This window comes from Halichoerus grypus, chromosome 1, assembly GCF_964656455.1.
Source record: "Halichoerus grypus chromosome 1, mHalGry1.hap1.1, whole genome shotgun sequence".
In the NCBI taxonomy this organism is placed as follows: domain Eukaryota; kingdom Metazoa; phylum Chordata; class Mammalia; order Carnivora; family Phocidae; genus Halichoerus; species Halichoerus grypus.
Genome location: NC_135712.1, coordinates 162,309,281 through 162,452,147, shown reverse-complemented (window position 1 = coordinate 162,452,147; position 142,867 = coordinate 162,309,281). Strand labels below are relative to the sequence as shown.

General features: G+C 45.6%; 4 protein-coding genes and 1 pseudogene across 8 annotated transcripts; 3 read left to right on the top strand and 2 right to left on the bottom strand.

The window, feature by feature from the left end:
• Positions 1 to 48,388: 48,388 nt before the first annotated feature.
• On the top strand, positions 48,389 to 50,878 carry LOC144380186 (small ribosomal subunit protein eS27-like pseudogene; annotated as a pseudogene).
• A 2,019-nt stretch (positions 50,879 to 52,897) lies between these two features.
• Positions 52,898 to 67,016, bottom strand: LSM3 (LSM3 homolog, U6 small nuclear RNA and mRNA degradation associated). 2 transcript variants are annotated; one of them, XM_078074687.1, is made up of 4 exons: positions 66,895 to 67,016; positions 65,374 to 65,484; positions 62,611 to 62,706; positions 52,898 to 53,009 (listed from the first exon to the last, which is right to left on the bottom strand). In XM_078074687.1, exons 1-4 carry the CDS (start codon positions 66,913 to 66,915, stop codon positions 52,929 to 52,931), a joined length of 309 nt encoding a protein of 102 aa, XP_077930813.1. In that variant the 5' UTR covers positions 66,916 to 67,016; the 3' UTR covers positions 52,898 to 52,928. The 2 variants fall into 2 exon arrangements, with proteins under 2 accessions (XP_077930813.1, XP_035929555.1); XM_036073662.2 differs by lacking the exon at positions 52,898 to 53,009 and adding an exon at positions 54,007 to 54,407.
• Positions 67,017 to 67,107: 91 nt separating this feature from the next.
• On the top strand, positions 67,108 to 103,048 carry XPC (XPC complex subunit, DNA damage recognition and repair factor). 3 transcript variants are annotated; one of them, XM_036073655.2, is made up of 16 exons: positions 67,109 to 67,309; positions 72,763 to 72,946; positions 75,307 to 75,425; positions 85,266 to 85,389; positions 86,379 to 86,463; positions 87,987 to 88,144; positions 88,633 to 88,753; positions 91,618 to 91,707; positions 92,589 to 93,488; positions 94,773 to 94,933; positions 98,293 to 98,374; positions 99,231 to 99,365; positions 99,446 to 99,615; positions 100,253 to 100,346; positions 100,897 to 100,986; positions 102,067 to 103,048. In XM_036073655.2, exons 1-16 carry the CDS (start codon positions 67,207 to 67,209, stop codon positions 102,280 to 102,282), a joined length of 2,832 nt encoding a protein of 943 aa, XP_035929548.1. In that variant the 5' UTR covers positions 67,109 to 67,206; the 3' UTR covers positions 102,283 to 103,048. The 3 variants fall into 3 exon arrangements, with proteins under 3 accessions (XP_077930797.1, XP_035929548.1, XP_035929549.1); XM_036073656.2 differs by having other exon boundaries at positions 67,126 to 67,228; XM_078074671.1 differs by lacking the exon at positions 100,253 to 100,346 and having other exon boundaries at positions 67,108 to 67,309; positions 102,067 to 102,205.
• Positions 102,924 to 121,940, bottom strand: TMEM43 (transmembrane protein 43). The gene is made up of 12 exons (XM_036073659.2): positions 121,746 to 121,940; positions 117,378 to 117,527; positions 116,349 to 116,483; positions 115,598 to 115,692; positions 114,767 to 114,816; positions 114,425 to 114,494; positions 113,536 to 113,606; positions 112,546 to 112,667; positions 112,188 to 112,262; positions 111,588 to 111,689; positions 108,512 to 108,629; positions 102,924 to 106,175 (listed from the first exon to the last, which is right to left on the bottom strand). Exons 1-12 carry the CDS (start codon positions 121,755 to 121,757, stop codon positions 105,973 to 105,975), a joined length of 1,203 nt encoding a protein of 400 aa, XP_035929552.2. The 5' UTR covers positions 121,758 to 121,940; the 3' UTR covers positions 102,924 to 105,972.
• CHCHD4 (coiled-coil-helix-coiled-coil-helix domain containing 4) lies at positions 121,338 to 136,437 on the top strand. Of its 2 annotated transcripts, none has more exons than XM_036073660.2 (3): positions 121,338 to 121,583; positions 129,280 to 129,378; positions 135,311 to 136,437. In XM_036073660.2, exons 1-3 carry the CDS (start codon positions 121,505 to 121,507, stop codon positions 135,613 to 135,615), a joined length of 483 nt encoding a protein of 160 aa, XP_035929553.1. In that variant the 5' UTR covers positions 121,338 to 121,504; the 3' UTR covers positions 135,616 to 136,437. The 2 variants fall into 2 exon arrangements, with proteins under 2 accessions (XP_035929553.1, XP_035929554.1); XM_036073661.2 differs by lacking the exon at positions 121,338 to 121,583 and adding an exon at positions 122,110 to 122,329.
• Positions 136,438 to 142,867: the final 6,430 nt, after the last annotated feature.

The following is a 142,867-nucleotide window of genomic DNA, read 5'->3' as shown; positions in this document are numbered from 1 at the left end:
CTGGTGGGATGGATTATTTATTGTCTGGATTAAATGCGTCCTCTGGCTATAAAACTGGAGCCGGGAGTCCTGATTGACACTTCCAGGGCAAGACCAATTTGTCCCTAAGGAAGAGCTCTAAGGATTGTGGCCTCTTTCTCCCTTCTTTCTCTCTTGTCATTTCAGGACAGAGAGATTCTAAGTGAGCATGGATATTCTGCCCCAAAGGGTTTTCACTCAAGGGCATCCATTCATTTTACATCCATTTTGTTCATGTCTGGTATACACCAGGCACTGGGCCAGGCTCTGGGCATAACAACGAGGAAGACAGACCCAGCAGAGCTCATAGTCTGGTGGAGGAGATAGATACCCATCAAATCATCACTCCTATATTACATATGCAAATATAAACCATGGCAGCTGCCACAGAAGAAAAGCATGGGGTTTTTGGCGGGTATTTCAGGGTAAACTGGTTTAGATTAAGAATTCAGAGACATGTGAGTTACAGAAATTTGAAGGATGAGCCCAAGTGACACAGGAAAGAAGGGAAGACAACAGAACAGCATGTGCAAAGGCACTGAGGGGAGACAAGTCAGGGCATGTCTAAGGGACTAAGAGAAACCAGTGGGTGCAGCAGAGTGAGAATGAGGAAAAAAGATTCAAGAAGATGGAGGGCCAGTTGCACCAGGCCCTGCAGAGTTATTCTAAGGGTAATGGGTGCTATGAGTCAGAGTTATTCTAAGGGTGCTATGAAAGATGAAAGGAGGAGGCTGACATTGGCCTTCTCCCTCCCTCAAGCCGTCTTTCTCCCTGACCCTTCCTGTTCACTGCAGGATCTTTCCAAAATAGCCCTTATTCCATATTACCAGCTTAGAACCTGTCGGTGGATCTTCATAGTGGACGTGAAGTCAAACCTCCTTAGCAGGGGCTTGAGGTCTTCATGACTGATCAAGACTTTGAAGAATAAATGAGTGGGAGTTGATTGGAAGTCATTGTTTGTGGCCTTTTTTTCTTGTGAATAATGTCATGCCATGAGCTCCTTTAGGGAAAAAGCCATGAAACCACCTTTTCTTCTATTCCCAACAGTGGCCTGAGCATGGATACTGTCATCATCATCACTATCATCATCATCATCATCATCATCATCTCCATTAATTAAACTGTGATTACTGTGCTAAGCATTTTACATGTTGTATTGCTTAGCTGATGTGGTATAACAAAACTTAAAATTAGTGACTTATAACCACAATCATTTATTTAGCTTACTATTCTGTGGGTTGGTAATATAGGCTGGGCTCAGTTAGGCAGTTCTTCTGGTATTAACTGGATCTCTAACGTGTCTATGGTTAACTGCAGGCCAGCAGGCTGACTCTGCTTTTGGGGACTGACTGTCAGCTGGGTGGATAGGGATGGCCAATCCTATATCTCTCATCATTCTTCAGGCTAGCTTAGACCTTCTTCATATGGTGGTGCTGAAGTCACAGAGTAAGAAGTTATATTCATTGGCCAGACCAGTATTTCCCTATTCATCCCATATTCTAGGGAAAGGAGAAAGAGACTCTACTATTTGACAGGAGGCATGAATATAGGGGAGGGTCAGGATTAGAAATTTCATTAGGACAGGGACCATTGTACTCTATTTGATATACCCCACAATTAGCACAATGTATGGCACACAGTGCATATACTCTCACCAAATGTTTGCTGAATGAGTGAACAGAGGTCCAAGGGGAACAATTGTTAGCCTAAGGTCACAGAAAGTAGGACTAAACCCCCAAAGTCTCCAACCTCCTTCCCATGGCAGCATCATTATCTGGACCTCCTGCTGTTTTACTTCCCCAAACTGGCTGAAAAAAGAACCAACAGAAGATTTGAGATGTGCTTCTCTGACTTCTGGAAGGTGCTCCAAACCAGACACAGATATCTGAGAATATCTGGCATCTGCATAGCACATGGATAGAGAACTGGGTCTAAACAGAGGCCCAAGTGTGTCACCCATCTGATGTATGATCCTGGGCAAACCACTTAGGTAAGACCCAACTTTCTTCATCTGAAATGCAGGGCTATAACTCCCTGCCTACATCCCAGGGCTATGTCAAAGATCAGAGGCACTAAGATGTAACCTGTCTCAGAAGATTGTACCCAAACCAACTTACGGTTCTCTCCAGGTTTTCTCCACTCCATTGGATGTGCCACCACCCCAGCCTCATTTGCTTGCTTAGTGGAGCTCTGGCCCCACTGCCAGTTCATCTCCTAACTGCTGTGGGCTCAGCCTCCCACAGAGTCCTGTCTGGGCTTCAGCATGGCCTCCCCTCACCCTCCACTGCAAGATGCACATGGCCCTGATGTCCTGGTCCAACCTGACTGGATGCCCAGAGTCTCTTGTTTCTTAGACTCAGATGAAGCACTGTGCCCTGGGGTGTCCACACTATGCTCTGGGGTGTCAGATCTGGTTTCCCCAGCAGCTGTCCAAAGGGGCTACACAACACATTCGGGGGAGTTAAGGCTCCATGGGGCGAATTTGGACCAAGAAAGAGAAGGTTTTCCAAGAGATGGAAAACCATCGGTGGATAAATTCCTCTCCCTTCCTTAACTATATACTCTTCCAAGATGCTCCAGTTCCATATGGCTTCTCTAGAGACATTGCATGGCTGAGTGATCTACTGTGTTTTCTTGTGTACCTGTGACTAGCTCAGCAGTGCACCACCTTGAGTTCGCTTTTTTCTCCTTCCCTGTTTCCCTTCCAGTTTTGCCTCAATCTGTACTCACCATCCCTAACATGCAGTGAAACATCAGTACCTAAGTTACACCTCCACCTCTTTTGTCTAGGCAACCCAAGCCTAAAATAAAGAAAAGAAATTGAGGAAGTTGTCAAATCGCAACCACTCAAAGACTCATAGGACTGGCTGTACCCAGTGTTGGTGAGGATACAGAGCAACTGCAACTCTTGTACACTGCTGGTGGGAATGTAAAATGGAACCACTTGGGAACAGTTTGGCAGTTGCTTAAAAAGTTAAATATATACCCATCATGTGGCCCAATATTTCCACTCCTAAGTAACATATGCCACACAAAGACTTGTATATGAATGTTTAGAGCACCTGTATTTATAATAGCCCCCAACTGGAAACAACTCAAATGTCACTCAACTGGTCAATGTATAGACAGATGGTGGTATATTCATACAATGGATTTTATTCAGCAATAAAAATGAACTATTGATACACACAACATGGGTGTGTTTCAAAATAAGTAGACTGAACGACAGAAGCCAAACAGAGAAAGAGTCCATACTGTTTGATTCCATTTATATAATTCTAGAACATGCAAACTAATCTATAATAGGAGAAAGCAGGTCAGTGTTGCCTGGGGACAAGAGTGGAGGAGGGGTGGATTGCAAAGGGGCACAAGGAAATTTTGGGGGATGTCACCCACCTGATATGCGATCTAGGACAAATCACTTGGGTAAGATCTAAGGCCGTGTTGACTGTAGTGATAGTTTCATGAGAACATCTTAATAAAGATGCAAAAAGAAAAAAAAAAAAAGAAATCACCAGGCCCATCAGTGAGCTCAACCACATCTTTAGAGAAATGATAACTTCAATGCTATTTAAAGCATTTCAGTGCAGAGAGAAAAAAAGGAAAGCTTCCAAGTTCCTTTTATGAAACCAGCATAACTTTGATACCAAAAACCTTGCAAAAATAGCACATTAATGAAGAGTTTCCTGCTCTGTGCACACTTGTGGAGTTATTATTAACTCTGTAAATCAGCTATACTGCATCTGACCTAGTTTCCAGATTTTTGTCTTTGGTTTTCAGAAGTTTAATTACAATGTGTCTTTGTGCAGATTTCTTTGGGTTTATCCTGTTTGAGGAAATTAGCTACCAGGTAAAATGGGAAGAGGAGGCACACGGGACTCTAAGACAGATGCCAATGAGAACGCTTCTAATCAGAGGGATCCGGGGCCAGGCAAGAGAGCTCACGCACCCCAGTGTGGTCTCCTTGATGCCTCTCCTAGAGCACCTCTCCTCACCTTGACCCACCCCTGCTGTGCATGCCCATGGCTCCCACCTTAGATTGTACTCTTCTTCATCATCTCCTGCCTTTTCTCTAAAAACCCCTGGCAGTCTCTGAGCCTCCTCTCCTTGCAATCCATCCTCCATAATGTGCAGAAATCTAATTAGGTCACAAAGCTATGATCCTGTCACTGCCCTGCTCACTTCCTTTCACAGACTCTGTTCCCTCCTGGCCCACAGGACAAGGTACAAACTTCAGTGCACAGCCTCATTCTCCACAAAGCTGTCACCCAGTGTTATATATAATGTTCAGACCGATGGTCTGACTTGTGCCTCCATCACCTAACTCAGCGTAACACCTGGCACCAGGCAGATAACATCAAAGACTTGTAGGGAAGAAACGCTCTAAAATCTCACCCTATGTGTCACTTTATTTGGCTGGTCCTAATCTATATCCTTCATAATACAATTATAATCATAAGTATAACACTTTCTTGAAGTCTGTGAGTCATCCTAGAAAACCATCAAACCTGAGGGGGTCATGTGAACCTCCCAAATTTGCAACTTGTTGGTCAAAATAGTGAGTGACTTGGGGTCCCCCAAAGTGTGGCTGGCATCTGAAATGAGGACAGTCTTGTTGGAGCCCGTGCCCTTAATTTGTGGAGTCTGTGAGAACTCTAGGTGGTTAGTACCAGAACTGCATTGTGATATTGCAATAGGCATTAAAATTTTTTAGTGAAAAAAATGCATAAAGAGAAACCACGTCCTTAAAATAGAATGCCAACTAATACATGTAGAATAGATTATTGAAATGAGAAAAGAATCTTTTTGCAACCACCACAGTAACAAGTGATTCAGGTAATGGATGCTAAAAGTTATGGGTGAATATCTGATGAGGTAGAGGATATTTACACAATCTCAAAGTATCACTCCACAAATTATCTACTAATACAAAGGAGGAAATAGTAACTTTACAGGGGAGAAACCTGGAACACACCGTGTTAACCAAGAGATAAAAGATAACACTACCAAAACAGAACAAACTAATATCAAGTCCCTCTTTTTTTTAAAAAAAGATTTTTATTTATTTGACAGAGAGAGACACAGCTAGAGAGGGAACACAAGCAGAGGGAGAGGGAGAGGGAGAAGCAGGCTTCCTGCCGAGCAGGGAGCCTGATGCGGGGCTCAATCCCAGGACTCTGGGATCATGACCTGAGCCGAAGGCAGACACCACCCAGGTGCCCCTCAAGTGCCTCTTGATAAGATGAACAGAGAAGGACACAACATCACATCAGTGGTATTCCTGTTAAAAGGCATTACCTGAGTCTGATCAGGAGGAAAGATCAGAAAAACCCAGATGGAGGTACCTGGCCTGTACTCCTTAAAAACTTTAAAGCCAAGAAAGACAAATAAAGGCTGAGGAATGGTTCCAGATTAAAGGAAACTAAAGAGGGGCGCCTGGGTGGCTCAGTTGGTTAAGCCACTGCCTTTGGCTCAGGTCATGATCCTGGAGTCCCGGGATCGAGTCCCGCATCGGGCTCCCTGCTCAGGGGGGAGCCTGCTTCTCCCTCTGACCCTCCCCCCTCTCATGCTCTCTCTCTCTATCTCATTCTCTCTCTCAAATAAATAAATAAAAAAAAAAAAAAAAAGGAAACTAAAGAGACATGAAAACTAAATACAGTATATGATGTCAGAATGAATACTGGACCAGAAAAAAAAAGCTAAACAAATACTATTGGGACAATTGGCAGTATTTGAACAATAGTTTATTGATTAGATAACACGATTGTAATAATGCTAATTGTCCTGTGGTTATGCAAATAAATGCCCTTGTTCTTAGAAAATAAATACTGAAATATTTAGGAGTAAAGAGTAAAGAGACTGGAAGAAAGAAAGAAAAGGATGAAGAAGTGGGGCAACATGGAAACACTTGGTGAATCTGGACAAAGGGGATATGGGAATTCCTTGTACTATTCTTGCAACTTTTTGTTAGTTTGAAATTACTTATGGTGACTAACATAACATAATAAAAAAATAAAAATAAAAGATAAAAAAAGAAATTACTTTAAAGTATAAAACTGAATAAAACTACATTTAATGTTATTCTATTTGATTTTAAAAACAGATATACATATATTTATGCATGTGTGTATACATATTCAAAATAAAAGATGGCAACAACATGCACCAAAAAGTTAATAGTCCTTCTCTCTGGTGGTGGGATTTAGGTTAACTTCTTCTTTTTCCTCAACATTAGTTTCTCATTTTTCCTATAATGGCTGTGAACTCTTCATAATTACAACAACAACAAAAGAAATAATAAAAGTTGGACACATGATGAAGAAAATCATTATTTAAACACCAAAAACACACCTGAAGAAAGTACAAATGACTCATTCCACCCCCCCACCCCCCATTTATCCATGTTGTGTTCCTGTCTGTAAACCATGGTTGTCTCTGTCCATGTTCAGGAGGCCCGTTGGGGCAGACAGCACCCATGCAGTCTTCCAGGGGGCCTCACAGTGCTGCTACAACAGCCCCACACAGGGACGCCTGGGTGGCTCAGTATGTTAAGCATCTGCCTTTGGCTCAGTTCATGATCCCAGGGTCCTGGGATCAACTCCCACTTCGGGCTCCCTGCTCAGCGGGGAGCCTGCTTCTCCCTCTGCCTGCCACTCCCCCTGCTTGTGCACACTCTCTCTCTGACAAATAAATAAAATCCTAAAACAACAACAACAACAACAAAAACAGCCCCATGCAACGTGGGCACAGACAACCCAAGCTCAGACAGGAATCAAAATGTCCTAGAAAGAGACTCAGACAGAAGAAGCTGGCGACTTGGGAACACCAATGGGGAAAAACAAAAAAAGCCCCAACAAAAGCCTGCTCTCTCTAGCACAATGACCAGGAAGAGGGCAGTTTAGCAAGACAGAAAATTTTTAGACAATAACTGCTCTACCCTAGTTAAACATCATAGAAACCATACCAGAAAAGGGTAAAAGGGAGCTACATTTTTGACATGTGTGAGGCTATAACAAGGCATCCCAACATCCCTGCTGGGGTGGTGTCAGAGAAGGCCAAGCAGGGATCTGGTATTTTCATCTCTGCTGGCCATTAATACCTCCCTGCTGCCACTGCAGTAGGGAGCCTGGAATTCTACCTCCATCTGGGACTAATAAGGTATTCCTCCCACTCCCCACTGGGGTGGTGTCAGAGGAGGTCTAGTGGAGAGTCAAGGCTTTCATCATCTCCTAGAGGTAATGAAGCTACCTCCACAAAGTGTCAATAGAGACCACATGGGGAGCCAGGCCTCTCATCTCAACCCAGCAGTAACGAGGAACCTCCCCCCTTGGATTTTGGTGGAGGCTGAGTGGGAAACCTGGACTACTAGCTTTTACTGTCAGTAATGAGGATGTGCCCCCCTCTACCTTCTCCTGTGGAAATGGTGTCAAAGAAACCCAGCTAAACAGAAGGTTTAAATAATACGAAAATATCCAGGTTTCAATAGGATTACTCATTACACCAAGAACCAGGATGATTTCAAATTGAATGAATAAAAAACCAATTGGTTGCCAACAACACCAAGATGATGGAGATGTTAAAATTATCTGACAAAGATCTTAAAACAGCCATCACTAAAAATGCTTCAACAAGCAATTATGAAGAAACTCAAAATAACTGAAATAAATAGAAAACCTCGACAAAGCAATAGAGGATATAAAGGAGGACTAAATAGAAATTTTAGAAATGTAAGTCCTAAATACAATAAAATAACCTAAATAAAAAGCTCAGAAGATGGACTCAGCAGAGAGTGGAGGGGACAGGGGAAAGAATCAGTGAATTGGAAGACAGACAGAACAATAGAAATTAGCCAATTTGAACAACAGAAAATAAGCAGGAAAAGAAAAGAGGACAGAACATTAGGGATCTGTGGGACTATAACAAAAGATCTAACATTTGTGTCATCAAAATTCCAGAAGGGGAGGAGCAAAGGCATGGGGCTGAAAAAGCACTAGAAGAAATGAGGGTGCACAATGGTGCAGTTAAAAATTTGTTAAGAGGGTAGATCTCATGTTAAGTGTTCTTACCACAAAACAAACAAGTAAACAAACAGATCAACAAAAAAGGGACACAAGGAAATTTTTAGAAGTGTTCAATATGTTTATTACCTTGATTGTGGTGATGGTAATGCAAGTGTGTATATATATGCCCAAACTCACCAAATTATATGCATTAATTATGTGCAGTTTTTTTTTCTATATCCGGTTATGCCTAAATAAAGTGGGAAGGAAACAAAAGAAATAACAGTTGAAAATTTCACAAGTTTGGCAACAAAAATAAGCTTATAGATTTAAGAAGCTTAGTGAATCTCAAATAAGATAAATCCAAAGAAATCCACAATAAGACACATCACAATTAAATTATGAAAACTAAAAACAAAGAAAAACATCTTAAAAACAGAGAAAAACTTATACTTTACCTCTAAAGAAAAAGGAATTTGAATGACAGCAGATTTCTCATCAGAAACAATGGAATCCAGACAAGCAGTGTAGTATTTTTTAAGAAAAGAAAGAAAAGAACTGTCAACCCAGAATCCTATAGCCAGTAAAAATATTCTTTAGGAATGAAGAAGATATCAAGTCATTCTCAGATGAAGGGAAACCAAGAGAATTTGTCACCAGCATATTTACCTTAAAAGAATGGCTTTTAGGAAGGAAGTTCTCTAAACAGAAAGGTAATAATAATAATAGTAAAGAACTTTGAAACATCAGAAAAAAAGAAAGAAAGAACACAGTGAGCAAAAATATGGGTAAGTAAAATAGATGTTCCTTCTTCTCTTGAGTTTCCCAAATTTTTTCTGGTAGGTGAAGCAGAAATTATAGAAATGAGGAAATGAGGGTGCACAATGGTACAGTTAAAACCATAGCATGTAGTTGCTATGGTTCTACATGTATACAGAGGAAACATTTTAGAAAGTTATATTATAAATATTATAACTAGGTGAGGGTAAAAGGACGTGAAGGACACTAAGGTTTCTATACTTCAACTGTTAAAATGATGACATCAATAGACTGATAAGTTATGTATGTACAATTCATTACTTAGAACAGACAGTAAAAAGTCTATACAGACTTATAGTGTTTCTGTATTCAGAAACACTATTGATAAATCAAAATGGAGTTCTAAAAAATGCTCAAGTAACCCACCAGCAGGTAAGAAAAAGCAAACAAATAAGTTGAAAACAGAAATAAACAAACAAAATAAAATGGCACACCAAAGCCCTATGAATCATCATTTACACTAAATTTAAATGACTTAACTATATCAATTTAATAGAGATTGACAGGATGGATTAAAAAATAGAAACCAACTCTATGCTGTCTACAAGAAACTCACTTCAAGTATAATGATATACATAAAAGTCATATATGAAAAACCCACAGTGAATATCATCCTCAACAGGGAAAAACTAAGCTTTTCCCCTAAGGTCAGGAACACAACAGGGATGACCAATCTCACCACTGTTGTTCAACATAGTACTGGAAGTCCTAGCCTCAGCAGTAAGACAACAAAAAGAAATAAAATGCATCCAAATCGGCAAAGAAGTCAAACTTTCACTCTTCTCAGATGACATGACACTCTCTGGAGAAAATCCCAAAGACTCCACCCTGATACAGGAATTCAGCAAAGTCACAGGATATAAAGTCAATGCACAGAAGTCAGTCGCATATCTATACATTGACAATGAGGCAGAAGAAAAAGAAATCAAGAAATCAATGCCATTTACAATTGCACCAAAACCGTAAGATACCTAAGATTAAACTAAACCAAAGAGGTAAAGGATCTGTACTCTGAAAACTATAGAACACTTATGAAAGAAATTGAAGAGGACACAAAGAAATGGAAAAACATTCCATGCTCATGGATTGGAAGAACAAATATTGTTAAAATGTCTATGCTACCTAGAGCAATCTATACAGTCAATGCAATCCCTATCAAAATACCATCAACATTTTTCACAGAGCTGGAACTAACAATCCTAAAATTTGTGTGGAACCAGAAAAGACCCTGAATAGCCAAAGGAATGTTGAAAAAGAAAACCAAAGCTGGAGGCATCACAATTCTGGATTTCAAGCTCTATTACAAAGCTGTAATCATCAAGACAGTATGGTACTGACACAAAAACAGACACATAGATAATGGAACAGAACAGAGAACCCAGAAATGGACCCTCAACTCTATGGTCAACTAATCGTCAACAAAGCAGAAAAGAATATCCAATGGAAAAAAGACAGTGTCTTCAACAAATGGTGTTGAGAAAATTGGACCGCCACATGCAGAAGAATGAAACTAGACCACTTTCTTACACCATACACAAAAAATAAACTCAAAATGGATGAAAGACTTACATGTGAGACAGGAATCCATCAAAATTCTATAGGCGAACACAGGCAGCAACCTCTCTGACCTCGGCCACAGCAACTTCTTGCTAGACACATCTTCAAAGGCAAGGGGAACAAAAGCAAAAATGAACTATTGGGACTTCGTCAAGATTAAAAGATTTTTACACAGCAAAGGAAACAGTCGACAAAACTAAAAGGCAATCTATGGAATGGGAGAAGATATTTGCAAATGTCTTATGAGTAAAGGGCTAGTATGCAAAATCTATAAAGAACTTATCAAATTCAACACCCAAAAAACAAAAAATTCAGTGAAGAAGTGAGTAGAAGACATGAACAGATATTTCTCCAAAGAGACATACAAATGGCCAATAGACACATGAAAAAATGCTCCATATCACTCGGCATCAGGGAAATATAAATCAAAACCACAATGAGATACCACCTCACACCAGTCAGAATGGCTAAAATTAACAAGTCAGGAAACAACAGATGTTGGCAAGGATGCAGAGAAAGGGGAACCCTCTTACACTGTTGGTGGGAATACAAACTGGTACAGCCACTCTGGAAAACAGTATGGAGGTTTCTCAAGAAGTTAAAAATAGAACTACCCTACGACCCAGCAATTGCACTACTCGGTATTTATCCAAAGGATACAAACATAGTGATTTGAAGGGACATATGCACCCCAGTGTTTATAGCAGCAATGTCTACAATAACCAGACTATGGAAAGAGCCTAGATGTCCATCAACAGACGAATGGATAGAGAAGATGTGATATATATATACAATGGAATATTACTCAGCCATCCAAAAGAATGAAATCTTGCCATTTGCAATGACATGGATGGAACTAGAGGGTATTATGCCAAGTGAAATAAGTCAGTCAAAGACAAATATCATGATTTCACTCATATGTGGAATTTAAGAAACAAAACAGAGGATCATAGGAGAAGAGAGGAAAAAATAAAACAAGATGAAATCAGAGAGGGAGACAAACCATAAGAGACTCTTAATCATAGGAAACAAACTGAGGGTTACTGGAGGGGAGGTTGTGGTGGGGGATGGGGTAACTGGGTGATGGGCATTAAGGAGGGCTCATTAAGAATGAGCACTGGGGGGCGCCTGGGTGGCTCAGTTGGTTAAGCGACTGCCTTCAGCTCAGGTCATGATCCTGGAGTCCCGGGATCGAGTCCCGCATCGGGCTCCCTGCTCGGCGGGGAGTCTGCTTCTCCCTCTGACCCTCCCCCCTCTCATGCTCTCTCTCTATCTCATTCTCTCTCAAATGAATAAATAAAATCTTTAAAAAAAAAAAATAAAAAAAATAAAATAAAAAAAGGTTAAGAATGAGCACTGGGTGTTATATGCAACTGATGAATTCTCTAAATTCTACCTCTGAAACAAATAATACACTATATGTTAATTAAATTTAATTTAAATAAAAAATTAAAAAAAGGAAAGGAGAAATGGACAGAAACTAGGATGCATCTATAACTTAATTTGGATTATTTGGTAGTTAAATTTTATTATTAATCAAGAACATGTCAACAATAGAGTTTGAGAAAAAAATTAACAACATGCTTCTTATACTACTCTCCAAGTAGAGATGTGGAATCTCTATGTTGTACACCCGAAACTAATGTAATATTGTGTGTCAACTATACTCAAATAAAAAAAAATTTAAAAACCAAATATAATGATATCGACAGGTTGAAAGCAAAAGGATGGAAAAAGATACAACATGAAAACATTTCTTAAACCAAAGAGGGAGTATCTATATTAATGTCGTAGACTCCATGGGAAAGTAAATTACCAGAGACCGAATGGGACATTATATAATGATAAAAAGAATCAATCCACCCAGAAGGCAGAGCAATCCTAAATGTGTATGCACCAAACCAGAGCTGCAAAACATATAAAGCAAAAAATGATAGAAATGAAAAGAGAAATAGACAAATCCATAATTATAGTTGGAGACTTCAACACTCCTCTTTCAACAATGGCTAGAACAACTAAACAGAAAATCAGCAAGGATGTAATAAAATGCAACACCACCAACCAACACTCTGCCACCACCAGCATAACACACATTATTTTCACGTGCCCACAGAAATATATCAAGATAGACTATATCCTGGGCTGTAAAAAAAAATCTCAACAAATTTAAAAGAACTGATATCATACAGGATATGTTCCCTGACCACAATGGAATCAACCACAAATCCGTAAGAGAAAAATAACACGAAAAGCTCCAAACGCTTGGAAACTAAAAAACACATTTCCAAGCAATCCATGGGTTAAAGAGGAAGTCTCAAGGGAAATACATGGAACTGAATGAAAAAACACAACATATCAAAATTTATGGGAAAGAGCTAACATAGTGTCGAGAGGAAATTTATAGAATTAAATGCATAAGTTATAAAAGAGGAAAAGTCTCAAATCAAAAGTTTCCATATCAAGAACTTAGGGAAAAGAAGAAGAACCATGAGAGACAATGGACTCTGAAAAACAAACTGAGGGTTCTAGAGGGGAGGCGGTTGGGAGGATGGGTTAGCCTGGTGATGGGTATTGAGCAGGGCACATTCTGCATGGAGCACTGGGTGTTATGCACAAACAATGAATCATGGAACACTACATCTAAAACTAATGATGTAATGTATGGGGATTAACATAACAATAAAAAAATTAAAAAAAAAAAAAAAGAACTTAGGGAAAAGAGAGCAAAATAAACCCAAAGCAGAACAGAAAGAATAAATTAATAAGTAGCAGACACCAAAGAGATTAAAAATAGAGAAAATCTATATCACACTTCTTGATTTCAAACTATATTACAAAATTATAGTGTCAACACAGTATGGTATAAGCATAAAAACAGACACATATGTCAATGGAACACAATAGAGAGCCCAGAAATAAACCCATGTATATATGGTTGATTAATTTATGATATAAGAGCCAAAAGAGCCAATATACAATGGGGAAAGGATACTCTCTTCAATAAATGGTTAGGAAAACTGGACAGCCATATGTAGAAGAATGCAACTGGACCCCTTCTTTACAACATACACAAAAATCAACTCAAAATGAATAAAAGACTTGAATGTAAGACCTGAAACTATAAAACTCATAGGAAAAAAAAAAACATAGGGGGTAAGCTCCTTGACATCAGTTTTGGCAACGATTTTTTTGTATTTGACACCGTAAGTAAGAATAAACTAGTGGAGCTATCTCAAACTAAAAAGCTTCTGCACAGCACAGGAAATCATTAAAAATTGAAAAGGCAACCTACCAAATGGAAAAATATCTGAAAAGGGGTTAATATCCAAAATATATAAAGAACTCATACAACTCAATAGCAAAAAAATCAATCTGATTTCAAAATGGGCAGAGGACCTGAATAGACATTTTTCCAAAGAAGACATATTTCCAAAGAAGACATACTCTTTTTTTTAAATTTTTTATTGTTATGTTAATAACCATACATCATTAGTTTTTGATATAGTGTTCCATGATTCATTGTTTGTGCATAACATCTAGTGCTCCATGCAGAACGTGCCCTCTTTAATACCCACCACCAGGCTAACCCATCCTCCCACCCCCCTCCCCTCTAGAACCCTCAGTTTGTTTTTCAGAATCCATCGTCTCTCATGGTTTGAAGAAGACATACTCTTAACTATAGGAAGCAAACTGAGGGTTGTTGGAGGGGAGGTGCGTGGGGGATGCGGCAGTTGGGTGATGGGCATATAGGAAGGCACCTAATGTAATGAGCACTGGGTGTTAAATGCAACTGATGAATCACTAAACTCTACCTCTGAAACTAATAATACACTATATGTTAATTAATTGATTTTAAATAAAATAAAAAAAGAAGACATACAAATGACCAACAGGTACATAAAAAGGTGCTTGACATCACCAATGATCAGGGAAATGCAAACTAAAGACACAATGAGATATTGCCTCACACCAGTTAGAATGGCTAATATCAAAATGACAAGAGATAACAAGTGTTGGTGAGGATGTGGGGAAATAGGAAACCTCATGCACTGTGGGTGGTTGGCACAGCCACTGTGGAAAACAGTATGGAGTTTCCTCAAAAAATTAAAAATAGAATACCATATGATCCAGCAATTCCCCTTCTGAGTGTATATTTGAAGGAAATGAAACCACTCACAGAGATATATACACTCTCATGTTCATTACAGTATTACTTGCAAGAGCCAAGATATGGAAACAACCTAAGGGTCTGTCAATGGATGAATGGATAAAGAACATGTGATTTACAAATACACATACACATATATGTGTATATATGTATTAAATATGATATACACCCACATACAATGGAACATTGTTTAGCTATTAAAAAAAAGAAATCCTGTCATTTGCAACAACATAGATGGACCTTGAGGGCACTATACTATGTGAAGTAAGTCAGAGAAAAAAATATATCATATGATTTTACTTCTATGTGGAATCTGAAATCTTAAAAAAAAACCAAACTCATAGAAACAGAGAACACATTGGTAGTTGCCCCTGTAGGGGGTAGGGAAATGGGTGAAGGGGTCAAAGGTACAAACTTCCAGTTCTAAGATCAAGAAGTTCTGGGATGTAATGTACAGCATGGTGACTATAGTTAACAACACTGTATTGTTTAAAGTTGCTAAGAGAGTAGATCTTAAAGTTCTCATCACAAGAAAAAAAATTGTAACTATGTGAGATGATAAAAGACTTACACTTCAGCATATATCCATACACCAAGTCATTATGTTGTACACCTTAAACTAATATAATGTTATATGTCAATTATATCTCAATTAAATGGGGGAGAAAGGTATTTAAAAATAGAGAAAATCAATCAAACAGAGATCTGGTTCTTTGAACAAGATAAATAAAATTGCCAAACCTCAAGCAAAACTGACAGAAAAAAAAAAGACACAAATTATCAGTATTAGGAATGAAATAGAGGATATTACTACATTCCCTGCACTCATCAAAAGAATAATAAAGGAATAGTACAAACAATCTACCTACATAAATTAGACAATGGACCAATTTCTTGAAAAACACAAACGATCACAGCTCACTCAATGTGAAATAATTTCAACAGCACGGTAACTATTAAGGAAATCAAATATATAATTTTAAAAGCTCTGAAAAAAGAAATCTCCAGGCTCAGATAGTTTTACTGGAGAATCTACCAAACATTCAAAGAAGAATCAACACCAATTCTACACAATCTCTTCCTGAAAATAGAAGAGGTGTGTATCAGTCAGAATTCAATCAGTGAAACAGAATCCAACAAATATATGGATTTATTGCAAGAAATTGGCCTACACTATTATGGCCAATTGTGTTTTCTCCCCCTTGATAGCCTGTAACTTAAATACCATGATGTAAAGTTAACTATTATTAATACATCTTATGTCAGATGGTAAGCGGACATGGACCAAGGGACATGGACCCATAACCAAAACAAAAATATTTGCCTAATAGATCTACACAAATATATTCATAACAAAATAAGGAAGAAATACTCATAACTATAATAGTCCTTGTTTCTGCAACTGCAACTGATCAGGTGATTGTAGCTGGTGTTTATAATGACCTACTTCTACTACCCATTCCATATTCCACATTCCATTTGCCCTCAGCTGGTCATGGTTCTTTATCAGGTGGGGTGACCCAAACCTTCACTCCTGAATGGTTGAGGCCACTAGTAGCTCCGCCTGAATTGGGTTGTTGTCGTTTTCCGTTTCCTTTAATCACAGGATATAGTAGTACTAAGAGACGTCCTAATGGATCTCTTGTATTCCAGACATACTTTTCCTCGTATTATGCAATGGCCATATTTTGCATATCTGTATTGCCACATCAAACCATGGTCTACCAGCATCCTCTTTACCACTGGAAATAGAGTCGTTGGTGTTTTTAAATATAATCACATTAGAGAACCAATTTTAGAAAACCCAGAACCAATTCAAAAAACTCTTCCTTGTGTTTGTATTCCCCCAGAGCCCCTTCTGGTTCCGAAATCTGTATCTGTTAGGGTTCAACCAGAGAAACAGAACCATATGTCTACATCTGCCTGTCTGCCTGTATGTGTATTTATCACAAGAAATTGGCTTACACATCTGTGGAGGCTTTCTAGGCAAGTCTGGAATCCGTAGGGCAGGCTGTCAGGATTTGGGCACCAACTGAAGCTGCAGTGCACAGGCGGAATTTCTTCTTCAAAGAAACCTCAGTTCTGCTTTTAAGGCCTTTCAACTGATTGAAGCAGGATGTCATAGATTATCTAGGATAATCTCCTTTACTTAAAGTTATCTGATTATGAATGTTAATCAGATCTACACAATACCTTCACAGCAACACCTAGTGTTTGATCAAATAACTGGGGACTACAGCCTAGCCAAGCTGGCACATAAAACTGATCATCACAAAGAGGGAACTCTTCCCAATTCATCTTTTAAAGCTAGCATGACCCTGATACCAAACCAGGCAAAGACAGTACAAAAACGTCCTGGGAAGAGCAGTAGCCCCATGGGGTTGGACTCCATCCACTAAGCGGCCTCAAGAGCAGGGTCATATTTTTCACCTGAACATTTGGCTGCCCAGTTTCTAATTCATGGGGGAAAATTCTGCATATTATGTCAGTTTCAAATTACTTGTGCCTAGTTTGGGAACTCCATGCTATGAATAAGAGGGCTCCCTTGTGTGTGTGTTCATTCATTCATTGTAGTTAACGTTTATTATGCTAAACTTGTCATGCACTGGATGAAGGAATTGAATGTCATGAGGTTGTTTTATCTTCCCCATAATTTGACACAGTGGATACCTTGACTCTATTTACAAGTGAGGAAACTGAGGCTCAGCAAAGTTTTATCAACAGGCTTGAGGATACTCAGCTGTTGGGTTTAGATTCAACCCCAAAGCCTATCCTCTTCACCTCTACGGTAGGGTTTGGTTCTGGGACTGCTGACGGTCACCTGAACTTGGGCATGTAGGAGTTCTGCCAGGTCTAAGTTCCTTGAATCTCTGGGAAAGGTGCCCAGAGCTTTAAGTTGGCCAAGAAACACTGTTAATTATCTGTCTGTCTGAAGGTTCTCAGTCTTGCCCTAGGCCTTTGCTCACGATGTTTCCTCCTACTTTCCAAGGGCTGGTAACAGTGCAGGCTCAGAATCAGTCAGAATCCCAGTGTGTGGCTTGAGTCAGGTGGCTTCACTTCACTAAACCAACTACTTATCTGTCAAATGGCCTTAATAGTCTTTACCTCATTGGATGTGGTGGGGATTAAATGCCACGGTGCAAGATGCCTCAATATGAAATGTGCCTACAAGTTACCTGTCCATCTTGTTAAAATGCAGATTTGGATTCATCAGGTCTCAAGAGGAGCTGGAGATTCTACCTATCTGATATGCTCCCAGGTGATGGTCATTGCTGCTGGTCCATGGATCACACTTTGAGTAGCAAGGAGATTGTTCATGTAATGCACTTAGTGCTATGTCTTAGTACATAATAAATGCCCCATGATGGTAGGTATAATAAAGATAATAATAAAAATTCATCTCTGGAAACCCAGCCCAGGTATCTTCCCTGTCCTCAAAGGTTTCTCTGATAAAAGGAAATGTCATTAGAAGGGACAAATTTGTTTTTCTTGGCACTGACTTCTATGAGAAATTTATCACCTAGATCCTCATAGAAGAGACTCTGATTAGAATAAAGGATCATGTTTACTAGAAACAATCCTGCTGCAGGAGCCAGCAATGTGTAAGCAAAGAAAAATTGTCAGACCCAGGTCGCAGGCCCAGCTCTGTCTGTGTGACCCCGGGGAGGGAGCTCCGCCTCCCTGACCTTCGGTTTTCCTACTGGCTAGCACAGAGTGCACATTTCATGATGGTGGCTGCACTGCCTTCTACTCTCTGGCCTGTAGCACAGGCATGACAGTACCTTCTCCGTAAGATTGTTGTGAGGGCTACAGATAGTGTATGTCAATAGTTAACACATACTCTGGGTCAAGAACTTTAGGTTGAACCACATGAAATTGCTGACAGCAATATGTTTTGACCTGTAAAAATGGCTTGAGCTAATATGTGTGATCCTTACAACAAACCTTTCAGGCAGATATAATTTTTATCAACTCCCCTGTCCTATGGATAAGAAAAGTGAGATCCCCCCCAGGGTCCCAGGGCTTGTGAGTGGCAGAGCCAGGATTCAATGCAGGCAGCCTGGCTGCAGTCTCAGGCTTGCTCTGCCACGCTGCCCCACCTTTCTTCTAATGGTGCCACAAAGAAGACCCTGAATGTGTGTTTCCTCCCACTCAGTTGTGTCTAATGCAGACCCCTATAAAAGCCAAGGGTCCATAGCTAATTGTCCTTTTCTGGCAGCATTTCTGCAAGGAGCTGAGCCAATTCATTCTGGGAATGTTGCTTTCTGGTGATCTGGCTGGAGCTTGAGAAGCTGAAGAGGGAAACAGGCTTGGCTGGGCCTTTACAAACAGCCCTTGTCTGAGTGGCTTCTATTCCAGGAGCTCAATATGGAAACCCAGCATCCATCGTGCATTCAGATCTGGCCTAATCACTGTCAACCTGGCCAAATTACTGGCCACCCACCCACATCTTACTCATCCCTGCATCCTGGTCCTGAGATTAGCCTGGGCCCCCACATCTCGTCTCACATAAGTCCCTCCTTGGGGGTGCTGGGCATCATTTACTGTGGCGAGCACCAATTTAATCATGCCCACAGCCAGCAAGGAAGGTGCAATGAATACCCAGCTTATGGATGAAGCTCAGAGAGAGGATGGTATTTACTCAAAGTCACACAGTGAGTGACCAGCCAAGCCCATTGAACTACCATGACCTCCCATCCAAAGATCCCAAAGAGCCAGTACCTTCATATCATCAAGAGGAGCTGTGCTGGGGGACCTCAGAAAATGGGGACGAGGACTGCTCTTGGTCCATGTGGTTGGGTGAGTTTACTCAATAAGAGTCCTTCATGCATGGCTGCAGGGACTGGCTCAGAGATGGGCATGTGACTCAGCCAGGCCAGAGTTAATCCTGGGACTTTTGCTGGAACTATTGGGGAAAATTGTCCTCTTCCTGTTGAGGCTACTAAGCACATAGAAGGTTAGCCTAGAGCTGCTGGAGGCACCCTGGTCACTCCATGGGGAAGGACCTACTTGATATGGAGCCAAACTAGGGGAAAGTGGTGCCAAGACAAGGAGAGAGACTAATTTCTGACAATATCCTTTGAGGCTCTGGTTCCAGCCATGCCTCCATATGTTTTTACTTACACACTGCCCTTCACTCACAGCTCATCACCTTCCAAAGTAGCCCCTTTTGTTCCTAAGCTGAAACCTACCTCGCTGGAACTTACACTGTTTGGTCTAATTCCACCAATCTGAGGGGCAACAAAAGGCTCTCATGGTTTCAAATCCTAATTCCAGCATTTATTCTTCAAATCTCAATTTAAAGTTGGAATGATGATACCCACGTGAGAGGGATGTTGTATGAATGAAAGGGCTATTACAAGTGCTTTGTTTTTGTTATCTTGTCATATTGCCGCTGTTTTAATTTGTTACCAGATGTGAAGCCCCAGACAGCAGGGACCTCATTTTTTTTTTTTTTTAAGATTTTATTTATCTATTTGAGATAGAGTGAGAGAGAGAGAGAGAGAGAGCACAAGCAGGGGGAGCAGCAGGCAGAGGGAGAGGGAGAAGCAGGCTCCCCACTGAGCAGGGAGCCCGATGTGGGGCTTGATCCCAGGACACGGGGACCATGACCTGAGCCAAAGGCAGATGCTTAACCGACTGAGCCACTCAGGTGCCCCTGGGGGACCTTGTTTTATTCAACTCAGATTCCCCAGCACTTGGCGGTGGTTAGCGAAGTGCAGGTGCTCAGTAAATGCTTGTCGAAATAAATTTGAAGTACATTCTGCCCTCCCACCTATAGTGAGCTACTCAGGGACAGCTGTTCTGTCACCCAGAATCTTCTCTTGTCCCTGCCCTCATTTTCACCATTTCTTTATGCAACACGGATGGTTTTCCTCCTGAAAAATGCACTAACTCAATTATTCTGTGAATATTTATCAGTTACAACCAAAGGAATGAAAATAAGCTCCCATGGTACAAAGAACCCAGATGTTCGGGGTTAGTTTTTTAACACAACGCACAACTATTTCACTTATTTGATGTTTTTCTCAAGAAGCAAAACAAAACCAATCTGCCCTAAAATTTGGAAATGAGATCCCTTTCTCACAGTGTCTCTTGCTCTCTGTTGGGAGTGGTGTGGGCATGCTTGGCAGTCACCACGGGCTGCTGAAATGGGACAAGCAGGTAATGGGAAACAGCTGCTTGGCCTGCACTAAGCCCCAAATTGGTGACGAGGTGCCACAGACAAAAGACAGGCAGTTATGGTTTGGGTGGAGGCCCCACGAGCAGCGATTAACTCCTCTTGCCAAGTTCACCAGGCGAAGCAGAGTGTGCTCGGCTGGCCACAGTACGCCAGGCAGCATTGCCCGCACAGACATCATCTCTGTCTTTAGAGCCGTGTGCACTTGGAGAGATGAGCCCACCGGCCAAGCCATATCCTCCCTCTCCCTGGTGTTGGGGAGAACATCAGCCAACAACGACTGATGCTAAGAAAAGGCCTCACCTGGGATGCTGGCTGGCTCAGTCAGTTAAGCGGCTGACTTCAGCTCAATGATATCTCAGGGTCCTGGAATTGAACCCTGCATCGGGCTTTGCGATCAGTGGGGAGTCTGCTTGAGATTCTCTCTCTCTCCTCCCTCTGCCCCTCCCCCCGCACTCTCTCTTTCTCTCTCAAATAAATAAATAAATATCTTTTAAAAACTGAAGTCCTCACCTTATCTGTGTCCTGCAGTACCTTGTAGCCTTACTCCATGGCCCTACCTCCTAGGGCAGCCAGAATAACCTTCTGAAAACATCAGTTAGGTCAGGGGTCAGCATGCTACTCTGTTAAGGGCCAGAGAGTAAGCATTTTAGGCTTTGTGGGCCAGGCCGTCTCTGTGCCAACTTCAGCTCTGCCTTTGTAGCATAAAAGCAGCTAGGAACGATATGGAAATGAATGGGTGAGGCTGGGTTCCAATAAAACTTTATTTACAAAAAAACAGGCAGCAGACTGGATTTGGCCTGTGGGCTATAGCTTGTTGCTCACTGGTGCCTCTGTTCGAAAGCCTGTAATGGCTTCTCATCCCCACAGAATAAAGCCCAAACTCTTGTTTTTCTTTTTTTCTTAGGTATGCTACATGCCCAGTGTGGAGCCCAACATGGGGCTTGAACTTACAACCCTGAAATCAAGACCTGATCTGAGATCAAAAGTCGGACACTTAACCTACTGAGCCGCCCCTGCGCCCCCTAAAGCCCAAGCTCCTAACTGCAGGTGTCAAAGAGCTACCTGGGCTGGCCCCTGCCCACCCCTCCATGCTTGTTTAGGACCCAGTCCTCACTCACCAGCCCCCAGTTACATGTGGGCCTTTGCACTGACTGTTTCCTCTGCCTCGAACAGCCCACCCCCATCCCCACTCCACACTGTCACATGACTCACTCATTCCCATTATTTAGGCCTCAGCAAGAATGTCACTTCCTCAGAAGGGCTATCCCTTCAACCCCCTAACATGACCATCGCCTCCCGCCTTAGTCACTCTTTATTGTAGCATGAGTTTTATTTTCTGCAGAGCATCTATCCCAGTTTGAACTGATCTCTTTCCTTTGATTGCTAAATTTTGTTTGTTTTCCTCCTGCCCCTTGCACTCCAGGAGGGTCGGGAGCCTTATCCGCAGTGCCTTCTGCCCATACGGCTGGAGTGCAGCACAGACTTGGAGAATGAATGAATCGCCTCACCAGTTTCCCTCACCTGCTTGTTCCCTCCAGTCCCTTAGCCACTCTGCTGACAGAAGCATCTTTTAAAGATGAGCATCAGATCATGGCCTGTCACTGCTTTAAACTCACTAATAACTTCCCATTGCTCAAGATTCAAACTCCTCGCCATTGCCCTGTAGGCCCTGCAAAAAATGGACTCCTGCCTGCCTCTGCTGGCCCACCTCTCCCCTGTGAAAAGCAGGCTGCCCAGAGGGTCCACTGATGTGACCCCAAAGGACACCACTTGGCGCTAAAGGTATTTTTGCATTGATATCAGAAAATGGGTTATGTTCCAGGAATTTACTTTGAACAAAAGAATGAGGCCATGAACACCTGACTCATGAGAGGCTGGGAAGTCATCCAGTTTCCTCAAATCATCTCACCCAGGTCAGGCTCTCTCCTGTGACATGCTCTGGGGAGAAAGAGAGAACACGATCTTTTCAGACTGATGCCAAAGCCCAAGGGGCCTCGAGCTATTGGGCGGGGTGAGGGAAGACTATGGAACATGGAGCTTTTAGTGCTCTTTCTGGCCTGACTGAAAACTACATTTGAATCAAAGTGAACAACATTAGGGGCGGAGCCAACAAGAGAATATGCAAGCTGAGTGGGTAGGATCAGAGTTGTGGGCTCCTTACACAACCATACAGTTTACACGCTTTCTCCACTGCCGCAGTTCAACTAGCTGAAATTCTACAGGAAAGATGAGATCACGTGGACGGCCCACAGGGGCCTGAGAGGGATTATTGCTTGGGCTATATTGAGATGAAAGACCGGAGAGCTGCCACTTTATGGCTTCTTCTCAAATGGGCCTAGAGAGTAACACTGAAGTGGCTAAAAGTAGTTCTGATTCTCCAGCTGATGTTGTATAAAGCATGTAATTGAAGTTAGAAGAATATTCTTTTTTTTCACGGGAGTTAACAGAGGTATTTTCATTTTTGTGTGTGTGTGTAGTGGGGGTGGTAGGGGGAATGACCCTTAAGCATCTCCATTTTTCCGAATGGGCCTTCCCGAGAAGGTGCTCACGGGTGCTTCTACAGTGCAGTGTTAAAGGCAAGACACAATAAGCACTCACTGCTGGGCATTTTGAAAGCCAGGCTAACACACCAGGCATCCTATCTGGTCAGGCTTATAAAAGTGACTAGTTAGTATCTCTGTCCTCCAATCTTATTTGATCTTGACTTGTCACTGTATCTCATCTCCCTTATTGTGAATTCATCTCTCCCTGCTCTGAATTCCTTCCTCTTTCTGATCATATCTGGATTTGGCCCCTTCCTGACACGTGGGTCCTGGCTCTCCTTCTAAGGGTTAGCCTAGCTTGCTCCCCTACCTCCTCTTTGTTTCTCTGCCTCCCATGGCCCTAACTGATGCCTGGTAGATAAGCCTTGGCCCCAAACCTCTGAGCAGGGAGGAGAGGTGCTGTGCTAGGTTATGATGACATCATGGAGAACAAGACAGACACTCTCTCCCCTTGGTGCATCTGCAACCTCTTCCATAGCCCATCCATGGCCAGGAAGCTCTCAACTTCCTAGGACTGTCCTTTTCATTTTCTGACAGCCTTATCAGAAAGCTCGAGCTGTCAACAAGCTTGAGAACCGCCCTGAAGTCATCTGTTTCCTGCAGAGTGCTGACGGTGTGGTGTGAACTCCAAGGCAGCTGTCAACATACATTCTGCCTATCACTTACTAAGACCAGCGCTGGAGCATGCGACATAAATTAATCACTTCCACTTCTCGACAGCACAGGCCCCTTGTGCTTTTTCTGCCTCTGGTCATTCATGCTCAGCAGATAACCGATAGCCATAGCACTCTGTGGAACATGGGCATGATTCCGGGGAGCCAGATATAGCCCATTATCATTGCGGTTACAGTGTGTGGGCTCATTGAGAAGTTACGGGACACTTTATCAATGAGGGAGGTTGTCCCAAAACTCTGGCGTTGGGTTTCATGTGAGGGAATGGAGGTGAAGATGAAGGTTGCAGAGATAGCAGGGCCTCCTTATCTGACATATTTTCCCAGTGAGGTCAAATATCAGTGCCATGGCCATCTTCCCAGGCGGAAATAAACCATAGAACACCAGAACTGGAAGACCTTGGAGGCTTTGCAGAGGGAGAAAATGAGACCCAGCAAGAGGACAGGACTTGCCCAAGGTCCTACAGGGAGACGGCGTCAGAGACCCAGGTCTATAAGAGAAACAAGGGCCCCTTTGCCCTCTACAAACAAGACCAGGCTTTAAGGTGGAGCAAATCTTTGAGGATGTGAATGTTTTGCTTTTCTGCCTTTAAAACATACAAAGGGGTGAGCAGGAAGTCAGAGATGATTTATTTCTGTAGAATCCCAGTCGAAACATGACTTTTTGTCAATATCAAATGTTTGTATTTTGAAAAATAACTTCACTCATTTTAAGTTTCAGGCTTTTTGTGTACACATGAAAAAGAAAATGACAATGATAGCTAATAGTTCCATTAGAAGAGGAACATTGTTGGGCACCTGACTGGCTCAATTGGTAGAACGTGTGACTCTCAATCTCAGGGTTGTGAGTTTGAGCCCCACAGTGGGTGTAGAGGTTACTTAAAAAAAATAAAGCCTTAAAAAAAAAAAACAAAAAAACGTTGTGGACTATTAAATGATCATGGTTTTTAAAAAAATATTTATTTATTTATTTTGAGAGAGAGAGTGAGAGCGTGAGCAGGGGTGTGGGGTGGGTGTAGGGGCAGAGGGAGAGGGAGAGAATCTCCAGCAGACTCCATGCTCAGTGCGGAGCTGGTGCGGTGCTCAACCTCACAACCCTGAGATCACGACCTGAGCAGAAACCAAGATTGGGACGCTCAACCTACTGAGCCACCCAGGTGCCCCAAATGATCATTGTTTTCTATCAATGGCATTACATGATTCAAATAGAAAAGTGCTTGGTTCCAATGACACTGGTTTTTAAAAATTCAATTCACTGAAGTTTGTGCAGCCAAATGTACTATGTGTGACATTGTGAAGGCTACTGTAAATTCATTTTTAAGTTCAACTCTAAAGAAAATGTCATTTCTTTTTCAGGTGATAATACACACAAAAATTTAATTGGAGCACAGCATCATGATAAAACAATGTTTTTATTAAATAAAAATAAGTAAAATAAAAAGCCCAAGGAAGAGGTGCCTGGGTGGCTCAGTCAATTAAGCATCTGCCTTTGGCTCAGGTCATGATCCTGGAGTTCTGGGATCGAGCCCTGAGTCGGGCTCCCTGCTCAGCCAGGAGCCTGCTTCTCCATCTCCCTCTGCCCCTCTCCCAGTTCATGTATGCTCTCTCTCTCTCTCAAATAAATAAATAAAAATCTTTAAAAAAAAAAAGCCTAAGGAAAAGTGTACTTAGAATTAATTGTGACACACACATACTTCATAGTTGTCTCTAAAACAAGCTATAATATTAAATATACAAAGGTTTGTATAACCCCATAGAGTAACAAAACTATAAAATATTTTTTTTCTTTTTCTTTTTTCTTTTTTTTAATAAACCCTGTGTCACAGGCTGACTTTTTTTTTTTTAAGATTTTATTTATTTCTTTGACAGAGAGAGAGCACAAGCAGAGGGAGAAGCAGGCTCCCCACTGCGCAGGGACCCCGATGTGGCGCTCGATCCCAGGACCCTGGGACCATGACCTGAGCCAAAGGCAGACGCTTAACCGACTGAGCCACCCAGGTGCCCCATCGGCTGACTTTCAATAGATCACAGTAACGGAGCTGCTCTGCTACGTATGGAATATAAAATATTTTCATGACAAACAAATGATTAAAAAAAAAAGAATCCCAGTTCACAACTCTAATTACTAGATAAATTCCTTAATATATTCCCAAGGTCCACACGAGAACAATGATAAATCCACTTACTCATTGATTTACTCTATAAATGTTTATTGAGTGCAGCCTCATTCATTCCTTTAGCAGACCCTGCTCTAGAGGGCTATGGAGGTGAACCAGACATCTAGCTTCCATTTTCATGGAACTCACATTCTAGTCCAGGGAGGAGAGGATGGGTAATAAACAAACCAGAATGTGGAATGTAGAGAATATAGAACTTAATGAATATAGAGAAAATAGAATATTGAATATAAAGAATATTAGATGGTGAGAAGTGTTTTGAAAAAAAACAAAGCAGATTAAAGGCATAGGAAGTTCTGAGGATGTGGGCTTGTCAAGGAAGGTATAGTAGAAATTGTTCTCTTTCAAAGGGCATATTTTTTTTCTTTTCAAAGAAATCTGGCATTTGGGCAGAAATCTGAAGAAATAAAAGAACAAGTCTTGAAGTATCTGTGGGGAGTCCTGCAGGAAGGACTGTAGGTCTCCCTGTAGGACCTTGGGCAAGTCCTGTCCTCTTGCTGGGTCTCATTTTCTCCCTCTGCAAAGCCTCCAAGGTCTTCCAGTTCTGTTGTTCTATGATTTACTGCCGCCTGGGAAGATGGCCATGGCACTGATATTTGACCTCACTGGGAAAATATGTCAGTGAGAAATTTGGCATATTTCTTTTCAAAGAAATCTGGCATTTGGGCAGAAATCTGAAGAAATAAAAGAACAAGCCTTGAAGTATCTGTGGGGGAGTCCTGCAGGCAGGAAAGAAATAGCGCAAAAACTCTGAGGCAGGAGTGAGAGTAGTATATTTAAAGACCATCAGGGAAACCAGTGGGGCTGGAGTCAAGGGAGAGGAGTGAAGAGGGATAGGAGGCAAGGAGAGCGAGATGGGGGCAGATCATGCAGGGCCATGTGCACTATTGGTAAGACTTTGGATTTATTCTGAGTAGATGGGAGTAGCTGGAGTTTTGTGAGCCAAGAACTGACTGGACTCACCTTTTTAAAGGTCACTCAGGCTGCAGGGCTGAGAAAGGACTATAGGAAGGCAAGAGCAGGAGAAACTCTTATAGTGCTGATGCACTGGATGTAGGGAGGACCCCAAGATTTTTGGCGTGAGCTAGTGGACAGGTGGGGCTTCCATTTGCTGAAGTGGAGAAAATACAGGAGAAGCAGGCTGGGGTGAAGAGAGAATTGGGAGTTTGGTTTGGACATGTTAAAGTTGACAAAATCTACAATTATCTAAGTGGAGATGGCCAGCAGGCAGCTGAACATGGAGTGTGGAGCCTAGGAAGGAGGCCCAAGATAGTGATAGTGATTTGGGAGTTGTCAACTGACAAGAAGCATTTAAGACTTACACGAGGCAGAATGAGATCACCAAGGGAATGAGTGTGGTCATCTGGAAGGAGAAGGAGGGCTTCAGGAAGCAGGGAGTCAACAGCATTGTCCACTGCTGCTGATCAATCAAGAAAGAATGAGGAGTGACCACTGACCATGGGATTTAGCAACTTGGGCAGTTTCAGTGAAGTAATGGGTATAAAAGCCTGATTTTGAGACCGGGAGGAGAGCAATTTGAGATAGGAGGTGAAAACAAGTTTTTTTTGCAGACTTTTTCTGTCAAGAGGAGCAGAGAAATGAGGCACTAGCTAGAGGGGGTTATAGGGTCAATACAGAAGATACCTCTCAAATTTCCTGGAAATGCTGACCCAACCCCACCTCAATGTCCCTAAAGGCCAGGCCTCAGAGCTCTGTGTGCTCCTCGCAAGGCCCCCTCCCTCCTTCTGAATACTCAGAGCCTCATCACTGCCACCCATCTGCTTTGGAGACTTTCATGGCCTATCTCAACAGTTCTGTGCATTTTGTTTAAAAGAAAGATATTAATCAGGGGTGCCTGGGTGGCTCAGTCAGTTAGGTGTCCAACTCTGGATTTCTGCTCAGGTTGTGAGATTAAGCCCCATATCAGGCCCCGTGCTAGGTGTGGAGCCTGCTTAAGATTCTCTCTCTCTCCTTCTCCCTCTGCCCCTACCTCCTGCTTTCTCTCTCTAAAAAAAAGAAAAAAAATATTAATCAGATAAATACACCAATAAATATACTGAGACAATATAAGCAGAAAATGGAAAAGCAAAATGCCCTTTGAAAGAGAACAATGGAGAGAAATGGTTTATATTAGAGGTTTGAAGGAGGCATTTTTTTGAAAAGTGGCTTTAAAGCTAAAATCTGAAGGATGAGTAATGATTCACCAAATGGTAAATGATGGAAAGATCATTGCAGGTGGAAGAACATGTGCAAAGGCTCTGTGGCTTTCTCAGTCAGGAGAAAGAGACTAAGCTTTCTTGTGGGAAGGAGGACAGACATGGTGTGTCTTAACCTGGGTTCTCCAAGAAGCAGATCTTGAGCCAAGGATTTGAGTGCAAGTAGTTTATTTCATGTCAGGAAGCACTTGTAGGGGAGTAGGAACTGAGATAGAGAGGGAAGGAGCCAATAAAGTAGGTAATATCACACAAGTCACCATTGTAGGCAACTAGAGCTTAATTTCACTGGGAACTCTGGGAGCCAGCACAGAGTACAGTGATAACCTGATATCTTTAGTGATATCCTATCCAGGGAGGGGAGCAGCTGAGGGCTGCTGTTGGGGTAGGGTATTTATTAATACTCTGGTACTTTTAGACTGCCATGCTTATGGTTAGAGCAGGCTCCAACAGCCAGAGAAAGCCCCCAGGTAGAGATGCAGGTATTAGCAGATGGAAGTCAGGGCAGCTTGGGCTAAAATGGTAAGACCTGAAGAGGTATGGGTGGGGCACTGATGTCCTACATTAAGTTCCACTCCTTGTTGATACCAATTCTTCTAGCTGGTTGCCAGTTATACTTTCTACAAAGAACACAAAAGGGTCTGTGGGACAAGCTACAGGCCCCACTGCTTCAATTGTCTCTAAGGTCATAATTGGTATTCATCATCTCCTTGTATCACTACTCATTCCAGACAACCCTCACCCTTGAACAGCACTCCTGCATATTGAGGTTGCTAGTCTGGTGAAGTAACTGGACCCACATCCCTGGGAGGTCTGAGCCCCTGGTCACTATGCACTGGTCAAACTACAATTGCTATAATTGCCCACACTGGTAGTCTCTGGGCAGACAAACACCAAGAGGAGCCCTAATGAATCCCCTGAGTTCTGGGCATATCATTTCCTGATCCTATTATCTATGAGCAGCTGTATCTCTTCGTGATAATCAGGATCTGATATCCCTCCCAGTGTAGGAACTCCTTTCTTTGCCTCCTGCTCTGTTGGCCTGAGGAGCCTAAAATGACATGGGGCAGCCATAGCTTTAGGTGTCCTTGGGAGAAGTACCTCCTCCCCATTCACCACCCAGCCATGGCCAGAAACAAGACTACTAGTCTAGCAGAGCCAAAAGTTACAGGGATTCCTGAAGTGAGTCATTGGACATGATGGTGACAAGGACCCTTCAACTTTTACTCCTTGGTTCCCATGTACTTTACCTGATGGGGCCCCAGCACCATATAATGACTGCTATTCCGAAGTACACATTGAATCTTTTTTTTTTTTTTTAAGATTTATTTATTTATTTGAGAGAGAGAGAGAGTGTGTGTGTGCATGAGTGGGGGGAGGGGCAGCAGGAGAGAGAAAGGGGAAGCAGACCTCCCCCTAAGCAGGGAGCCCAATGTAGGGCTCGATCCCATGAACCTGAGATCATCACCTGAGCCGAAACCAAGAGTCAGATGCTTAACTGACTGAGCCACCCAGGCACTCCTCGAAGTACACATTGACTCTTAAAAGACAGCACCCCAGAGTGAAAATGGCGGAGTAGGAAACTATAAAATCTCATTCCTACATAAAAGGAGGAAATAAAATGGCAAAAGTTGTGAGAATCAACTTTATTGGAACTTGAGAAATTAATGAAAAATTTACAGCAACCAGGAGAATGCTTAATTGAGGGGAAAAAAAAAAAAACCCCACCAGAATCTTGATAGTAGAGCTTTGGGGTAATTTGAAGACAACAGCCTACATTTCTGGTATAGGTGCAGAGTACATAAGGGAGCAGAATGGATCTAATTCTCAAAGAATCCTGGTTGTTTTGTCTGTCTTGTTGCTACCTGAGAGACCAATCCAAAGGACTTGTCTTTATTTCAACTACTATTAAACTCTCAGGACTGAGGTGACTACCCAGGGGGAATTTGTCAAAAATATTTAAAGGCAAATGTATAACCTGCTGCCACTTGAGGCAAGGGATAATAGTTGGGACAAACTATAGACAAATCTAAAAGGTCTGAAGGAAAATCTGAAGATTGAGACACTTTGGGGAATAGGGTTTTGAAAAGCTCCCACATATAGCTGGGAATCTAGAAGGCCATCTGCATGCCCAGGTCTGGGTACATGTTCAGGAAATATGTGAGAAAGCCCTAAGCTCTCACCTATGGCTGACCTTGAGGCTCTCCATAACAGAAAGTGAAGACCAAGGCACAATAGTGAAATGCCTGGCTGAGTGTTGAAGGTAGGCCCAACACACACATAGTCTATTTACATACACTAGGAGATTTTGTATTATTCCAGGCAAAAAATAGAAATCTGTATACTTTGTCATGTAGTCACTGAAATCTCTGTCAAATCACTAGTTTAGCACAAGCTTACAGAATAGAGATTTAAGTGGCTGTATACAAAAAGAATATAGACTTTACAAAATTAATTCAGAAAGGAGAACAAGCACACAAATAACAACTGCAACAAGCAGCAATGATAAACCCTAGAGAAGGAGGAGAATATGATTTCCAGAGTTGCCACATCATATTCAAAATGTCCAGTTTTCAACAACAACAACAAATATGGGTCATGCAAAGAAACAAGAAAGTATGGCCCATACACAGGAAAAAAGAAATTAACAGAAATGTGCTCTGAGGAAGCCAAGACATTGTACTTACTGAAAAAAAAACCCTATAAATCAACTATTTAAAATATGTTCAAAGAGTGAAAGGAAACCATGAGAATGATGGGTCAAAAATTGAGAACATAAAAAAATCCCAACAAATAGAGAATATCAATACAAAGATAGAAATTATAAGAGGAACTAAAGAGAAATTCTAAAGCTGAAAAGTACAATAACTAAAATGAAAAATTCATGAAAGAGAATAAACAGAATATTTGAGCAGGCAGACGAAAGAATCAGCAAACTTGAAAATAGGTTGAGATTTCCCAGTCTGAGGAGCAGAAACAAAAAATAATAAACAAAAATGGACAGAGCCTAAGAGACCTGTGGTACAGCATTAAGTATACCAACATATGTACAATGGGAGTCCCAGAAGGAGAGCAGAGAGAAAAGAGTGGAAAGAATACCTGAATAATAGCCAAAAACTTTGCAAATTTGATGAAAAACATGAATATACAAATCCAAGAATCTCAATAAACCTCAAGATCCTCACTGAAACACATAATCAAACCACTGAAAGCCAAAGTAGAATCCTAAAAGTAGCAAGAGAAAGATGACTTATCACATACAAGGCCTCCTTAGTAATATTAACTGCTAATTTCTCCTCAGAAATCATGTAGGCCAGAAGGTAGTGACATGACATACTCAAAGAACTGAAGGAATAAAATGGTTGACCAAGAATTCTATATCCAGAAACCTAACTTTCAAAAGTGAAAGAGAAATTAAGACTTTCTCAGATAAACAAAAACAGAGTTTACTGCTAATAGACCTACTCAACAAGAAATGCTAAAGGAGACCCATCAGGCTGAAATGAGAAAACACTAAATAGCAACTTACATCAACATGAAAAAATAAAGAACACTAGTAAAGATAATTACATGGGTAAATATAAAAGTCAGTATTAAGGTATTTGTGGTTTGTAACTCCTTTTTTTTTCCTATATAATTTAAAGAAATACATAAAACAACAATTATAAATATATCGATGGGCACACAATGTATGAAGATGTAATTTGAGACAATAACAACAGAAGTGGGGGGGGACAGAACTATGTAGGAGCAATGTTTGGTATGCTATTGAAATTAGTATTAACTTGAAATAGATTGTTATGAAATAGGATGTTAATTGTCATTCCCAGGCAACCACTAAGACAATAACTAAAAAATACATCTAGTAAGATAAATGAGAGAGAAATCAAAATGGTATACTAAAAAATATCTAACACAAAAGGCAGTAATGTAATGGAGGAATTGAGGAATAAAAAATATTGACATATAAAAAAATAGCAAAATGGCAGAAGTAAGGCCATCCTTATCAGGAGTTATAATAAATGTAAGTGGTTTAAACTCTACAATTAAAAGACAGACTTCGGCAGAATGGATTTTTAAAACTGGTCTAACTATATGCCATCTACAAAAGACCCACTTTAGACCCAAAAACATAAATAGGTTGAAAGTGAAAGGATGGAAAAAGATATTCTATGTAAACAGTAACAAAAAGAGAGTTGGAGTGGCTATACTGATCAGACAAAATAGACTTTAAGACAAAAATTGTAACTAGAGACAAAGAAGGACATTATATAATTATGAAAGAGTCACTATATTAAGAAGATATAACAATTATAAGCATATATGCACCTAAAAACAGAACTCCAAAATACAGGAAATAGAAATTGACAGGATTAAAGGGAGAAGTAGACTGTTCAATAATTGGAGATTTTAACACTTCACTTTCCATAATGAATAGAATGACTAGAGAAAAGATAAAAAAGAAATAGAAGGCTTGAACAACACTATGAACCATCTAGAAAAAGAAGAGAATCTAAACCAAAACAAGCAGAAGGAAGAAAATAATGAAGAGATTAATGAAATCTAGAATAGAAAAATAGAATCAGTGAAATCAAAAGTTGGTTCCTTGAAAAATTTTTTTTAAAAAATTGACAAAGCTTTAGCAAGACTAAGGAAGGGGAGAGAGAGAGAGAGAGAGAGAGAGAGAGAGACTCAAATTACTAAAATCGAATGGAGACAACAAAGAGCATGGTGGTTAAGAGTCTGGACTGTGGAGCCAGACTGTCAAAGGCAGAAATGAAAGTAGGGACATTACAATTTTAAAGAAATGAAAAAGGATGATAAGAGAAAACAATGAACATCTGCATGCCAACAAGTAGATCATCTAAGTGAAATGGACAAACTCCTAGAAACACACAAACTACCAAAACTAACTCAAGAAGAAACAGAAACTCTCCACAGACCCATAACAAACAAAAAGATTAAATCTGTAATTAAAAATTTCCAACAAAGAAAAGCTCAGGACCAGATAGCTTCATTGGTGAATTCTACCAAATGTTTCAAGAATTAACACTAATTTTTCTCACTCAACTCTTCCAAACAACCAAAGAGGAAACACTTCTTAACTCATTCTATGAAGCCAGCATTACTCTGATAGCAAAGCCAGACACAGACATCAAAGAAAAGAAAACTAAAGACCTATATCCCTATGAATATAGATGCAAAAAATCCTCAACAAAATACAAATAAACAGATTTTAGCAGCATATACAGAGGATTATATACCATAACCAAGTGAGTTTATCCCAAGAATGGGAAAGTAGTTCCACATATAAAAATTAGTCAATATAATATACCATATTAATAGAATGAAACAAACAAAAAAACCTGTGATCATCTCAGTTGATGCAGAGAAAGAATTTTATAAAACCCAGCACACATTCATGATAAAAAATGCTCAGCAAACTAGGAAGAGAAGGGAAATTCCTCAACATAATAAAGGAAAAGTTAAGGACATCTATCAAAAACCCACAGTTAGCATCATACTTCATGGGGAAAGACTGAATGCTTTCTCGCTAAAATCACAAACAACACAAGGATGTCTACTCAGTACTTCTATCCAATATTGTACTGGAAGTTCTACCCAGAGCAATTAGTCAAGAAAAAAAAGGCAGCCAAACATGGCAATACTCCCCAAAGTGATCAATAGATTCAGTGAAAACTCTGTCCAAATTCCAACCACCTGATTTGTAGAAATTGATGAGATGATCCTAAAATTCATATGTAATTACGAGGGACCCTGAATAGCCAAAACAATCTTGAGAAAGGTACAAAGTTGGAGAATTCACACTTCTCAATTTTAAAACTTACTAAAATGCTACAGTAATCAAAGCAGTATTCTACTTACCAGCATAAGGATAGACCTAACAATCAATGCAAAATAGAATTGAGAATCTAGAAATAAATCCATATATCCATGGTCAACTGATTTTCTGTTTGACTTATTTCGCTCAGCATAATAAGAATTCCTCATATCAGTGAGGTCATATGATACATGTCTTTCTCTGTTTGACTTATTTCGCTCAGCATAATAAGAATTCCTCATATCAGTGAGGTCATATGATACATGTCTTTCTCTTCAACTGATTTTCAACATGGGTTCCAAGACCCTATTCCAAGAAAGAATAGTCTTTTCATCAAGACTATTGGTGATGGAACAATTAGATAACCACATGCAAAGAATGAAGTTAGATCCTTACCTCACACAATATTAAAAAATTAACTCAAAATGGATCCAAGCCCTAAACATAAGAGCTAAAACTATAAAACTCTTAGAAGGAAACACAGGGGTTAATCTTCATGACTTTGGGTTTGGCAATAAATTCTTAGACATGGCACCAAAGCATGAGCAACAAAAGAAAAAAAGATAAATTGAACTTCATCAAAATGAAAACTTGTGTGTATCAAAAAGTATAATCAAGAAAGTTGAAAAGGTTACCTACAGAATGGGACAAAAATATTTGCAAACCACATATCTGAAAAGACATTAATATCTAGAATATATAAAGAAGTCTTATAACTCAACAACAAAAACAAAACAACTCAATTAAAAAAATGGGCAAAAGACTTGAATAGACATTTCTCCAAAGAAGATACAGCAATGGCCAATAAGCACATGAAAAGATGCCCATTGTCATTAGTCATTAGAGAAATACTAGTCCAAACCACAATAAGATACCACTTCACACCCACTAGGACGGCTATAATTTAAAAAAATGAAAAATAACACATATTGGCAAAGAAATCAGGAAATTGGAGCTCTTAATATACATTGCTGGTGGGAATGTAAAATAGTGCAGCTCCTGGGAAAGAGTCTGGCTGTTCCTCTGAAAGTTAAACATAAAATTACCATGTGATCTGGCAATTCTACTCTTAGGTATATACCCAAAATAATTGAAAACGGATGTTCAAACAAAAACTTCTACAAAGATTTCTTGGCAGCACTACTCACAATAGCCAAAAGGCAGAAACAACCCAATATTCATCAGTGGGTAAATAGATAAACAAAATGTATATCCAGACAATGGAATACTATTGGGCCATAAAAAGTAATGAAATACTGACCCCATTTCAACATGGATGGACACTGAAAACATTATGCTAAGTGAAAGAAGCCAGACACAAACCGCCCCCCCCCACCATATCTTGTATTATTTCATTTATATACAATGTCCACAATAGGTGAACCCACAGAGACAGACAGCAAATTAGTTGTTAGGGGCTGGGGTGAGAGAGAGAAATGAGGACTGACTGCTGAATGCGTATGAGGCTTCTTTTGGGTTATGAGAATGTTCTGGAATTAGATAGTGGTGATGGCTGCACAGTATTATGAATGTACTAAAAGCCACTGAATTGTAACTTTAAAAAGGCTAAAATGGTGAATTTTATGTTTTGTGACTTTTACCTCAATAAAAAATACAACACCCCCAATCTTACAAAATATCACTCCTAGGCTGGCATCTTAACTTTGCTTTTAAGATGCCCTTCCAACATTCTAGCAGGCCAACAGTAGCTTCCCAGGGATACATTCCATGGGAAGATCAACGGGTTCTGTGATCGTGTGCCCACTGTCATACATCCTTTGCCATTAAGTGGGTCTCTTGGTATAAGAAAGGTAATGTGGGATCTTAGGAAGATAAGTCGGACCCTTTGTAAGTTCTCATATGGTGATGCTGGCTGAGGTGCTGTTGGCAGGAAAGGCAATGAGAAGTAGATGCTGGCTGCTGGAAGTTGCACCTAGATGCAATGAACCATCAAGGCCTGTTGAGATAAGGATAAGGAACCAAGAGTGCATCTTTCAAAAAAGAAGTTCAAACCCATGAAAATCTTCCTAACCAAGATGTCATAGGCAATTCGGCAATTCTAGCACTTTTGAGAGGGGGCCCCTGGAAAAATGGGATGACTTTCTACCTCTGTTAAAAACCAAAGCCTCCATTTGTGGCACAACATGGTCAGCACCTTATGTACACTATCTCTATTGATTCTTTTAGAAGCTCTTCAAGATAAATATCCTCACTGTGCAAATGGGCAGTTATTGTCTATAAGGCTAAGGCACTGCACTGTGATCACAGGACTAAGAGGTGAAGGTGACCATGAATAGGGCTGTTGCTCTCTGTGATTCATGCTGTTTCTTTAATGTGGCTTGGCAAATACATGGCATGTCTGCCACAATTACCTACTTTAGTGCTCCTGGCAGACATTATTAATCAATCATGGCTTCCTTTCCCTCTGAGTCTAGACTCTGCATCCTCTTCAAGACAGCCACTCTTAATTGTAATTGGCAAATAAGATAAAAACTCCTCTGCCATCCTAGCATCACATACCATACTGCCTCCCTCTATCTGAATTGGTGTCTCCTGAATCTACTTTTGAGCCAACAGAGAGTCCCAAGTCAATTTAGAAGACCCCTCTAGATGATGTGGCCATTTCTTACCTGGGGCCAGAATGAGGTGTGGTTGTGAAGCCTGGAAAGGTGTGGGCCAGCTGAAGATGGAGACAAGGATCAGGAAACTGAAAGAAATAGGAGGAACTAAAGGCATGTGGCCATGGTCTCAGCCCCACATCTGCTTCATTCCAGGAGGAAGCAAGTGACTCAGGCTTGCCCAGTCAGGCCTGGTAATTGAAAGGGGCACATTACCTGGGCCAGGCCCATCATGAATCCAGGGAGTTGGGTGGAAATTTTGGGCAAGAGGCAGGATGGCTAAACTGTAGAATGTCCACTTGGTGCTGCTGTGGCCATTTTGCCACCATGAAGGGAGCACCTGGCTGAGAACAGAGTCAACAGCAGGTAAAGCAGAGCCAGGGTTGGAGCAGGGCAGATTCCTGGTGCTCTTGCTTGAGCTCCTGGATGCAGTCATATCTACAATCAGCTCCCCCCTTGCTCATTTTTCCCCCTAAGCCAGTTGGAGTTGTTTTTTGCCAATTGCCAATGAAAAGAATCCTGTTTAATACAATCTATTTGTCTTCTATAACTGCTCTTTGCCTTGATTATAGTTTTAAAAAAATGCCCTTAATCTTCTGTGTAGATTAAGCAACTCTTTACTTATCTTTGCCCTAATTTACTCACCCCCTTCCCCACTATGACTGCTGCATGACAGCCTATAGGTGCTTCCTGGGCTGTCTGCTCAAACTCCTCCAGGGTTTATCAGAGATAGTTGCCAGGAGAGCCTCTGTGCATCTTCTGGAAAACCTCTTTATCAAAGACAGGAACTATTGTGTTTGTTACCCCATACTCCCTATGAAGAAATCATGGCATCAAATCCTCTGAGTGCAGTGCCAGGAAGATGCAGGCCTACTATTATTTCCTTTTCACAGTGAGAAACAGGGACCCTGAGAGATTAAGTTTCTTGTCTAAGATCACACAATTAATCCATGATGGATTCAAACCCAGTGCTTGTGGCTCCCGAGCTCACTGTCACCACTGAAGTAAACTGCTACCATTCAGTAAGGGGCTATGATTGCTATTATGAACAGTAATAATCAGTCATTCCAACAAGGCTGATGATGTGATGGCTTTCTTATCCCTGATCACTGGCCCTGCCCCATCTTCCAACTACTGCGAATCTGCTTTCTGAAAAGTAATCTATAGCTGGATGAGAGGTAAAGTAGCCATGTTAGGGCCTTGTACTTCCAAATGGAGAGAGTCGGTTAGGATGGACTCAAAGCTGTCTTATTCTATTGTTATCTTGTTCAATACAATAAGCTTCAGAACAAGTTTATTTGGTCCAGTAGAAGCTAGGTCAATGTATACTTTATTACCTGGCTATCTCTGTTCCAGCCATTTACGAATCTAACTTGGGCCCTGTGGCTGATAAGAATTGTGAGCCTAGGAGTGAAGAAATGTAGGGGCTCCAGGCCTAACTCTGCCATTAACTATGTATAACTGCAGGTCACTTTCCTCCCCTCTTTGACCTTACCTTCTGCATCTACAAAATTGGTAGGTGTGCTAGGGGGGTGTTTGACTGAAGTGATGTTTCCCAAAGTGTTTTCCAGCAGGCATTTTTCAGAAGTTTGAAAAAAAGGAGATAACACCCCCCACCCACCCAGGTCCAGTAATTTTGGGAACACTGAGTAGGACAAAGTTAAACAAAAGTATATTTACTACAGGACTTCATGGAAACTTCAGTCTGCTCTTGTGCCTTACAACTCCTTACAAACAGGGAGGTAGAGACCAGAGTTCCCAAATTTACTTGACACAGGAACTCTTTCTGGGTGTACTGTCTTATGGGGGAGTTGTTTTGTGAAACAGAATTTGAGAAAAGATTAGGGGATCCAGAGGATCCCTTTCAGCTTTGAGAAGTTTTAATTCAAAACTCATTATTTTGACTTAGGACTCTGTGAGATGCTAAACTACATCCTGAATCATGAAAGCAAAAACAATTACAGTCAGTAAAGTTTAGATGCAGTTCTGTTGTAATTTGTAGAATTCCAGTTGCTGAAAATGAGAGTTCATGGGTGGAATGGATGGTAATGATCCAATAAACTGAACATTCATGAACTTGGACCATGCTGGGCAACAGAGGGAGCTATATTAAAAACTGACCCTGCTCTGAGTTTCCCTTATGGAAATTCCAGGATATATAGATTACCCATTCTGTACCACCAGAGTCTGCGTTGAATATGAAGTCATAAACTCATGGCTGGAGGACAGTGACTTAGAGACTCTGAGTTGTAAAATCATAATGGCTTTGAACTTTTAGAGAGAGGAAAAACAAATGCCTGGTGGTGTGCATGTTGTCTGCAGGAAAGCAAACAAGCAAAAATGAACTAACAGGCAACTCATTGAACCTGCCTGGGGAAGAAATTAATTCCATAGCAGCCCTTATTACTAATTGCAAAATTGTGCACAATGCAACTGACATCTCTTCAGGGAGCTTTCTTTATTTTCATATTTTGGTGAGTATGAAAAGTACCTATAGGAAGGGACTTCATGGACTCATTCTTGACTGAAGTCCTCCAAGTCCATTTTCACTCAAATCTGAATTTTCCCATCATGGGGGTTTTCAGGAGGAAGTGAGGTATGTGGCATTGGAGTCAGACATTGCGTCAATGAAGTGTACTGGGTGACCACTCTGTGCCAAGTGTTGGGAATACAGCAGCAAGTCCCTATCTTAATAGAGCTGTCATCCTGGTTCTGTTACTTATCAGCTGTGTGAGGTTGGGCAAGTCACTTAACCTCTCTGAGCCTTAGCTAGTTACAACATGATCACAGGATTGCACATGATTCCAGGATTGCTGGAAAATAAATGTCAGATTTTGCAAGTAGAGTGTCAAGCCTAGGGCCTGGCGTTTAAGTGGCTTCTAGAAACAGCAGTCAGTATTCTGGCTCTCGCAGCCAGAAGGAGAGAAGGGAGTTCAGATAGATTCAGGGAGGCCTCGCACTACAGGCAGAGCCTTTCAAGAAGGTGCAGGATGAGCAGGGGCAGCTGAGAACAATGGCTTACCTCCCCAAATAGAGTCCTACTTTTGTTGTCTGCCCTTCACCTGATTCCCCCCAGCTCTCCCAGGTTCACCAGTATGGGCAGCTGCTGGGCTGGTGACCTTGATCCCAGGGCCCTGCCTGCTGGTTCACATCCTCACACAGGGAATCAGCTTCCCTGTCAGACATCCAGCCCCCACTACGCTAGCCTCTTGGATATCCTCTGAGGTGACAGGCCTCCATCCCAGCCTCAGGGCAGGGCATCCCTACCAGGCCCAAAGACATCCAGAGGGTGGTCAGCACAGATCTACCTGAAAGCAATTAACTCAGCACATCCCAGGAGTCTGGAGACAGGGGCTCTTTGTCCCGCCTGCCACTGCCTTGCCTCATGCCCCTGAGCTGCTCACTTCCTACCTCTGAGTCAGGTTCTCCTTCACAGACTGAAGGCATGTGATCAGCCAACCCTAGGGGCAGTCACCCCCCCCCCCCCCCCCAGTTTTGGCATTCTACAAAGTACAACTATTCCCCTCACAGGCCATCTGGCAGAGATTTGGAGCCAGTCAGGTTTCAGTTTGTCTGATATTACCTCCACGTTCTGAGTTGTTTTTCTATCAGCAAAAATGGAGTTAATAATTCCTACCTTTATTTTCTTTTTTAAATTTAAATCCCTACCTCTAAATGAAGGCTGGGGACACAATGGAAAGAACATGAATCTTGAGTCAGACAGGCTGAGTCTGAATACTGGCACTGCCATTGGCAAGGCAAGGCACTTCCTCTCGCTAGATGCCTCAGTCTCCCCGTCTGTCAAAAGGCAGATAGCACCTGGCTTGAAGAACTGTGCAGGTGAGGCAGACCATGCATCATGCCTGCACATGGCAGATGATCAATAATCGGCAACTCTTATTGTTATTGTGGTTGTTATTTATTTTAAAAATAAGTGCCTGATTAAAAGCTGATACTGCTCCAATTTCCACCACTGCGCTCACCCTCTCTAGGTCTTTGACACCGGGGATCCTCCTCTAATCAGTGATGGGGCTTCTATGGCTGAAAGCTCCAGAGGGAGCTCCAGAGGGAGTTCAGTGGCCACACCAAATTCCTTTTAGGCCAGAGTCCACGGTCCATGCGGCATTCCCCATTGAAAGGTGTGTCCTCAAATACACAATACCCTACTTAGCCTCTTCTCCTGGGATCCTAATTCTAGTTCATGCTTTGTAGCGGATATAAAGCCATCCTTTCTTTGAGGGATTTGAATCTCAAATTTACCCATGATCTCACCTGTCACCACCTTTGTCCCCATGTGCTGCTCCACAGCTCCATCTATTCAGAAGAGCCTGTGACACTGAAAGGGACCAAAATCCCTGAGTCTCAGGGCTGGATGAGAATGAATGTTAGTTTAAGCTCTCTCCTGGTGCTTGAAATTTCTCTACCCCACCCTCTGCTGAGAGTACATCCAGGCTATTCTTATTTACCTCTAATGATGGGGAACTCACTAAATCCAAAGGTGGATCATTTCATCATCCACCCAGTGGTCAGTTAGCTGCCTGGCTCACTTAAAGAAAGGTCACTCAACAGCGACAAAAAAGCTTCCCATGGGTAAGCAATCTGTGAGTCATAGTTCCAAAGAACAGTACTGTTTTCTTGTCTACCCCTGTCCCCAACTCCGAACTTTCTGGCCACAAAAAATGGAGATACGACATTTTCCTTTGGAATAACAGAACTCTGCTAATGTGTCTCTTATTCACCCACCCGCTGGACATTCCCGTAAGGAATCTACTTTAGATGCCTGCAGAGAATGCATTTTCAATTCTAAACACAATTAGCTAACTTCCAGAAGAAGGAGGGCATTTATGGGCATAGATAAATCATATCCTTGGCCAAATACTCTCCTCTACTTTCCAACAGGGAACCCAGAGCAACTTCAGGACACGACTCAGGGGGTCACATTGTTTTCCTTGTGTAGCTTCAGAAACCAAGGCAGAGAAGCGAAGGTCACCCAACAAATCAAGGGCAAAAGTATGCACTAAATACCAGGAATCTGAGACCTCCCAGCATAGTAATTGATCCTCTAAGATAAATATTTGTCTGCTAACCAGGGAAATTTACTATGGTCCTTACAGAGGGATTCTTGAGCCCAAGATTATAAACAGGGAAACAGGGCCTGGTAATGAGTTGAGTGATTAATTGGCAAAGAAAGCTTTCAAGGAGGGAAAGGATCAATGAGCTGAAGAAAAATTAAACACCCTTCAGGAAGTTTTCCCACTCCCTTACATTGTTTTAATTCTTCATGCTCCGTCTCTTCATTAAACATTTTTTGAAGTGGGTTTTTATGTTGTTTCTTAGTTTTTGCTTTTTTGGTTATTTTTCTGGCAAGGTTATTTGATCACATCTCCAACTTATATGATTTCTCACGCTGAATTTATCTTGACCTTTGCCCAGTGAAGCAGAACAGGCTCTTGCTTATCTGAAGTAAATGGGACCAAGAGGCCATGGAATAATCAAAAACGTAATCAGCAATGGCTAAGATATAGCACGCTCTGTTTCTGTGCCAACGAAAGGGGCACAGTGAGAATTAGTGTCGCGGTCACAGGACACGGGGTGTGGCTCTGAGGGAGCCACCTGAGGAGTGGACTGACTCACGGCAGCTTCCCTCCCTTGAGGCAGCTTGTCAGAAGCAGTCGGAGAGCTTGGGCTTTGGACCGAGATTTTGGTCACCTTCCCAGCTGTCCCTGTGCTGGCTGTGTGACTACAGCAACTTGGGCAACCTTTCTGAGCCTTGGTTTTTCTCAGTCAGCTCTTGCTAATGCAGCATGTCACATGGGAGTAGGGCAGGTGAATGTTGTGTTAATCAGTGTTTTCTTTGTGCCTCGCAGACAAGTGGCACTCAGTCCGCATCTGCCAAATGAATCAGTGGAACAAGGGTACCATCACCAGTGCTGCAGGATCATTGTGGGGGTTGAGAGCTTGTCAATAAAAGCGTAGGGCATTTTCAGGGCGTGTGGCTGGCTCAGTCAGTAGAACACGTGACTCGTGATCTCGGGGTTATGAGTTCGATATGAGTTCGGTATATCTCTATACCCATGTTGGGTATAGAGATTACGTCTAAAAAAAATCTTAAAAAATAAAAAATAAAAGCCTAGGACATTTTAGATGCTCATTAAACAGGAGCTCTTACATTGCCAGACTCTGTCAGTGTCAGGGCTGAGAAGGAGTCTGGGTTTTGAATTATAGAGCCCCCTTGTCCTGCAGATGAGATCTGTTTGCTTGTTCATTCATTTAACATAAACCCCCAAGGTGCCTCTTACATGTTAGGCACTATACCGGGGGATGTATTAAGACAGAAAAAAAAAATATCTATACTTACGAAGTTTGCATTCTAGTGGGGGGAGATAATAAAGGAGTGGACAAATACATAAACAAGGATAATTTTACATGCTAACAAAGTGCTATGAGAATAAGAAAGCAGGTAATGTGATGGACAGGGTCTGACAGTGGTGGTGGGGGCCTATGTTAGAGGAGGTTGGACCACCCAGGGTCTCTCTGACAAGGTAACGGAGGAACAGAGACCTGAATGACCGGAAGGACAGAGTCATACTAAATTTGGAAGCAAGTGTTCTGGAACACTGCTTCTTCCTTGGTTTATTTTGGTGTTTGTTCCCATATGTCTTTTTTCGAGGGCAGGGGCATGATTTTTATTTTGATATAATTTCAAACTTACGGAAAAGTTCCAAAACAGTACAAGGAACTCTCATCTTCTAGATTCACCAGTTGTTTATGTTTGCCCCACTCTCTCTCCTCTCTTCCTCTGTATAAATATATAATATATACACATACTTTTACACATACTTTTTTGGAACTGTTTGAGAGTTCATAATGCAAACACATGGTCCTGTTACCCTATACTTCAGGATGTATTTCCTAAAATGAGAACATTCTCTTACATAACCACCATCCATATTTAAATTTCGTTGGTTGCTCGAACAATAACCTTTTGAAATTACATACATTTTTCCAGGTCCAGGGTCACATCCTGCATGTAATTCTCATGCCTCTTTAGTCTCCTTTAATCTGGAACAATTCCTTACCTGCTGTCTTTCTTGATCTTGACATTTCTTAAGAGTGCAGGCCAGTTATTTTGTGGAATGTTCCCCCTGGGTTTCTTGATGATTCTTGAGGAGTAGATTCAGTTAATGCCTTTTTGGCAGAAGTAATGCCATGTCCTCCTCAGTGCATTGCAGCAGGAGGTATGTGGTATCGGTCTGTCCCAATATGGGTGATGTTAACTTTGACTGTTGGGTGAAGGTGGTCTCTGCTAGCTTTCTCCATATCAAGTTAGTCTTTTCCCCTCTGTAACCAAGTCATGTGTGGGGAGGTACTTTTAGAACATAAACATTCTGTTCCTCAAACTTTCATCCATTAGTTTTAGCATTCACGAATGATTGTCTTTCTCCATCTTTCCTTCTATACCTATTAGTTAGTATTCTATTGCAAGGAAGAGTTGTTCCTTCTGTCTCACTGATCTATACGATCATCTGTTTCTTTATAACACTACGAACTCATCAGTTTTTATTTTATTGAATAGGTTATAATCCACTACTATCAGATTCTTCTCAGATTTGGCCAGTGAAAGCCCTTTTCAACTGACCCCTGTGTCTTTCTGACATGTTCCATCATCCTTCAAGAATTTCCTTGCTTTCTGGCACAAGATATTTCAGGCTCATCTTGCACCTTCCTGGCACTAGGCCTCGAATCAGCCTTTTCTCCAATGAGCCCAGTTGCCTTCGATATTAAAAGGTATTTAGAATCCAAGATTTAGAATTTAGGCGCCAGGTGGGCTCCTGCTACCAGTGTGTCATTGTTCCTAGGCTCTCTCAGGAGAGAGAGGTAGAAAGCTTCTCAAACTTTAATGTGCCTAGGAGCCATTGGGGATAACATTAAAAGTACGGATTCTGATTCAGTTGGTCAGGTCATGAGCTGGGATGATATCAGAGATTCTGCTTTTCTAACAAGCTTCCAGGTGATGCTGACACAGCTGGTCCATAAGCCACATCCTGAGCATCAAAGATGTAGGGCAATGGTTCTCAAACCAAGGCATGCATTGGAATCACGTGGAGGGTTTGTTAAAATACATATTCCTGGGCTCTACTCCCAAAGTTTCTCATTCCCTATGTGGGGACTGAGAATTTGCACATCTAACAAATTCCCAGGTGATGCTGCTATTGCTGATCTGGGACACTTTGAGAACCACTAATCTAGACTCTGGTTCTCAAACGTGGCTACACATCGGAATTCCTGGGTTGTTTTGTTTTGTCTTTGTTCTTTTGTTTTTAAATACTGACCTTTAAGGTCTCAGAGATTATGATTTAATTGGTATAGGATGTGGCCTGGGCATTGAGAATGTTATGACCTCAATAAGGTCATAATAACCACAATAAGTGGTTCTATTGCTTAGCAAAAGTTGAGAAGATTGTTCTAGAAGTAGGGGTAAATACAAAGGCCTGTAAGAAGGAATAAGCTTGACATTTTCAACTGCCATCAAGGAGGCCAGTGTGGCTGAGCAGAAGGAAGTGAGGTCAGAGAGGTAGGCAGGGTTGGGATCAGGAGGGGATGAGCTGGGTCAGGCGTGCAGAGGTTTCTGTGGCGGGATGGGAAGCCACTGGAGGCTTTAAGCAAGGAGGACATGACCTGAATGCCTTAATCATGACCCTCATCCAACAGTGTTGAGGCCAGCTCTCCTGCCAGGCCCTTCTACCCAAATCAGTTTGGATTGTGACAAATAAAGTATGAAATGGCTTCACATCCTTCTCTAAATGCCCCCCCGACACACACACACATATTTTAAGTACTGCCCATGGATTTTGTTTAGAATTACTGTCCAAGGTTTTTGAAATCATTGAAAGGTAAGTTCAGGCACACTAATAAAGTATTATGTCATTGGAAAAGGACTTGGCGGATAGGGATGTCTCTAATTATTGATAAAGACATCTAGGAGTGCTTTGCTTTAAGAAAACTGACATATATTGCACAAAAATGTGAATATACCTAACACTACTGCTTAAAAATGGCTAAGACGGTAAATTTTATGTTATGTGTTTTTTACCACAATTAAAAAAAAAATATTCATCATATATGTGAAAGATAAATCTGCAAAGCACTGAATTCTTCAATTTATTAAATTTTCATTTGTTCTTCAGGAAACTTACCATGGGTATTTCACTACCATATGGAAAACTATATCATACCATTAAGAATAATAAAGAAGAATTTAAGCCAAGAATGAAAAAAAGAGAAAAGAAAACGTATAAAACCACGAACTTGGGAAATGGACAAAGTTGGGAAAAACTACTCATTTTAACATAAAGATTCTTGATGTGAGGGTTTTTGCACCAGGTTGACCTAAGTACTAGTGTCCCTCTAGGGCACTAAAAACATGATTCACTTGACACGTAGCATCGCAGAAACATAACTAGCCTGGAGAGAGAGGATGGCGAGGGGCCTTCTGAGATGTCAAGTCCAACAAAGTGATAATAACTTTGAGATTTTGCTTATCTGCTCTATCCCCTCAAGGCCATTGCACAATATGAGTGTGCTTGGAATGGACAGGATTCCTGTGACACGATTCACATTCTATTTTGATTCTGGCAGTTGGTAACCTTTCTTCTAGGAAATGGAAAAAAACCTGTTGGTGATACTCTGTTGTCCTGAGCATGTGAGGGCAGCAAGGCTGCCCAGGGCAAACTGAGCAGAGGCAGGTGTGGCCCCTGGGTAATTTTTAGCAACACCCCTGGACCTGATATTTGATGGTGGCCTGCAACTAGCTCTGTCAACCTGCCATGAAGATGACCTGCCCTTTCCCTCCGTCATTTGAGCCCTGGGTTTTTCCTGGGCAGGAGCTGACAGTGATGTCATCATCTCGTGATGTTGGGTGACCTTGTTCACCGAGCTGGTTCCACTCATTTCTCTTATATCCTAAAGTTGAACTGTGAAAAACACTACTGAGAACCAAGCACAGGGAGGGTCGAGACTCTGCAAAGGGATGTCCCCTGGTCTTTCTCACCCAATTTCCAAACACTTATCATGATCAGCTTTTATCTGACCCAGTTTCTAGCAATCCTCAGCCTGGAAAAGCCATAAAGGAAAAACGATGTGAGAAGAGACCAATGAGATTAGCTTTTAAGTGTAGTGGGCTCAGCAAGGCAGAAACTATGGACCCATAAAAACGACTTTGATCCCTGTTATAAAGACAGATAAGTATTTACGAGTGGTGTTTTTGCACTATGGACCAACCATAGAGGCCTGAAAGGCAGGAGGAGAAAGGAAGCACATTACACGGAGCCACTGGTTTAATGAAAGGAAACAATGATATACTGAACTCCTACTGCATGCCAGGCCCTGAGCTTGGATGTCTGTTAAACCTTGGCCCCTCTTCATGAGGTGGGCACTGCCATGATCCTCATGTCATGGAGGAGGAAAGAGGATCAGAGAGGCTGAGTCCGTTATTCAACTAGTAAGTAATGGTGTTGGAATACGAACACAAAGTTTCTTGACTCCAAATCTGTATTCTTTACCTAGCACACACAATGGTTGGCTTTCAGATACTATTACCAAGAGTTTATCAAGAACTCCACACTCGGGCCCTTTTCATCAGTAACAGAATTATCCCAGGCCTTCCTCCATCACACAATGTTTGACCTGAAAGGACACTGTACAGACGAAGACACCAAGGCTTCGAGCAGGTAAAGGAATTTGCTCTGCAGAGTGGCAGCATCCGGCCTCAAACCCTGACCGAAGTACCCTCCAACCACCAGTCAACTACACGCAAAGGACAGAGTGCTGACAAAAGTCATCTCATCTGGAATGTGGCCTTGTCGACAATCTCATTTTAGCTCGACAGGATGTGGGCACAATCAGAAGGGCATTTTACCTTACAACTTGCTCCCTGGGGCCTAAACAGCATGTTGTTTTCTTTCCTTCTTTGCTCCTGGCAGCAACAGATACTGTTGGGTTGGAATTCCACAAACTGTTTAGACTTAAGAAAATAAATGACACAGACTTTGCTGGCCAATATTAATATACAATGCAAACCAAGAAGAGTAGCAAGTTGAAAAGCACAGAGCACAGCGCCACCTGGTGTTGACAATCAAGACAAGTCAGTTTAGGTGCTCTCCCCTGGCTAGAAGCAGCTTGACTTAGCAGAAACCCCTCAGGGGTAAAACTCTCCTCTTCATTTCCCTTCTGGTGAGGAATGGAGGCCCGAAAGGCTGAGAGGCCTGCCAAAATTCACAAAACAGGAGATGAGAGAGCCGAATCCTGTTTGGTTTCCAACTCTGTGTCTTTTCCACAGGGCCCAATTCGGGGGAAGAGAGCACAGTCATTTTGCCCTTGGTGAACATGGGCTACCAGCTCGTATGGGGTCTAAACGGCAGCTGGTACTCAGAAGGAAGATCCCTTCCTTTGAAAAGGAGAGTAACCTTGCTGGCAGTGATGACCTCCCACACGAACATGCCTCCTGCAAAGATCTCTTTCATCCCTCTCCAGAAGAGAAGAAGAAAAACACAAGCGCCAGCCCCAGTTCCTACACTTCATGGATGTGAAGAGCCCAGCATGGTATAAAATCAGCACCATCTGTAGCCAGGCACAAACAATAGATGCTCCATTCTCCTCTGCCAGCCCACAGGAGGAAAGGCAAGGCTTGCAGAAGGTTGCTGCTTCAGACAGAGGCAGCCCTCTGAACCAAGATGAGTGGGAAACCACCCCAATAAACACATTTTGGATAAAAAAGAAAAAGAAGAGGGAAGTGACATAGCACGTGAGCAGAAGTTAGGGGGCCGCACCGCTACACAGATTACACCTTGCACAACCCCAGGGACTACAGTGTGAGCTGTGCTTGCTGGAGTAGTCACACAGTGGCCCCAGCTGAGGTTTTAGAACTAGATTAGCTTGGACTTGCTTGTGGCCGTGGGCGGGTCTCTTTGAGTCTTGGCCTCTTCCTCCCCACGTGTACAACGAGGGTGCTGAATTACACCTGGACCACTGAGGTCGCCGGGATCTGGTCCCTCTCTGACCTCATCTCCTCGGCTCACTCTCCTCCTGCCCACTGGCCTCTTTGCTGACCCTTGACCAGGTGAAACTGTTCTTGCCTCAGAGCCTCTGCATGGGTTCCAGTTGCGTGGACCAATGCTGTTTTGCCACTTCCCAATGGGGCCTGCTCCCTCTAGCTCTGTAGATTCTGCTCAAATGTTACCTGGTTGGACAACCTTTCTCTGAGGCCCTCTGATGTTCTGCCTTCTCTCCTGCTACTCTCATGCTCCGTTACCTTACCCTCTACGTCCTTTATAGCACTTAGCATTGTGTTCTCATTTTGTTTTGTTCAGTCCTCTATTGACAGAGCCCAGCACTTAGTGATCACAATCTTTGATTGAATTATATTATTTCACATTCATGGTCCTCCTGCAAACTATCTAGGGAGAAAAAGAGTGGGGATAGTTGGAATAAGATAAATGAATGACCTTAGAAAACGGAACTGGCCTCCAATACAGTCTCCACTTCTGTGGTTTTTGCAACTGGTGCCTGTGATGTGTCAAGGGTCATTCCAGGCACTATCCTAGGCTGCTTTCCAATCCTTACTGCTGACCTTTGGGCATATGTAATTTGCCCAGCTGGCACATGGCACAGCTGGGATTTAAAGCCAGGTTTATGACTCTACCACACTTCCAGACTCTCTGGTCAGTTTTCCAACCCACCAAGGGTAACTCTTTGGAGGTGCTATCAACACCCAGAGCCCAGAAACCCACAGCCTTGGAGGTGGGTGGGATGGGAGCCAAGAAAAGAATTCCTCTGGAGTAATCAGTATCAGGAACTGCAGTGGGGCATGTTGCTTCCACATCCAGCAAGCTTCTAGAAGCAGCCAAGAAAATAAGAGTCTACATGCTCTGGGTATTAAAAATGAGCAATGGATCTAAAAGGAATTTAAAACACTCAGCCTTGGCTTCCTCATTTCTCGGTGTTAGTTTTCCATGTAAATTGATAACTAGTTAGGTATCTACAGTTGGCACATACTGCTATTCTCAGGTAAATGGTAATGGAGACAAGATGGCTAGGGCAAAAAAGTGGGAAGCATTGTCCAGTTTTATGGAGGACATCACAAGTATCTGGAAAAGAGTGTGCCAAGTTCACCTTGGAAGTGTTATTTGCCATGAATGGATAAAGAAGTTGTGGTGTTTATGTATATACGTGTGTGTGTGTGTGTGTGTGTGTGTGTGTGTGTGTGTATTATTATTCAGCCATAAGAAGGAAATCCTGTCATTTGCAACATGGGTGGACCTTGAGGGAGTTAACGCTAAGTGAAATAAGCCAAAGACAAATACTACATGGTACCACTTATATGTCGAACCTAAAAGAAAGAAGTCCAACCCTTAGAGAATAGAAAAATGTTTGTCAGGGGCTGGGGGTGGGGGAAATAGGGAGAGGTTGGTTAAAGGGTACAAACTTCAGCTATAAGGTGAGTAAGGTCTGAGGATCTAATGTAAAACAAGTAACTAGAGTTGATAACCCTATATTGTATAATTGCAACTTGCTCAGAGAGAACTTAAGTGCTCTCACCAAAACAAACAAAAAAACCCCAAAAAACAAAACCGACCAAAAAAACAGAACAAAAAAAAACTATGAGGTGATGGATGTGTCATTTAACCAGATGGTGAGAGTCCTTTCACAATGTATACATCTATCAAATCCCCACAATGCACACTTACGAATCTTGTAATTTTTTTCAGTAATACCTCCATAAAGCTGGAGGGAAAAAAGTACCACTTTCCCCTTCCACGCATAGTGTTGTCACTGGTTTTCCTGTGACTCAGTGACTCATTCAGCATTTATTGAGGACACACTCTTGGCCAGCCCCCATGCCAGGGGTTGTGAGTACACGGTCCCTGCTCTTAAGCAGCAACCTGTCTGGTGGGGCTCAGTGTTGTTCTTCACTCACATCCTACAAGTAACCCACCTGCCTCAGAGCTCCAAGGACCTCAGTACCTCCTCTCAGCCTAATACCCTCCTGTGTGGCAGGTCCCGAACCTAACTCCCAGAGGAGACTCCAGCTACCATCAGGCCCAGTCATGGAACAAGCCTAAGCTCCTCCCACACTGACTCCCCCTCGGGATCCAGGGCCTCCTACTAGATTCCAGAGCAATGGCTTCAAATCATAGTCTCCACTCTAAGGTGTGTTCCAAGAAATTTTACCAATTATCAAGTAAATCAAAGGAGTCTTTTGTCTATAATCAGAAGACTACAGGTCATCTCTATCTAACAGGCATTTTTTGTCTCCAGCTCCCATCCACCCTTTCCTCTGGTTCCCTTTAGAGAACTACCCCGTCCACGCGCAGACCATACGGCTCAGGTGGGGATAATCTTGCTCAGTTCCAGGATGGGCGTGTGGCTCAGGCCTCATCAGTGAGAGCCCTACATTCTCATGACCATGATGACTGGCCGTGGACCAGCACATGAACCTACTGAGAGGGAGACCAGTGCTATCGGCAGGTAGGTTGTAAGCCTGATCTGCTACAGGGTAGAGCTTGCCCACAGTTCATTGGAACTGAGTGACAGAAACACCAACCAAGCCTCTTGATTCTGCCAGGATGACTCCCGGAATTTTCAGTTCCTTTCCCAGTCCAACACAGATGAGCATTGCTCTACAGCTGGCAATTGCTCCCAGTGGAACATTCCTCTCCTGACTATTGGCTAAAAGCATTGTGGGCAATAGGTATTTTTGTAATAAAAGGGTGTATGAAACCAGTTTCTCTTTTGGTGTACAGAAAAATACTTGAGTTTACGCAGATCTCAGAAAAATCACTATTTGAAATGTGTGAAAATTGTCCATTTGTAGCTAATGATTTTAGTCTAAGTTGAGATACTCAAGTTATTTGGGTTTCAATTTGGGCACATTTCATCTCAAAGATAAATGCATGGTCCTACATTTTGTCTGTCCATCTTCCTTTGCAGGAAGCAATGACAATTCGTAACAATCTCCTTCAGGAAACCACCAAGACAGGGATCTAGGTATGGCATCTGCTTGGGAGGCTTCCAAAGGAGAGATGGTCAGAAGGCTCCTCTTGAGCTATGTGACACGATGTTGCAGAAACCTCGTCACCAGCTCCAATGACCACAGGCCGTCCAGCTGGCCAGAGCTCAAGAGTGCTGTGCAGCCTGGGAGTCCAAGGCATGGCTCCAGGGTGCCCTCATATTGCATAAACCCTCAGAGGGCAGCACCGTGCAGCCCTGTAGGGGAAGCCTTGATGAGGGCTGTGTCAGGATGCTGGTTGAGCTGCCCCTGTTGCAGAATGAGTCCCGGCACCAACCCTCCAGGTAGGTAGCCTGAACCACAAAAGGGCTCCCCAAACCCACACTGCCTCCTTCTCCTCTGCTAACATGAGACTGGTTGGTTATCCTGCAGTTGACCTTTTATTGCCCCTCTCCCTGTATCTTAGCAGCCAGGAGGTGGGTGGATGTTTCTATGTTGCAGCTGAGTCTTACTGGCATATGACAGTAGCTGTGTCAGATTTTAAGGCCCAAGGTTTCTAGAAACCTTGGTGTGTGAACAACAGCCCTCAATGCCGAAAGTTCTAGTATAATCTATCACTTCTAGGAGAAAAAGGAGAAAGATGACCAAGAATAGAGTAGAAGTATCCAGGCTCTAATCATGGATATCAGAAGCCACTAAAAATAAACACAACCCTGGAAAGAACTGGAGGGTGTGGCAGAGCAAGAGGGCCAGATGCCAGTCATGTCATGGCTGCGGTGGGCATTAGGAGCAGTGTACTACCCAGAGCCAGGGTCTCCACAGCATGCCCACCACCACCCCCAAACCCCCAGGTTGGAGCCCAGCAGATTCACACCCTACCGCCCCGTGCTAGCTGTGGGACCACAGGCAAGCAACGTGAGCTCTTTAAGTTTCAGTGTCTTGTAACATTCTGCAGGAGAGTTGTTGTAAAGATTAAACAGGCATACACACACAGACTGCTTTTGCCTGGCGCACTGTGTTCAATACATACGGTAATCATCCTGGATCATCATCATCATCATCTAGGCAAGAGTTCTACTAGGAAAGGGTGATCCAAAGGATCGGCCACTTGCTACCACCAGAAGCACAGGTCCCATTTTTTTCCATATTGAACAGGCTGATGTAAACAGGTTACTTCCCGGACTACTGAAGCCTAAGGACAAAGTGTGGGGGTAAACAGAAGCGAAGGAAGGTTCTCTCCTATTCACGTAAGATAAAACCTCTGTCAGCTTGCCCACACTTGTCTCCCCCTTTTCCATTAACTTGCAGGGACAAGTACAATAAATAATGAAAATGAAACCTTTTTACACAATGTTTACCGAAAGTGTCTTTCCTGCACATGGCTTAAAATATTGTGCATATGTTAGCATATTGTGCTGGATAATGGATTAACAAACACACATTCAGCATATTTACAGGCAAGCCATTCACATACCAGATTTTCTACAGTTCAAAATGGTACAACCTACTCAGGAGAGGATGTCAGGTTCTAAGTCCTATATAAATAAAGTTTTAGAGACTGCAACCCATACATACACTTTCCTCTTTCCCTTTCAAGCATTAAGTGCTGACTGACTGAAGCTAGAAATAAAAAGAGCTTGGCTTTTTAGCTACTTTGTTTTATTGTGCCACTCAGGTATGTTGTTGTAGACCTGTCAGCATTAATGGTCTGTGATCCAAGAGTGGGAAAATGTTCTTTGAGTCATAAAATGGGCGAAAATGGTAGAGATGACCAAGCTGAACCACACAGGTATATTACCACTGGAGCCTGACCTCAGAGATAAATCGAAGTAGAAGTAACAGAAATCATGCTTTGTAGCTCATGGCCACATTTACAATGGCATGATACCACACACCCACCCACCCACTCAACCTGTTCTTTGGGTGCTCTTCTCTGTGCTCTTATGACATCCTATATGTGCGTTATTCTATCAGCACTAATCTCCCTGTCCTCCAATTGTTGGTTTAAAGAACTGCCTCCCCAGAAGACTCAAAGGAAGGACACATATTGGCAAAACTGTAGTTTTCAGTACTCCACTTGGTGCCTCAAAGCTAGCAGATGCACAGATAAATGTGTACAAATAAAGTCAATGTAAAATGTGTGCTTGCTTTAAAGAAGTCACAAGACAGGAGACCACATTAAAAAAATATATCAAAAAAGGAAACATCAAATTTAATTTAAAGGGAAAAAATCAGAAATTGAGAAAACAACAGAACAAATCAATTCCTGAAAAAAAGAGTTCTGCATCTTGGTGATCACATTTATTGAAAGGGTTGGGAAAAAATTAAAATGCCCTTTAGCTTAAGAATTTTTTAGTTATCCGCAAATCAACTCGTTTCAGGAGTGGAAGAATCCTTGGTCATTTCTTAATATCAAAATTTACGCAGGTTTCTCTTTTGAATGTCTTCTACATTTAAAGAGGCAATCATACAAAAGCTCCTATATTCCATACATGATAAATTCTTTGTTTCAGCCAACTCTTAATGGAGGGGCAACTAGTACAACACCATCTCCCCGGACAAAAAGCATTGGAATATTCCGTTTTGTTGACTGGAAGAGGAAAACAAAGACAGAACACATTTATACAGATACATAGTAGTAGTATATATTTTTTGAGAAAGAAACTTGAAAACAAAATAAAAAATAACATAGATTCATCATAACACATACTGATTTAAAAACCTGACCACTTACTTACCTTTGTAGCACAAAGAACCACTGTATTAACTGTTTACTTGTTTGTCCTTGACGTCAACAACTGGGGCAAAGACTGGAGCTATCTACCAAAATCCATTCTTCTCTTCCTGGCACATAGCTAGACTACATTACTAATGTTCCTCTGCAAACAGGTGCAGCCATGGGACTGGGTTTTAACCAATGGGAAGTAAACAAAAATAAGTGACTGACCCATTAACATTCTATGAATGCCCCTCTGTGGTCTTCCCGACGTAACTAGATGAGACTCAGATAATGAACTCTGGAAATGGCAGAACCATAAGAGAGAGAAAGCCTGGGTCCTTGAGTGAGTACCTGGAAGAAAGCTATCGTGCTGAACTCAAACTCCACTCAGGGCTGTTATGTGGGTGAGAAATAAAATTCTGCTGTGCTGAGCCATTAGCTGTTGCTTCCGTGTGCCCTGCACTCACATATGTAGAATGAATACCTTGGGGCAGTAGCCTACAGGTCGAGCCTTGGGCAGTAAGGAAACAGATATGGAATATCTGAAATCCTCCTATGCCTTAGAAAATGTAGGGTACAACTGTTACCTGCAATGACTTGGAAACTAGTCTAAGGGCCTCCCAAACCTATAGGTTCTAGGGGAAGAGGTTGGAAAAAGCCAAATGTTAGTTGCTGATGCACTCAGCAAGGCAGTATAAGAGATGAACCCAGGCAAGAATGAGCTGGTTTTCAAGCAAAGATTATAAGAAACAGGATTCACAGGGTTCAAAAAGCCAACTGTTTTTAGATCCCAAACTGTAGACAATAAACAGGAACAAAAGCTTTGAGGACTAAGCCCAGTTAAACCTTCTCAGTTAAACAAACTCAGCCCTGAGGCAAGGATCAGATTAAGGGTGCTGCTTTCCCACCCAAATTTACTTTAGCAAATGGCCGAAGGGTCAACATTAATTAGACGGAGAGGGAGAGGAACAGAGGGAAGAAACCAAAGAAATAAAGGCATCGACAGGCCATGTATAGGCAAGAACTCTGACTGAGGTTACTGGCCCATAGAATTTATTGGAAGTGAACAGATCAGACACAGGTGAAGTCCTAAGTTTTTAAAGAAATTGCATTCAAAGAAACTATTTCAGTCTTCCACCATAAGCAAGAACTTGGTTGTGAAAACTCTGCAGCCCCCATTTAGGGTGGCCAGATTTAGCAAATAAAAATATAGATTGCTCAATTAAATTTGAATTCTAGATAAAAAAGAATTTCTTGGTGTAAGTATGTCCCAAATATCACATAGGACACACTTAACCTAAAAGACATTACTTCTACTACCAGGACAGGAACATTTCACACATCCCCAGGGGATTCTGCTGTTTCCATTCCAAAGGGAGGTTTTTTTTGGCGATTTTCCTGTCCCAAAAGGAAACAGAGGATGTGGGAGGGGCAATGGTAATTAATTCATCCTTTTTAAGTCCTAGGAATCTATATCACAAGTGACCACATGTAGATCTGACAGAGTGAACTGCCTCTCTGCCAGGCAGAAAATATTAGTAATAGCTGTTGTAGAGAGCAAGATGGAGTCACTCATGTCACGCAGGGGCCTGCGTCAAGCAATGACACGAGCAGCTAAGTGGACTGCAGCTACCAGATTATTGCTGAGACCAGCACCAGCTGACGACACCCCAGGACTGACAACAAGCAGAAGCGGAGGAGGTCTGCAGGGGCCCGAGACTGATTAAATCCCTTTAAAACGGGAGGATTTTTGCAGCAAACTGTCAGACTCCTCAGACATGGACCCCTCTGTCTGACCACTTCAAAAAGGTAGCTGCGGCTGAAGGCTCTCTGCCTGACTGATCTCCACACAGAACTGAGATCCTTCACTGAACATCAGAAGCAGCAAGTGCCGAGAGCTGACCCGGACCAGACCGAGGCCTTATCTCCCCTGTGTGTCCACAGACTGACCTGGCGTTCGATTCGTTCACTTCCTGCCCTCTGTGTTATCTTGTTCGTCGTGTGGATTGTCTTATGTTCTGTTTTGTGTGCCATGTAAGAAGCCAAGTTAATCACGGGGTGAAATGTCATTGAGTTTGGAATCCTGAACCTGCTTTATAATGATGTTAACCTTGCTTTGTGACTGAATAATCTGACATTGTGGAGAGACACAACTTGTGTGTCTTCAGTGTGCGCCTTTATAGTGTGCTCATGATGGCTATGTTTTCATAACTTTTTTTAAAATGTAAAAACTATGTTTTATGAGCTTCTTAGGTACTGGAACTAACATAAAATAACCCCTCACACTAAAATTCAAGTAATACTTGTAAGTTTAGTATACAAAACTCAAGTACACTTACTTGTCACTGTAACCGAAAGAGTGATCTGACTCTTCCATATAACACTCTCTCAGGGCAGTGGCTCTCAAATTATAATGTGAATAAAGAATCACCTCTTTAATAGCTCCTAAGATGGTTTCCTAGGCTCCAGGCCCAGAGTCTCATTTAGTAGGTCAGGTTGTGGCCCATGAGTCTGTATTTCAAACACGGTCAAGGGTGATGCCAATGCTCCCTGCTTTAAGGAACATACTCTGAGAATCGCTCTCCAAGAAACAAGCGTCATATGACTGCTGTCTATTATGAAGCAGTACTTCCTTCTGGTTTCCTTCGAGCTGCAAAAGGTGCATCTCGTTCAAGGACAGCAAGTTTAGGGAAAGAGTCTGTGCTCATCAAAATAATTGATACATTTTACTCAAATTCCTTACTCGGTGGTCATATTTCTGAACTAAAAAGTTCCTTCTCTTCCTATGGAATCCACTTCATCTGCAATGATTCTCCATTAAGTCAATGATAGTATTCTGGAGATTCAGTGAACAGAAATGAACATGGCAGCATTTTCCAAGGCAAAGTAGCTTCTACAATTGCCCTTAATGATCCCCATGCTTCCTGGTGTTCACACCCTTGTGAAATCCCCTCCCTTTGAGTGTGGGTGAAACTTATGCCTTGCTTCTAACCAAAAGAATGCTGCAAAGGTAATGGGATATCACCATCATGATTAGGTTACATAAGAAAGTGACTTCCATCTTGCTAGCCAACTCTCTTGTTAGGTTTGATGAAGCAAGCTGCCAAGTAGTGGAGACCCATGTGGCAGGAACTGAGGCTTTCAGTTCAACAACCCTCAAGAAAATGAATCCTGCCAACAACCATGTAAGTGAGATCGGAAGCAGATTCTTCCACGGCTGAGCTTCAGATGAGACTCCAGCCCTTGTGTAGCCTCATCAAAGACTCTGAAGCAGAAGACCTAGCTAAGCTGTGTCTGGATACCTGACCTACAGAAATGGTGAGGTAATAAATGTATGTGCTTTTAAGCGTTTAAGTTTTGGGGTAATTTGCTATGTAGCCATATGTATTCTTAAGGAGAAAGTACTGTGGGGGCGCCTGAGTGGCTCAGTCGGTTAGGCGTCTGCCTTTGGCTCAGGTCATGATCCCGGGGTCCTGGGATCGAGTCCCACATCGGGCTCCCTGCTCTGCGGGAAGCCTGCTTCTCCCTCTCCCACTCCCCCTGCTTGTGTTCCCTCTCTCACTGTGTCTCTCTCTATCAAAAAAATAAATAAAATCTTTAAAAAAAAAAAAAAAGAAAAAAGTACTGTGGTTATATAAATTTGGGAAATACTGCATACTATACACTTTTTTGGAGATAGTAATGTCAATTTGCTTTAACCTAGGCCTATTTTACTGAGCTGTTAGAATTATATATGATGTATATAAATGGATAGCATAGCACTTGACATCAGCAGGCACAAAGGTTAGTTCTCGAACCCCTCCCGTTTCCACTTGTTTACTATTAGAGTAAGTTTATGTTATGATAGAATACTTTTCCGTATCCAGTGTTATCTCTCTGAAGCTATTTTGCCTAATTGCTCACATTCAAGGCACCCACAATTTTTCTGTATAGTGGGCACTTTCTAAATTAGATTTTAAAGCCCACAACAGCAGGGACCGAGCATGGTCTGCCAGATCCTAGAGATTTATAGACTAGGCAGTCTACCCATGTTAGCTCAGCTACTGCTGAGATCTCCAGAAGAACTAGTGCTATCCTGCTACCTTCAAGATTTCACTGTCCATCAATTCCACCATCAACTACTTTGAGCCCAAGGCCCTAATACATAGAACTGAACCCACCAGGCTTTGATCCAGTTAGGCTGGCGCTGGAAATCCTTACCATATCTCTTCCTAGCTGAACTTGGGTTTCCCGGGCTAGAAAGGGGGAAATACCACCACTGGCCTCACTGTTACTGGATTAAGTGTAATAAAACCTATAAATCTTTGGCCCACAGCAGTTATTCAACATGTATTAGTTTCCTTTCCCCCCTTTCTCTATTCTCTTCCTGGATATTTTCTCTCTACTTTTATCTCTTTTTTTGTTCTTCGACTTATTATTTTTTGACTTTACTGTGGTGTGAAAGCAAAAAGCATTCACAAGTAACTGTACTTCAAAATTTGAATTTTGTTCTTTTCCTGGGCTTAGTAATACGCAGTACAACACTCTCCCGTGATGCTGGGCAGTGGCAGCAGCCGCAGCTCGCAGTCAGCCATGTGATCAAGAGGTTCAACAACCAATACACTTAAAACCATTCTGTTTTTTACTTTCAGTACCTTATTCAATAAACTACATGGATTATGCAACACTTTATTATAAAATAGGCTTTGTGGTAGATGATTTTGGGCAACTGTACGCTAATGTTAAGTGTTCTGAGACGTTTAAGGTAGGCTAGGCTAAGCTACGATGTTTGGTAGGTGTATTAAATGTATTTTCAACTTATAGTGGGTTTCTAAGGCTGTAACCCTACTGTAAGTAAAGGAAAATCTATACTTTGTTATCTCTACTTCCTCCCCTCCCCCATATTCCTCTAACAACCTGCATATATACTCATCACCCATAGCTAACATGGCACTATGGGGAACAGAATGAATAATGTCCTGGGCTCTGCTATCAAATAGCTCACATGATGAAAAGGGATATAGAAATGAAGAGTCAGTAAGATCAATGTCAGCTGACAGTGCCAAAGGTTGGAAGATCCAGTCAAAGGAGGAGATGACCAAAGGAAGAAAGAAGGTCCAGATGGTCAGAGAAAGTGTCACTGAGGAGTTAGGACTGAGGCAGTTCTTGAAACAGGCTGTGCAGGAAAAGAGACAAGGGCAACATTTCAGTTAGGGGATACATTATGGGAAAGACATAGAAGCAGGACAACAGAGGGCACACTCTGAAGATAGTGAGTGGACCAACGTGGCCAGAGGAGTCATCAGAGAGGAGACTAGAAAGTTTCAATCACACTGTGGAGGGTCTTAACCTAGCCTGAACTTGTGCTTTGCTCTACAGGCCATAGAAAGCTTTAAATGTCTCTAAGCATGACTGTAACAAATGAAAGCATTATTTGAGGACAATTACTTTGGCAGTCAGTTGTGCATGGGCTGAAATGGAGGTGGACATAAAGGAAAGTGCCTGAGCTAGAGTCATGGCAATAGGAAAGAAAATGACACTTTAAATCAGTGTGAAGGAAGAATCAACTGAATTACTTATTGATCACTGTGACTGAAAAAGAGAAGTCCAAGAAAATTCTGCAATTTATGGTCTAAATAACAGAAAATCATGAACAGAAATAGGGAATAGAAAATGACCTTTTTTTTTTTTTTTTTAAGATTATTTATTTATTTGACAGAGAGAGAGACAGGGAGAGAGGGAACACAAGCAGGGGGAGTGGGAGAGGGAGAAGAGGCTTCCCGCAGAGCAGGGAACCTGATGCAGGGCTCCATCCCAGGACCCTGGGATCATGACCTGAGCCAAAGGCGGACGCTTAACGACTAAGCCACCCAGGCACCCTGAGAATGACCTTGTTTTGAAGGTGAAGAACACCAGCAATTTAGCTTTAGATGCACTGAGTTCAAGATAACATCCAAAGTAAAAATATTTTCAATTAGAATACTGGATATGAAAGAGTGAAGCTCAGAAAAGGAAAGAAACTGGAGACACAGATTTATCCACAATCATAATGGCCACCAATCACCACATGCCAAAGCTTTACACACACCGAATTTAGTGCATCTTGTTATAATCCTGGGAGGCAGGCACAGTTGTCATTTTACAGAAGCCCCCAAGGCTTAGGAAGTTTCTATAACTTGCCCAAGGTCATGAAACTAATCACCAGCAGCAAAAATTTGAGCCTAGATCTGTGAAGAGCTCAAGCTTTGGTGCTGTACTGATTACTGGTATGGACTCATGGCTTATCACATATGATAGTGACTAAATGACATGTCTGAGGGAAAAAAAAAAAATGTAGATCAAAATTTTAAAGCCCATGTTCACAGGGAGAAAGAAAGAAAATTTGCAAAGGAGTCAGCAGTGGTTGAAGACAGAAGGAAAGCCAGGATAAAGCAGAACTACAAAAACCAACAAAGGCTAACAGTTGAACACTTACTATGTGCCTGTCGCTAATCTAAAGGCTTTTCATGTAACCTCTCAATGAATCCTCAATAGCTGTATAAAGTGGGTCCTATTACCGACCCCATTTTATAGACAAGGACACTTTTCACAGACAGATTGGGTAGTGTGATACAATTAAATAGCTGGTACGCAAGGGAGTCAAGATTTAAATCCAGTCCTACCATCTGAGTCTACATTTTAAACCACTATGCTCTAGGAGAGTCAGAGACTGGCTTCCCAATACTTAGAAGACTTAACTGTGATGTTCTCTTTTTATATTTAACAATGAAATATGCCAAGATTCAGAAGATCTGCATAACTCCACAAACTAATATTTTCCAAATGACCAGTGCCTGATGTTACAGAATCCTGCATTGTAAAAGATCCACTGAAAGGACAAAGGTAGACCGATGAATTTGCATAGAGTAAGAGTATGAAAAGTACACCGATAATGGTCTCAGATGCCACACTGCAACTAACCTTTTTTTTTTTTTTTTTTTTAAAGATTTTATTTGTTGGCGCCTGGGTGGCTCAGTCGTTATGCATCTGCCTTCGGCTCAGGTCATGATCTCAGGGTCCTGGGATCGAGCCCTGCATTGGGCTCCCTGCTCCACAGGAAGTCTACTTCTCTCTCTCCCACTCCCCCTGCTTGTGTTCCTACTCTCACTCTCTGTGTCAAATAAATAAATAAAATCTTAAAAAAAAAAAAAAGGTTTTATTTGTTTGTCAGAGAGAGAGAGCACAAGCAGGGGGCGTTGCAGGCAGAGGGAGAAGCAGGATCCCCACTGAGCAAGGAGCCCGACGCGGGACTCGATCCCAATCCCAGGACCCTGGGATCATAACCTGAGCCGAAGGCAGACGCTTAACCAACTGAGCCACCCAGGCGTCCCACAACTAACCTTTAAGAAACTACCACTTGTTGAGTTTTAACATAGCATCAAAGGCAAATATCCACAAAAAATACTCCTCCTTTTTCTAACTACCTCTCTGTGAGGCTGTATTTTCTTCAACTATAACATATCATGACAGATTAAATGCAGAGAAAGATGTGAGAATCTAGATGTTATCAATTAAGCCAGGCATTAAAGAAATTTGCAAAAAGGTAAAACAAAGATGCTTCTCACCATTTTGTTTTAGTAGTTATTGTTAATAAGAATGTTACTTACATTAACATGTAATAGGCTTACTATTACTTTTAAGGAGTATTTTTAGAATTTCTCAGTTTTAGTTTTTATTATTGACAGCTCAGATCCACATCAAACATAAGAACACTGTCCAGCATTACTCATATATTAGCACATATAGGCATCTTACACTCACGTGTATCCGAATACTGGCAACCCTATGAGGTAAGTGGTAGTATTCCTGCTTAAGAATGAGGAAATTAAATCTGCCAAGTTAATTCCCTGGCCCAAGGTACCCCAGATAGGACATGGCCACACCAGGACTGGAAACCAGGTCTGTCTGACCCCAAAGCTTTTGCTTTTGATTGCTATACTTTACTGAGTCCAATTAGGTATCAAATCATGACAGGCTTCCTGTAAGTAGTGAGAAGCTGTTGGATACTAAGAACAATTGACATTTTAAAAGTGAGGAACAGAACTGCATGACTTACTTTATATATCTCTTCGTATGTTTCCTCATCAATTTCTATAGTAGTCACAGTTTCTTCCACATCTCCCAATATCATATTTAAATGCTGATCGTAAGCCTAAAGTGGAAAGGTGAGGGACCAAAAAATTTAACAATCAAATTAAGAAACAATGAACAGGTCTTCTGCACAATACTTATACCACAAACTTTTATACGGAAGTAAAATATAATTCTGCTAGTAATACACTGTTTCTTCACAAATTATTTCCAGTGATAATTTAATTGACCTGATAAAAATGCAAAGCTGTTTATATTGGCCCAAAATGAGTTTACTCAAAATAATCTGAAATTATTTTTTTTTAAAGTGTCCACCCTACTGGTCATCCACGGCAGTCACATCATTTATAATATTTAATTCTGAAAAAAAAGCAAATCCATCACTTCTCAGTAGACTTCTTTCAATTCCCTCTGTAACAGAATGACAAGAAAGAGGCAGTAAAGGAAATAAAATTCTTTAACTGCTAAGATGATGGTACTGTGGTCTCCCAAAGGCATAAGACACTGCCCTTCAACCCTCCCTTGTCCTACACTAAACACCACCATGTAAAGTAAGTAGCGCAACACCCTGCCCACTTAAAACCTAGCCAAAATAAACTGTGTTTGGCACTTGTGGGCTCAATCAATAAATGTTGCAATTCTGATATTCAGGGATGTCCTCAATCCAAACTCCAAAGCTCATATATTTTACTAAAAGGTGAAACTCCAGGGGCCTTGTTCAGAACCCACTTAGGCTTACTTCTAACAGTGTTAAATGGTTTACCAGCTCACATCAAAATAAAAGTAGCCCATCAGCCATGTGGGGAACTGGTAGCAAAGCACACTAACAAGAGCAAAAATCTATACATGAGGGCCAGAAAACAAACACACAGAAGGCTGGGGGCCATTGAGTATAGAGGCAATCAAGTTTAGCAGGGAACTGAAGAAGCCTCCGAGAGCTTAGACAACATATCCTGGGGTGTCTGTCGACATGCCACTGGCCCACATGATTAAGCAATTCTATTTTTCTTGGCAAAGTTGTCACTACCATTTCCTGGGGTTCCTCTTCTCGTAAAGTTAGCTGCGTATTAAGACTACTGTCTCCCTAGGTCCCTACTTCCTTTCCAAATACAGGAGGTTCTTTACCTTTAGGTTTTATGGAAGGTGGAATCAGCGTACTTAAGAGTAGGGCTGCAGTCAGACTGCCTAGGTTCATATTCTGGCCCTCCCTTTACTGGCTGTGTCACCTTAAGCAGGTAACTTCACCTTCCTGAGCCTGAGCTTCTTCAAATGCAAAACAGGACTATGAGTATCTACCCTCATAGGATTATTATAAAGGTTAAATGAGGTATTACATACAAAACACGTATTTATTTATTTATTTATTTATTTATTTTTTAATTATTTGAAAGAGAGAGAGCGCAGGAGGAGGAGCAGAAGGAGAGGGACAAGCAGACTCTGTGCTGGGTGTGGAGCCTGAGGTGGGGCTCAATCCCACGACCCTGAGATCATGACCTGAGACAAAATCAAGAGTTGGATGCTTAACTGACTGAGCCACTCAGATGCCCCCATACAAAATACTTATAGTAAAAGCACTTGGCATGTAATTAATGCTCAATAAATATTAGCTATTTTAAATCACTTTAAGGTAGAATGGCAGTAATAAAAACAATATACTCAAGAAAACAACAAGTTGTCAAGAAAAGGCAAAACATTCAGTGGAATAAATTATGAATTATATTCATAATTGTAAATTATGAATTATATTCATAATTATGAATTATGAATAAATAGGATCATTTGAAAGACCAGTCCTATAGAAATATTTGCAGACATACACAAAAAAATATGTACAAAGATACATACTACAGCATTATTTATAATAGTAAGAAATAGAAAACAATCTTAAAAACCACTATTACCATATACAAAATTCTATACAGCCATTAAAAATAAAGGAGACTTATACATACTCATGATCAATAATTTTCAAGAAAGATTAAGGAAAAAGGTGCTCAAAAAGATGTATAGTAAGATCCATTTTTATTTAGAGGTGGTGTATACAGTGCAAATATATGCATGTGATCACATATATGTATATGTGTGGAAATATATAGAAAAGATCTGAAAGATGACAGACCCATTTTTAAGTGGTTAGCAAAAGAAAAAATGGGATTTCACCTTTTACTCTATGTACTTCTGGGCTATTTAATTTTTCTCACAAGAAAAAAATTTATGTACATCAGTAACTGAAAGAACACTGAAATAAGAATGGAGAGTAAATGCTATTTACAAATAAACAGAAGGGAAAAAATGAGAATGTTCTTTAATAAACACATCATTTTTGTTAGGAGAAAACATGTTAAAAATATGAACAGGGGCGCCTGGGTGGCTCAGTCATTAAGTGTCTGCCTTCAGCTCAGGTCATGATCCCAGGGTCCTGGGATCGAGCCCCACATCGGGCTCCCTGCTCAGCGGGAAGCCTGCTTCTCCCTCTCCCACTCCCCCTGTTTGTGTTCCTGCTCTCGCTATCTCTCTCTCTGTCAAATAAATAAATAAAATCTCTTAAAAAATATGAATAAAAGGTAGTTGTCTTTGGCTTGTACAAATACGAGTGACCTACCTTTCTCTTATCTACATTCAAAATACTCCTCTACATTGGACAGTGTTTATATTTCAAAGGAGTAGGGTTAGGAAGGGATGACAAGGAAATAATCTGATTTCAAGGTAATTTAATAAATTTACTTACATGTAATCTGCCTCGAAGCTCTCTGTCATTTCTCATTTTCACATAAATTCGCTCATCCAGGCTGAGCCTGATGAGATCCAGGGGCTCTTCTACAGTGTTGGTAGTTTGTTGCTGATAAAAGAAACAGGCTTAGTAATATAGTACTAGAGAGTGCAGTGTTCAAATCATTGCTATACTGTGTGACTGTGGGCAAGTTACTTAACCCCTCTATGCCTCAGTCTCCGAACCTGTAAAATGTGAGTAATAATAGTGCCTACCTAATACTGTTGTTATGAGGCTTAAATGACATTATGAAGGCTTAGAACAGAGTCTGGATCATAGTAAGTGCTATATACATTAAGGCTGAAACATACATATACAGGAAGGAGTTATACAGCAAAATAATCATGACTGTACTTTGTTTCCTCAAAATCCAAACTGCCTGACCCAATTTCAGTTATAGGAAGTCACTCTCTGAGCCTTTAACCTTATCTCAAATATCATTTAGTGATTTGAAAAACATTAATGATTACCGCACACTAATCAGAATGCTAAGGAAAGATGAAAGTTTGAAGGAAGATTATGGGTTCAGTTTGGGTCAGGTTGAGTTTAGGGTATCAACTGGCCAGCAAGATGAATATATAGAATGTTGGTTGAAGGCACTAGCTTTGAAGTCAGGCAGTATGGGTTCAACTCCTGAATCTGATACTTATGAATTCACACCTGTATTATTAATTAATTTATGAGACAGCACGTGCTGTCACATACAGAGGGGCAGAGGGAGAGACAGGATCTTAAGCAGGCTCCATGCCCAGTGCAGAGCCCCATGTGCGGCTTGATCTCACCACCCTGAACCGAAATCATGAGTCAGAGGCTTAACCGACTGAGCCACCCAGGCACCCTGTGATACTTATGAATTCAGATTAAAAATCATGCCATCTCTAATTATCAGCTTCCCTGTTTGTAAAATGAGGAAGCCCTATCTTCTCTTCATGATTCTTTTGAGTATTAGATGAGCTAATATATTAAATCAACATATTTAATGTATTTAAAATAGTACCTGGCAATCTGAGAGTACTTAGAAATGGTTCTTGTTATTACCAATTAAAGAACTGTGACAGATCAGGGCTAAGATGACTTTGAGTCATCCAAACGCAAGGGACGGTTGAAGCCAGGAGTTGTTAAGATTATTCAAGGAGAGCTTCTTCAGTGAGTACATTAGGCTAGTGTAGGTATATGACCGAATGTTACAAGCTCTACAGCCTTAAAAAGCTAGATGGGAGGGGGGGGGAGCCAAACCTGACCTGAACTGGTCCCCATCCCCAGTTAAACAGGTGTTTGTTAAGAACCAGCTAACTACTAGATTAGGATAGAGAGGTCAGTCCCTGCCCTCAAGCAGTTCATTCTAGTGGGGAGAGGCATATTAACAAATACACAGTAATTCTATAACATACACACCACAGAGCCCTAGTGCTCCTTTAGCGGGGCCAGGACTGGTAGTGGAGAGGCCGCTTTGGAGCGAGCCCCTCAAAACTCACTCACCTGATCCACGTCGTCCGCCATGTTTCAAACCCTGCGCCCTTTCCCGCCTCTCGCGAGAGTACGCGAGCCCCTCACTATTATCTCAGGAAATGCGAAAATGCCATGCGCCGGAAGGAGAAAGAAATCCGCTACGCGCCGTCTTGCTTCGTACGGTTTGTATTGGTCATTTGAGGCTGGGGCGGAGCTTCATGGGCGTAGACTAGGTCTGTAAGGAAGGGCGTGGCCGTGCCTGGCCCCGCTTGGGGCGGAGCCGGCGCTCAGCTTCCCGCGGTGTTGGTGCGTCACTCTCGAAGGGAGTCTTGCCTGGGCAATATGGTTCGGAAGCGCGCGGCCGGTAGGAAGCCGCAGGGACGCGAACCGTGCGGCCGGAAGGCCAAGGGCGAGAGCATGGCCGGGCGTGAGGAGAAGGAGGCGGGTGAGAGCGAGACCTAGCCGGGCTTAGGGGGAGATGCTGGAAGAGGGCAGGAGGCAAGGTGTGGGGAGCGGGGAGGCCGGACTCCTGGAGGTGGGGGGCAGAGGCTGCCCCGTGCCCATCTGCCCGGAGGAGACGACGTTACGACTGCAGGGGGAGGCAGGCGGTTGTGTCGCTGGTCTGGTCCTTATCGACGTCGCTGTGCTTTAATCCTCGCGAGGAGTGATGCGCCCGGGGCTATTCCCCTGGAGCCCTACCTGCCCATTGGCTCTCCCGCGTAGCCTCTTTCCTGCTCCCTGTTGCCCACAGGATACAGTCCAGCCTCCTGCAGATGCACAGGGCTGACTAGGGAAAAAGGCATGGCAAGTTATTTTGTCGCCCCAGAAGACGGATGGATCAGAGTGCTGTAGTGTGCGGCCCCCCAGAATAATATCTTCAGTTAAATCTCACCCCAGAGTTCCAGAGTCGATCCAACCTGCCTTCTCCACCTGGATATCAAATAGGTTTTTTAAATATTTGTCAAGGGCAAAGCAAAACTCTTGATTTTCCCCTTTAAACCTGTCCCTTCCCCCACCTTTTCCCATTCAATAAATGATCCCTTCACCCACTTGTTAAAGTAAAGCCCTCCTTTTCCTTACACGTACACATGTAATCCGTCTGTATCTCAAATCTCTTCACCTGTCTTTATTTCCATGGTCACAATCCCTGCCTAAAGCCATCGTCACTTTTCAGTTGAACGGTTACAGATGCCTCTTTACTGATCTCCCTACTTCCCTTTATCCCCCTGCAATGGTTTTCCCACCCAGCAGCCCAAGTGATTAAAAAAAAAAAAAAAAAAAAATCGGATCATGCCATGTTCCTACTTCAAACCTGGGGCTTCCGATTCATTGCTCTTGGCCTAAAATCCAAATTCTTTACCATGGCTTGCAAGACCTTACATGATTTGGGTGCTGCTACTTCTCTTGTTGTCTCCTATGACTCTTTTCTTTGCCAGATACCCTCCTTAGTGGTTTCCTTTCCATCCCTCAAACATGCCATGTTATTTCTCACCTTGAGCCTTTGCCTTTGATGTTCCTTCCTCCATGGCTCTAGGGTGGCAGATTTCTTCTGTTCTTGAGAATTCACACCGCTTTGAGTGCTTTATCTAAGGTGATCTTCCCCAGGTACTCCTTATCACAGGCCCTCACAGCCTTTGTCATATAATGTAATGATCTTGTTAATTTATTTGCTTCTTTTTTGATCGCCTGTCTTACCACAATTTAACTTTATGAAAACATGTTTTATTTTTTGCTGTGTCCCATATTGTTCTCTCCTTCCCTGCATTTATTAAGTGCTCAATAAATATCTTAAATAATTGCATAATGCATGCTGTAGAAGGGATTTTTGAGGTTCCTAAAATAATCTGGATAGATAGGTAACCAGCAGGGGCTCCTATGACGCTAGATTCAATAATCCTGTGATTCTTTACGTAAGTTCGTCATCCATTAGTAAATAGGCAAGTGGAAGTCATTTTTAAACTTAGAAAGTGATTTACCTCACAGTTAATGCTACGAGTTCCATTTTATTCATTTACTCATTCAGATAACATTTTTGGAGTACCTAATATGTGCTGTGCACAAGCTAGTTGACATGGGAGATAGAGATTACTTGGAGAAGCTTAGAGTGCTGTAGTGTTGACATTTATAAAAAATAGTCAAGAAAGAGTGTGATATCTTGGAAGAAGGTAGCAGGCTTTGTGGCTTCTGAAGGAATAATCAAGTTTGACTGGAGAGATTGGGAAATGCTCTCTGAAGGAGTTATGTTAGATCTGCGACTTTGAGAATGGGTAACATTTCAGCAAATGGCTGTGAAAAGGGTTTTTATTCCAGTCAGAGGGAATGTATTCTGAATATGTGGCAATTCAGAAATTAAAAGTTGTGATCTGATGGAAATTCCACCTTCCTGGGTACCATTCCTTCCAGCTGAACACTATCTGGACACCAAGTTGGTGCAGCTCCAACACTTAGTAGTTGTTTATATGCACTTGCGTAAATTATTTTGGACAGTTTAGCCTCTCTGAAGCTCTTCTCTGAACCTCATCTCTGAAACATAATACTGTCTTTCAGGGTGGTTGTGAGTTTTCAATGAGATAGACGCTCCTGCCATGGTCCGTGTCAGGTAATCAGATGGGCTAGCTTCTATCAGTTCAGCTTAGGTGTAGGCAAGGATGCACCCAAGCTTCACTGAAACTCAGCCAGAGGAGCTACCAGTAAGTTCCCAAGGCAGCTTCCAGGAAGAGTTACAATCTCTGCTGTGTTTGGGTGGAGGAAAAATCTGGTTGTGGTTTGGGCTACAGTTGACACTGACTTGATGACCTTCAGTGTAGTTTCTAACAGCACCTCAGTGCATGCCAAAGAAAGTGACACTTGGCTGCATTCAACATTTAGGGTCAAAGAAAACAGTCTTTCACATTATTTCCTTGTTTCTATTAGGGCATCTCTAATTTCTTCATGTTTCTTCTCTGTGTTAATGCTTTCATTGATGTGAATCATTAATTCCTTCAACAAACATTTACTGAGCACCTGCTATATCTAAGGACTATTCTAGGAACTGAAATTCTAGTAGTGAACAGGACCGGCAAGGTCCCTGCTCTCATGATGCTTACAATCCCTGGGGAGGGGTTGGTAGGGCAGACAATAAAAAGTTAAATAAATTCACACGATGATGAGAGTTATGAAAAGAGTAAAAGAGGTAGTAAAACTGACATGGTGGGGAAGAAGCAGCTAAGAGTCGGTGGTCAAGGGAGGCCTTTTTGAGGAGGTGATATTTTGAACCAATTACTGAGTGTCCCAAAGGAGCTATTCAAAGGAAGTTCTCAGGGAAGAGTTCTAGGCAGAGGAATCAATAAGTTTAAAGACTTAGGAGGAAATGAAATGAGCTTGGCGGGCTGGCTGGACATAGTGAGGGGCAAATAGGAATTGAGGTGGGAAAGGTGGTCAGGACCCTTAGTTTGGAGACCCAGTTAAGGAGTTTGTATTCTAAGTGCTATGAGATGCCACTGGCAGTTTTAAGCAGGTATTCTAAAATCTCAGTAGAAGGCCAATCAGAACAAAGTGATAATTCCTGCCTTTCTGAAATTACCACATTGAGCTCAAGGAGACTGGGTAGGTAGTTCTAGATCTTGGAGAGTCCTAGGAAATAGCCTCTGGATTCTCTGGGACCCAAAAAAATGTAAAGAATTTTTAAAAAAGTAAGTATTACAACTATCCAGAAATAATGGTATATTTCCTTCTAGTCTGTTTTTCTAAGTAGTGGAAACCTTATAGTAAAAACAATTTTGCATGGTTAACATTTTATCATAGGTCATTTTACTTTGTCTTAAAAGATGACTGATTTATATTCCAATGTATGTACATAATGATATGTCATGGTTAGGCATTCATATTTTAAAAATCTGGGGGTATTACGGTAGTCCCTCTCCTTATCCGCAGGGATGTATGTTCCAAGACCTCCCCTCCAGTGGATGCCTGAAACACGGATAGTACTGAACCCTATATATGCTGTTTTTTTCTATATGTACATGCCTATGATAAAGTTTTATTGACAAATTAGGCACAGTAAGAGATTAACAATAGCTAATAATAAAATAGAACAGTTAAAACAGTGTACTGTAGTAGAAGTTACGTGAATGTGGTCTCTTTTGCTCAAAATATCTTACTGTGCTGTACTCAGCCTTCGAATTCTTACGGTGATGTGAGATGATAAAATGCCTAGTGATGGGGTGAATGAGGCATTGTGACGTAGCCTTAGGTTACTATTGACCTACAGGAGATTGTCAAAAGGAGGATCATCTGCTTCCACACTGGTTGATCCCCGGTAACTGAAACCACAGCTAAGGGAGGATGACTGTATGAAAATAATACTATGGAAATTTTTTTGATTCACAGTTTTTTGTTTCCATTCTTGCTCCGTTCTTGCCCCCCTTTTAACTCCTCTAACTCTTTTCAAAGCAAAAAAATTTACACAGTTGTGCTTTTTAACCAACCAAATAAGTTTGGTGAGGAAGAAATGGTGCCTTTGAAGTATCCTCCCACCTAGTTCAGTAAAAATGAAGTGTTTCACATCTTTGTTTCACATCTGTTCATAGAGGGCTAAAAAGCGTGAAAAGATCCAGAAATCCTGATTTCAAGGACATGCTAATCAAACTGTCAAGTCATAAACCTTTAAGCAGCTTCTGGCCTTGGAATAAGAAGTATCTCCAGATTCTAAAGAATTTTGAAATTGTGTTTCTGTTAAAATGTTTAAAACATTAGAATGCATAAATTCCTTTTATAAAACATTCTAAAGAAACTGAACTGAATCAGTGATTTTATCTAGTGTTAGAACAAATGCCCCTCTACTATGAGAAATTTATTAAAATTATGATTTTATTTAGATCAAAAGGGAGAGCTTTTCCCCCATGCAAGAGTATATTCTTGGGGAATGTAAGTATCTATCTGTAGAGTCAGTAGGACAAACCATAAATGAAAGGAATCAATGTGATGGTAGGTTAATATTGCTGCTGCTTTTGGAACCTCAAAAAAGGCTAAAGTATTTTTGTTTTCCAAAATTAACTGAAGCAGAGTCATGCAAAGGCAAAGGAAGATGCTTTATTTCAGATTCAGAATTATTTTTATGAATATATTTGCAAAATAGAAGATATTGTCCCCTGCCATGTTATTTATTCTTTATTGAAAATTGATTTATTAATATGTTAAGAAACAGACCATACCTTTAGATACCCTAATTTAACTAAAGCCAGCAGCCTGTGCATTTTTAAATTTTCCCTTTAACAAAAACCAACAATTATTTTTAAGGAAATAAAGGTATTTTTTAAATTATTACTGTCTTTTTCCAACCCTAAACTTGCTGAGATGGTTGGTATATGAATATACTTTAGGCTTAGATTGGAAAGGTTTCATGAAGTATGTTTTGAGCAGGGGTTTGGTTTTGAAAGATAGCAGAAACATGGATTAGTAATAGTAAAGTTGTGATAAAACTTGGACATGTTTATGAACTCAAAATGTTTCACTTAATAGTGGGTTACTCCTAAAATAACTAGTCTTGGCAGGTAATAAATAAGCAAGGTATTACTTAGCAGATTAATGTATTTTTCCTTCCTGGCTATTAGCTGAAATTTGAGATTTGGAAGCCAGATTTTATTGGATTCATGTGGCAGTCCGTGTTACCCCACGAGGGAGTGGAATAAAACCCTGATAAAGGAAGCCAGTTTTTACTGGGAGTGCAGGGTGTAAACTGGGCTGGAGGCAGGAGGAGGCTGGAGGCTGCTTGTGGAACAAACCAGGGACGGTGCCCCGGTGATGAAGATGGGGTCTGGAGGGAGGTGACAGAAGGGGGCTTTTCATCACTTGCCCGTGAAAGCACACCACCTCCGCCTTTCCTGTGTCCCTTACCTCGTGTTCTGTGTGGTCATCTAGATGTCTTGGAAGACAAGAAACCTCTAAAGAGGAGCCTTCTCTCCAAAGTCTCACAAGGCAAGAGGAAGAGAGGCTGTAGTGATCCTGGGGGTCCAGCCAAAAAGAAAGTGGCCCAGGTGACTGTCAAATCTGAAAACCCCAAGGTCATGAAGGATGAAGCCCTCAGCGATGGGGAGGAGTTCAGGTGAGATGGCTGAAAAGCTTCCAGCCACGTCTTGATTCTGCCCTCCGGGAACTGTGAGTCTCTTTTAGCTCATCTCTGGGATCTGTGCAAAAGATGGGATCTTTAAACTCCTCCAGCTGGAGCTCAGACCGCTAGTAAGATTCTTCTTAGCAATTACAGTAGGCCCTTGACCAACCAGGTTTGAACTGCATGGGTCCACTTCTACATGGAGTTTTTTTGATAAGTACAGTAAGCACTGTAAATGTGGTTTTTCTTGCGATTATTTAAAAAATAACGTCCTTTTCTCTAGCTTACTTTATTGGAAGGATGCGGTATGTAATACATATAACATACAAAATATGTGTTAATCAACTGCAAGTTATTGGTAAGGCTTCCAGTTAACAGTAGCCTAGTAGTAGTTAGTCGTTTTCGGGGAGTCGAAAGTTCTGTGCGGAGTTCTGTGAGCGGTTGGTGCCCCAACCACGCATTATTCAAGGGCCAGCTGTATATAGTTTGCCTCCCAGACTTCTCAGATGACGAGAGCTGGCAGAAAGGGATTTATCTGTGGTTACATAGCTGGACGGTGGCAAAAACCAAATGACACTTAGGCCTTCGGACTCCTGGTCCAGTGCTCCTTCTACTGCACAACGATAACTACATACCTAAGATATTGGCCTGCCATTCCAGCTTTCTCTTGTACTGCTCTCCTCAAGTTCACTCTGCTCCCGCCCAGCTGGACTTCTTGTCATTCACTCGCCACGTGCTCAGACTTTGCTACTTCTGAATCGTGCTCGTTCTTCCTTCTACCTGGAATGCTTTCTTCCACCTTGAAGATGTGGATCAGAATCCATCCACTCGACAGTCTTCATTGGTTTCTTCCCCTTTCTCCCCCTCTGATTTCTTGCACTTATTTGTGCCCAGGCCACGTACTCCTGCTTACTACCCTGCAAGCTCTCCAAGGCCTGGAACCATGCCTGGTTCGTTCTTGTAGGCCCTGTGGCATCTAGGGCGGGGCCTTTTGTTTGGCAGAAACCGAGCCAGGATTTTTGCAGTTGAATGAACATGCATAGTAATACGTTGGTGAACAATGACTGCAAGCCTAGTGAACACTTGACTGTCCACTTGCCAGGAAAGTTGTGGGGAGGGGAGGAAGAGGAAGAACAGAGAGGTAGTAGGTCCTTCAGAAACCACTCTTCCGTCCTAGTGCTGGCTTTCCCAGCAGCCTGCAGTCCTGGCCGAGGAAGGCAGCCTGGGGAAGGGCCAGCAGTAGACAGGAGCCATGAGAAAGCATGGGAATTTTGTACTCAAGGTCATCTCTTCTTTTCCCTTAGACTTTTCCTGTGAATGCATGCCTCTGAGCTTCCTGCATCCCGGTTGCCTCTCCCCACTAGTTGAATTCTTTCTCCAGAGAAATCCACATACACATAGACCAGGATGCTGCCGGTTAAAGCTCTGGGCCCCCCTTTCCCTCTCCGCTAAGAGTTGACTGCCGTCAAATCCGTAGCGCATGGACATTCCCGCTACGTTTATTCTAAGGAGAAATTTTTGTTACTGTGGTGTTGAAAGTGGTTGCAAAGAGAATGCGTGTATTTTTAGAGCTGAAGACTGAGGCTCGCTTATTTTAAATGTCTGAGCTCAGATCTTAGATGATGTTCTTACTTGATACCACACGTCAGACCTTACAAAAGCTAAAAGTAACTGTGCTCTAAACACGTTTTATGTATGAAATTACGAAAATGGATTACATATTAGCAACCATTGCATCTTCAGCCAATATTCAGCTAGCTGCTTATCTGTGTAGTTATCTACTTAACCAGGTAGCTATCCATACTTTTGTTGTTATTTGTGACATACCTGTGTATGGACACATCCCCACATACCTTGAGGTTAGAATTCTACCAGCTTCCATCTCCTTACATCGTAGAGGTGGGGAGAAACAGTCATCTGAGTTGGCTCATGGTATGATCGGCAAACGTGAATTCCCGCTTCTTCAATGTGGTGTCCACCTGTGCATATATAATACACATCACAGCTTTTACTTCTGGAACTTGCATTGTTGTTGTGGTTCCTTCTAACTTTTCCTGTACCACTTCCAGGCACGGCTGTGTTTTCCCTCACACAGCTCTAGGCTGTAAGTCCATTGCATTCTTTCTGTTTGACAGCACATCTAGTATTAGACTGATGATCAGAGCACGTCTTGAGGAGCCCTTGAGACCCACAGTGATGGAGGGAATGAGGTTCAGAGCTCACCCGTTATCTTTAAATAATTGCAACAGGTTCACAATAAATAGAAGAAAGAGTCCTTAGGATTCCATTTAGCTTAAATGTAGCATGAGGAGGTGTGAGCCTTCTTCACCTTCCCTCCTGTGATCTTTACACAGGGACTTCGCCAGTGCCCGCAAGAAGGCACACCCCCCACAGAGAGAGGCTGCTGTGGACAAAGGCAGCTGTGAAGGGGACAATGAGGAAGAAAGCGAAGATGATTGGGAAGAGGTCGAAGGTAAAACATCATTGCTGTGTGATCCCGTTTTTCCATTTGAGTCTGCTTGGAGTCATGTCATTTAGTTGCAATTCCGTTGTTTCCTTTTAAAACTAAATAGGACCAAATAAGGTTACAGTAGGGACTTGCTTTTGATGCAAGGAAGAATTCATGACCAGGTTACCAAAGAAGGCTGTATATTCTCTTCCTCTTGTGGCTGTCAGTGGAGTAGATTGTGAAATAGAGAGGCAGCATCATCTTGTAGAAAGCGCATGGGCTTCGAGAGTAGTGAGATCTGGGTTCAGAGCTCAGCCTTGCCACTTGTATAGCTGTGTGAACAAGTAAATCCACCCGTCAGAGTGGAGTTTTTTCACCGATAACAGTAAGCATTGAATGCTCACCGTGAGCTGTTCACAGGCTAGGCTGCAGGATTGTAGTGAAGGAAGAAAGGTTTGCAAATGTAATGGCCCTAAAGCATCATATGCTCACAATAAATGGCAGCTAATGTTATCATCCCTGACTCCTGTCTAGCCTAACTTTATCCCAGCTTTTGATTTTGAAAATAATTTTTGAAAACCTACAAAAAGATTGAAAATGTAGTACATTGGAAATGTAGTACATAGACTCTTCACTTAGATTCAGTAACTGACATTTGCCATAGTGAATGTATCTTTCTCTCTGTAAATATGTATTGTGGAACCATTTGAAAGTGAGTCGCAGACATCCTGGCACTTCACTTGTAAATACTTCATGCGTTTCCTGAGACTAAGGCATTCTCCTGCATGATAAAATATTTTCACACTTAAGAAAATGAAAAGCCGGGGGCGGAGCAAGATGGCAGAGGAGTGGGAGATCTGGATTTCATCTGGTCTCAGGAATTCAGCTGGATAGGGATCAAACCATTCTGAACACCTACAAACTCAACAGGAGATCGAAGAAAAGAATAGCAACAACTCTCTGAACAGAAAAGCGACCACTTTCTGGAAGGTAGGACGTGCGGAGAAGTGAATCCGAGGCGATATTCGGGAGGATAGATGGCGGGGGCGGGGGCCTCCGCCGGCCGCTTCCGGCAAGTGATAGAGCCGCGGAGCACAAAATCGGAACTTTTAGAAGTCTGCTCTGCTGAGGGACATCACTCTGGTAGCTAAGCGGAGGGTAGAACCCTCACAGGACAGTGTGGTCTCAGGACCCTCGGGGTCACAGAAAGACCGGGGGTGCCTGAGTGCGGCAGAGCTCCCAGGTATTGGAGCGGGGAAGCCGGCTGCAGAGATGGAGCCGAGGCGCGGGCTCTCAGCTCGGGGTTGCCATAAACCATGATCCGCGGCACAGTCGGGCCACTGCTCCTCCAGCAGGGACCCAACAAGCGGCAGATCCGGGGACACTCCCCTTCTTCCTCGGGGAGGAGCGGGAGCGCACCGCAGGGATCTGCTGGGTTTTGAGACTCCACACGGGGTCGGGTGCCAGAGATAGAAATGCTCGGTCACAGGCCAGGTGAGCACGGAGTGCGGCCGGAGACCGGGGACACGGGAGTGACTGACTGCTTTTCTCTGGGGGCGCACTGAGGAGCGGGGCCCCGAGTTCTCAGCTCCTCCGGGTGGAGATTGGGAGGCCGCCATTTTTACTCTCCGCCTCCAAAGCTGAAGGGAAAGCTTGCAGGGAACAAAAGCTCCCGAGAGCAAACCCGAGCAGATTACTTAGTCCTGACCGGGCAAGGGCGGGGCAATTCCGCCTCCGGCACAGACATTTGGGAACCACGGCAACAGGCCCCTCCCCCAGAAGATCAGCGAGAACAGCCAGCCAAGACCAAGTTTACCCATCAATGAGAACGGCAGAACTCCAGCGCTAGGGGAATACTGCACATAGAATTCATGGCTTTTTTACCATGATTCTTTAGTCTTTCAAAGTTAATTTTTTTTTAACTGCCTTTTTTTTTTTTTTGAATTTTTCTTTTTCCCTTTTTCAATCAACATCTTATCAATCCCTTTTTTAAAAAACATTTTTATTTTTCATTTTTAGAGTCATATTCTATCCCTTCATAGTAGTTACCCTTATTTTTGGCATATATATATATAAGTTGTTCTCACTTTAAAATTTTGAGATAGGTTCTTCTAACAGATCAAAATATACCCTAAATCTCTAGTGTATGGTTTTATTCTTCTCTCCTGCCTGATCATATTCTCTCCCTTTTTTTTTTTTAAATCCTCTGCTTTCTTTTTTCAAACAACTTATCAATTCCTTTTATAAAATTTTTTATAATTTTCATCTTTACAGTCATATTCTATCCCTTCATCATATCAACCCTTATTTTTGTACATATATAAGTTTTTCTTTCCTTAAAATTTTGGGGGACACTTTCTTCTAACAGAGCAAAATACACCCCAAATCTAGTGTGTTGCACTGATCTATGCACCAGCCTGATCATATTTGATCATATTCTGTTTTTGTTTGTTTTTATCTTTTTCTTTTTTTTTTTTTTTCTTTTTTCTTTCTTTCCCTTTCTTTTCCCCCGGCTTCAGGTCTTTTCTGATTTGTTTAGAGTATATTTTCTGGGGACGTTGTTACCCTGTTAGCATTTTGTTCTCTCATTAATCTGTTCTCCTCTGGACAAAATGACAAGACGGAAAAAATCACCTCAACAAAAAACGAGGTAGTACCGACTGCCTACTCAATACGGACATTAGTACGATGTCGGATCTAGAGTTCAGAATCATGACTTTAAAGATACTAGCTGGGCTTGAGAAAAACGTGGAAGTTATTATAGAAACCCTTTCTGGAGAAATAAAAGAACTAAAATCTAACCAAGTCGAAATCAAAAAGGCTATTAATGAGGTACAATAAAAAATGGGGTGCTAACTGCTAGGATAAATGAGGCAGAAGAGAGAATCAGTGAGATAGAAGACCAAATGATGGAAAATAAAGAAGCTGAGAAAGAGATAAACAACTACTGGATCACGAGGGCAGAATTCGATAGATAAGTGATACCATAAGACAAAACAACATTAGAATAATTGGGATCCCAGAAGAAGAAGAAAGAGAGAGAGGGGCAGAAGGTATATTGGAGCAAATTATAGCAGAGAACTTCCCTAATTTGGGGGAGGAAACAGGCATCAAAATCCAGGAAGCACAGAGAACCCCTCTCAAAATCAATAAAAACAGGTCAACACCCTGACATCTAATAGTAAAACTTACGAGTCTCAGAGACAAAGAGAAAATCCTGAAAGCAGCTCGGGAGAAGAGATATGTAACCTACAATGATAGAAACATTAGATTGGCAACAGACCTATCCACAGAGAACTGGCAGGCCAGAAAGGACTGGCATGATGAATTCAGAGCACTAAACGAGAAAAATATGCAGCCAAGAATACTATATCCAGCTAGACTGTCATTGAAAATAGAAGGAGAGATAAAAAGCTTCCAGGACAAACAAAAACTAAAGGAATTTGCAAACACGAAACCAGCCCTACAAGAAATATTGAAAGGGGTCCTCTAAGCAAAGAGAGAGCCTAAAAGCAACATAGACCAGAAAGGAACACAGACAATATAGTGTAACAGTCACCTTACAGGCAATACAATGGCACTAAATTCCTATCTTTCAATAGTTACCCTGAATGTAAATGGGCTAAATGCCCCAATCAAAAGACACAGGCTATCAGATTGGATTAAAAAGCAAGACCCATCGATATGCTGTCTGCAAGAGACTCATTTTAGACCCAAAGACACCTCCAGATTGAAAATGAGGGGGTGGAAAACCATCTACCATGCTAATGGACATTAAAAGAAAGCTGGGGTGGCAATCCTTATATCAGACAAATTAGATTTTAAACCAAAGACTGTAATAAGAGATGAGGAAGGACACTATATCCTACTTAAAAGGTCTATCCAACAAGACAATCTAACAATTGTAAATATCTATGCCCCTAACATGGGAGCAGCCAATTATATAAGGCAATTCATAACAAAAGCAAAGAAACACATTGACAACAATACAATAATAGTGGGGGACTTTAACACCCCCCTCACTGAAATGGACAGATCATCTAAGCAAAAGATCAACAAGGAAATAAAGACTTTAAATGACACACTGGACCAAATGGACTTCACAGACATATTCAGAACATTCCATCCCAAAGCAGCGGAATACACATTCTTCTCTAGTGCCCATGGAACATTCTCCAGAATCGATCACATCCTAGGTCATAAATCAGGTCTCAACCGGTACCAAAAGATTGGGATCATTCCCTGCCCATTTTCAGACCAGAACTCAATCAGAAGAGGAAAGTCAGAAAGAACTCAAATACATGAAGGCTAAAGAGCATCCTACTAAAGAATGAATGGGTCAACCAGGAAATTAAAGAAGAATTTAAAAAATTCATGGAAACCAATGAAAATGAAAACACAACTGTTCAAAATCTTTGGGATGCAGCAAAGGCAGTCCTAAGAGGCAAGTATATAGCAATACAAGCCTTTCTCAAGAAACAAGAAAGGTCTCAAGTACACAACCTAACCCTACACCTAAAGGAGCTGGAGAAAGAACAGCAAATAAAGCTTAAATCCAGCAGGAGAAGAGAAATAATAAAGATCAGAGCAGAAATCAATGAAATAGAAACCAAAAGAACAGTAGAACAGATCAACGAAACTAAGAGCTGGTTCTTTGAAAGAATTAACAAGATTGATAAACCCCTGGCCAGACTTATCAAAAAGAGAAGAGAAATGACCCAAATCAACAAAATCAGGAATGAAAGAGGAGAGATCACAACCAACACCAAAGAAATACAAACAATTATAAGAACATATTATGAGCAACTCTATGCCAGCAAATTAGATAACCTGGAAGAAATGGATGCATTCCTAGAGATGTATCAACTACCAAAACTGAACTAGAAAACCTGAACAGACCTATACCCACTAAGGAAATTGAAGCAGTCATCAAAAATCTCCCAACAAACAAAAGCCCAGGGCCAGATGGCTTCCCAGGGGAATTCTACCAAACATTCAAAGAAGAATTAATACCTATTCTTCTGAAACTGTTCCAAAAAATAGAAATGGAAGGAAAACTTCCAGACTTGTTTTATGAGGCCACCATTACCTTGATCCCAAAACCAGACAAAGACCCCATCAGAAGGGAGAATTACAGACCAATATCCTTGATGAACATGGATGCAAAAATTCTCACCAAAATACTAGCCAATAGGATCCAACAGTACATTAAAAGGATTATTCACCACGACCAAATGGGATTTACCCCTGGGCTGCAAGGTTGGTTCAACATCCGCAAATCAATCAACATGATACAATACATTAACAAAAGAAAGAACAAGAATCATATGATCCTCTCAATAGATGCAGAAAAAGCATTTGACAAAGTACAGTATCCTTTTTTGATCGAAACTCTTCAGAGTATAGGGATAGAGGGTACATACCTCAATATCATAAAAGCCATCTATGAAAAACCTACAGCAAATATCATTCTCAGTGGGGAAAAACTGAGAGCTTTCCCCCTAAGGTCAGGAACACGGCAGGAATGTCCACTATCACCACTGCTATTCCACATAGTATTAGAAGTCCTAGCCACAGCAATCAGACAACAAAAAGAAATCAAAGGCATCCAAATCGGCAAAGAGGAAGTCAAACTCTCACTCTTTGCAGATGATACGATACTTTATGTGGAAAACCCAAAAGACTCCACCCCAAAACTGCTAGAACTCATACAGGAATTCAATAAAGTGGCAGGATATAAAATCAATGCACAGAAATCAGTGGCATTCCTATACACCAACAACAAGACAGAAGAAAGAGAAATTAAGGAGTCGATCCCATTTATAATTGCACCCAAAACCATAAGATACCTAGGAATAAATCTAACCAAAGAGGCAAAGGATCTGTACTCAGAAAACTATAAAATACTCATAAAAGAAATTGAGGAAGACACAAAGAAATGGAAAAACATTCCATGCTCATGGATTGGAAGAACAAATATTGTAAAGATGTCAATGCTACCTAGACCAATCTACACATTCAATGCGATCCCCATCAAAATACCATCCACTTTTTTCAAAGAAATGGAACAAATAATCCTAAAATTTGTATGGAACCAGAAAAGACCCCGAATAGCCAGAGGAATGTTGAAAAAGAAAAGCAAAGCTGGCGGCATCACGATTCCGGACCTCCAGCTCTATTACAAAGCTGTCATCATCAAGACAGTATGGTACTGGCACAAAAACAGACACATAGATCAATGGAACAGAATAGAGAGCCCAGAAATGGACCCTCAACTCTATGGTCAACTAATCTTTGACAAAGCAGGAAAGAATGTCCAATGGAAAAAAGATAGTCTCTTCAACAAATGGTGTTGGGAAAATTGGACAGCCACATGCAGAAGAATGAAACTGGACCATTTCCTTACACCACACACAAAAATAGACTCCAAATGGTTGAAAGACCTCAATGTGAGACAGGAGTCCATCAAAATCCTAAAGGAGAACACAGGCAGCAACCTCTTCGACCTCAGCCATAGCAACTTCTTCCTAGAAACATCGCCAAAGGCAAAGGAAGCAAGGGCAATATGAACTATTGGGACTTCATCAAGATAAAAAGCTTTTGCACAGCAAAAGAAACAGTCAACAAAACCAAAAGACAACCGACAGAATGGGAGAAGATATTTGCAAATGACATATCGGATAAAGGGCTAGTATCCAAAATCCATAAAGAACTTACCAAACTCAACACCCAAAGAACAAAGAATCCAATCAAGAAATGGGCAGAAGACATGAACAGACATTTTTCCAAAGAAGACATCCAAATGGCCAACAGACACATGAAAAAGTGCTCAACATCGCTCGGCATCAGGGAAATCCAAATCAAAACTTCAATGAGATACCACCTCACACCAGTCAGAATGGCTAAAATTAACAAGTCAGGAAATGACAGGTGTTGGCAGGGATGCGGAGAAAGGGGAACCCTCCTACACTGTTGGTGGGAATGCAAGCTGGTGCAACCACTCTGGAAAACAGTATGGGGGTTCCTCAAAAAGTTGAAAATAGAGCTACCATACGATCCAGCAATTACACTACTGGGTATTTACCCCAAAGATACAAATGTAGGGATCTGAAGGGGTACGTGCACCCTGATGTTTATAGCAGCAATGTCCACAATAGCCAAACTGTGGAAAGAGCCAAGATGTCCATGGACAGATGAATGGATAAAGAAGATTTGGTATATATATACAATGGAATATTATGCAGCCATCAAAAGGAATGAGATCTTGCCATTTGCAACGATGTGGATGGAACTGGAGGGTGTTATGCTGAGCGAAATAACTCAATCAGAGAAAGACATGTATCATACGACCTCACTGGTATGAGGAATTCTTAATCTCAGGAAACAAACTGAGGGTTGCTGGAGTGGGGGGTGGGGTGGGAGGGATGGGGTGGCTGGGTGATAGACACTGGGGAGGGTATGTGCATTGTGAATTGTGCAAGATTGTTGAATCACAGATCTGTACCTCTGAAACAAATAATGCAATATATGTTAAGAAAAAAAAAAAGAAGAAGATAGCAGGAGGGGAAGAATGAAGGGGGGGAAATCGGAGGGGGAGACGAACCATGAGAGACGATGGACTCTGAAAAACAAACTGAGGGTTCTAGAGGGGAGGGTGATAGGAGGATGGGTTAGCCTGGTGATGGGTATTAAAGAGGGCACTTTCTGCATGGAGCACTGGGTGTTATGCACAAACAATGAATCATGGAACACTACATCAAAAACTAATGATGTAATGTATGGTGATTAACGTAACAATAAAAAAAGAATATAGAATTAAAAAAAAAAAAGAAAATGAAAAGCCCCTAAATGTTACAGAAATATCCTTCATAGCTGTTGTTTGCTTGTTTCTAATCCAGGGTCTAATCAAGGTGTGAGTTATACCTCTTTAGTCTCCCTTAGCCTAGAATGGTGCACCCCACCCAGCATCTTTTTTTGCTTTTTGTAGCACTGCTGTTTTTGAGGAGTCCTGGCCTCTTCTTTGTGGGATGTCTCTTATTCTAGTTTTGTCTGATAAATAGCACCTCAGGGTGGTGGTAAACGTGTTTCAGTATCCCCTGGGTTCTTATAAACTGTAAGTTAAGACTTGATTGAATTTAGGTTAAACTTTTTTTTTTTGCAAAAATACTTCATACTTTTGTACTTCATACTGCATCCATTAAGAGGCTCCTAATGTCAGTTTGTCCTACTAGTGATGCTAAGTGTGATCATATAATGTGGTTCTGGTAGATTGTGACAATATAAAGGTACATTTTTCCTCTGTAATTAACCATCTTGGGTGGTACTCTGATTCTGTGTGAATATCTTATTCTCCAGTAACTTTTTACTTCATGGTTTTTAGTATGCATTTATCTTTACTGAATCAAAGATTTTTTTTTTTTTAAGATTTTTGTTTATTTATTTGACAGAGAGAGACACAGCGAGAGAGGGAACACAAGCAGAGGGAGTGGGAGAGGGAGAAGCAGGCTTCCCTCTGAGCAGGGAGCCTGATGCGGGGCTCGATCCCAGGACCCTGGGATCATGACCTGAGCCGAAGGCAGACACTTAACGACTGAGCCATCCAGGCGCCCCTGAATCAAAGATTATTTTAATGAGCATCGCAAAATGGAACTTTCTGATTCTGTCATCTCATACGCATTTATCAGATGACTTTGTAAAGAAGAGCTCTCTCTTTTAAGAATTTTATTTATTTTGAGTATCACTATGGACTTAGAGATATTTTAAAAACTCATGTGTTATCAGTTATCATCATTATACTTTTTGATCTTCAGATTGTCCCAGATTTGGCTAGTGAGAGCTCCTTTAAGCCAGCTACCTTACTGTGCCCTTTTGACATGGCCTCATTCTCAAAAATGTTTTTGAGAACATTTTTGTTTTTTGGCACAAGAAGATGTTCCAGGCCCATCCTATATTCTTCTTGCTCCAGACCTATAATCAACTTTTGTTTCTCCAGGAAAGCCTGGCTCATTCATTAGTGACTGGTATGTAGAAACCATATCTTGGCATTAGGTGTGTTCATTGCCAATGGGGTGTCACTGCTTCTGGGCCCAGAGCCTCTTTAAAGGGGCCTTTGCTAATGAAGTTCACAGATCCAGTTTAGTGAATTCAGTTTATTTCAGCTAGGGTTTACAAGTGATGTAAAGGATAAAGAGATAAAAAAGATGCATTCCTTATCATTACAAGTTTGCAGTTGGGGCTGGAAGACCACTAAATCATGCCTGTATATGAAGCAAATTATGATATGCATTATTGTAGTACAGAATAGGAAATTGTTCTTTGGGGTTTTTTTTCTCTTGGAGAAAAACTGTCTCTACTAAAACACACACGTGAGCATTAGTTCCTTGATACCAGAGGTGTGGTTCTAATTCAACTCAGTATCTCTGTGCCTCAGTTTCCTCCTCTAAGGGCTGTTTCTCTGGGTTGTTCAAGTTAAATGAGAAATAAATGTAAAACAGCACAGTCTGTGGCATTTTTGAGATACTCAAAGCATTGTAGGAGTAGGGGTCTCCTACCTTGCATCTGTTCTTCACTCCCTGCAGAACCTCCATTTTGTTCAGTATGATAGCTATCATAATAATTATTATTATTAATAGTTTTTTAAAAAGATTTTATTCATTTATTTTGAGAGAGAGAGAGCGCAGTGAGGAGGGGCAGAGGGAGAAGAATCTCAAGCAGACTCCACGCTCAGCGTGGAGCCTGATGTGGGGCTCGATCCCATGACCCTGAGATCATGACCTGAGCTGAAACCAAGAGTTGGCCACTTAACCAACTGAGCCACCAGGTGCCCCTATTATTACTGATTTAAAAAAATATTATTGTTGATAGAACTTGGTGAACCTGTGCCAGGTGACGTGGGAGAAAATGCAGCCTTCTCTAAATCTGTCCTGCCTGTGAAACCAGTGGAGATAGAGATTGAAACACCCCAGCAGGCGAAAGCAAGGGAAAGAAGGTAAGATTGTCTTACCTTGTCTCTAGATTCCTGTCACACATAATGAGCAAGAGCTGCTACTTAACACAAGTTTTTGAGAAACACATAGGAGACGGGGGCTGAGTACCAATGTGGTTAGGAGCCTTAGGTGAGAGAGTCCCAGGTTCAAGAATCCTGGTTTGTTCTCTGGCTGGGGCAGACATGGGAAGAGGAAATTCTTAGTGTTGAACATCTGGTGTGTGCCGAGGACTCTGTAGGTTGTCCATTGTCTTACTTAAACTTGAAGATAGTGTGTGGATGAGATCGTGGAGGCTCAGAGAAGTTAAGTAACATTTCAGGAGTCACTCAGCCAGGGAGCAGATGAGCCAAGATCCAAATCCCTCTCTGGCCAACTTGACACTTATGCTTTCGCACCACATTACACTGCGCGATTTGAGCCAGTGCCCCCCTATGGTAGGGAGCCCCCACTCCATCCCAGGATCCCCAGGACCAGTGCAGCCACTGGTGGCTTGGGAACGTGAGCACAACGCCCGGCAGTTAATTGGCGAATTGAGTCCCACTCTGTGTGCACTCTGCACATTGATGGGCACATCATTAGGCACGAAGGAGGAGGACAGATGCATGGGACACAGGCATGAAAGAGATCACACAGCAGAACAGCACCGTACAAATGAGTGTGCACCAATTTAGCACGGAAGTACTGGTGCAAAGGACCGAATCAGTAGTCGGGAGGTCAGACAGGCAGGGAAGCCTCCTTGGAGGATGTGTGTTTCAAAGCACGGCTGTGAGGCGTGACAGGTGGAGAATGTCCCGAGCCAAGGTGTGCAGGTGACAAGGAGCAGAAAAGCCAGCAGAAAACAGCCAGCTTGCTGGTGTGCCCGAGTAGCACAGCCTCGGGCAGGAGAACCAGGAGAGTGATTCAGGAGCTATGACGTGGGACTGGGGACTGGGCTCAGGGCTCAGGGCTCAGTCTCCCACTTCATTCTCGGATTTTTCCATGTGCATGGCAGTGAAAGGATAAAAGTGGAGTTTGAGACCTATCTTCGGAGGATGATGAAACGTTTTGGTAAAGAAGTCCGCGAGGACACGCACAAGGTAAGGGCAAGGGCAGGGGGCGAAGGGACAGTGTCCTCTCTGTCGAGGCAGGGCGGTGTGGTGCACGCAACTTCGCTTCTCAGTCAAGCCTGGCTTTGTTTGGCTTCTCTACTCACTGTGTGGCCTTGGCGAGTTTCTTTGTCTCCCTGAGCCTTGGTTTCCTCATCTTTGAGGTGGGGGGTGATAAGTGCCTGCCTCGGAGGGGGTTGTGGGGACGGAGCAAACATGACACGCAAGGTCCGGAGCACAGAGCCGGCACAAAGCAGGGCCGGACCCACAGGCACTCTCCCGCCATCCCTTCCTCCACCTGTTTCATAACCTCAGTTCCCACCACCGCTGAAGAGACGGTGTCTTTGACTTCAGGGGGCAGTTATTGAACCGCATCATGGACCTCGCAAGGTACTTGGCTTTGTGGGGTTAGAGACTTGTATAAAGCTTCTTTCCTGCCATTAAGGAGCATCTGATCTCAGAGATGGAACAAGACAGACTTCAAAACAGGACATTCAAGACTCAGAACACGGAAGGGGACCGGTGTGGGTCAGGTGGCTGAGGAAGGCGGCTTTATTTAAGAGAAAGGCCAGCGGGGAGCGGTGGGGGGAGGGCGGAGCTGGGGAGGCTGCCCGCGCCAAGTGCAGAGGGCACGGCAGGACAGCCCGTGTGTCTGCGTCTTGGACGGTACGTGCGTTGGCCTGTGAGTGAGGGAAGGGCGCTTGGATGTCCCCCTGATGGGCAGCGGGCAGCCAGAGCGGGTAGAGCTGGCAGGGCTGGAAGAGACGGTGTGTCTGCAGCAGCCGCAGAAATGGGGAGATGAGACGAGCACGGAGCAAGGACGGTGAGGAGACGAGACACCCGCCTCCCTGAGGCCTTGAGCACGTGAGACCGCTGTGCTGCTTGTAGCTTTGGGAAGAGGTGAAATGAAGGAAAGAGTTCGTATGACTCCAAGATGGGAAGCTCAAGTGAGGGGAGAAGAGCGGAGCCGTTGACTGAAATGGGGAGGTCCTCGGTGGGGAGGAAGGGAAAAGGATGTAAGGTTGTGGAGGAGGTGGTGAGGAGTCATGTGACCATCTCTGGAGCTCCGGTGGGGGGCCAGCTTGCCTTGGGGTCTGCAGCGGAAGAGGCTGGGTCCTGGCACCCAGGGAAGGGCGCAGAGAGCTGTCTGGTGAACCCGCGCTGTCCCCAGCTTGGACAGCTATTGGCGCTTGCGCAGTCTCTCCCTTCTCTCCCCCGACTCACTTTTCCTCCTGATCTTTTTGGAGCAAATCCTGCAGCATATGTTTAAAAGACAAGGCCTTTAAAAAAAAAAAAAAGTTTGTATTCTGCAATTTTGAGATTTGGTTATTTGAGGGAATAAGTATCTAGGGGGAAGACAGGGTGAAAAACATGATCTTGGGAAATGGCTAATGTTGGGATTTTTACTTCCCTGTGTGTAGAAATAACAAATGATTCCCGCCCACAAAACGTCTCTCAGTGTGGCAGCAAAAACCCTTCTAGTTCTCGGCCTGCCATCTTCCCCTTCTTTCCAGGTTCACCTGTTGTGCCTGCTGGCAAATGGTTTCTATCGAAGTAACATCTGCAGCCAGCCGGATCTGCTTGCTATTGGCCTGTCCATCATCCCAGCTCGCTTTACCAGAGTGCTACCTCAAGACGTGGATGCCTATTACCTGTCAAACCTGGTGAAATGGTATGGCCCTCCGGCCCATCCTGCGAAGCCCTAGTATAGGACTTGTGTCTCTCAGAGGCTGGGGGCAGGTCAGTTCCACAGACCTTCCCTGAGGGGTTCCTATATGCCGAGCCTTGAGCACAGCCTTGAAGATAGAGACACGTCAGGCATGCTCTCTGCCCTGGAAGAGCTCCTGGGCTGGCTGGGGAGACAGATGCACCCCAGGTAATCAGGATAGTGTGAGGAGCACTCGGGAAGAGGTCTGCTGGGGCCTGTAGGTGCACGGAGCAGCTGGGGGGCTGGGAACCTCCCAGGGACATGAAGTCTGCTGGGGTCTTCAGTGGTGAGCCGGGATCAGCCACACGGACTGGGAAGATGAGAACAGAGGCAGGCAAGGCTCACGATTCCCTTCTGAGACTCTCCTGTCTGATTTGCTTGGCTGTAAAAGGATAGCAAGCGTTCCTCTTCGCCCTGACCTGTGACACAGGGAACGCCTGGTTTCTCTCCAGGTTCGTTGGTACATTTACAGTTAATGCAGACCTCTCAACCAACGAGCGCAATGGTCTACAGACGACGTTGGAAAGGAGGTTTGCTATTTACTCTGCGCGGGATGATGAAGAGTTGGTCCATGTAAGTGATTCCTCTTGGTGCCACTATTTTCTAGGACCGTGAGCTAACCATGGCAGTCACGTGCCAGATACCATTCCGGTGTTTTCCATGTTCTTCCTTATTCAGTGCTTGTGAAATAAAAGAGGTTCTGAAGCTCAGAGAGGCCAAAGAACTTTCTCAGGGTCATTCCGCTGGTAAGCACTGGAGTCAGGTTCAGGACCAGTGTGTGGGGTGGAAAGCCTGCATTCGTTCTGTTGCTTGGTGTCCTGGGGCATTAAGCACGTACTTTTTGGTCAGGTGCCCTAGAATTGTTTCCATTAACTATTCAAAAATTATGTTCAGAAGTCCCAAGGAAATGTTTTTTCAAACCTTGTCTGCTGAAATCTGTCAGAAAGCTTTTCCCTACCTTCCGATTGGAGAAGTAACATTGGCCGGCAACAGTGCAGTGAGGAGAGTTCTGTCTACCGAAAATAGAGGTAGAAATATGGCTTTATCCCCAAAAGATTCCTATTCATTACATACACTTATATCTGAGCCCCAGCTTCTCTGTTTGTTTAGGGAAAGAGACCAGACTTCTTGGATCTTAAAAGCCCAAATGACTGGCATCTTTACCTCTCTTCTGATTCGGCTTGAAAAAGTCTAAGATATCTGACGTGGCCAGTGATATTGCCCTAATACCACCACCCAGGGAAAAGCATTAATATTAGAGACTTATCCTCCCAAACTCTGTTCCTGTGTGTATTTCCAAAATGTTTTACCCCCCCTAAAAGGCTACCATGTGCCCATTAAATAGTTACTCCCCATCCTACTCCCTCCAGCACCTGGCAGCCACAGTCTGCATTCTGTCCCTATGCATTTATGTATTCTGGATGTTTTTCGTGGAAGAAGTATCATGTGACCTTTTGTGTCTGGCTTCTTTCACTTAGCATAGCGTTTTCAAGGTTTATCCATGTTGTAGCTTGTGTCAGCACTTTGTTTCTTTTTATGGCTGCATATTATCCCATTGTATGGCTAGACCACATTTTGTGTATTTGTTAGTTCATGAACATTTAGGTTGTTTCCACCTCTTGGCTATTGTAAAGAGTACTACTATCAACATGTGTACATACTTGAGTACTTGTTTTCAGTTCTTTTAGGTATATACCCAGGAGTGGAGTTGCTGAGTCATTTTACGTTTAACTTTTTGAAGAATTGTCAAACTTTTCCACGGATGCCCCATTTTACATTCCCACCAGCAATGTACAAGGGCTCCAATTTCTCCAGATCTTCTCTAACATTTGTATTTTCCTTTTTTCTTTTTTATTCTAGCCATCCTAGTAAGTGTGAAGTGCTAGCTCATTGTGGATTGGATTTACATTTCCCTGGGGACTCATGATGGTTATCGCCTTCATGTGTATGTTGGCCATTCGTGTATCTTCTTCGGAGAAACGCCTATTCAAATCCTATGCCCGTTTTTTAGTTGTGTTCTTCGTCTTTTTATTGTTCAGTTGTGAGGTTTCCTTCTATATTCTAGATACTAACCTGCTCTCAGATATATGCAGATATTTTCTCTTATCCCGTAGGTTGTCTTTTCTGGAGAAAGTGTGTTGAGGCACAAAAATTTTAATTTTGATGAAGTCTGCTTTTTCTATTTTTCTTTTATTCCTTATACTTTTGGTGTCATATCTAAGAATCCAGTGCCAAATCTAAGGTCATGAAACTTTTCCCCCTTACATTTTCTTCTAAGAGTTTTACAGTTTCAGCTCTTACATCCATTTTGAGTCTTCCATACATTTTGAGTTAATGTTTATATATGATGTGAGGTCGCAGTTCGACTCCTTTTTGCATGTGGATATCTAGTTGTCCCGGTGTCCTTGGTTGAGGAGACTATTCTTCCAGCTCTTTGTTGTGTTATCTTCACTACTGGTTGAAGAGACAAGTCTTGGCACCCTCATCGAAAAGCAGTTGGCCGTCGGCATCTGGTTACTTTGAATTGCCTTTGGCCGTTGGGACTCCTTCGTCTCCTCCATCTGATAGTTTGTGGGTCTTCCCTCATCCTTCCTGTCTTGACACTTTTCAGACAACTGCTTAGGAATTTTGTAGAGTGTCTCTCAGTTTGGGTTTCTTTGATGTTTTCTCATCCTCCCCACCAAGCCGCTTTTAACTCCAGAAGAAATAGGCAAAAGTCATTATTTTTTTTGATATAACGCAGCGTCTCACAGAAAACACACCCTCCTGTTTCTGGCTTTCTCAGTTGGGCATTATAGTAGCTCATGAGACGCTGAGGTCTGCGTGGGAAGATCTTGCTCAGGTGCTTTATCACTGTCGCCGTTTTGGAGGTTCCTTCCCCTGAGGAGGCTCCCCTCCTTACAGGTAAACAGAAGTTGTAGGACTGCAGCCTCAGGTGGAAAGATTCGTTGTGGGGAAAATGGTAAACAGAATAGACTTTGGAGATCTGGTGATAATGATGTTTTCTACTTTTTCTTCTCAAAGTGATACTTCGTTTGTTTTATTTTATTCATAATTACAACACATGTTGAATACAGGAGATAGGTAAGCTGAAAAAAAAAATCACCTGTGAACACCCATAACCCAAAAATGGGTCCTTTTCTAAATACACATATATGTTTATATGCTTTTTTTTTTTTTTTACAAAAATTAACACTACACATTAAAAACCAAACTTCTCTTTTCATCTAATATGTAGTGAACATCTTTCCATTTTTCTACAAAGATAAATCTCTTCAGCATCATATTTAATACTGTGTAGGGTTCCTGGCGCCTGTTGTTCAGTTGTTTCTAACTTTTCCCTGTTATAAAAAAAACTACCACAACAAACACCATGGAATTAGTTAAATCCTAGATTTTTTTCTTAGGATAAATGCATCATTCTTTTCCCCCCGCAGATATTTTTACTGATCCTCCGGGCCCTGCAGCTCCAGACCCGACTGGTGCTGTCTCTCCAGCCGCTTCCTCTGAAGTTACCCACAGCAAAGGTGGGGTTCTCCTAAAAGGCAGTTGGCTCAGCAGGGAGGGAGAAATTACCAGACTTCCAACAAAAAAATTGGTCATTGGACTATTTTTACGGGTTGGCATTCATGGAGCATGGGCCCCTTGGAGCCTGCCTTGCTCACCCCTGTGTTGGGAAGACTGGACACCAATGGGCCTCCAGCAGCCTGAGCCTGGCATGCACAGAGGGGCCCGAGGGAGGGCCTGGCTCCATGGTGGGTTAGTTTCTGCCTTGTGATGCAGCAGATTGGCCCCGTTCTCCTGCTCCTTGGCCGTGTGGAGTGGTAAGGGGTGAGGGACTCTGTGTTCTGCTGCCATCTAAGGAGGAGGCTCAGCACTAGACTCGCTGTGCTGTCAGCACCGTCTGAAACTTAGTGGTCCAGAGGATTTAATTCCGTATTCTTAAAGCTGCAAGTTTATTAAGTCCATGAGTATTTGCTCGCAAGATATGTTATGTGCGAGGTGGGTATTATTGCCAAGGAAACTGAGACTCAGAGGTTTACACATAAGTAATAAATATTTGAGAAAATGTAAATAAACGTATATACTGTTGACTGAAACCACATAATGAATGAGAAGCAGAACTGGAGATGGAACCCAGGTTGGTCTGTTTCCGTTGCTGCCCCCACTCCCCTCCCCGAGCCAGGCGCTAGAGTGGAAAGAGTACACTGTGGCTTAGCTAAGATGCCACAGATTTTAGTGAATACATTCTTACATTCCTAAAGGATTGCCAGCTCGACTCTGTCTGAGCTGGGGACATCCTGTGTGTGCTGGTTCTATAGCCAGTGACTTAGCCCTGGCAGATTATAGGATCTCTATCATATCATGAGCACAAAGAGAAAAAACAAAATTTCCTGTTCTATTTAAGGGAAAGAAAGCTGCCAAGGAGACATCTGCAGAAGATCCTGGAGGCTCCTTGGAAACTTGCAGCCCAGTTCCAGAAAGCCAAACCAAACCCAAGACCAGCCAAGGAACCAGACAGGAGGCCACGTCTTCTAAGGGCCCTGGAGGTCCAAGTACCAAAGGGAAGAGGAGCAAGGCAGCCGTGGCCAAGAAGAAACGGAGAGAGCCCTCCTCCAGTGGGGAAGAGCACAAGGCGGGAGGGCGGCAGGAGGACACACAGAGACGTCGGCCTGGCCGGGCGCGGCAGGTGGCCTCCAGGGTGTCTTATAAAGAAGAGAGTGGGAGTGACAAGGGCAGCAGCGGCTCTGACTTCGAGCTCTCCAGCGGGGAAGCCCCTCATTCATCTGATGAGGATTCTGAGCCTGGCCTTCCCAGGCAGAGGAGGGCCCCAGCCCCCCAGAGGACAAAGGCAGGGTCCAAGAGTGACTCCAGGACCCAACGTGGAACGCACCCTCAGCACCCCACGCACCCTAGCTTTCCAGCAGCATCCACGAGCTCTTCAAGCAGTAAGAGTAAGCGAGGCAAGAAAATCTCCAGTGATGGTGAGAGGGCAGAAAGAGAGAAAGCAGCTGGTGTAGACCAGTGGCTAGAGGTGTTCTGTGAGCAGGAGGAAAAGTGGGTGTGTGTGGACTGTGTGCACGGTGTGGTAGGCCAGGCTCTGGCCTGTTACAAGTATGCCACCAAGCCCATGACCTACGTGGTGGGCATCGACGGTGATGGCTGGGTCCGGGATGTCACCCAGAGGTACGACCCAGACTGGATGACTGCGACCCGCAAGTGCCGGGTTGATGCCAAGTGGTGGGCTGAAACCCTGAGACCGTACCAGAGCCCGTTGGTGGAGAGGGAGAAGAAGGAAGACTCAGAGGTAAGGTCTGCTGTGGGCTCGAAGGCCCATCTTGGCACCCCTTCTATATGCCTGGCCCCGTGTGGGGGTATCTTTGTGTAATCCCCTGGAATTATCACAATACTTTAGACCTGGGATGACTATTGCCTTAATTTTACCAGTTAAAAATGGAGGATCTGAGAGATTAACTGCCTTGGTATTTGAACCCACATCTATCAGGCTTCAAAGCCGTTATACAGCATACTTTTAGTTATTGCCTAGTTGTAAATTTGGAGCTTTAAAATAATGTATGCAATCATATAAATTGCACTGAGTGAAAGAAGAAAAAACTCAGGAATGCAATGGCCATCTGTCCCCCCGCCCCGCTTGAGCCCCGAGTGCACGCTCACAGAAGCGCACATGGACATCCCTTCTTGGATCTAGAACACTCGTCTCCTGGGGAGAAAGGGACTCGGGAGGGCGCACAGGGAAGCAGACTGCTAAAGCAGTACAGTGTGTGCTAGGACTGCCCACTGACCCGAGCTCCTTGTGCACGGCAGTCGCGTGGGGTGGAGCTCAGCATTTGCCCGGATTTGCCCACGAATGATGCCCACTTTGTCGGGGCAGGTGAAGCATGGGTTTATTTAGCGTCCCCCGTAGCAGGGCAGTTCCCCAGTTCCGGTGCGTTGAGAGGGGCTGTTCCTGGTTCATCTTACTTAGATGTGACTGGGTGGGTGGGAATTGTGCAGACGGTGTCCCGACTGGCTATTTGAGGTGGAAGCTGCCCGAGCTTGGCCAGTCCGCGCTCATCTGCTGGGGCTGTTTGAAGAGATGCCAGGAGAGCTCAGGAGACCTTGATGACTAGCATGTGACTTACCGCAGTGGAATTGTCCGCTGAGAGATCAGAGTCCTGAAAGAAGTGCCGAGAGAACGAGTGTTCCTCACAGGGGACTAAGGAGAGGTACACGGCGCGAACGGCCCGTTTGAGGTTCCCGAGCAGGATCACGTAGGCCCGCATTGCAGAGGACGGAAGGCCTTCTTCCTGCGGAAAACCGTGTGTCCTCCCTGAGGGCTAGGGCTGGCCAGGGTGTCCGAGCACCGAGAATGAGTAGGTTAGATGACTTTCCACAGTTGCCACAGGCCACAGGACCCCATGCTTTATCTAAACCTGCCTAGTACCAGACTACAGACGCTATATTACAGTCACCGGTGCTCACGAAACCTCTGCTCCACCGTTCCCTGCACAAGGTGGTCGAGGGAATTGCCCGCCTCAGACCTCACCTCCTCTTCCAAACATGCTCAGCGTTGTCTCTCTGGCCTTTGCAGTTCCAGGCAAAGCACCTGGGCCAGCCTTTGCCGACTGTCATTGGCACATATAAGAACCACCCTCTGTATGCGCTGAAGAGGCATCTCCTGAAATACGAGGCCATCTACCCTGAGACAGCCGCGATTCTTGGCTATTGTCGTGGAGAAGCGGTCTACTCCAGGTGCGTGAGGCAGCCGGGTGGCCCTGTGGGCTTCCTGCTGGCCTGGGACTAGCGGCCTTCTGCGGGAGGGGCTGCTTACGTCAGCCCTTTTGTCAAACGGGATGAGCTGTGTGGTGTGTGTGTGTGTGTGGGTGTGTGCGCGCACCGTCCCATGGGGGCCACATGTAGAAGGGATTCTAGTTTGAAGATGAAAACCACAAGGGTTGAAAGACCAGCAGGTGCAAAAAAGTTATGGGGGAAAAATTAAAAAGTATGACCAGGTTTATATGGGACAATAGAAAATACACCCCTAAGATGTAAGTTACAAAACTACAAAAGGAGGGAATACAAGATTTGATCATGAAAATTAAAGGAAGCAGATGTCTTAATGGGGACAGGGCTTCTGTTTGGGAAGATGGAAAAGTTCTGGAGGTGCGTGGTGGGGACAGTTACTCAACAGTGTGAATGTACTTAATGCCACTGAACTGCACACCTAGAAATGGTTAAGATGGTACATTTTGTGTGTATTTTATCCACACTAAAGAAAATGGCCAAAGAAGAGGGGAAGGGAATAAGAGTTAGAAGAAGAATGTAAGATATATACAAAATTTAAACAAAAGAAATTTTTTTAAGATTACTTATTGAGAGAGAGCGTGCACATGTGAGAACGTGCAAGCAGGGTGGGGGCAGAGGGAAAGGGTTTCAAGCAGATTCGCTGCTGAGCACAGAGCCCAAAGCGGGGCTCCATGTCACGACCCTGAGATCATGGCCTGAGCCAAAATCCAAAGAGTCAGACACTTAACCGACGGCACCACCCAGGCGCCCCTAAAACAAAAAATCTTGGGACGCCTGGGTGGCTCAGTCATTAAGCATCTGCCTTCGGCTCAGGTCATGATCCCAGGGTCCTGGGATCGAGCCCCACATCGGGCTCCCTGCTCAGTGGAGAGCCTGCTTTTCCCTCCCCCACTCCCCCTGCTTGTGTTCACTCTCTCGCTGTGCCTCTGTCTGTCAAATAAAATCTTAAGGTGAGAGAGAAAAATAGAAGCAGAACTTTTAAGAAAAATAGCAATAGAAAGAAATTACAATGGAATACTACTCAGCCATCAAAAAAATGAAATCTTGCCACTTGCAGTGACGTGGAGGGAACTAGAGGGTATTAGGCTAAGTGAAAAAGTCAATCAGAGAAAGACAGTTATATGATCTCACTGATATGTGGAATTTAAGAAGCAAAACAGGATCATAGGGGAAGAGAGGAAACAATAAAACAAGACAAAATCAGGGAGACAAACCATAGGAGACTCTTAATCATAGGCAACAAACTGAGGGTTGCTGGAGGGGAGGGGCGTGGAGGGATGGGGTGGCTGGGTGATGGGCATTAAGGAGGGCATGTGATGGAATGAGCACTGGCTATTATTATATAAGACTGATGAATCACTGACCTCTACCTTTGAAACTATTAATATATGTTAGTTAATTGAATTTAAATGTGCCTCAAAAAAACAAAACAAAATGATAACTAAAAGAAGTGGCTTTTTAAAACACTGGAATGAAAGACCAAAAAATAGAGTAGAGGGTATTCTTAATAACCAGGACAAGAGAGAGAAAACAAGGCAACAGGGAAATCACAGGAGTAGGTGGTTCAAGGGCTCTGAGTGGGTGCAGCCCACTTCCTGCGTGCAGCCCTGCAGGGACCCAGCCTACACCCTCTGTTCAGGGTCTGTGGCTGAGCTTTCTGTTCCGTGTCAGGAGGCATCAGGCCTGGTCAGGGCCTCAGCTGCCGGCAGTCAGAGGCCCCAGGGCCCAGTCCCCCTGGTAGAGGTCGTAAGGCTCAGGCGTAAGGCACAGGTGGTTGAGGCAAAGCAGGTCCGGTGGGAAGGAAGCAGGTGTGGTCCACAGGGACTACCACGTCAGTCATCGGAGAAAGCATTAGAGGTAGACAGTGTTTTTGGTAGTAAAATATACAAAACCAAGTGTGCCATGTAACCATTTGTAAGCATACAGTTCAGTGGTGTTAAGTACATTGACTGGATCGTACAACCATCCCCACCATCCGTCTCCAGAACTTCTTCATCTTCCCAAGCGGAAACTCGGTCCCCATGAAACAGGATCTCCCCCCTCCCCCCCAGCCCCTGGCGGCCACCATGCCGCTGTCTGTGCGTTTGACTCCTTTGGGGACCTTATGTAAATGCGATCGTGCAGTATTCGTCCTTTGGGGACTGGCCTCCAGGGACGGGCACTTGCGGTGCTTCCCCTTTCGGCTGTGGTGAGCAGTGCCGCTGCGAACGTGGGTGCACACATAACTCTTTGAGATTCTGCTGTCACTTCTTTTGGGTGTATGTGCCCAGAAGTAGAATCGCTACTCGCATGGTAATTCTGTGTCTCACTTTTTGAAGCCTCAACCTCCTGCTTTCCGCAATGCCTGCCTTGTTTTCCGGTCCTACCAGCAGCATGCAAGAATGCCGGTTTCCCCCACCCTCGCCCACGCTTCCTTTCGGGTTTTTGGATAATAGCCGTCCTCATGGGTGTGAAGTGGTTAGAAGTTGAGGTTTATCCTGATGGGGCTGTGTCCACTTCCCCACTGTGCTCCTTTGAACGTCCTGACAGTGCCCGCCTGCCTCCCGGCCGCGCCCCCACGTGAAGACCATGACCGTGACGTAATTGCTCCTCTGGGTGATCAGAGCTGTGCAGCCTGCCGGGGGTGCCAGCCCTGACAGGACAGGCTCTGCTCCAGCACCCGGGCAGCGTCTGGTCTTCCTGCAGCCCGGCAAAGCACAGAGGACAGAGCTCATTATCCCTGGCTGGTAGAGGATGCCGCTGAGGCTCAGGAAGGGACAGTGGCTCGTGCGGGGTCCCCCCGCCAGGCCGTGGCACGAGGAGGTACGCACCGCATGCCTCCGATGGGGCCGGAGCCGGAGGGCCTGTTCTGCGCGCGGGAGCCCTCTCTCTGGCCAGAGTGCAGGGCTGCGAACTGAGGAAGAGATGAGCGCGCCCTGTCGGAGAAGGCTCAGTGAGGACGGCAGGTGGAACTCTTTGGAAAGTGGTCTTGCAAGGCCGGGTACAGCTCTTAGCTGTGGAAGGAGAGCGGAGCCAGAGGCTGTCTGTAATCACAGGCTGCCGGGAATCGTGACTGCCACGGGCGTGCATCTTCATTCCGTGGTCACTCAGTAGCTCGTGGTTCCAGTGTAAGTGGACACATCCCCGAGAAGATAGGAAGTCCAGGTTAGCTGTTCGCCCACCGCAGGTCCCCTGCTTCCCTCAGGAGCCGGGCCTGAGGAGAGAATCGAGGGCCGAGCCCTTCCTTCTGGGAGGCTGCGCGCGCAGCTCCTTCAGCCCGGTGTGAACTGAGTGTGTCCTGTGTCTCCCCCTGTTGGCTCCCGCAGGGATTGCGTGCATACCCTGCACTCCCGGGACACGTGGCTGAAACAGGCGAGAGTGGTGAGGCTGGGAGAAGTGCCCTACAAGGTAACCACGGCGGGCGCCCTGCAGGCAGAGGCCTGGGCACTGAGGGCTGCTGAGGGCGCGTGGGGAGAGGCATCCAGGGCTGACTTTTCTGGCTTGAGAAAGACTGGAGGAAGCGAAAAGCATTCAAATATGTCTTACTCTAATGGGGAATTTGTAAGATGGATCTTTCAGAGCAAGCAAGACATGTGACACTTAAGGGTTGTAAAACAGGCTGCACAGGACCCTTTCCAGAAAAATGTGCCGAGCCCTGCGCTAGAGGCGCCCGGTGCGTCTGTCCCACTCCTCCTTGGAGCACTTAGGCAGCCTTCTCGCTCGTCCTCCCCAGTGAGACTTTTGGCCACTAGACATGGTCGGGGAGTGTGCGAGGGGTCCTAAGCTGTCAGTGCCTTCCAGGATGCACGACACAGCTAGTTCCCGGGTTTAAATCCTGGCCCCGTCACTCACCTGGCCATGGGATTTCAGTGACTTCATCTCCGAGTCCCAGTCACCCTGTCTGTGATGAAAGTAGGGAGCGTGGTGTGGCGGGTGAAAGCCTGGCTCCGGACTGTGCTGTAGGCAGATGGTTTGCAGCTCCCGGGTCGCTCATCTGGCTGTGCAGTGGAGACAGCGATGGGACCCCCTTGCCGGGCACAGCCTGGGGCAGGGAGCGTCTGCAGGTGTTGGCTAGCGATGGCCGTCCCCGGGGTCGCGCTGGTACTGGGCCCTGTAAGGGGGTAAGAGGCACGTGCATCTCGGGTCCGTTGTGGAGGTGAAATGAGGCCATGGGTTTAGGAAAGCCCTCAGCACGGTGCCCGGTATACAGTAAGTGCTTAGGCAGCGGCAGTCCTTCTGTCAACTGGCTGTCCCTCCGGGGCAGATGGTGAAAGGCTACTCCAACCGGGCCCGGAAAGCCCGCCTCACTGAGCCGCAGCTGCAGGACCACAACGACCTGGGCCTGTTCGGCGAGTGGCAGACGGAGGAGTACCAGCCGCCTGTGGCTGTGGACGGCAAGGTGAGGGCAGCGCCCCGAGGGCTTGGGACCGGGCCGTGTCACGCTGCCGCTGGCCACACCCGCCCTGCCACCCTCTGCAGGTCCCCCGGAATGAGTTCGGGAACGTGTACCTCTTCCTGCCCAGCATGATGCCTGTCGGCTGCGTCCAGCTCAACCTGCCCAACCTGCACCGCGTGGCCCGCAAGCTGGACATCGACTGTGTCCAGGCCATCACCGGCTTCGATTTCCATAAAGGCTACTCCCATCCCATGTGCGTGAGGGGCCTTCCCCAGCGGCCGGCAGGAGGGCTGGGGCATCCTGGCGCAGGGGCAGGAAGTCCATGTGCAGATGGTTTGCAGCTCCCGGGTCGCTCATCTGGCTGTGCAGTGGAGACAGCGATGGGACCCCCTTGCCGGGCACAGCCTGGGGCAGGGAGCGTCTGCAGGTGTTGGCTAGCGGTGGCCGTCCCCGTTGGGTTGAGGCCATTTTCCAGGTTTTACTCTGCATTTGCCAAGTCAGCCTTAACACTTTACCTTTTACTTCCACACTTTCACTCTGGTGACTCTGCAGAGGCAGCAAAACCAGGGAAACCGCATGCTCCTGATGCCAGATGGAAACCGTCTCCTGGGGGCGGGGGCGGGGGAGCAAGCAAGGTCAGCACGCGTCCTGGTTAGGTGGCCTCTGTCCGCCCGGGGCGGGGGGCCTGGGGAGGACGCGGTGCCAGAGTCCACAGGCCTGCCTGGTGCATGGGTGCTGTCAGCGGCTGTGGCTGGGATCACGGCGCCTGACGCCGGAAAGCCTTTAGGGCTCCGAGCGCCTGGGAGCCGCTGGCCGGCCTCCGCAAGGGGGAGAAGAGGCCGGAGCAGGCGGCAGCCTCAAGTGAGGCCGTCCGCGTTGCGTGCTTACAGAACCGACGGGTACATTGTCTGCGAGGAATACAAAGATGTGCTCCTGGCCGCCTGGGAGAACGAGCAGGCGCTCATTGAGAAGCGGGAGAAGGAGGTGAGCCATCTGGCCAGGGCGGGGGCCTGAGGTGTGAAAGCAGAGTGGCAGGGGAACACGAGCCCCCAGGTGGGGCAGGTGCCTCATTTGATGGTGGGTTAAAACAGTAGAGGCCACGTGCCCCAAAGCTCTTTCCAGCTCTCGGACTTTGAGGAAGGCACCCTAGGGAGCCAGCCCCGGATAAACAGGGTCCTGCCTCCACCTCACCATCCAGCATCCGTGTCCACCATGTACTGGACCCCGGCTCCAGGGGCTACTGCACCTGCTGTCCACGCCTGCCTCTGCTGAAGGGAACTGCTGTGGTCCAAGCCTCCTCCTCAAAGATGTTAGAGTCGCTACCAGTTAAAAAGAGGCTTCTGTTTTGCTGCCTTTTATGTGCATCACTTTATAAATCACATTCCTTTTAAAACAGACTCGGCATGGTTGAGGGACTCTTTTAACCAAAAAGTCTTATTTTGGATCTTTATATGTTCATAGATTCCATCTTGATACTTCTCCTGAAAGTGACAGTACTTAACATTTTGTGTTCTCCGTTTCATTTTGCCGGCAGAAAAGAGAGAAGCGGGCCCTGGGGAACTGGAAGCTGCTGGTCAGGGGACTGCTCATCCGGGAGAGGCTGAAGCTTCGCTATGGGGACAAGGTCAGTGCGGCTCTTTTGGAAAGAAGACAAGCCCAGGTGGGAGAAGGGGACCCAGAACTGTGGGCCCGGATTCTGCCCAGAGATGCCTTGTGTTTTGACACCACAGTCCTGTGTCTCTGAGACATCTGTGTCCTAACCTTGTTGGGAAAGGTGTCCCTGGAGTCCACCTCAGCTGGCTCTTCCAGCCCCCAGCCCGACCCCGACATCCCTGTCCTGCTCCTGTCTGCCACAAGCAGGTGTCTGCCAGGGGTCTGATCTCGTGCTAAACCGATCCAGGGAGAGACAGGCTCCCTGCGCCTGTGGCCGTCCTCCAGGCCTGGGGTTGCTCACTTAAGTCACGTTTCATGGCACCTGCCCCGGCCTGGGCCAACCTGTGCGGAGTTGACATGCAGTCCTCAAAGGGCTCCCAGAGGGGCAGAGAGGCCCCTCCACGCGGCTGCGTGGTGAGATCAGGATTGGGTCAGACACAGAAATGTGCTCTGGGAACAGCCAAAACCGCACCTGTTGTCTCCCCGTCTCCAACCCCGAACTGCTGCCAGTTTGCCTTTAAAAGTGGCAAACTATTTTTGTCAGACTCCTCCCTCACATCCCTTTGGTGACCTCTCACCAGGCTTTATGTTGACTCCGTCCCCCCACGTGCTCTCACCTCGCGCAGCTAAACCCTCCATGCCCAGCTCCCCAGCCCAGCTGGCCCCGCAGTCAGGGAGCGTCTCCTCGGAGCACTTGGCAAGGAGAGCTGGTCCGGGGCAGTTAAAGACATGAGTGCGCTTTTGTGCAGAAGTGAGGTAAAGAAGTGCAAAGCACCAGTCCTGGGATCTCCTAGGTCGGGTTGTATGCTCCTTGAGGGCAGTCTCCTGCGTAAACATCTCTGCGTTTCCCAGCCCTGAGCCCAGAGCAAGTTCTCCAGTACCTGCTTGGCGGAGTCCCCAGTGCGAGGCTCCCCCAGCCCCACGTGGTGCCCCTGTCCTCCCAGAGTCACTGGCTCAGGGCAGGCTGCTGCTGGGGGCTTGACTGCCCCCCGGCGGGGCTCCCTGCCATCTGATGGCTGACTCCCGGCTGCCGTTGTCCCCCCCTCTCCAGAGTGAGGCAGGAGCTCCCCAAGCACCTGCCGGAGATGGACTCTCTTCTGATGAAGAGGAGGGGACCAGCTCTCAAGCAGAAGCATCAAGGATCCTGGCTGCCTCCTGGCCCCAAAACCGAGAGGCTGAAGAAGAGCAGAAGCCAAAGTGCCCTAAGAAGACCAAGAGGGAGAAGGCGGCCGCGGCCTCCCACCTGTTCCCCTTTGAGAGGCTGTGATGGGGGTGGCCACCTGTCGCACCCTGTGCTACGCAGGGCCCTGGTGGTGGTGGTGTCTCCTCTGAGAAGACCCAGAAGCTGCGTGCACCACGGACGAGGGCCGGGGGACAGGGGGGTCAAGCTGAGGTGGTGCCGTGGGTCTGGGCTGGCCCCGGGCCTTGTCACATAGACCCAGGGTAGGGCTTTCAAAGCTGTCCGCTCCCACGTCCTATGCTTTGAGCCACGGAACACTTCCCAGGAGACTCCCCTGCCACCTAGACATTGCTCGGCCCACCTTCGGAAACGTGAGTCCGTTTTTTTACAGAAACCACTGGGCGATTTAGAAATGCACCAGCCCCTTCTTCTAGGTGAGTTCTTCATCTGTCAGACCCTCGTGCTTTCGCCTCTCCTGCAGACGTGGGACCCTTTCTCTGTGGGCCAGGCCTTTTCCCCTCAGCCGGGTGTGCTCACACTGCCTGACGCTGCCCCTTCGTAGTGTGGCGGGGAGCAGGTGGGAAGGACGGGCATCTCAGATTAATGGGGGGGTGGGATCTCCTTTTTGGAAGTGATGCTTCAGGGTGGCAGAAGACTGGAACAAAGAGCTAAAATCAGGGAAGAAAAGGAAAAACACTGAGAGTTAAAGAAATGTTAGTCAAAGTGGATCAGTGTTCGGCTAGATTTTATTCATTATGGATAAGTTTATAAAAGCTCTATGCATTGTAGATAATTCAGGAGAAATAACTTTTGTAACATTTTGAGGAAGAAATAAAACATTTATCTAAAAAGACTCAGCTCTGCCTTTTCTTCCAGATTTATGGTCAGCTAAGAACACCTGCATGACAGAGTGATTTGTGCGCGTGTTGAGACTAAAGACCAGGTTTGGTTCTCAGGTAGACCGGGAACTCCTCATTCCACACATGGAAATTTTTCTTCCTACGTTTCAGCGAGGAGAGCTGTTACTTAACCTTTGACGGGAGCCATTAAAGCTCTGAGCCAGTTCTCTCCAAGGGAAACAAACAAAACACTTGGGGCGTGACTCATCGGCAGCGAGAGCTTGGCTGGGAGGCTGGTGTGGAGAAACAACCGGGGTCGCCATGGAAACCGCAGGGCCTCGCGCTTCCGGCGCCAGAGCGCACTCTGTCCTGGAAGTCAGCAACTTGTTCTTCGGGCAGATACCCAGTTCATTGGAGGCGTGATGGAACAGAACCTCAGGTCTGAGAAGGAAGGTTTTGGGAAATCACCTGCTTCAAACCTTGTCACAAAAAGTACACAAATTGTCAGCTCCAGAGTGGCCCCTCAGCGGCTGCCTATTGCTTCCGAACAGGAGGGAAAAGGGAAAAGCTGCTGGGCCGTCCATCAGGCATTTCGTGGGCTTGAGCTCATCGAGCCCCTGCCGCGGCGCCGTAGGGACAAAAGCCATTTTCACGATGAGGAAGCTGAGACCCAGAGATCGCAGACTCGCCACGGTCACACAGCCAGGCCGTGGTAGGCTGGGCGCTGGAACTCGGGTCTGTGCCAACCTAAGGCCCGGCGTGGGGGGGGGGTCACACGATGTCCCACTGTGGCTCCAGCCACCTCCTCTGACGCATTCTGAAGCTGGGGGACGTTTGAGTCCTTTAAATCAATCCAAAACTAAGTGGGCTTTGGTAGATAAGGCTTCTAAGTGCTAAAAATACCGAGTTGCCCTTTTAAGAAAAATTGAAACCTATTTTAACCACTAAAAGCTACTTAAGAACTGAATTCTAAAAATTCATACAGTTCTTAATTCTACGGCTGAATTGTTTAAGATAGAAATTTCAAAAAAAAGAGTAACGGCAAGGTCCTGTAAAAGCTATTTCGAAATTTATTTTGAATTTTTTCAAAAAATACAAAGATAATACAAATTTCATGGTTTCCCAAAGACTTCAAATATTTCTTAACATTCTTTTGCCCTTTAAAAACACTATTGAAATTCGTAGTAATTTAAAATCTGTACTAGGAAAAGTTACACAAACCAAATCCCACAGATTTTGTATGTAGCTACCACCTAGTTGTATTTATTTCCAGAAGCATCCTTTAAGAGTTGAGAGATTCAGTGACAACTGCAGGAGTGAATACTATTTCAGTTCTTAAGTCCAGAGAAGTCATCTCTGGGGCCGGCTGTTGTCGGTGTGAAGAATCTCAAGCCACACCACAGACCTCGCAGGCTAACGAGAGATTGTGAGGCTGCTGGTTTCAGGAGTTCCGATCACTTACTCAGCCACTGACTAATTTGCGAAAGTAGCCGCTCCCAGCCAGGCAGAACAAGTCCAAGTCATAAAAAGGTAAAGGGTACAGGAAAGATCTTTTAAACCATCAAAGTGACAAACATACTTGCTCTTTCAGTGGGGGTGAGAGGGGACGGGGTGAAGTGCAGGTAGACTGTACGTAGGAGTGAAGCTGCAGACGTGGACGTGACAGGAGTCACTCAGAGGCAGGTGCCGGGGCCCAGCGGCTAACCCAAAAGCCCCCACCCCACACCCCTCCATGAAAGGAATGAGGTCCGAGAGCTGCACAAGCCTCAGGTCAGGCCTCCGGTTCCTGATTCAGATTGATGGGGGTCACTCTGAGGGAGCCCACTTAGGATCAGAAAGCTTCCAGCCTCTTCCTTAAAGGTTGACTAAAAACTCAAAATTCATCTTCAAGGAAATCGGTAGTTTCTGAAGCCAAAGGATGAAAGGAAATGCCTTTCTCCACCTTGTACAAATCCCATCTCCTCCCAGAGTGGAATCCCTTGGCTGACACTGGCTTCAGGAGCATCTTCAGGCCTCCCACTGGCCCCGAGTACTGCCAGAGGTAACTTTTTTAAGCCAGCACGTCACACCCCGGTGTAATACCTTCCTGTGCCTGAATTAACTTCAACGGACAGATTACAGGGAGTTTTTCTGTAACAGTCTGAATTGCTCATCATTCAAGCAGTGCTTTGTTTCTTTAAATCTTGAAATTTAAAGATTTTAAATTTCTTCGGGTAGATTACCCATGAAGTGTAACAAAGGCAAACATAACCGACGGGACCTTTGGAAGTCCTACACACGAACAAGTTCTTGCCAAACCATAACATCCATCTTAGGCCCACCAAATGTCCAATTTTGCTCCCAATGACCTCAGTGGTGGTGTTCTTTTTTAAGCACCAAGGCGGGTTCTGTGCCCAGACTGGGTGTGTGGCACCCGTGTGTGGGGGGGTGCGCGCTTAGTCTGTCCTGGCGCTCAGCACTGCTCAGGGACAGCCGAGGACGCTGGCCCCGGGGGCTCACGGAGCGGGTGGCAGCTGGGGCAGAGCCCTGGCACCTGTCTCCAAGGAGGAGGGGCAGTGAGTGACCGGGCAGCAGGTCTGTGCGGAGTGTCACCAGCTCCCTGTCTGCAGACTTCAGCTAAGCGAAACACGTGAACCGGCCACACCCGGTCCCAAGAGAAGGGAAGGAAGCAAGGAGAAGGCCTGTCACACCGCCAGACAAGAGCTGCCTTCTGCGCTCCAGAGCCGCCCGCTGGCAAGCAAAAGGGTGGGGAAGACGTGACCCGGTGAACACCAAACCTGACCTCCATGCACACTGCCAAGTCTGGCCCCTTGAGGAGCAGAGCAGGCGCAGAACCCAGACTGACTCGACGTCAAGAGGGGCTGGGGGGAGGGGAGGGCGGGGGAAGGAGCTGGATCCTGAGGATCATGCAGGTGTGGGGCGGGTGCCGGGGCCTGATTCACTCCAGCTTTTTGGATGGCACCCGCGTCCGAGCAATGATGATGGGCACCAGGGCCAGAGAGCCAATGAAGAGGGCCCACAGGGGCCGGTAGAAGAGCCAGCCGGCCGCCACGGTCAGCAGGGTCAGCGAGGTGGCCACGCAGAAGGCAAAGGCTTTCAGGCCGATGTTGACCAGGTCTCGGAAGACAGGGAACCAGTCCACTGTGAGGAAGAGAAAGGTGGTGAGGCTTCCGAGGCCACCACGCTCTGTGTCACAGAGGTGAGCAGATCATTCCCGTCTGTAGACGAGGATGGGCCCGTGTTGCCTGGTCCGGGACAGGAGAGGGCTCGGGGCGGAAGGCAAACAGCCTCCTGTGAGAGCTGGAGGACGCAGGTAAGGCGTGCGCCCCTCGCCCCTCGCCCCACGCGCCGCTCCCGGGAGCAGGCCGGTGGAAGTGCCCTGTCGCCTCTAAAACTATGGATGTTGCTATCAGTCTGAGGCCAATAGAAGACATCTGCCCGTGATGGTGGCACATTCCATTTGCTGCACACTCACAAAGGAGACTGGGCAGAACCTTCTGTGGGTGCCTGTTTGGGCTCCTCGGCCATTCCTGGAGGTGTTTGTTCACTCAAGTCATTACCAATTATCTCTGTGCCCAGCTCTGTGCAGGGCGGAGGGAAATAAGCCTGAGCCGGCCCCCCACCTCAAGGATTTCACTGGCTACTGGCCCAATATGGTAAAGTCTAGGATCCAGCGAATCCATCTGGACTTACACTGTCCTTGGCCTGTCTACCCCCTCCAGGTTGGCATCCCGTAGCTGACGTCAGTCCATGGGGGGAACCTTCCCTCAGTTCCAGGGGGAACCTTCCCTCAGTTCCAGGAGGCCCCAGCGGTCTGCTGCCACTGGGTTTGCAGAGCAAGGCCTATTGCCCTGCCATGACTACAGGACCCTGCAGGCCACCTCTTGGCTCATCTTGGTCTGTTCCCACATATTGCCCACCTTGGCCCCCCTAATAAGCAGAGTTCGTGTTTTTGTGCATTGACATGCATTGGGCACTATGTGGACCATCTCCTCAAATGCTCGTGCCTGCCCAGGGAGGCTGGTACTGTTCTTACCCTCATTTTTCCTACAAGGTCACCAAGGCCCAGGCAGTTCAACTTGCCCAATGTCCTGGAGCTAGAAAGTGCCAGAGCCAGGATTTAAATCCAAGACGGTGTGAGCCCAGAGCTGAGCTCTCAGCCATGGTTCTGAGCCTTGAGAGGACAGGGACCTTGTCTGTCCTGCTCACCGCATAGTCTCCAGGGTCTAGAGCAGGGTCCTGCACACAGCAGGCACTCAATAAGTACTTACTGCCCGAACAGAGGAGTGAACGAGTGCTTCTGTCTTGTAGCTTCCCCAGTCACCCCACCTGCACTTCTCACCCCTCTGCGCTCTGACATCTGTCCTGGGTCTGAGCGTCAGCGTTCCAGATGAGGAGCGAATCAGAGGGCCCTCTGAGCCGGACTCCCACGATAGGGGATGAGGCTCCGAGTGGGGAAAAGGCCTGCCCGAGGTCACACAGCCAGGAGGGGCTCAGTGCAAAGGGAAGATGGAGGATTCTGATCAGATTCCGATCTCTCCCAAATGGTGCACAAGATGCGGCTGGCTGTTCTGAGCCCAACTCAGCGGTCCAGAGAAAGCCTTGGAGGGGAGGAACTGTGCTTTTCCCTCCTAGCCTGGGAGGTACTGTGGCCAGACCTCTTCCCAGCGGGAAAGGGTAAATGGGGCAGAGGTTTCTGTGGGGCCCAGCACAGGCTGGACGCAATCATCGGATGAGGTAAAGGCCTGCATGCAAGTCCCCTGAGATGCGCCATGCTCCCAGATCAACAGTGTGGGGCTAGCACTTACTCAACCACCCGGGGCCTCAGTCCTACGCCAGGTTGGGTCACTTGGCAACTGCTGGGCTCACGGGTGCCGACCGGGCCAAGTGAGCGGCCCAGCACTCTGCCTTGTGCTCCAACTTGTTGGCTGCCCCAAATCGAGCCCAGGTCTTGGGGTGGGGGAGGGAAGCATTATGGTTTGGGGTGTTTCCTATTTGCCAAACATTCACAAAACTCTGCCCATGAGGTGTGAGGTAACTGAAGCTGAGACAGGAAAGGGAACGGCCCAGGTGTCCAGAGCTCTGACGTAACCGATTCTGGGTCTGGCTCAAAAGGCTGGCTAGTCTCCTCGCCGTGCCCACTCACTCGTGGAGTGAAGGGCTAGGAAGGAGCAGGAGAGCTGGGGCCAGACGGACCAGACCCTCAGATCACGAGGCCTGTATCACCCTCCTAGGAGCTGGCACCCCCACCCCCACCCCTGAAGCACCTGTCTCTCGTGTCTGCCTTCCTCGGCCCATTCATCCCAGTGCCGTGCAGTGGGACACGGACATGGCCAAATGCCCGGTCTCTGCCCCGAGGATCACTGCAGCAGGCCGGAAAGGGCCAGGGGCGGTGTGAGAAGCAGAGAAGGCACACGGGCTGCAGGAGGGTGAGCAGGACCACCCCCCCACCCACCGACCTGTCTCCGCACACCTACCCAGGGTGTAGAGGATCCGGGTCATAAGGTTGAGGCCCATGAACATGGCCATCCAGCCAGCGGCCCGCAGGCCCCATGTCTTCATGGAGTTGCTCTTTTGTTCTCTACGGAACACCTCCTGCAGGACAAGGTGGGGGGCGGGTATCACGCCTCATGTCTCTGAGGGGCCCCCAGCCTCCCCAGTTGGCGGCGCAGGTGCTGAGGGGTACATTCCACGCCAAGCTAGGAGCTGTTGGCCATTTCTAAGCAGACGAGGGGAGGTAAGGGCACCTCTCCCACCCAGGCCTAAGCGTCGGCCCGAGCGGCACAGCACAGGACGGGGCAGAAGACAGCAGTGTGCAAGGTCAGGAGTCCTTGGCCCACTGCGTCAGCTGGAATGCACCCAGCCCTCCCTACGACAGTGCTTCCTTTCTGGGGTCATTCACCGCCCCCCCCCCGACAGTGTCATGTGTGGTGCTTCACCTCGGATGCCCTTCCCGTGACTCCGGGACACCTCGCTCTCCGCGTGCCCCCTGCTTCTCAGCGGGCTGCCCTCTGCACGCTGCACTTCTGCAGCGGATTCAGTCTCGCGCCTTCCCTGCCAGCTCCATCCATTTCCTTGGCGCCGCCCGGGCGGTGCCCCCCCACCCCCCGGCTTCGAGCTGCAGCCCTGGGCCTTCCACTGCCCACTGTGCCGTCCGACACCGACCCTGCAGCCTCCCCCATCCCCCCGACCTGTTCCTCTCTGCTGAGTCCACCTCAGCAAATGCTACAGCCACCTCCCGCCTGCACAAGCCAAAACTGGGGTGTCACACACTTGGCTCGCTCCTCCCCGCAGGGACCACCTCCCATCCGGCCCATCAGCAAGTCCTGTCAATGCTGTGTCCCCATTTCCCCAAATCGCTCACCACCATCACCCTCTCTCACCAGGACCACTGCAGAAGCCTCTTCCCCACTGGCCTCCCTGCTTCCACCACCTTCTCCCCACGGCCACCTGCCAAGACCCTGCCGCCTGTCCGGGAGCAGGTCAAGGGTCCTCCTCCTGCCCCCGGGCCTTTGCACATGTGCTAGCTCTGCCTGGAGCAGGTTTGCCCCCAGTCATGCCTGGCCAGCTCTTACACATTGTTCTGATGTCAGCGTGAATGCCATTTCCTTAGAGAGCCCCCCGTCATTATCTAGGACAATAACAGTAACAGCAGCTAACACTTACTGCCTACCATCTATTAGCTGCTGTCCTCAGTGCTTTCCAGTATTGCTTTACTTAGTCCTCAAACTAACTTCACAAGGTAGACACACTTATCTCCAGTGTACAGATAAGGAAACTGAGACTCGGAATAAGTGGATGCATAATCTTTACAACAACCAAATAAGGTAGGGATCATAATTCTTATCCTCCAAGAGGATAAACAACTGGCTTAAGGTCCTGTAGCCCACACAAGGCAGAGTGTGGCTTGAGCTGGGGGCTGTCTCCAGTGTCCACACTTGTCCACGCTGAGCCCTCCTGCCTCTGGGACTAGAATCTGGGTGTGCTGACTCGCAGGGTTCGGGTTCCACCTCAGGGCCTTCTCTCCCCGCTTGGCAGAGACCCCAGACACTGTGCCGGAGGCCCACAGTCGTCAGCCCAGTCTGAGCCTTCCCTCCTGGGAAGCTTGGAGGCCACTCCTCTCTGGGGAAACAACTGGGAGACCCAGACCTCCACCTGCAGGAGGCTGAAGTGTGGGGTGGGGCCGGAGCTGCCGGACAAAGGAGGCTTGGGCAGGGCCTCCTAATTTTAGAAACTCGCTGAGAGCTGCCGATGGAAAGGGTGACTCATGCCCATCCAAGTGGGAGGTGGCAGCCCTGCCCTGAGGCTGGTAACTGGATAGGTGAGCTGCAGCCTGTCACACCCTGGTCCTGGATAAAGGAGAAGGCGGGGCCCATCACTACCTGGGGCTGGGGGCTGAAGTGAGAAGGATGGCAGCAGAGGGCCAGTAACAGGGTCATAGGGCCACAGCCACGCCCTGCCCCCTCCCCACCACCTTTCCATCTCAATGCCTTATGGATTGAAAAGTCCTGCAGTTCTGCTCCACGCAAGAACAAAATTTCCCACCGGTGACACACTGTGTTCATCAACAACACAAAACAATTTTTCCATTAAAGAGAAGGGTTTCTGGGGTGGCTGAGTAGCTCAGTCGGTTAAGCGTCTGCCTTCGGCTCGGGTCATGATCCCAGGGTCCTGGGATCGAGCCCTGCATCGGGCTCCCTGCTCTGCAGGGGGTCCACCTCTCCCTCTGCCTCTCCTCCTGCTGGTGTGCGTGCACTCGCTCTCTCTTTCTCTTTCTCTCATGCTCACTCTCCCTCTCTCTCTCTCTCAAATAAATAAAAATCTTTAAAAAAATAAAAAAGAGAAGGGTTTCTGCCTAGAGAAGAGAGGCTAAGTTTTAGGGCATGCAACTGAACTAACTGTAATCAGCACAAGAATGGGACAAGGGTGAAGCATGACCCCCCCCAGTTTACAGACGGGGACAGGGTGCCGGCCCTCACTCCAGTCCCAGGACTCTGAGGCTCTAACCCCCCACCCCTCACGGGGAGCCCCTGCCCACTGGGCAGCCCCGCCTCCTCTCTGGGCGGCATCCGCAGGAGTAATCCTGGTGCTCCCATTCCTGCCTCAGTGACTGCCTGACCCCCCATGCTGCTGGCTCTGACCCCTTTCCCTTCACTTGTGACACAGCCAAACTGTCACTCAGGGAGGCCTGCCCTGACCACTGTCAGAGTCAATCTCCCGTACCCCTGTCTGCTTCTCAGGGCACCCGCCCCCGGTTCACAACACTCAGCACAAGGGGGTCCTCACTCTTTGGTTCTTCTGATGAGTGTCCCCCCAGCCCCCAACCCCCCGCAGGAGACGGGAAGCCTGGGAAGGAGGAGTCTGCTGGGCCTCCCCTGCTATCCTTCGTGCCGCACAGTCCGCTGCATGACTCTTACTCCTTCCGTTTCTTCCCCCCGCCTCTGCGCTGGCTGCGCCCTCTCGTGCGGGCGCTTACTGAATAACCACGGGCAGGGAGAGGGAGGGAGGGAGACGCCTGCCCCTCGCTCACACAGATGGGCAGCAGCGACTCACCTCTGCTGAGAAGTCCCCGTGGTGCAGGAGAAGCAAGGTGTCCCCAGACTTGGTGGAGTAGGGGAGTAGCTGGTCACCCCGCTGCCGGGCGATCACAGTGACCTGGTCAGAGACCTTAGCATCAGAGCTGAGGGCATCAGCCGGCCCGGCCCAGCACCCCTTGCGCGGTGTGCCCACCACAGGAGTGAGTGAGGAGATCCTGCCAGCCACGAGCCTGGCGAAGCCGCTTCGTTCCACGCTCGGGGGAGGACCTAGCGCAGCAGCCTGGGGCTAGGGCTGGGACTGCAGGTGACATGGTCAGGCAGCTGAGCCAAAACTAGGGCTGGGGGAGGAAAGCTGCATGCGATCGGCAGAACTCTCACCGGCCTCATCAGGAGGTCCCTGGAAAGCCGCAGGGGGACAGCCCCGTAAGCTGGGGCCCACGGATGCCCCGGACAGCTGCGGGGCACACAGGGTTCCAAAGCCACTCAGAGGTACGGCCGCATGCAGAGGGGGCGCGTGCACGCGTGGCCTGGAGGAAGGGTCCTGAGTGCTCAGGGCACCGCACACAGGGGAAGGGTAGGAGGCCCTGCCTGGCTCCGCCCTGGGAAAGCCGGTTACCACGTGAGCTGGACCCAGGTCAGGGTCATCGCCGCTCAGCCCCGCGTAGGAAAAGGACACGCGCAGGTCTCCGACCTGGGAAGAGAAGTGGGCTGAGTGAGGCCGGGAGCAGCCAGCCTGGGCCTGTGTCCCTGGCACCGTCGAACCCCAAAGCTCCCACGCTCTTCCCGCCTCCACACCGTTGCCCAGGTGCTCCCATCACCTTGAGGCTTCTCCCCTCCAACCTCATTTGGCCAAGCAGATTCAACTGAACCAAATCCGAGTCCCAAGCAGGAATGTGCCACCTGTGTGTTGTCCGAGGGGCAGCACTCCCAGGGCCCTGATCTCCGCTATGTGCACAGCCCATGCCCCTGCGTACCTCTGGATACTTGGGGTTTTCGCTATGGTAGAAGTAGTCTCCCCGGCGAATGATGTCCACGTGTGGGTCCTCCAGCTTGGACAGGCTCAGCGGTTTGAAGTTGTCAACTTTGTCAATGAGGCCTGAGGAGCGTGCAGCGGTTACAACAGTAGTGTGCAAACGAACATCGCCCCCCCCACATCTGCACACCCCTCAGCCTGACCTCCTTCCCACCGGGAGTGCCCTTCTCCAATCCCTCCTTCCATATTGCCGGCCCCCTCTAGTTTCCGCCTCCTCCAGGAAGCCTCCCTGTCCACCATCCCGGCCAGCGGGAGCCACGGCAGCTCTGGGAACAGCCTGAGCCCCGCACCTGTTCTGCCTCGGATGCAGGCACCCGTCCGTGCCTGGCTCCCCGGCTGCGGGCAGTGCACTTGAGGCCGGGGCTGCCTGGCACAGCAGTCCCCAGCTGAGCGACAGGGCAGACGGCAGACAAGCCAGGCCCTGGAGCATCCTGGCGGAGCACTGGGCCTCCACCGCTCCTCCCTCACCCTGGCTACTTGGGGCCTATGTGTTTTCTCTCCCACCCCAGGTGCCGTCTTGTCCCTGGAAAGCCTCTTTGGAGTCACTTGGGGGGGGGGGGTGTCGCCTGCAATGAACTGCTAGATGCCAGGTGGGGCTCAGAGGTGGAGCCCTTGGGGGGCAGCCTTGTCTCTACCACTGGCTCTGGGGCTCTCTGCTCCGTCTGGTCAGATCGGGCAGCAGGGCCTGGCAGTTCTCCTCGGGAAGAGCCCACGTTTCAGAGGAGCCTGGCTGGGGTGGGGCTGTTCTACACAAGGCCCCCACCTCCTGGGGACCCGCCTTCCCTCTGGCCCCCAGCCCAAAGTTCGATGCCGGGAAAGTGCAGGCTCATCCCACACTAGGGCAGCAGGGCCCCGAGCTCCTGGGAGGCGGCCAAGTAGAAGCACAGGGCCTCTGGGTGCTGCTGGCTCATGTGAAGGGCCAGAGACTTACCTGCCGAGAGGAAGAATCTGCCAATCTGGACGAAGGGGGCCGTTGCCGTGAACGACTCCACCGCCATCGCGCTGTGGGAGAGAGAAGGAGCTATTGGCAGAGCAGGGCGCCGGCCAGGAGCTCTCTGGGTCTCTCTGGGTTATGCCCGGCAGGGTTCCCACCCAGGGAGCTCCTGCAAATCCAGACCAGCCCAGGCACTGTGGACATCTTTTCACCAGGCCTACCCCCCAGGGCGTACCTGTCCCCCTCGCCTGAGTGGAGCACCCTCCTCCCATCTCCTATCCCCCAGAGCTTCGTACCTCCTTGCCTAGACCCCTACCGGCCTGTCCCTCCCCAGCCACCCGTTGTCAGATGGACCTTCTGTGGACTTCACACCCTCCCTGACCCTTCCCAGCCCCAGGGAGCTCCGAAGCCCCCCCCTGCCCCCCGCCCCCGGGGAACAGCCCTAGCACAGCTCCAGCCACGCTCCACACTAAGCCCATCTCACCACCCCCATGTCTCTGAGCTAACCGCCCTCTGCCAAAATCCTACAAAGGCCCACATCAAATTCCACTGCCTCCTGAAAGCCCTTCTTGATTGTCTTCCCACCCCCACGGCTGTTAACAAAATGCCTCCCTGGCGCTGGACGTGCAAGTCCCTTCAGGCACTCAGTCCAGGCCTTACGTTCATGACTTGTTTGGGGGGAGCCTGTGTGGGCTCAGGAAGTTGGGTCTTGCTTCCATGTTCCTGCTGCCCATGCAGGAACTGGCCTCAGAGCCACGTCCCACACTTCCATCGGCTCAGGAGACAGGAGGAACTCAGTCCCATCACTCAGGTGAGGAAGCTGAGGCTGGGGACCTGCGAGTGGCAGGCAAGACTGCTCAGTCAGGCCTGGGCACCCAGCTCTCACCTGGGATTCTTGTGGCCAATCTCTCGGTCGAAGTTTCTGCTGTTGACGATTTCTGACCTCCATTCGGTGTCTGTCACAGGAAGAGGGAACAACTCAGAGACCATGGTAAGAGTGGCCATGTGTCTTAGGCCCACTGGCTCTGTGTCCTGTAATCCAAGCCCGTGGCCACTCCAGGGCCGAAGGGGCGGCTCCTGAAGCCTCGCTGGAGGGATGGAAGAGCAGGACTCTGAGGCCTGGCACCCAGGGTTCCCGATGCCTTGTTCCATGCCTTCCCCAGGGCCGTCAGCCTCCGCTCAGGGCAGAGACCACATGTGTGCGGGGATGGGGGGGCCCGGTACTCACTGTAGGAGTACCTTGTCTCTGTCTTCACCTGCCCATCTTCAGTGTACTCCCTGCGGGGAAAGCACAGGCAGCCCCAGAGTTAGCCTCTCACCCCAGAGGCATTCCCATCCCTAAGCATCTCCAGCTGGAAGCAACTCGGGGCGACCAGGTCAAAATCCCCAAAAGGAGCCGCCTTGTCTGCAGCAGCCAGGAGACAGGGTGCTTACTCCCCGCCACACAGCCAGCTCTATCCCTCAAAGGCCCACACTGGAGAAAAGAGCTTTTTTATTCTGAGCTGAAATGTGCCTCCACTCGGCCCACACCAAGGGCTGCAGCCCTGAGCTCTGGGCTCAGGGACCTGGCTGCACCGTCTGCGCCAGGACAGCCCCACGGAGGTCCCCCGCCGGCTGCCCTGGCTCCCCTAGCCACCTCCCCACCCCTCACTCACAGTCCACGCCGCTCAGCTCCAAGTGACCCCTGCTTGCCTAAGGACACCTGCCCTCAGACTTGTGCTAGAATGGACAGGACGTAAGCCAGGGCCACCTCTGCTCTGGCCTGGGCAAGAACACAGAGCCCACACAGAGGAAAGCACTGTTTGCGGCCTGGATCTGGGCATGTGTCAATCCTGGGCATCCCCAGATGACGTCCTCCACAAGGGGGCTAATTCATCCTCCCTCCTTCTTGGAACCACTCTCATTAGACTACTGCCACCTCCAAACAAAACATCACTGATGAGGAATTTCGGGATAATCTGACACTTCTCCGACAGGAAGATTTAATACTTTAAATTTCAGAAGTGTCAAAATCGAAAGCCGCTATCCCTGCTTGAGGCTTCACTCCCCGGCACCTCACCTGGACTCCTCGGTTTCCACCCACTGGTACATCTCCACGTGCCGCCGCAGCTTCACGGCCGGGAGGTGGACCCCATAGTTTGGATCAGACAAGAGCTTTGAAAAGAATCACACAAGTCAAAAAAACAGAATACAGGCCAAGACTCACATAAGCCTAGGATGCCAGAGGAAGTGGGACTGGCCAAGAGACAGGTACAGAGGCCAGGGACAGGATGGAGACTACCACGGCTGCTTCAGGCAGGAGAGGCAGGTGAAGCTGCCTGGCCTAAGTCCTTCACGCCCACTGCCTGGGGACCAGGAGTCTCACGGTCCCGGCTCGGGCGGCACGGCCCGATGGCATGGTGCCAACAACAGTGTATTTAGGGCTCAAACAGGAGAGGTCCGATAACCAGAGTACCTTTCAGCCCCGCACCAGCCACACCGGCAGAGCGTAATTGTTAAAGCACCTCCTCGTAAGGCTCCGGCCGTGGGCCAAGCACCATGCCAAAAGGTTACCTATCTAATCCCACTAACTCTTAAAAGCTTCCCCCCACCCCCAAGGTTGTTACAGGTACTCTCTGCATTTTACAGATGAAGATGCTGAGACTTGGGAGTGACTGGTCCACATAGCTGTTGAGTGGTGCAGCTAGGAGTCACACCCGTGTGTCCATCGCCAGAGCCATGTGCTCAAAATCCTCAACCAGACAACATCCAGCAATTTGCCCTGAGCATCTGGCCCCTGAGCAATGTGCCCTGAGCATCCCCAAACCTACCTTGGACGTCCGCAGGGCCCCAATGATGTGCACCAGCCGCCCCTCATTCTCCGGGGCCACGCTGTGGATGCTGTCGGGGGACACTACAAGTGAGAGCCCCTCGGCCAGGGAGGTTGCTGTCTTCAATGCGTGGCCCTGTGAGCAAACGGGAGTGAGGATTTCAACTCAGGTGTGGTTCAACACAGTTGTGCTTACTGCAGTGCATTACGGGAAGCACGGAGACTCATCTCCCCATTTTACAGTCGGAAAACCGAGGACCAGCAAGTGGCACAGTTAGAACTGGAGCCAAGGACTCCTGCTTTCCCAGGTAGCCCTCTTCCTGCTGCACACCCCACCCCCCTAATTCTCAGCACTACTCCACGCTGGGAACAACTGTGCTTGTCTGTTGTGTGCCCCTTCCCCCATCTTTCTCTGTCTTCTCTCCTCCCCCCTCTCAGTCCTTGTAGTTTATATGGGCCCCTCTGTACTGCTGCCCAAAACATGTGACCCAGGCCTAGCCAAACAGAACATGGGTCCACTGTCCACAGGGATTTGTTCAGAGAGAGGGCTGAGACAAGCCAGGACACTGAGATATCTCTCTGCAACTGTTGCTAAATTGATTTTGGAAGAGATTAGGCTGCTAAGCTGTTGGATGTGACCCTGGAGTTGCTGGGCCACCTTTACCACCACAAAAGGAAAAGCCTGTCAAAGAAAAATCCGTAAGAGAGAAAAAGAGGCAACAGATGGAAAAATGGAGATTCCTAGTGACCCAACATGAACACCTGGATCCAGCCATGCCTGAAGCTGTAGCTACCCCAGGATTTCAGGCAATGTGAACCAATTCATTCATCTTCCTACTTAGGTCAGTTATGAGATGGGTCATAAGAGAAAGAATTCTGATTAATTCAGAGCCATTACCCTCCCTCCCCCCTACCCCACCTGTTGTAAAATCTAGGCCCTGTTACCACATCTAGCCTCTGGATTCATAGCCTTTGCTTTCTAATACTGCAGGGATCCACACTCTGCACAAAGGGATGCCAGACATTTTACCTCATTGGTGAAAATTAAGTAGAAGGAGAGCAGGAAGGTCATGAGCCCCACAAACATCCCACCCGAGGTCTCGCTGAGCCGCTCCAAGAAGCCTGGCTGGGGGTTGGTCGTCGTTTTGACATGTTCTCTCCTGTTAGTCGTACTGGAATACTGAGGAAAAAAATATTTTAAAAAATCAAAATGAAACTTAGTTTTTTAAAAAGTAAACTGAATTTTGCTATTTGTGTATACTATTCTCATTGAGTTTCAATTATATATAGTAAAATGCACAGATATTAAGCATACTGTTTGAGGGGCTTTGACAAATGCTTACCCCACTTGACTGACATCCAGATCAAGATACGGAATGTTTCTATTATCACAGAAAGTTACCTTGTGCCTCTTTCCTGCCAATATTCCCTGCTCCCCAGCCCCTAGTGGTAACAACTATTTGAATTTGTATCATTATAGGTTAGTTTTGCCTCTTATGGAACCCGATACAAATGGGGCCATCATACAGCACCAGCTCTTTTCTGTCCAGATTCTGAGGAGGGTCATCTATACTGTGGTGTATAGTGGTAGCTCATTCCCTTACATGGCTGAGTAGTACTCCATCTAGGAGTATACCACGTAAGTTGACTCAGTCACCAGTGGGTGGGTATTTTGGTTGTTTCCAGTTTTTAGCTTTTACAAACAATGCTTCTATGAACATTCCTGTACAAGTCCTTATGAAGACCTGTGCTTTCATTTCCCTTGGGTATTGGGTAATGAATACCAACGTAGGAGTGAAATTGCTGGATCACAGGGACGATGTGTGTTTTTAAGAAACTGCCAAACTGCTTTACAGAGAGGTTATTAGACATATATTATTAATTCAATTCATCAAACGGTGGCTCGGCTTCCCAAGGGCCATGCAGGGTCTTGTAGGGGTGAGGCAAGGAGACAACAGGCTGCAGGGCCATCGAGTGGCAGGCACAAACAGTACTAAGCCATGCTGAGTGCTTGGTGAGGAGCAGATCCTGTGCCAAGCAGGGGACCCCTTCCGGCTGGGGGATCACAGCAGGCTCCCCAGAGGAGGCGGCATTTGATTGGGATCTCAGAGGCAGACTCTGGAGTAAGGGCATCCTTAGCAGGGGGAACTGTCTGAGCAGTGGTGAGGGAAGTGCTTCCAGGAGCAGAGCTGCCTATCTGCTCTGGCTGGGTTTGGGGAGGCCTGGGTGGAGGGAACTGAGGGCAGCTAGACACATCCAGGCAGGTTCATGAGAGGCCTCAAGCTCCAGCGTCAGGGGGTCAAGTTTTATCCAACCAATAACAGAAGCATGGTTTGAAGTGTGTCCACTGCCGACTGAGTATCATCGTTAAGGGCAGAATTCCAGAGCCAGAAGGAGTGGGTTTCAATTCAAGCTATGGGATCTTGGGTGAGCAATTGACCCCTTTATGCCGTCCATTTCCTCATCAGTAAAATGGGGATAAAAACCCAGTACACAGGGTTCTGGTGAGAACCAAAGGACTTAATTATCAGACAGTTCAGTGCCTAGGACATAGGACGTAATGTACAGGCGCTAAGGGTGGGAATGTTAACAGCTTTCTTTGCAACTGACACCAAGACTGGTGCCATGGCTGGGGGTAAGCTGACAAAAGTCACAAAGGTGTAAAGTGGTTCTGAGACGTGCACTCAGAGTGAGCCAAGCCCCTGGCACAGGGGGCCAGAGGAGAGATTCAGGTTAGTCTCTGCCTGAATAAGGCTGATGCCATATTCTCTGACTGTCCCCCAATGTCCCCAGCCCAGGCCTGCCAGAGTCCAGATGTCCATTAGATTCAGACATGGTCTTAACTTTCCATATCATTGGGAAACATCAGTAGAGCAGTTCACTGCCGGCAGGGAGGTGACCATCAACCATCGAAATGATGACAACGGCAACATTCCAGTCTATCACAGGCCAATCACAGGCAAGCTATCGCTACCCCATTTCACAGATGAGAAAACAGAGGCTCATCAGTTAAGTCATCAGCCCAGATCACTCAGCCTCTAAGAGGGAGAATTAAGTTTCATATCTGGACAGAACAGAGGCCACTCTCCTACCACTTTGCTCCAAGCCTCATTCCTCACTTCTTGGGCTGTAAGGAGAGCTGAACACTGGGAGCCAGCTGCAGAGAGTGGCAGGAAAAGGAGCCCGTCCTGCTATTAGCAGCGCAGCCCCAAACTTGGAAGCCAGAAGGCATAACTTCCTTCTGGGCCTCCCCTCAGCATACATCTAGGAGCCAACGTCAGAGAGGAGCTCATGGAAGGTCTTGGAGGGAAGAAAGAAAGGCACAGGAGGGTGTATCTCAGTCTACAGGAAGGGTAGGCTGGGTAGTGACAGGACACACTCGGCCCACATTCCAAAACAAAATCCCAGTAAACATGGAGGGTCTTGGAATGGAGGATGATGGTGATTTCCTCCACCCATATCTCACTACTGGACTATTTCCCTAGCCTGAGGGCGACCCTCCAGTGCCTCTCTTCTTCCCCTTCAAGGCCATCTTTGAGCCCCTTATCTTGATGTTGGCTCCTTGATATGTGTTGAATACATACAGGTGTCCTCAGTAAGCACTCTAGGCTAAGGAGCAAAGAGCAACGAGTGATGGTACAGAGGTTGATACACAGGCCCTGAAAATTACTTGCTGTGTAACCCTGCGTTAGTTGCTCTACCTCTCTGATCCAGTTTACTCACATATAATATGGAGATGGTTCACAGTACCTCTGTCACAGGGCACTTTCGCTGTTATACCAATTAAGAAATTCTGTCACCTCCCTGCTCCATCCCACCATCTTCAGATCTTTCCTCCTCCCCGGGCCTGGTGGCTCCTGTAAACATGCACCCAGCTCCTGGATGACTCAACAAAGGTTTGACTGCAGAAGATACCCACATTCATACACATTCCTTGGCAAAGGTCAGGTGCCAATATACCCAAGACAGTCTCTCCCCACCAGGGCCATCTGTGTCAGACTATGAACATAGATTTTTTTTCATGTATTAAGCACCCTCTATGCACCAGGCACTGTGCTAAGCACAGGCTGACTCCCTTAAACTTCACACTAACAGATCCCACGAAGAAACACAAACCCAGAGTGATTAAGGCCACACAGCTTCTAAGAGGAAGAAACTGGATTTGCCCCCAGGTCTGCCTGACTCCAAAGCCTGCTATCTTCAGCATCTTCCCATGAAGTAGCTGGCCAAGCTGGGCAAGTGCCTTCACCTACTGGGGAAATTGTCCATCTGTAAAACATGGTATGGGGGCAGACAGGAGTCTACCTCTGGGGGCAGGCTGGTCTCCTGACTGTCCTCTCCCCTGGCAGACCCTGGGTCTCGGACCACCTCTGAGGCTTTTCTAGGTGCAGCATTCACAGTTTCTAGGTCTCCCAGACAACTCCAATTGAGGCGGAGCACGCTAGGGCTGTCAGTGATATAAATCCTCCTCTCCAAGGGTGTGGGGGGCAGAGAGGGCTCTTGGGGACAGAGGAGGGGCTGGAAGGAGAGTGTAACAGGCCCGGGGAGAGTGGCTAGGACACTCCAGCAAAGCAGGAGGGAGGGAGTGTCCTGGGGCTGGCAGGGCACCAGGGCTGGCTCCAGAAGCACTTTCACAGAGGAGGGGAGTGGTGAGTCACCAGACTCTCCCACACCCAGCACCCTGGTGGGAGGTGCTGTTCGGTTTGTTGAATGAATGTTGGGCTTAAATCTTAAGTGGAAAGGTTCCCGAGACAGGCTGGCTGCAGGGACAAACAGCCAGAAGGCTTTTGAAGGGAACCACCTTCAGCCATGGCCTCTCTAACCAAACACACCTGGGAGGACAAGGGGCCGGGCAGTGAGGAAACGCTCCCTCTCACAGTCATCCTAACTCCTCCGCACCCCTTTGCAGCATCACAGCCTCGGTTTACATGCTTCCCTAGGGCGTGGAGCTCCCTGCCCGCCCGCACAGTCCAGTCTGTCAGTTGATGGGACAGCTCCACCTGAGCGGTATCGGCTTCCCCACCCTTCCCGCGGACTGGCTCCCTCGGAGATCGCGTCCAGCTCTCACAGCCCGTAAATGAGAAGCCCAAGGGCCCAGGCGGGAACTGATAATGAAAGGAGGGGCTGCGAGAAGGCGCCTAGCACAAGGAGATCCCAATGCCGGGAACAACAGCTCCTGAGTCTCCCTCCCCGCAAACGTGCGGCCCGACGAGGAGGTCCGGACAGACCAAGAGAGGTGAACGGACGGGCTAGCTGCCGGAAAGCCGGAACAAGGGCATGCAGAGGGAGATGGGGCTGGCCGCACAGACGAGGGGCAGGCAGGCAAGATGGACCCAGGCGGCCCCTTCGGGGACATGGGGAAGTATGGGTGGGGTCCGGCAGACCAGGAGACACTCACGTTCGCGGCCATGGCGGGACCCGGCTGGGCGCTCACCCTCGCTCTGCTCAGCTATGTAAGGGGTTGACGGCCTGAGTGCAGAGCCCAGCGGTCTCTCGCCCGACGAGGAGCTGCGAAAATCCCCGTGAATCCTAGAATCAGGGAGGACGTGCAAAAGTTGCCGCCCCGTGAGCCACAGCTTTTCTGCTCATGCGCGCCGCAGGGCCTCCTGGAAAATGTAGTCCGGGATCAGGTGCTTTAGCCACTAAGTTGCAACACGCACCGTGCCTCATTGATGCGCCTGCGCACTGCAAGTCATTCCGGGATATGTAGTTCCACTGCCTTGAAGAGTCACCGACCAGCGCGCGGCTTCCTGGGAAATGTAGTTCCCGGCTGACTGGGGCCGGGGTAGGGTTGAGAGGGCGCAGAGGCAGGCGCGCGGCGGGCAGGCCTGGAGGGGGCGGGTCCGCGTGGGCCTCGGAGCCGCCCGCCCTGCCTGAGAAGAGGTCACAGCGTGATCGCGCTGCCGCCAGTGCCGCCGCCACCGCTATCTCTGCGAGGTCTGAGCGCCGGGGCTGCAGCCATGGCCTACTGCCGGCAGGAAGGTAGGCAGGGCGGGCTGCCATGGAGACCGGCCTACGAGGGCCTGCAGGGGCCAAGCGATTTTGCCACCCCCGCGGCCACGCAGGCCCCGGCGCCCCGCGACCCCACTGCAGGCGCGGGAGACTCGAGGCGCGACCCCGGGTACCCTCTTCGGGATCCTTGGGAGGGCTGAGCGGTGGGGTCGCCACCTCCGTTTTGCAGATGAGAAAACCGAGATTGGGAGGAACGAGGCTGGTCCAAGGTCACTGTGAGACTCGAACCCGGACCTCAGAAGGACCAGCACGTGGGAGATTTCATGAACTAGGCCAAGGGGGTACGGGAAGTGCTGAGCACGCTTCCTTTGGCTCGTAATTGGGAATTTATTGTTTTTACTATCGCTCTTACCACCCACCACCCGTTTCCATTTGTAGGCGCCTTTTAACTGTCCCTCCTGAAAAGTTGCCACTCGGGTTAGGGGCTGTGCTGGAGTGGTAAAAGTGCCACCCACGTGGACATTTACTGAGCCCCTACTACGTACCAGACACTGTTCCAGAGTCTTTATATGGCTTTTCTCATTGATCTCGCAGCGATTTTTATAATTATAAGTTACCCACATTTTACCAGAGTGGACCCTAAGACACAGAGGTGACTTGGCCTAAGGCAAGTACTTGACACAGTATATCTTGGAGCTGGGGTTCAAGCTTCATCAGTCTGATCACAGAAACTGCACCATTCAGTCTGGTGCCTGCTGGATTCCAGGGAGCTCTCTGCTGGGAAGCCCCCCCCCCCCCCCCCTTCCAACAAAGTGCCCATCTCCTCTGCCTATCTCCTCTTTGCTTCATCTGTTCTTACCTCTACTGAGGAACCCAGGAGTCTCTTGGCTGGAGTCCCAGGGCCTCCCCACACACTGCTACTAACTAGCTTTTTGTCCCTGAGCTGCCACCTAACCCTTCCAGGCCCCAGTTTCCAATCTTGTAAAATGAGAAGTTGGTTTTCATTCATTCAACAGATACTCACGGGCATCTTCTCTGTGCCTGGCAATTATGGTGGACTCATGAGAATGTAAAACTACAAAGAGAGTTGGAAGTCACTCAAATTCTTTGGTGAATAGTCAGTCTGATTCCCTCAGTTTAATTCAGGGAATCTGAAGACCAGAGAAGGGGATGACCTACCCAAGGTCATACATCCAATTAGAGAACAGCTCCATCTAAAATATCAAGCCTTTTCCCCAGTACCTCATTCTCCTAATAGAACCACTCCTTTCCTGGGTCATAAAGCCATAATACTCACTGATGTCTCTCCTGGGTACTATTTTTATTGATTAATAATTGTGCCATGAACAAAAGTCCTCTGCCCTCACTACTTTGTTAGTAGGTCTCTTGTTTTTAATTTTCTTTCTCTGGGTTTCTGATTTACTTCATTTAGCAAATAATTTTGAGCTTTTTAGGTATAATGAGGCTGTGCCAGGTGAATAAGACCTCTCCTTGCCCGTGAGGATATCTAGGAATCACAGGTTCTTTGGGAAGGAAAGGCATTTGCCATCTGCCACCCAAAACATGGATCTTCATCTTTTCCTGGGTCAAAGATCTCTTAGTTTGGGGATGAGAATTGAAAGCCCCTGCGTGATCTGGCTCCAGCCTGGTTTCTAACTACCCCATCACTGTTGAGCTACACTGGTGTCTGAGTTGTTCCTTTGCCTGGTACCTCTGTCCTTCAGCTCTTCCCATGGCTGGCTCTTCATTCTGGGTTCTGAGTGAGTCACTTGCCTGAGCAAATTTACTTCAGGGGTCCCCCCCACCACCCAGCTTTCAGGTTAGAAGTTTTGACATCCAAGTGTTCTACGGCGTGGACTCAGCCTCGCTCCCTGGCCGTAGACCACCCACACTTTCTGTATTAGTGCCACACTGATCCTTTCTTTAGTTCCCTCTTTTCTGTTGCTGTCTGCCTTCTCCAGTTCCTCAACAAACATTTATTGAACACCTGTGGTGTTCCAGCCCCTGAGCAGGTGCTGGTGAGTGCAGGTGACATCATCTGCTTCATGGCGTTGGGGAAGAGATGGGCTCTCCATCTGGGTTGGATCTGCTGAAGATTTTGACATGTAAAGATCCCGTGCGTGTTCCTACTCCCCTTTCTGGGGAGAAATGAGACCACTTATCCAAGGTTGTTTTGTTTTGTTTTGTTTTGTTTGTAATCTACTTAATGGTAAGAACCATTCTGTCTTCCTGCTTTCTGCTGAGGTCTTCAGTTTGGTTTCTCCTTTCATTTGTTCAACAAATATTGATTACCCACCACGTTGTGGACACTGTTCTAGGTTGTGGGGATACTGCAATGAATGGAATAGACGAATCCTTGCCCTAGAAGAGCTGATACTTCAGTGGGGGAAACAGGGAGTAAGCAAATATATAATATGTTAGGTGAGGAAAAGTGCTTTGGAGAAAAGGCAGGCCAAGGGAGATGGGGAATGGTCGGAGAAGGCGGCATCTGAGCAGGAGGTATGAAAGCAGGGAGAGGGTGGCTGTGGGGATATCTGGAGGGAGCTCCCGGAAGTGAGGACAGCCTGGGCCCAGGCCTAGAGGTAGGTGTGCCCCCAGTGTGTCTAGTAAAGGCAACGAGGTGTGGGAATGGAGGGAGCGAGTGGTGGGAGATGGGGTCTTGGAGGTGAGGGATGCAGATCTTTCTGGCTGTATTTGAAGGTAGAGCCAACCAGATTTGATGATGGAGGTTGAGAGAAAGGAGTCAAGGATGGCTGTACAGAGAGTAAAAATAATGAATTGGGGGTGTCTTGGTATCCAACTGTTTAATCAGACTTTCTGTTCTCAGTTTTTCCCTTAAGTCCTGCTTTCACAGTGGGCCCTGGGGCCCCTGATTCCTGACCCTTAACAGGGTACTAGGGTGAGGATGGATTTTCTTCTAGCTGATTTCCCCTCCTTGTGACTTTGGGTTCAACTTTGTGTTAAGTCAGAAAGCACTCGCTCTCAGCTTGCCCACTTCCCAAACTTTACTGACCTCTCTAGCCTGTGGTTGTCTCTTTTCTTGGCCCTTTTATCCTTGTCATTTAATGCCATTTAAAAAATTACTGTCCTTCGAGTGGGATTTCAGGTGAGAGCAGAAACTCATTTCACCTCTTTTGTTTAAGCAAAGTCTCATGATTCTTGCCCTGACCATGGGAGGAAGAGAGGCTGAGCTGCCGGGGGACAAGAAGGTGCCTGCGATCACAGCTGTTATGTGCTCATGCTCACATTTGAACCCCAGGCCTAAAACTCTGTGATATCGATGCCACTGAACCAGACCTCCCGAAGCTGGTCTTCTCTCTCAGCCTTAGAGCTGTGCTTCTCTTCTTTCTACAGATGGTTTCTAGCCCTTAATGTTATTTGTCCATGAAACAAAAGGAGCTCCGTCTGGATACCAGGATTGGGGATGCAAAGATACATCCCTGCTTAGAAACCACTGTCAGATCACCCAGGGGATCTTCTTCCCCCAGTTTTATGGTACGAATGTGTCCCCCCAGTTTCATAGGTTGAAATCCAAAGTTCCAAGGGTGATAGTATTAGAAGGGGCCTTTGGGAGGTGCTTAGGGAATGAGGGTGGAGCTTTCATGTTTGGGATGAATGCCCTTATAAAAGAAGCCCCGGAGAGATCGCTAGCCCCTTCCACCCTGTGAGGACACAACGAGAAGGCAGCTGCTGTGACCCAGGAAGGGGCCCTCACCAGAAGGTGACCATACTGGGGCCTTGATCTTAGACTGGCAGCCTCCAGAACTGTGACCAGTAACTTTCTGTTGTTTATGAACTACCTCAGTGGTGGTATTTTGTTATAGCAGCCTGAATGGACAAAGACACCTATCCAGGGTAGGAAAAGTGCCACTCAGGGAGGCTTGGAATCCTTACTTTCTCTGCCAGACAGCTCAGCGGGACTGTTCGCCCCACACTTCATTTCTGTCAGTGAAGCCTCTAAGACTTAGGTGAAGTCACCATAATCAACTAAAGGTATCGATAAACTTCAACCTAATTTAAATGTGTAAGTAAACATCCACTAAGTAAAATGACTGGTAGAAGAGGCAAGGAGCAGCAGGATCCAGGACTTTGCTCTCAAGGCTCTTGGAATCCAAAGGATGGTCCAGATGAAGCTATTTTTGCTCGTGTAATGACAGAACGTGGGTGCCGAACGTGGGTGCCAACAAGGACACCAAACCTCAGTCAAGGACCCAGAGGGGCTGCATCGTGCTTTGGCGCGAATAGCAGGCAGACGGGCCTTAGCTTCTTCTTGTACACTTACCAGCTGTGTGGCCTTGGCCGGATAGAGGAATTGAGGACCCCAACTGTGGGGTTCACGGTCAGGGACAGGACTGCATTTCAGCACATGGAGAGAGAGCTAGTTTGACAAGCAGGAAGGAGCTGGTCACAGGACGGCAGAACCACGGGGGGACTGGAGGCCCAGTCCCCGAGCATGCCAAGGTTCGGCTGTCCTTACTGTTTGTTACCCCATGTGGGAGACCCTGTGGAGGCATGAGAAGGGTGCCTTCCCTCTGTCCCCTGAACTGTCTTCTCTGGAGGTGTTGCTCTGCTTTTAGCCCCTGTATTTTCCTCAATCCTCTTCCGTAAATACTTCAGCTTGGTGTGGGCCCAAACCTTTTTCTTTGGTTTCTCTTAACAAGCCTGTGATGGAACTTTATAAGTGTAAAGGGAAAAGAACTGAAATAATCAGAGAAAATGCCAGCAGCTCCCAGAGAGCCAAACTTCTGCAGGCCCAGCCTCTGCCCCCATTGTAGCTGACTCACAGCAGGCCACTGATGAAGGCCCTGCCCAAGGGCCAATGTGGATGGGACCTGGAGAAGGCACTTCCCATGCCCTTCCAGTTGAGGTCCCATTGTCCCACATCTCCTGGGTGAGAATGGGTAGTCAGTAGGGTTGTTGCATTTGTCCTTGCCCTTCACCAGGTGGGTACCCAGGAGCTTAGAAGAAAGCTCCTGTTCATTCACTCAGCAAACATTCTCTTAATTCTCAGCTTCTTGGGGCTTATTGTACAAAACGTTTATTCCTGCTCCAAGCACACAAAGCTCTCAGGACAGTGTCTGAGTCATGCTAAGTACCCGGTGTTAGCTATTGTTTTTATTCTTGTGTGTCCTGGGGGTGGGGGTGGGGCAGTGTGGGTCTGGGTAAAGGATCTCCACAGCGTGGCCTTTGGAAACACACAGAGCTGGGTTCAAATTCCAGCCTGGTGTGGGCTCAGGTACATCCACTTCCCGTAGCCCTAGGCTTACCACCGTAGAATGGGGCTCCTGCTGGCTCCTCTCAGGGTAGGGATGGGATGGCAGGAGCTAGCTGACACACAGGACCCAGAGAGGGGCCGGCCTCAGTCTGCCCTCCAGGAACAGCAGGGGCAACTGATGACATGCAGTGTGTGGGGTGCTGAAGACAAAGTGCTCCCAACCGCAACAGGAATATCAGACAGACTGTGGTTAGCTGATGGCCACAGGTTCTAGGAAGGTGAGGTGTGTGGACAGCTGTAAGGTGTAGGGGAGAGAGCCGGGAGGGTGTCGGACAGCAGACCTGCCTGCCTTGCCCTTTCCGGCTGGTTGACTTTGAGTAACCACTCTGGGGTTGGTCTTCTATTGTATAAAAAGCCTCGGATCACACTCATACCAGTTCAGTCAACACTGATTCTCGTTCCTTTGCGGGTGCAGCCTCCCACGAGGAACTTCTCCTCACACAGCATGCATTTGGCTCCCACCAGCCTGGAGGCTCAGGACCCTCTGGCAGCCAGGCACGTACGGCCAGGGGCTCTGGCCTGATCGAGGTTCACATGAAGAGCTGGCTTCCTGACGCTGGTCCTTGCAGGGCCTCAGTCCTGACCCTAACACTCAGCCTATTATATTTAGGTTGGGTGATTGTTCTAAAACATAACGAACTGCAGATTGTTGCAGAAGTTGATAACATCAGCACTTCATGAAATCCGCGCCCCCGCCCCGCCAGTCATTCCACGTGTCGGGAAATCTCCCCAGGCCTCGGGGACCATGGGGAACCTCCGTAATGTTCCCTACCACCATGACCCCTTCTTTCTAGCCACGATTAGGGGCCAAGAGGCCAGAGGGAGTCTTGATTGTGGGCACTCTCAGACCACTGTGTCCCCAGCCTTTCAGAGGCAGGTGACCGGGATATTTTTGCACAGGGCATCTTCTTGGACACACATCGGTGGCTACATCAGCCGAGTGGGCTGTGGTGGGCTGCTGGCCAGGCACCCACATCCCTGCCCTCTCTTCTTGTCAAAGTTCTCAGTCTCCTCAGACTTCGTCTGCATTCTGAATGCTGTGGGTAAACCCTTACAGGGCTAGAAGCAAGTCTTTTCCTGCATGCCTTTTTCCTGTCCCTTCCACCCCTTCCCTGCGCACATGCACTCGAGCCCTAGTAGAGTGGAGCGGGGTGCCCAGCGGCAGGCACTCCGAGGCCCTAGTGAGTCTTCTTCATTCCACTAGAGTTATCTGAAGGCTGACAGCTTGCAGCTCCCTGCTGGGCCTGGGGAGGAGGGGAGACGGCGGCAGGTTGATGAGGCCTTCATAGGTTGATGGGACATAATGGGGACAGTCCAAGTGCCAGGGGAGTTCTGAGATGAGACTGCCCCTTTCTTGATGGGAAGAATTTGTTGCACAACTCTATTATCAGCAAATCTGTGGACTAAAGCAGCTGCATTTCATTGGATCAGGCATTTTGTCTCCTACCTTGGTGCATACGGCATCTTCTTCCTTACCCATGACCTTGGTGGAGTTTTTGTTCCAGGTGCAGGCACTCAATACAAGTGGCTGCTAGACCACACACAGACTCAGTGATATAATCCAGGAAGGGCAGTTTGATGGTCACCTCGCTTTGGGGTTTTGCGTAGGACAGTCTTAAAACTTGCTTTTTGTGGCTTCTTTGGGTTTGGGGCTGTTTGGCTGCTCTTGAGTGAAATGTTTCTTCCTCTGTTCTCCAAACACTAGGGAAGGATCGAATCATATTTGTGACCAAAGAAGACCATGAAACTCCAAGCAATGCAGAGCTGGTGGCTGATGATCCCAACGATCCGTATGAGGAGCATGGTAAGTGACACGGGCCTCCCAGGGACCCACGGACCCTTCCTGGGGAAAATGTCCATAATAGTTTTCCCATTTTGTCCTGGCCAAGGTTGGGTTTTCAGGTGTCCTTCCCAGCCATGGACTATCTCCAAGGACAGTGCTTTCTAGCCCTCATGCTGATGCACTCCCCTGGCTATTAGGCCAGAACCTAAGTTTCTCCTGAACTGAAGTCTTCTCTTTTTCTTCTAAAGTTTTACACAGACTGAGCTGGTTGGATGCTTCCCGATGATGAAGTTTTACGCCAGGGTTGGGGGGTGGCCATGGATTCCAGTGTGGCAGGCGGGTTAAGGTGACAGGGATCCTCTTGCTCAGTTGAGCTGGCAGATGGAATTCTGCCACATCTACAGACCATTAGCAAGCAGGCACGGAAGAGTCCTACACCTTGTTCTGTGAGGTGGTGAGGTCTGCTCGCTCTTCGTCGGTGCTTCAGCAAGGATCCTGCACAAAAAGCTCACTCGAGATTGAGGGACAATTTTCCAGTGGCAGGATCCAGCTCACCTAGTCAGAACTGTTGCATACAACTTATTAATGGTCAGTGGTCTTTTGGGCCTAGGATGCCATTCCAGAGGCTTTAGACTGCTGGGCTCACTGGAACTTCCCTGGTGTGTGTAAGACTGACCAGTGTGTGTGTGTGTGTGTGTGTGCAGGATTTATAAACAGTCCGTATCGTAAACAGTACTCAGTTGACCAATCTAAAGCCATTTCTGACACCTGTGATGATAATTAGCAACCTTTCCAGTGCTGACTGGTGGTAAATGTGGTCAAAAGAGCTTGCAGCAGCAGCCCATGGAGTGTAGGCTCCCGATTGGAATTTTTCAGATGCTAATTGAAGCGTATGTTCTCAAGGAGAACGTCTTTCTGCTCCTGGGGGTGAGAGTAAAGTCAAGTCGAGGCTGCATGTCGAGAGCACTCCGTTGGAAATGGTGGGAGGCACAGGTATTCTACGAGAAAGGCAGCTATGGGAATAATCTTGAATCAGCACTCTGGCGAAGAAAAACAAGTCGCCTGTCAGTTCCAGTGTTGTGCCTCTCTTGAGGTCCATATTAGTTAAGCACATTTATTGAGGCCTACAGAACAAATCAGGCCGTGTTTTGTTTGTCTCCTGGCGTTTTAAAATTGAATGCGTCTCTGCTGAGCCTGTGCATTCCCCTTCAGTTCCTGCCAGGCCTTATCGTCCTTCTTGTTTTCTGTCCCACCTGTTTCTGTCGTTTATAGTAGATCTGCTTGGACATAGAGGTATTAGCCTTTGCAGCCCCTTATAGTGAATGATTGTACCAAGAAGCATATACAACAGAGAGCTCTGGGACCCGGGTTCTGAGCTCTCAGTGGCAGAATCACTCAGCAGACTAAGTAGGCCACCAATTCATGCCGGCCTCCTGCATCCAAGCACCCCAGCTCTATGGCTAAGATAGCACTTGGTTCGGCTTAGAGTGCCATTAGAAAGGTGGCAGAAGGAATTTTCATCCACTCAAAAAGACTGGGGGAGGGCCTTAAAGATCACCTGGTCTGGGGGAAAATTGAGGACCCAGGAGGAGGTGAGGACTGGCCAAGAAAGTGGCAGGGACTAGAACTGCAGGGTTTTGATTATATGTTCCAAACCTGCTGCATCTGGGCTTAATTTAAAATGTTGACGTCTGTGTGTGTTTACATTTTGCCCTTGAAATGCAAATTGGCTCCCAAAGCGCCCTCTGGGAGGAGCTACCTCATTCTAGCATGCCTTCCCCTGAGAAATAAGGAAGCATAGACTTCCTGCAGACCTGGGCTATTATTTTAAAAAGTTAGTATTACTGTTTCATTTGGAAATTGGCTCTGCAGGTTTCCTGGTCTTGAGCCTTCTGAGGGCAGCATTTGTATACAGGCCTGGTTTTATTGCACTTTGCAGATACCACGCTTTTTACAAATTGAAGGTTTGTGGCGACCCTGCTTGAAGCAAGTCTGTTGGTGCCATTTTTTCAACAGCATATGTTCACTTCATGTCTCTGTCAGGTTTTGGTCATTCTTGCAGTATTTCAAACTTTTTTGTTATTGTATATGTTATGGTGATCTGTGATTGGTGATCTTTGATGTTACTATTATAACTGTTTCAGGTGCCATAAGCCATGTAAGATGAGGAATTCAATCGATAAATGTTGTGTGTTTTCTGACTGCTCCACCGACTGGCTCTTCCTTGTCTCTCTCCCTCTCCTCGGGTCTCCCCATTCCCTGACACGACAATACTGAGATTAGGCCAGTTAATAACCTGACAGTGGCCTCTAAGTGTTCAAGTGAAAGGGAAAGTTTGCAGCCTCTCATGTCACATCAAAAGTTAGAAGTCATTGATCTTAGTGAGGAAGGCCTGTCAAGAGCCAAGATGGGCTGAAAGCTAGGCCTCTTGCACCAAACAGTTAGCCAAGCTGTGAATGCAAAGGAAAAGTTCTTGAAGGAAATGAAAAGTGCTACTCCAGTGAACACACAAATGATAAGAAAGTGTAACAAGCTGAATGCTGATACGGAGAAGGCTGTAGCGGTCTGGAGAGAAGAGAACACCTGCCACAACATTCCCTTAGCCAGAGCCTAATGGGGAGCAAGGCCCTAACTCTCTGTAATTCTGAGAAGGTGGAGAGAGGTGAGCAAGCTGCAGAAGAGAAGTGTGAAGCTAGCAGAGGTGGTTCATGAGGGTGAAGGAAAGAAGCCGTCTCCATAACATAAAAGAGCAAAGGGAAGCAGCAAGTGTTGATGTAGAAGCTGCAGCCCGTTATCCAGGAGATCGTGCTGAGATCATTAATGAAGGTGGTTACACTAGACAACAGATTTTCAATGTAGACAAAACAGCCTTCTAGTGGAAGAAGATGCCATCTAGGACTTTCAGAGATAGAGAGAAGTCAGTGCCTTCTTTTGAAGCTTCAAAGGACAGACTGACTCTGTTATTAGAGGCTAATGCAGCTGGTGACTTGAAGTTGAAGCCAGTGCTCACTTACCATTCCAAAAATCTTAGGGCCCTGAGGATGGGCCTGGATGACAGCACATCTATTTACAGTGTGGCTTACTGAATATTTTAAGCCCACTGTTGAGACCTACTGCTCAGAAAAGAAAGATTCCTTTCAAAATATTCCTGCTCTTTGACAGTGCACCTGGTCATCCACGAACATTGGTGGAGATGTACGAGATTGTTGTTTTCATGCCTGCTACCACAACATCCATTCTGCATTCCACGGATGAGGGAGTCACTTTGATTTCAAGTCTTACTGTTTAAGAAATACATTTCATAAAGCTATATAGCTGTCATGGATAGTGATTCCTCTGGTGGATCTGGGCAAAGTCAATTGAAAACCTTCTGGAAAGGATTTACCATTCTAGATGTCATTAAGAACATTTGTGATTCGTGGGAAGAGGTCAAAATATCACCATGAGCAGGAATTTGGAAGAAGCAGATTCCAAGCCTTGTGGAGGACTTTAAGGAGTTCAAGACTTGAGGGGAGGAAGTAACTGCAGATGTGGTGGAAATAGCAAGAAAACTAGGATTAGAAGTGGAGCCTGAAGACGTGACTGAACTGCCTCGATCTCCTGATCAAGCTTTAACTGATGATTGCCGGGGGAGGAGTGAAACGGGTGAGAGGGATTAAGAGTACACTTACCTTGATAAGCACTGAGAAGGGTATAGAATTATATATTATACACCTGAAACTAATATAGCACTGTATGTTAATTATACTTCAGTTAAAAAAAACTTTATCAGGTGAGAAGTTGCTTCTGATTGATGAGCAAAGAAAGTGGTTTCTTGAGATGGAATCTACATCTGGTGGAGATGCTGTGAAGATTGTTGAAATGACAACAAAAGAATATGACATAAAGCAGTGGCAGGGTTTGAGAGGATTGATTTCAATTTGAAGTTCTGCTCGGGGTAAAATGCTATCAGACAGCATCACATGCTACAGAGAAATTATTCGTGAAAGGAAGAGTCCATTGATGCAGCAAATTTCATTGTTGTCTTATTTTAAGAAATTGCCGCAACCACAACCTTCATCAGTCAGCAGCCATCAACATCAAGGCAAGACCTTCCGCCAGCAAAAATTTACAACTCACTGAAAGCTCAGATGATGGTTAGCATTCTTTTTTTTTTTTTAAAGATTTTATTTATTCATTTGAGACAGAGATACAGAGAGAGAGAGAGCATGAGCAGGGGAGAGGCAGAGGGAGAGGGAGAAGCAGGCTCCCAGGCGAGCCAGGAGCCAGACATGGGGCTCGATCCCAGAACGCTGGGATCATGACCTGAGCCGAAGGCAGACACTTAACCATCTGAGCCACCCAGGCGCCCCGATGGTTAGCATTCTTTAGCAATAAAGTATTTTCAATTAATATATGTACGTTTTTTATACATAATGCTATTATGCACTGAATTCACTGTGGTGCAAACATAGCTTTCATATGCACCGGGAAACCAAGAAAGTAATTTGATGTGCTTTATGTGATACTAGCTTTATTGTGGTGTCTGGAACCCAACCCACAATATCTCTGAGGTGTCTGTAGGTTTCTAGCACCATGCTGGCCTGTGTAGGGAGAGGTGGTGAGATGTGGGGGGAGACAGCTTGGGCTCTGGGAATCCTTTGGGCCTTGGCTGTAGTCCTGACTTAGACCCCACTGAACCACAGAATCTCCTGTGCAAACTGGGATTTGTAGTACGATTGAAGAAGGTTGTCAAAAAGGATTATGTGTTTTACCGCAGATAGTGTGGTACTTGAGAGTGTGCCCAGCAGCTATTGATGGTCTAGTGGTGAACTACCTGCTTGGGGTGCAGTATCCATTGACATCTCCACTGTTAGCCCATTTTACAAGTAAGGAACTGCAGTAGCAGATCTTTTGGTCATTGAAGTTTCCTGAGCTAGAATGAAGAGATGGGGTTCAGCCTAGGCCTAGGACTTTGGACACTAACTCAGAGTGCCATGCCTGGGTACTTGGTTAGAGTGAAAAATTGTATAATTTCACTGGGCATTTTAGAGTCTTACAGAGTGCTCCCAGTCCTATAAAAGACTCATGTAAGAAACTTCTGTATGAATCGTATTTCCCTGTCTATTACAAAGCTGGAAATGAAGCCATCATCTTGAAAGCATTTTAGAAAACCAGGAAATACTATTTAGATGTGAATAAGGTTCAAAGACAAGAAAGTGTAAAATTCAAAAGTAAGGGGGCCTATAGAATATCGCAACTGAACGTCAGTCTGCAGTTGCACCCCTCCCTGAAACACACGTGCTGTTTAGCAGTTGGGTTAGGATGGTTAACATCCCTCTAGGTTTTTTCACTGTTATAAGACTAGAACCACACCATCTGGTATGCCACTAGCTTTTTCCTTATACAGCATGTCTTGGATATCTTCCCGCCAGTGCAGAAGGCTCAGCCTCTTCCTTATCAGTCCTCACACTGAGCTGAGCTTCTGAGAGCAGTTGCAGAGCCAGAGGGGCTTGAGGGGGCAAGGTGCCTTTTTTGGAGGCAGGGGGTGGTCTGGTCCTGATCATTTGAATGGGAGCAGAGCAGAGAGCGAAAGAAGGAGATCAATACCTCAGCTCCTTAAAGTGTTGGGGCTTTGAAAAAGCTCCTTGCTAACCAACCCAATGATGGTTTCTTCTTTGGATTAAATGGTTTCCAGTATTTAGCTCTTGGAGCACAGCCAGAGCCGTGGGAGGTGGCTCAAAATATAGATCAGGGTAGAAAGTTGCCACTGGTGGCTTCTCTCCAGCCAAGCCAAGGGATGCTGTGTTTGCATAGGCATTGGAACCCAATCCAAATTGAGAGGTAGGCAAGGGCCTACCAGGCAGCAGTTCTGTACCTCCCAAGTATCTTTCAAGGACTGGACTTGGTTTTGCTTTTTCAGAAACCTTTGAGAGCCTGTCTCACATTTTCCTTGCCCATTTTCCCATTCTAGGATTGATCCTGCCAAATGGAGACATTAACTGGAACTGCCCGTGCCTTGGGGGAATGGCCAGTGGCCCCTGTGGGGAACAGTTCAAGTCAGCCTTTTCCTGCTTCCATTATAGCACAGAGGATGTCAAGGGGTCAGACTGTGTAGACCAGTTCCGGGCCATGCAGGAATGCATGCAGAAATATCCCGACCTCTATCCCCAGGAGGACGAGGAGGACGAAGAGGAAGAGAAGAAGCCAGCAGAACGTTTAGAAGAGACAGCTGCCACTGAGGCCACTGCAACCAAAGAAGAGGAGGGGTCAAGCTAATAAAGGCCACAAGGCACTGGGCTCCAGTCCTTCTGCTTCAGAGTGATATGAACCTTTTGCAAAATGCCTTTTGGTCATTCTCCGAGAAAGTGTCTTTCCTCTGTTGTTCTGTGCACTATAATGTACAAAATAACTTATTTGATGATCAGGGATCTTGGTCCTTTGCATACACACTGGAAAAAATGTATGTGTGTCTCACATAAATCTATCAGCAAATGTAGCTGTTACTTTTGAATTCTCAGATTACCCTGAATTTTGCCACTTTGAAATAATGTGCTGACTATGCTCAGCAACCAAATATCATTATTTGGGAGTGTCTTGTGAGTGAGCTGATTTATTTTGATTGATTATATCCCTTTTAGTAGATTTTTATACCCCTTTGGGAAATGAAATAGAAACAAAAACAGCTTCCTTTAAAAATGCTGGAGTGGGGCCATTCCTAACACAAGAAGCCAGCTGATCAGATACTTATTTCTCAAGAACCATCTTGACCTTGAGTATATGAGGAGGTACTATATTTCATTTCTGATGCATTTTGGTTTCCATTTTTACATTGAGCTCCAGGTTTTCTGTGTTTGGAAATTGGAGCTTTAGACCCTCTAATTCAAAATCCCTTTCTGAGTGAAGAGAAGGGCTGGTTTTGCTGTTCTTGTTATTCCAGAAGCCCTGGTTTGGGGCCTGTGTTCACACTGGCTCTGTGTCAGCCTGTTTAGATGCAATGTTCTTGAGAGGTGGGGACCTAATTGTTACCAAAGTAGCAGCCAAGAGAAGAAATGGTGTGAATTAAGTAGTCAATTAAAGGAAAACGTGATTTTTACCTGATATTGAGTGTGTCCTTTGTTTTTACTAATTACAAATATTTTTGATATAAGGAAATAGAAATATGAAAAATTCCCTAAAATTCCTCCTTGAAGATACTGGTAAGCTGGTTTGAGTCTTAAAATTTTCTGTTGAATTCCTAGCAAGCCAGTTGTTTTTGTCAATGAGCAGATCCTTCATACAGATACCACAGTTAATTTGTGAGGCTGGGAAGGCTCTTCCCATCTTGAAGATAAGGAACTGCAGCCCTCACAGGTTAAGTAACTAGCCCAAGGCAACTGTAAGACATTTTAGGCCAGGGTGTAGGTACCTTGTTTGTCCCTGGTGTATTATCTATTGCCATGTAAAAAATTACTTTAAAACTTAGCAGCTTGAAACAAACATTTATTATTTCACAGTTTCTGTTGGTCAGGGGTCTGGGCACAGCTTACCTGGGTCCATGGCTCAGAGTCTCATGAGGCTGTGATCGAGGTGTCAGCCAGGGTTGTGATCATCTCAAAGCTTGACAGGCCTTCCAAAATCACTCAGGTAGTTTGGGGCAAAATTCAGTTCCTTGTGGGTGGTTGGGCTGAGGGCCTCAGTTCCTCACTGCCTATCTGCCAGAGTCCTCCCTCAGTTCCTGGTCACATAGGCCTCTGCTTAGGGCAGCTCATAACATGGCAGGCAGCTTCTGTGAGAGCAAGTGAGAGCCAGATGGAAGCCGTGACTCAGAATCACAGTGATTTGCACCAGCTACCTACACACAGTGTTTTCTGTCTGTGTTTTGTTATTTTGCGATGCAGGCCAGTGCAGCATATCAGCCAAGCTTCTAGCAGAACATTGTTCTGCTCATTTTTGTTCTCAGTAAGTTCTATGATTGTATAGATTTTAACTTAACATTTTGGTAAGCCATAAATGTTATTAAAATAATAACATTTTAATAGCCCAAACTATTAGGAAGTAGCCCTTATATAAAAATAAAAGCCTTCTCATTCACCTGGAAGAACCAAAGAAAAGTCGCATGCATTAGATAATTTCACACATAACTTTCAAGATCTGCTATAGGCCCAGAATAGTAATTTGTAGAAATTACTTGTTAGTGTGATGTAAGTAGACAGACTTTTTCCTCTAATCAACCAAAGGGGAGAAAAACAGCACATAGTTTGTCAAAATCGGGCATTAAGAAGACAGAGTAGGGCTGTTGGTGCTGGGTGCAGCCTATCAATAACCAGTGTTGTGGCTGGACCAGCCCTTATCGTTCTTATTATATGTTTACAAGATCCCCTGTAGCAGTAACCATCAGGAAACTGGGGGAAAAAAAGTTTATTACTTACAGGACCTGAAATTATATGTGCCACACAGTGAGGTTGGGGGGAAAGTTGGGGAGGAGAAGAAAGAGAGTGAGTGAGCAGGCCTGGGATTATGCTTTTGTTGGGGTTGAGAGTGGGGCCTAGGGTTTCATGGGCTCACATTTTATTGGTGAATTTAAAACATAAGAGTGGGAATTTAAAGTGCTGGAAGAGAAAAAACAAGTGGCCCAAGTGGTCAGTTATAGAAACCAACTAGGATCCCTAAAACTAAGCCTGGGGCTACAGCCTGGCTCCTTATGGTGTGGCTGGCGATGTGTTTATTTGAGATTGCCATCTTTGAAGTGGATGGCTAGGCAATCAAAGCTTCAACCAGGCACTTACCTTACAAAAAAGGAAAGAAAACCCAATATTGTCAGGGCTTATACTACAAGGGGTATCTATGAACTATTAATTGAATCACTCTAATTTCATATCTGTTTGAAATTTTCCATAATGGATAGTTAAAAAGAATATGCTAAGCAAGAATGTTTAACCACTCCTCATTACCTCAAGTCAGTGGAGGCTCATAGCCAAATTACTGCTGTCCAAAATAATGGCCCTATAGATATTTCTCTAAAGATATGTAAATAGCCAACATGGAAAGGTGCTCAACATCATTGGTCATTAGGGAAATGCAAATCAAAACCACAATGAGATAACCACTTCACACCCATTAGGATGGCTATTATTTTAAAAAAACCAAACATGAAAATAAGTGTTGGTAAGCATATGGAAACATAGGAACCTTGGAGTTTCTTCAAAAAGTTAAACACAGAATGAGCATATTATCCCACAATTTCCTTAGGTATATTCCCCCCAAATTGAAAATGAGTATTGAGTCACTTGTTCATTAATGTTCATAGCAGAACTCTTTGCTATAATCAAAAGTGGAAACTACCTAAATATCCATCAGTAGATAAATGGATAAGCAAATTGTGATATATACATATAGTGGAATATATTCAGCCATAAGAAGGAATGCAGTACTGATACATACTACAAGTTGAATAAACTTCAACAACATGCCAAGTAAAAGAAGCCAGACACAAAAGGTCACGTATTGTGTGATTCCATTTATATGAAATTTCTACAATAGCCAAATCCAAAGCAACAGAAAGCAGATTAGAAGTTGCCAGGGTTTAGGGAGGGATTGGAAGTGATTTTTTAATGGGTATGGGATATATGGGGGTGATGAAAAAGTTTTGAAACTAGAGAGAGAAAGGTGGTGGTCGGACAATATTGTGAATACACTAAACACCAAGTTGTACACTTTAAGACAATTATATGTTACATGAATTTCACCTCAATTTTTTAAAAATTGAAATCCCAATTACAGGGAGAAAGGAATCAAGTACAAATGGTACAAGTACAAAATGGTATAACCATTTTGGAAGAAAGTTTGGCAGTTTTTAGAAAGTTTAAACATACACCCACCATATGACCCAGGCATTTCACACCTACCTGTTTATCCAAGAGAAATAAAAGCATATGTCCACACAAAAACTTGTGCATGAGTGTTCATAGTAGCTTTGTTTGTAATAACAAAAACCAGGAAACTACTAAAAAGTCCATTAACAAGTGAATGGTTATGGTATATTCATATAATGGAATACTCAGCAATAAAAAGTGAAATGTTGATACAACATGGATGAATCTTAATTAAGGAAGCCAGATAAAAAGTACATTCTGTGTGCTTCCATGTCTATAAAAATTTTATAAAGTGCAAACATAATGATAGAAAACAGATCAGGGGTGCCTGGGTGGCTCAATCAGTTGATTTTGGCTCAGATCATGATCTCAGAGTCATGAGATAGAGCCCCATATTGGGCTCCGCACTCAGCATGGAGTCTGCTTGTCCCTCTCCCTCTGCTCCTCCTCTCTCTCTATCTCTTTCAAATAAGTAAAATCTTAAAAAAAAAAGAAAACAGATCAGTGGTTGCCTGGGGATAGGGTTGGATCAGGAGGGAAGAGGCAATTCAGGAAACTTTTGCAGGTGATGATACATTATTTTAATTGTTGTGATGGTGTCATGGGTGCATACATATGTCAAAACTCATCCAACTGCATACTTTAAATAGGTTCATAGTGTATCAGTTATACATCAACAAAACTTTTAAAAAATATATTTTATCCCAGGAAAGAAAAAAAACAAGCAGCATAATATTCCATTGTAAATGTATGTCCCACATCTTTATCCATTCATCAGTCGATGGACACTTGGGCTGTTTCCTTAATTTGGCTATTGTAGATAATGCTGCTATAAACGAGAGAGAGAGAGAAAGAGGCAAACCAAGAAATAGACTCCTAACTATAGAGAACAAACTGATGGTCACCAGAGGGGGGCGGGGATGGGTGAAGCAGGCGAAGGGGACTAAGAGTATACTTATGATGAGCACTAATATGTAGAATTGTTCAATCACTACATTTTACACCTGAAACTAATATTACACTGTATGCTAACAGGAATTTAAATAAAAACTTAAAAAATCAAGCAGAAATAAATACAAGTAGATATGAAAAAAATGAACACTTAGAAATATAAAAAGGAAAAATCATTGAAAGGAAAAATTCTTCAAAAGTCAAGACCAAGTTTAAACTAGTCTCATCACCAGTGGCCAGTGGTTTAATCCATCGTGCCCACATAATGGGACCTTTGCAAAATCCCACAAATTACAGGATTTGGGGAGCTTCTTTACCAGAATGCAGCACAGACTTTTTTTGTCCTCAGGTAGAGTTTGCACACAAGTAGAGAAGCTACTGATAAATCAAGAATAAAGAAAAAAATCTTAAATATCTACAAGGGAAAGAGACTTTTCAAAAAATCAGTAACAGTAAAAATGACAGTGGATCTCTCATCAGCAAAATAGATGAGCAACAAGACAAAGTGAGTAAATGTCTCCAAAATGCAGAGGGCTCATAGTAATTGGTAGCTCCCAATAGAATCTACATACAATTAAAACTATTAGGGGGAAAAGGGCACAAGAATACTTGCAAATATATGAAATCTTAGTACTTACATAGAGCCTTGTTGAAAATTTAAAAATTCTAAAGGACATTTTTTCAACAAGAAGAAAAACTCTAGTCAGAAAGAGCTTTCCTGCTTCTATGTGAATCTGAAAATGACTTGGCTGGAGTTTAGAGTTAGCTCTTAGGTGGCAGAGCAAACCACCACTTGTGCTATTTGTCATGTGGCCCCTCCATTTCCATGCCATCCTGTGGGACCAGGTGCGTGGGGACCTGACAACATGTACCTTCACTCTGAATCCATTTGGGCTTGTTGCATCCTTTCTGGATGACTCTGTGGAAAGTGTAGCAAGCCAGACTTGCAGCTACATAAGCGATCCCTGTGGCCCTGTGAGCCACCACGCTGCTGATTAGGGACTGTTTGACTGCTTGGCAGTGGGTGATGGAGAATGACCAAAGGTTATCGTAAATATAATCATGTGGTGATAATTTGGAGCTATGATTCTAAGCACCTGGGTGGGGCTCAAGTACAGGTGATGGCCAGTGGAGAGGAGGCAGCTGTGGTGCAGGGCATTTGGGGGATGGATCCAGGCATGTGCTTTATTTTCCATTCCTGCTGATAATAAAATAAGAAAAGAGCATTTATAAGGCAAGGACAAAATTACTTTGACTATCTTACCCTAGTGCTATACCCATTCTCCTCCTCTGTATTATAATAAAGTCTGGGGGGAGCTTTTTCTCTTTATATGCACCAGAGCATCATGTTGGTTCATGACACCATGCTAATGGGATCTGGTGATTGGGCATTAGGAAGCACTCTAGATAACTGTCCTATTAAGACCATGAAGTGTGCCAGATGGTGGGAGATAAAATTCAGTAGCATTGTCAAATAGTTGGAGTTTCTGGTTGGATTTCTGGAGATTTTCTCAGTGGATCACATTATACCCAATTCATAAGAAGTTCAGTTCACTTGTCCCATGACCAGGTATCTTGTCTCTTGTGGTGTTCATAGAAAGTGGGAACAACTTTTAAAATGGAGAGTAGTGGACAGCAGAAAAGGAGAAAGGCACAGTCTTACTCCTTATGGTCAGCACTGATTCTACTGTAGGTTTTACCAGTGGAACCCTGCAGCCATCTGTCTGCCACAAGCACCTTGGAGAAAATCTCCAAGATTCTGGAGCACATGGGGATATTCATAGGAAAGTGAAAGATAAGTTGCTGCATAGTGTACTATCCGCAACAAAGAAAGAGACATAATGATGAGTGTCTCAGGATTTTGGAGGCAACAATATTTTACTTTGGGACATGCAGTGCTGATCCATTTACGAGGTAATCCATAAGGTTCCCAGTTTGGAACGGGACTCAGAACAAGAAAGGTCTCTGCAACGGGAACAAGTTGCTCTGGTTCTTGGTCCTTAAGCCCCAGCAAACCTAACTGTATCACAGGTGCTTGTGGCAGACAGATGGCTGCAGGGTTCCACTGGTAAAACCTACAGTAGAATCAGTGCTGACCATAAGGAGTAAGACTGTGCCTTTCTCCTTTTCTGCTGTCCACTACTCTCCATTTTAAAAGTTGTTCCCACTTTCTATGAACACCGCAAGAAAGATACCTGGTCATGGGGCAAGTAAACTGAACTTCTTTTTTTTTTGTTTTTAATTTTTTATTGTTATGTTAATCACCATACATTACATCATTAGTTTTAGATATAGTGTTCCATGATTCATTGTTTGTGCATAACACCCAGTGCTCCATGCAGAACGTGCCCTCTTTAATACCCATCACCAGGCTAACCCATCCTCCCACCCCCCTCCCCTCTAGAACCCGCAGATTGTTTTTCAGAGTCCATCGTCTCTCATGGTTCGTCTCCCCCTCCGATTTCCCCCCCTTCATTCTTCCTCTCCTGCTATCTTCTTCTTTTTTTTTTCTTAACATATATTGCATTATTTGTTTCAGAGGTACAGATCTGAGATTCAACAGTCTTGCACAATTCACAGCGCTTACCAGAGCACATACCCTCCCCAGTGTCTATCATCCCATCCGTCCCACCCCACCCCCCACTCCAGCAACCCTCAGTTTGTTTCCTGAGATTAAGAATTCCTCATATCAGTGAGGTCATATGATACATATCTTTCTCTGTTTG

Excerpts from the sequence above, each read along its gene's own strand:
- LSM3 (XM_078074687.1), bottom strand. The coding sequence starts at position 66,915 with ATGGCGGACGACGTGGATCAG. Across the intron at positions 65,485-66,894 it reads TGGCGGACGACGTGGATCAG|CAACAAACTACCAACACTGT; the intron begins GTGAGTGAGTTT and ends TTCTTTTATCAG. Across the intron at positions 62,707-65,373 it reads AGCTTCGAGGCAGATTACAT|GCTTACGATCAGCATTTAAA; the intron begins GTAAGTAAATTT and ends TTTCCACTTTAG.
- XPC (XM_036073655.2), top strand. The coding sequence starts at position 67,207 with ATGGTTCGGAAGCGCGCGGCCGGTAGGAAGCCGCAGGGACGCGAACCG. Across the intron at positions 93,489-94,772 it reads AGAAGAAGGAAGACTCAGAG|TTCCAGGCAAAGCACCTGGG; the intron begins GTAAGGTCTGCT and ends TGGCCTTTGCAG. Across the intron at positions 100,347-100,896 it reads TTGAGAAGCGGGAGAAGGAG|AAAAGAGAGAAGCGGGCCCT; the intron begins GTGAGCCATCTG and ends TTTTGCCGGCAG.
- CHCHD4 (XM_036073660.2), top strand. The coding sequence starts at position 121,505 with ATGCCGGGAACAACAGCTCCTGAGTCTCCCTCCCCGCAAACGTGCGGC. Across the intron at positions 121,584-129,279 it reads GTCCGGACAGACCAAGAGAG|GGAAGGATCGAATCATATTT; the intron begins GTGAACGGACGG and ends TCCAAACACTAG. Across the intron at positions 129,379-135,310 it reads CGATCCGTATGAGGAGCATG|GATTGATCCTGCCAAATGGA; the intron begins GTAAGTGACACG and ends TTCCCATTCTAG.
- TMEM43 (XM_036073659.2), bottom strand. Across the intron at positions 116,484-117,377 it reads ACTTAATTTTCACCAATGAG|GGCCACGCATTGAAGACAGC; the intron begins GTAAAATGTCTG and ends GTTTGCTCACAG. Across the intron at positions 108,630-111,587 it reads ACGGGGACTTCTCAGCAGAG|GAGGTGTTCCGTAGAGAACA; the intron begins GTGAGTCGCTGC and ends CTTGTCCTGCAG.